Source organism: Danio rerio, chromosome 3, assembly GCF_052040795.2.
Source record: "Danio rerio strain M-AB ecotype USA chromosome 3, GRCz13ab, whole genome shotgun sequence".
NCBI classification, from domain to species: domain Eukaryota; kingdom Metazoa; phylum Chordata; class Actinopteri; order Cypriniformes; family Danionidae; genus Danio; species Danio rerio.
Window position 1 is genome coordinate 15,670,263 of NC_141023.1, and position 144,179 is coordinate 15,814,441.

Here is a 144,179-nt window from a genome sequence, read left to right on the forward strand (position 1 = left end):
TTAAACTTTCTGGCTCATTTACAGCACTGATATACATTAAAAAAATTAAACGAAGAATAGACTTGGGTCTATTGGTGTTCATGTGCCACTGCATGCAAGGTTTCTGTATTTATAACAACCTCAGAGGATATTGGGTCACTGGCATTGTCAATTTGGGGGTCGCGGGATGAAAGGTTTGGGAAACCCTGCTCTAAAGGTTTCTTAGTCTGCATTATTTAGGGCAACTGGAGCTGAAAGACGTTATAATTTGAACGGCACCTGCGCATACGTCAGTCTTTTTTTATTATTCCCGAAGTTTCCATAATCCTGGACCAGGCCGTATCCTGAGCAACTGTTGTGATGGTTATGGAGGAGTGGAGAGCATGAGACTGATCCCTGTAAGACCCCAGTGACAGTAGAGTCTTCGCATTGATCCTGAAGAGACAGCCTGTACACCAGCTGGTGACCACTCCCACCTGCAGCTTCTACACGACAGACATCCTCCGGCGCCTAGACTGCAGCTCTGCACAAGACATTTGGACATAAGAGAAATGTTCGTGCACAACTGAGCCTGGTTTCTCTCAAGATTTTTAAACCCTTCACTTTCGCCAATTGGTGAAGCTTTTTCCTCGCTGCTGTCGTCACTGGTTTGCACGATTAGGGATCTGTAAAGCTGCACATGGATGGATTACTCTTTAGTGATTGAACTCTCAGCAGTGAATATTAAACACACTGAACTGAACTTCAACTGTCTTCAGACTAACACTGCTTCAATTTACTATAATCTTCTATGTGAAGCTGCTTTGACACAATCTACATTGTAAAAGTGCTATAGAAATAAAGATGAATCAAATGGAAACCCATCTACTAACTGTCTATAGGACGTTGTGCATTAGTGTCACTTTTAGTGAAATGTGTTCTGTTCCCTTCATCCTAGAGGATCAGTGGTTTGGAGAGCAGAACACACTTTTGTTTTTCAGAGCATTCTGCAAGCTGTTCTGCAAACACTCAAGGGATTCCGCTCTTGTTGGCCTAGCAACCCGGTTTTCTGCATCTGTGTTACCCCCTTTTAAGGGAAAGACAGTCCCATTGGGAATCTCTTTTGACACGACTGTTTATTATTTTTTTGCAGAGCTGTTATTGGTTAACGAGGCAATCTGATGCCGTATGGAATCCACTCCATGAGAAAACCTGATTTGACAAATTCCAAGAAACTGTTGATGTCCTGGACGTGAGTTAGACAGACAGACGTGGCTCGCCCCCTGCTTTCCCCCATGCCAACACATCATCCGTCAAGATAGGGATGAATAATAGGCTGACCCTTTCATGAACCATCAAAATCATGTCTATGACATGCGAAGAAACATTGGACGTGGGTGCTTTTGAATGCCGAATGCACATGTTCTCTCCCAGAGACGCACACCATTCCCATTTATTTCATTTTATTAACAAAATAGCTCTGAACATGCATTTCCAAATCCAAAGAGAGGGTTTTCCAAAATCGGAAACAGTTGTACATCGCTGGACAATCCAGCTTGGCACATTAAAAGCATTATTTTTTTCCTCCCTCGTTTTCAAACACAGTGACAACGTTTATAGAAACACATACCAGTCAGGACAAACAAAGGTCTTATCAAACACATAAGGGTTTAAAGTGGCTTAAAGATAACCCGGAAAGGACAATAAATAGAAAAGCATGCGTCCACGCTCACTCACACACTCCTCAGACTTCACCGTGACCTGCTGGGAAGACTTTGCTTTCAAAAGCGATGTGTCAGAAGAGTCTGAAGTAAAGTAGCTTACTACTTCAGTTTCTCTTCTTCAGACAGCTGACAAAAGGAGACGAGAGGCTATTCTTAAGGATCGCCTTGGCTAACCCTGACACTTTGAAAACGTAAACACGCACTGTGGTCCTTCAACCCATTCTCACGCCAATCTGTTAGTCACTAAATTCATGTTCACAGACACAAAGTTCCTCAACATGATCATTAACTAAGGTATTTTTAATAATAGTTATCTGTGTTCCTCAACAGGACTTTAAAGCTATTGTATTTTAATAGATAGTAGCTTTCGTATCTCCTGACTTGTCATGAACATGCTTTCAGAGCACTTAACCTCGCACCTACCCTCTTCTCAAAAGCAGAAGGCAAATTAAGTTAGCTTTATCGATTTTTGTTAAGACAACATGAAGGAATTATGTGGAACCCAGCATTTTTAACAGTGTACTCTTGCACATTAGCTTGAGATGACAACCAAAACTGATGTAACATTTATTTCTGGGGGCAATATTTGAGTTTGTCACAGACAGACTTAGAATCTGAGCTATACGACAGACGGAAACAATCATCATGTCTAATCCTCTCAGAAATATTCCAAATTTAGAAATACTTATGTCATTTGAGTAAATTGCGACAGCACTTATTCTTGCATCACATGTTTTGAATGTTATCACTCGAATGGGTGTAATCAGTGGTTATCAGCTGATAGACATGGGTCAGTAGGGGCCTTCTGCGCCTACTGCAGAGTAGTTTTAAAAATGTGTAATTTTACTTTCACTTGAGTGCATTTTTAGTGCTGTCTCTGTACTTTTACTCCACTATTTTCCTTCAACCTGCAGTTACTACTTTATTTTTTTCTTTCTATGGTGATTGGCTAAAGAAGAAAAATCAGTCCTGTGATTCCTGTCCAATCAAATCACACATAGAAAGTAAATCACCTCATACTGGACTACCTTAAGACATGGGCGCTTGCATTAAAAGTATCAACTAAGATGTCCAAAATCTATACACTCAACAACAGAGAGACTGTATGTCTATAGACTGTAAGAGAAAATGAAGGATGTCGACTGTGAAACGGCCTTAAACAATCACTAAGTGCACTACAGAATGTTACGTTTACACATCCCTGGACGAATTGCATGTAAACACATCAGCTTTTCACAGTGTAATACTCACTACTCTTAAGTACTTTGAAAGGGCTACATTTTACTCACATTTTGAGTAATATTTACTTATCTGTTTAAATATATATATATATATATAATATATATAATATATATATATATATATATATATATATATATATATATATATATATATATATATATATATATATAATATCTGTTATCTATTTACTGTCTTGGCAGGTAATGCTACTTTTACTTAAGTAGTATTGTTCAACAGTCTTTCCACCAGTGGTTGAGTAACATGTAAAAAAATCGTGTCTGTGAACACAAATAGTTAGATTAAATTTCGTGACTACAGGTTGTTTGCAATCACGTGGTTCTTATGACGTGCAAAATTCAGATGGACGGCAGGAAGTAAAAACTGAATGGGAAACTGAGGAAAGTCCGCATTTTCACGATTTATACGATATTTGAAAGGAGATGTAAACAGAAAAAATCCACATAAGTTGGGCATGATCCCTGTATTATGAAAAGGACTGAGTTTTCTACTAAACTATAATATATTTGCTTGTCATCAAGGCAGTAGATACTGTCAGCTATTACATGAAAAAACAGTAGCATTTCTTTTCTGTTCAGTCGACTTACTATCAACATTCAACTCCATGGCACATCTTGAAGTTAAGGTTATTTTTGGCTAATTTTAACTATTAGAAACAACATAAAACAAACGTTTTGATGTTCTTATAGAGATTCCTATGTGGAAGAATCACTTCCTGCCCTCCATCTGAATTTCACGAGTCATCAATGACGTTATGTGAAAACAACCTATAAAAAAAGAACTGCAATGACACTGGGTTGGGTGCTCAGATGTGAGGCAGAGGGGTCTTGTATATACTCACTCTATCTGGAGCACTCCAATCTACAGCTGCTAGAAAGTCCAAACTCACCCACACAAAAACGGTCAAAATAGATACATTACAGAATCATTTCTGTTTAAAGTTTTCCATTGGAAAGAACACTGCGGAAACTCCCCCCAAAAGACATTCCTATTTTCCTTCCCATGCAAAATCCTATTCGAAAGGATCGATTATAGCTACAAAAAAAGGGGGGTATTTGCACTGGTTGACTACATAAAATCGTTTTGTTGTTTCGCTAGAATTAAAGGCAACCAAATAATAATACAAAAATCCTACAAAAAACCCACGTTCGTAATAATCAAATCATACGGGCACTGTATAATACAGAAAATCCCCTTGTATTAAAAAAGCGAATAAAAAAAGAAACGCAATCGATGTTTATAAATACAAACAAGTCAAGTCTCGCTAATAGAAACCACGAATCTTAATGCCACAATCTTCAGCATCAGTAAACACTGCTGAAATGCTGATATGTAAAGGGTTCGTCTTTTTTTTCCTTGCTTTTTCATCAATAATCGAATATTGCTCATGCATTCATGCAATCACTCCAGCACCACCTCGTCCTCAGCTCCACGCATACACGCAGGCACACACAGCGGTGTTTTATGGCGTGTTTTCCTCAGTCTGCAAGACTGCATAGTAGCTCGATGTCTTTGTGACAAACAGTATTTGGTCTCCCATGGCAATCGTCACAAATTTGAAACATCCCACATAAAGGCAAAAGTCTTGCAAGTCGGAATGTGGCAGTAAGAGAGAAAATGGAAGACTCTTCACACAGTGTTCGTTGTGTGTATGTTTGAACGTGTGTATCTTATTCAGTATATATATATATATATATTAATAATGCATGATCCGGAGAGTGTCTCTGTTTAACACCCAAACTTCAGTCGGACCAAGTTAGACCTGCTACTTGGATCGGCTCTGTAAAGACATTCCCATAAATACACGTTCACTCTCTGGGAAGTCATTTGAAATGAAAAAAACATTTTCATATGTACCTAAATGTACACTGTAAAAGAAAAAAGCTAGCCGTCATTTTTTTGTTGTTAAATCAAATCAAATTGTATAACCATCTCAGCTTACATCAATCTAATCTGACTAAAAATATTAAGTGACATTTTGTACAGCTTAAAAATTTTTTGTTAAAACCTGATTGGCTTTTTAGTCTTGACTTTCTGTCATTCTTCTTTTACAGTGTATAGGGATCCCACACTTTATGGCCAATGAATCCAAAGAGGATGAAAAATAAATTAAAGTTTCTATCAGTAGAAACAAACCGAAAAAAGTAAGTACTAACATTAAACCCATTTCCTGGTCACACTTCAATTTAAGGTGCAATTCTCACTATTAATAAACCATTAACCTTAAATCTTGCCTACAACAATGCTTTATGCGTATTAATAGTTAAGGTAGTAGTTGGCTTTATGTAGGTAGGAAGCATGTAGAATATAAGATCATGCAGAATGTGTACTTTACACTGTAAACCCTAATAAGTTGAGACTACTCAAATGATCTGAGGAAAGTGATTCCCTCAGTCATTTGAGCATAATGGCAAATCGACAACTTAAATAATTGAGTTGACCAAATGTGAGCTCTTCATTGAATTAACTTAAATGTTTATGTGCAGATATAACTTAAAATGGTTAATAGACTAAACTTCCAAATTTTTCAGCTTTTAAATTCTTTACTTACTCCCAGGGCCGTTTTTGTCGAAGTTGATATTTAGTTGCATCATGTTGGTGTTTCGTAACATCTAATTTTTTACAAGGTAGGTCATTAACCCAATGCTCAACCCCCAACCTGGCGGACCAGGACATACACACATACACTATGGACAATTTAGCTTACCCAATTCACCGATAGCACATGTCTTTGGGAAACCGGAGCATGAAGAGAACACAGGGAGAACATGCAAACTCCACACAGAAATACCAACTGACCCAGCTGGGACTTGAACCAGCAACCTTCTTGCTGTTAGGCGATAGCGCTACCCACTGCACCACAGTGTCGTTCCTGCGTATATATCAATAAAAAAATGTATATTAGCATTTAAATACTAATTCAACTTTTCTCTTTCATCAGATGCGATCAGGTTTAGTGCCTCTGTCCTGCTGCACTTCAGCAAAAGTCAGCATCCCAAGCAAAATGACCACCTTGTGTCATATAACATATATTGACCAATCAAAAATTTAAGTGCAACCAATCATTTTAAACCAGGGGTGTCCAAACTCAGTCCTAGAGGGCCAATATCCTGGAGAGTTTAGCTCCAACCCTAATCAAAGGCCCTGTTTACACTGCCAGCTAAATGTGACCCAATTCTGATTTTTTTGCTAATACGTGACACAGATCCGTTCTGTTCTATGACAATATAAACACACACACAAAAAAAAAAAAAACACGCATGCATTCATATATTCAGAGATCGGTTTTAGGCCTCCTTCATATGTGGAAATAAATCAGATATAAATTGGATATGTGATAATGCGACTGTTATGTAAACAGGCAGATTGGATTTATTGAGACATTTAGTTTTGTATGGGCATTGTGGTACTTCTCCGCGGTTTAAAGACGTAGAAGGAAGAGCATGTGTGGAGATGCTGACACGGTAAACAACAACAGAGGAAACATGGAGGAGGAAAGAGGTCAGTCGCCATAATTTGCTCCCACCAGACCTGAGATCTCTCTCGTACCCACAAATTCCTCTGAATGGTGGAGGACACCATAAATAAACCGTAGGCGCAAGCTGCGATTATGGCCCTTTACCTCCTCGTCCGCCTCAAAATCATTTTAAAGTTGGGCGAACTTCGAGCTAAAAGCAAGACAATTTCTTCCATCGTGGCTGGTGGGGCGCAGATGCCAAACCCGCCTTTACGCATGCGAGACGGCAAATGCAAACACATGAATCAGATATGGGTCACATTTAAAACAATTTGTAAATGTACAGGCGAAAAAAATCTGATATAGGCAACAAATCGGAATTGGGCATCAAGACTAGACAGTGTACACGAGGCCAAATACACCTGAACCAGCTAATCAAGCTCTTACTAGATAATAAAAACTTCCAGGCAGGTCTGTTGAAGCAGTTTGGAGCTAAACTCTGCAGGACACCGGCCCTCCAGGACCGAGTTTGGACACCCATTTTAAACAGAGACACAGTGATTCATTTATAGAAATTAAAATGTTAATTAAAGTTTTTTTCTGCTGCCTAATGAGTAAATTAAACACCTGTTTAAAAGTTTTAATGCCGAATCTTGGTATTTTAAGTAATGTCAAGTTATATTAACTTAATATCTTTACTAATGATAACAGCAGGGTTTACAGTGTTTAAGACCAAATAAACAGTCAATATCTTACTAATAAGCAGGTAATAAGCCACTAGACAACAGTGAGAATTGTTACTTAAACTAAAGTGTTATCCATTTCTCTTTTTTAGGGGGCAGGAAAACCTTTTTGAAAAATTCCATCCCAAAAACCATGGGAGCCTGTATGTTATCATCCGGCTGAAAAAGACTAGACTGCAACCACCTTCTTGACCAGTAGGGGATGGTACAAGAACAAAAAAGTAGATGGACAAGAAATACCACAGAGATCTCAAATCGCTGAGGATCTCTAAACATTGCACTGATGCCTCTGTAACACCCATAGATACCAAAACGAAATCTGCGCGTGTTTTGTAAAATGTAGATTTACAGCTTATTTCACAGGACTGATCAGTTTCTTTGGGTCTTGAAGACCACAGTGTACGACCGCTGCACTGGTGTATTGTTGCATTGTTATAGCTTGGCATTGTGATGTAAAAGTTAGTGTTTGACTCTGGAAAACAGGAAGACTGGCTGGCTTGGAATCGGATTGCAGTGTCACCATCATCACTCCGCAGGGGTCCAACAGGAAGACTTTCGCTTGCTAAAAAGTTCCAAACATTGATCACGAATGTTTTTTGGTGGGGGGGTTATGTTTTCAGATGTAATCTTGAGAGCACAAGATTACTTTAGGAAGATCAAGAAAAAAATGAGTCTCATTCTCTGAGTTTTTCTAAGGCACTGAAAGCATTTCAAAAAGACATACAGCATATTTTCTAATTGCACACAGTGTTTTGTGTCTGAAAACGCAAGTAGAACTGCACCAGAGCGTGCCAGCCGAGTGTAACCTTCAGGTGTGCGTGCGGATGTCAGATCCAGACAGATGGCTTTCCCTCCCCTGATTTGCTGCTGCTGCTGCTCCCAGCGCTCCCGGATTTCCCATGCTTGGACCGTTGCTTTCGCTCCTTCTGTGGCGCTGTGGTGATATTGCTCTGAGGCTTCTCATCAATATCATTAGTGTCGTCCAGTTCATCGTGGTTATTGCTAGCATGGTGCTGCAAGGTATAAGCCTGAATGGCCGCCTCCAACTGTATCACATCTTTGTTAATAGGTGGCGGCCGTGTTTCACCTGCAGATGGGAAGTTGTCCTCGTTGGAGCCGTATTGCTGCTGCTCCTCCTGGGCGATGTTGGCGCGGTTCTGCTTGCACGCCATTTTAGCATTGCTCAAGTCTGTGTAGGGCATCGTTTCAGGTTTCACCACGATATTATACCCAGGTGGTGCAGATGGGGTGTTCCAGGAGAAAGGATAACCAACGTAATCCGCTTCTCGAACACCACCGCCGACTCCACCTACAGGTTCTCCTTCACTAAGTGAAGGCCCGCCGACTCCCACCGAAACGCCGCCGGATGCCAGCAGGCCGAGCTGATACTCATCATCGCTAGCTGCCGCGTTTCGTTTGCGCAAGACATCGCTGATGGTTCCCACGCCGAGATGAATCATTTCCCACAGGTTTAGCAGCAGGCACAGGCAGCTGACGCCATACATGATTCTAAGGAAGATGGTTTTTTCAGTGGGCCGTGAGATGAAGCAGTCCACCCGGTGCGGGCAGGGAACATCCGTGCACACGAAAACAGGTTCCACGCGGAAGCCATACAACAGATACTGTCCTGCAAGAAAAATGGCCTCCAGAACAAATCGTGTCAACAGCTGTAGCACGTAAACTCGCATCAGGCCATCATTTTGAATGCGTCTACGCCCATCGTGACGCACTTTGGGTTTAGGTCGCGGTGGCACTAATTCCCGACGTGTGGTGTCTATCTCAGGCACTTCGTAGATCATGGGGTCATCTTCTCGCTCTTCCTCCCCATCCTCATGTCCTGGCCGATGCTGCCGTGCCCCAAAGTACATCTTTCTCGGCCTGCGTTGAGTGTATCCGCCCCCTGCCGAATCTCCTGTGGAAGGAGCCCCGGCCCCCGAGCCGCCCCGTAAATCCTCTCTGTGTGAGATCTTATTCGCGGCATAGCCCATGTACAGCAGAGAGGGCAGGGAGGAAAGGATGATCTGAAAGACCCAAAAGCGCACGTGGGACAGCGGCGCGAAGGCATCGTAGCAGACGTTCTCACATCCCGGCTGTGCAGAGTTGCAGATGAACTTGCTCTGCTCGTCGTAGTATATAGACTCGCCGCCCACCGCGGTCAGCACGATGCGAAACACAACTAGCGTGGTGAGCCAGAGTTTCCCCACCGACGTGGAATGGTGCTGGATCTCCTCCAGCAGACGCGTCAGGAAGCTCCAGCTCATGACGTCTGATGACAACGGGGCAGACAGCGTCCCGCACTGCACAGCTCACAGACTCTGTGGACACACACAGAGGTACAGATATAAGTGCATGACAATTAAACAAAGTTGACATGTTTTAAAACAGTGATACGGTATTGTATTATAACACGGTATCTATATTTATTGACTGAACACCAATTTCAATAAGGATAGGTAAGTTTGGTATGAAGTTTCGGTATGAATCGCTTTAGGTTTATTCAAATGTGGCTGCTTAAATGCGTGCACCTTGGAAGGAATGCCAATAAGCTTGGGGTGTAAGCTTTTCATTTCCAATAAAGTCGTATGACTTGCACGACGCACACATGGTGTACAAGCGGTGCACACATAATGCCACGCATTTTCCAGCTGTACCTAGTTAAAAAACATCTGAACTTTTCCGAAAGCTGCGTGCACACCGCGATCCATCTAAGTAAAGCTAACCAATCTGCTTCACACTTTGTATGGACGTAACACATTTTAGTAATAATGGTAGATTAACTACCTCAGACAAACACAGCACACCCAAACACTGCAGCGCTTTTAGCTTTTCCCCATAAACTTGTATCGGAGCTGCAGCAATGGTCATCCTCTGAAAAAATGCTTGATGGTCACCTAGATATGAGTAGTGGTGGGCAAAGCCAGGCTTCATAAAACACTGAAACAGTCTAAGCAAATGAGCTTAGATGCGGAGCATGAGCGCATAGAAATGGTAAAGGAAACAACACGCTCGCGATTGTGACAATAATTACTTTACTTGAACGCTTAGATTTGATGATCATAATTTGAGTTGTTAACAGAGTTTGAGGATTACTGTATCATTATTATTCACATCTTATATATGTTGATCTACCTTTATCATTGCACACACTTTGTAACATATTATTTATTAAGTTTAAGTGTCTCTTTAACCCTTATGTTTGTTTTATTATAAAGAGTATAATTAAAAAGACTAATACAACTTTTGGCCTCTGTAATGTCACAAAATCAAAATGAAGTAATAAATTAATATAAACTAATATTCCAAATTTTATTGTTAAAAAATATTCAATAATTATCAATATAGAATGATATGAAATTTGTTATCATATATATATATATTATTCAAAGTTTTTATATTAAAAGTAGAAATTAAGCAGCATCTCTTCTAAATAAAATAACTCTTGTATATACTGTAAATAATGTTTTAAACATCATCTGTAAACAAACATTTTAATGTAAATAATAGTTTTATTGTAATAGAAAATGTGCTCTCTCAAGGCATTCGAGTTGAAGACGTTAGTTAATTTTTTGAGAGCTACGCAGATGTTCAACCACATGAAGTCTGCACCGGACCATACCCATGCATTCAACGCAGAAGAATGAATCAGCCTTAACAGAGCGGGGTTACGCGACTCCACATGCGGTATAGGGAAAGTAATAGAAAAAATTGACCAGGAAAAATTTGATTGATTATGGGTTCTGAATGTCTTTTTTTTTTTTTTGATTAATTGCCCAGCCCAACTGAATAGTTGTCTAAACAACCATTTTAAATGGTACTTTTGAATTTGGGCTTCGTATGAAAAATATATAGAGATTCACAAAGGATTATATTCCACAGTATTATTCATTTAAGATAATTAACCTCTGATGAAAGATAGATGACACAAAATATGATCTAACTAAAAAATGGTAAAAATTGGCACCAATAAACATGCATTAATTTACTATCCAGACAAAAAAAGAAAACATGATAGCCGATATGGTACCAACATTTAGCCAATCCGTATATAGTTCAGCGTCTATTTCTGCCTGATATATTACTCGATAAAAGGTCATCCAAGTGCTAATAGACTCAATGAATGTAACTCTCCGTCTCTCTCTTACACACACGCAGACACAATTACCTTGAGCAGTGAGCCTGAACCACACAGATCTTCCCTGAGGGAGAACAGCTGTGGTGAGCGGGTGAGTCTGTGACCTCTCTGCTTTGTCTCCGCTCGCTCGTTCTGCTCTTTTGCTTTTTTTAATGAATGTTTGGATTTATCCTTCAAATAAAGCATTTGTGTTATTGATTGTTATGTCCATATTTGGCCATATTTGAACAGCTACGCACAAAGAGATATTAAAATAATATACTGTCAAACTCTTATGAGCCCAAGTTTAAAATATACAGTCAAGGCTGAAATTTCTGCATGTCTGAAAGTAGTCAGACCAGCCAGAAATTGGAATTGGCTGGTTTTTGTTCCCAAATGCATGACGGGCAGTGTTTGGGAAAATTACTTTTAGAAGTAATTTTGTACACATTATTGTGTGTGTGTGTGTGTGTGTGTGTGTGTGTGTGTTTTAAGTAACTTTATAAGGTACTTACAGGGCTTGCTTGTTATAAAAAATATTTTGGAAAAAGTAAAGCCTTTTTACAGCAAAAATGACATGTGAAGTGATTCAATTTCAGGCTTTAAAAAATTACTCTGATACTTTCTTGAAAATTATAAAGGTAATGCGTTACATTACTAGCTACTTTAAAAAATCTGATTGCGTAAGTCACGTTACTTGTAATGCATTACTCTCAACACTATTGATGGGCAACAGCTTATATTTTTTATTTAGCTTATCTCTGCTCTGGGCTTGCATATAAACTGCACTACAAGGATTTTATATGACAAGGTATGTAAACGGAACATACTAACAGATAGACTATAAAAGAATGGCAAAACATCAATGGAAAAACTAAATATTTTACATTTTCTTTAACAAGTTTTACTTTAATAAATAAACTTTAACAAATTTTAAAAACGTTAACAAATAAGAAATATTGACCTTTATTCTTTTTATACTTTATATATATATAAGGGGAACTGTGTTCATAAAAGATCATATTGTATTTTCTTTTTAGATTATTTCTGTAAAATATTTTAAGTAGCATAATTTCACAATCATTATGTTTTTCACTTTCTATTTAGAAATGGGCCCGCTTTTCAAAATATGTGACCTTGGATCACAAACCAGTCTAAACTTTTATGTTTTGTGATCCATGGTGACATATTTTGAAAATTGCAAACAAATTTAAAAAAATAGCGCAATTTCTAAATAGAAAGTGGAGGCATAATGATTTGTCTTTAGCATTGTGAAATTAAGGATATATTTTTGGCAAAAATACTCACATTGTATGAGACAAAATTACTAATTTTTCTTTTATGCCAAACATCTTTAGAAGATTTATATCATGTTGAAGACTTAAAGACTTGTTTATTTCAGTATTTTCATTCACACATTTTTTAAAATTAATTTCAATTTTCAAGCACTTTATTTAGACAACTTTAAAATGTGATTTTCTATGTACAGTAGTCCCTCGTTAATCGCGGGAGTTTTGTTGTAAAAAATAGCCCACAATAGGTGAAATCAGTAAAGTAGTCAGCTTTATTTTTTTACAATAATAATAGATGATTTAATACTGTAAAACCCCTCACTGCACTATTTTCCCAGATAGGCATTAACATTTTCACACTTTTCTCTCTTGTTTAAACACTTGCATAACTTTAGCATGTCCAGAAGTCTAATTTATTTTTGCGTGATGGTTAGCGTCTTCTAGGCATGGGACGATAATCGTGTTCAAGGTCTACCGTGGTTTGGAAGTCAAGGTTTTTAAAACCGCCAATATTTTCTGTAATACTGTTTCTAAGGTATGCGTACGATTTTTTATTTACATTTTTTTAGGACAACCAGCAGAATTTTTTTAAAGATGCTGTTTTAAATAGTAAAGAAATTTGTGTTTTTGAAACAAATGAAGTCCGCAGAAGTTAATGATTTATTTGAATTATTTAGCCTGACATGTTTACCATTTTAAAATATCTCTGATATTTTTATCCAAGGTTATCATACCGTCAGAATCTTATACCGGCCTATGCCTAGCGTCTTTCTCTGCCTTTTGGATCCCACCGCAGGTGCCTTTGACGGTGCAGAACATTTTGTCGACATTAAGGATTTAGTTGGGGGGAAAACTTGCAAACATACAGTACAGCACTTCAGTCACGCTGCTAGTGATCAAAGATTTATGTCAATTTGGCAAGCTGAACGCATTTTGTACTGTACAGGAGACACGGCACAAAGGAGATCGATTGACAATGGTCTACAGCCACATCAGGACACAGAACACAATGCGCAGTAAAAACAAAACAAAAAAAAAACATGTCACATTGCACGAAAAATAAACCTAAAATCTAAAAAAGCTGCAAAACAGCATGCCCACAAAAGTTGAAGCGCATTATTGTGAGGGACCACTGTTTTTCGATTTTTTGAACCCTCAGATTTCAACCCTATCTAAGCCAAATATTGTCCTATCCCAGCAAACCATACATCAGGGGTGTAAACTTCAACTGTGTAGAGATGCGGAGTTTGACACATGTGCAATACATCAACGGACTGCTTTTTTTTATATTTATTTATGTAGCTTATTCATATGTTTTGTATAAGTCTTAATTTTTCCACTTGTTGGTTTTGTATTGGTATTTATTATTTGTATAAGTTTAGGAGGAAAAAAAGCCCAAATCATAACATTTGTTTGTAAAAATTCAACAATCAAAATCAGCCATCAAAAATCAAGATCTGTGCTTAACTATTTGAAAGAGTGGAAGAAAATCTAACCATAGACAGTTAGTTAAATTAACAGATAGTTAAATTCTCTATCACGGTGCATTGACGATGCGTTCCATAAACAATTTTATATTTTCATTCACAGCACAACAATTCTTGTATTAAAATGTATTATATATATATATATATATATATATATATATATATATATATATATATATATATATATATATATATATATATATGAACTATACCTTTAATTTTACCTGCTCAAAGAAAATACTTTTTTTTTAAATGCATCAAACTAAACTCAAGTACATGCACAGAACAAAATGAGAACTTAAAGCAAATAAACAAAATGTTAAAAGCCTATGATTGGTCACACGTTTAACAAAAAGGGCTGTGTTTGGCTCTAACGCGCTGGCACTGTTCACCGATGAGTGACACAGATTAAACGGCAGCGGCATTCACAGCTGATCCATGATCAAAGTCGCTCTATAGACATTCTTGTGTCTGGATACACAAGTATCACTATAACATCCTAGAGGACAGGAAATGTTACCCCACAACAGCTTAAATAGGGGCTTCTGCTGTAACTTCTGCGTCAGTTAAAGACTGTCCAGCAAACACACCCAGTGAATTGAGCAGAGTTTTTGCGTTTTAATTACTCGTGCTTGCCTCCCTTGCTATAGTATTCTACTGTGACATTATGAGATAAAAGACATTTGTACGTAGTAACTGGTTAGGATCTATTACTTAACCGATACTGAATTGTCCGCGTCTGCATTGTGGTGCACCAAAAAAAAAAAAAAACTATTCATTTTGAAATCCCTACTACACACCTACAATGTTTGCTGCTTGTTCAAACCACTTATTTAAAACAAGCTAAATCAACACAATTCTTGTTTTTTAGGTGGACAACTGAATTGTTTTATATTCAATCTAATTAATTGTTTTTACAAATTTAGGTTAACAATCAATTTGTGTTGGGACAACATGAAGGAATTGTGTAGAACCCTACATTTTTTTAGTCTCTGTAACTCAACAGGACCAGAGAGAGTCCAGGGCATTTCTGCACCCCCTGCCCAGAAGAGCAGCTCAGCAGTGGGCATGTGCTGAAGTGCAGAAGCCCTTCACCTTTAATCTGCGTCTCACTTTATGCTGGTAGAGGCACTGGGGGTGAGCAACATGACTTAGATTGTGACTCATATGTAGGCGCACAAACACAGAACACTCACACACACAATAAAAACACAAAAGACGAGCGACGTACACGAGCTGGATTCACTGGTCACTCTGCAGCATCCATCCTCAAATAACTGCATCACTCACTTGTTCACGCTTTCTCTCTCTTTTTTTTGAAGGTTGAAATAGCACTCTCTCCCAAAGGGAATAAAGGACTTTGTGTTGTATTTGTGACTGTCGAGCACAAGCAGACACACATTCGTTCGCACACTTGGTCTGGCCACAGGGGGGGTCAAACAACCACCATGAAGCAACAGAAAAACACTCCTGTGTGTGTGCATTAGACAGGCTGGCATGACATAAATTGCGCCTCAGCATTAGCAGTGTGTCACAATTATGATATGTCAAAGGACTCTTAAGGGGCGAGACATTTTTACTGTGCTTACAAGCCAAGTGGAAAACACAAATGTCATTTGCTTGTTACGCTTTAATTAATTCGTAACATTACTTAATGAGAGATAAGAGTTATTTAATGTTAGGAACAATTAGACACATTATAGATGCTGCAGAAAAACTATTAAATCCTCAAGGATATTAAAACGCACTTGTTAGACATACTGCACTTTAGAATCATCATCATAATCATGATCATTAGCCATATATAAAGAACAATATTTAACCTTTTTAATTATTTTTACCCTTTATAAGACACTCATTAAAATCCTACTAGGAAAAACCCTGGAGATTCATTGGGAGCTATGATTACAAGTTTATTACAATTTCTTTTAAATGATTTAATCAACATCAATGAAGTTTCTATACATGATTCTTCATCAGATAAAAGGTTAATATACCTTATCTACCATTCAAAACCTTAAAGTCTGTAATTTGTTAATTTTTTAAATAACTGAATTTGCTTTTATTCAACATGGATGCATTAACTAAAAAGAAAAATTGAGTGAAATATAAATAAAATAGTTCTGTCCGGTTTTTGAATATGATTGGCTGATAGCCATGTGATATTTTGCAAATAACAGCACTCACACCGCCTCTTTACCCTTGTGTATTACTCTGCACACAAACAGCAACAAACAGAGGGCACTCTACAGATTGACAAATATTGCTGCTGTTGGGCAACAATGTACTTTTTAGGCTTTTTGAGGAGAGAATGTTGTTTAGATTGCAACTATGCAGTTTATTTATAAGGATAGTGCTTATTTTTAATATTTATAATGTTGGAGCATAGGATTCACTGCTTCGGCCGCCATCAGCCTGTCTGAGCAGACACAAGAAAGTTACGATTGACGTTCCACCACAAGATCGTGTCAGAGACCGCCTAATAGTAGAGTCTAAAGTCTTTAGAGGCATTTTTTTAGCGTAAGAACTACAGCTGAACAAATCCTAATAAATCAGGTAAGTGACAATCAAAGTTCTTTTGTATTTTGTATTGCTGTATTTATACCACAGAAACTGGAAGTGTTTGCTTTGCTCTGGCTTTTTCAGGATTAGTTATTGTGTAATCCTGATTGGGAACAGAGAAATACTGGGAAATGTCTGTAGACTGATGGCATTTCATGCTGTTCAGCCTTATAATCTCAAAATGTGAGCAAAATCACCTGTTTTGTCATCATTTAAGACAATACGCTAGAGAATCATTCAAATATAGCTCTAAAGTGACGTTAGTGGTTGAGCAACGATTTCTGCTGTTCTGATGTCAACTGCAGATGTGAATGAATGGCGGAAGAAAGTAGTTCCTGATACAAAAGAATTTCTAGACTCTCGTGTTTGATGATCTTATTATACACACGATTATGCTGTCGAACTGTTGTATAAACGCAACGCACTTGTAGCATTGCGATATGGCTGTATATCGGTACTGGTGGGGGGCACTTTTTATTTATTTAGTGGAATAAGAAATACAGTGACTAAAGTAAAAGCAGTTATTATTAATATTTCATTGTTTCTCTTGTGTTTGATATGCAGCCATTCTTCTGAACATTTCTCAATAAGCAAGTTTCTTGCATCATCACAAATGAAGCAATTAAACACAGAGTTTGACCTTGGTGAGCATAAAAGACTTTTCAAAAATGTTAAGAAGTCTTACAGCCCCAAACTTTATAACAATATTATATATGTATGTTACATAGAAAAAAAAAACAAGCTGAGGCAATACAGCACAAAACATTTAGTCTTGAATGCATTAAGGCATTCCTGCTGCAATTGTTGATCCTATTCACTGATTAAAGCCTCAGTCTCCTGTTACTCAACACACACACACACACACACACACACACACACACACACACACACACACACACACACACACACACACACACACACACACACACACACACACACACACACACACACACACACACACACACACACAGTCCTTATGTCCTGCCCCTTGGCAGAGACTGACAGTGTACAAATTCAGCAAAACGCCCCTGTGTCCATGTCAAAGTTAATATATACCCTTCATCCACCTATCCATCCATCCACCCACAGTACATCTCAATCTGCCATCTCAGACATTTACAGCAGTATGACGGAGTGCCGCATCCTTATACTGTACAGTATAAGAGCCTAATTTACAACAAAATATTTCAATAATCAAACAACTAAATGCACAAAGCAATAATGAAACATATATATTTTAAATAATTCAATGGAACTACTATTTAAAATATCTATATATCTGTGCAATTTCTTTTTTACTAAAATGGTCTCATAGATTGGCAATCAGAAAAGTGCTCCTTCGTCTTAGCATAGTGGAAATAATTTAGCATTTACATTAGGAGGATAAACATCTAATTTAACATTTCATGATGCATAATATAGTGTGTTTCACTTAGCATTTTAAGGAATGGCTCACTAACAAGGAACCAAGAACCCAAATAAAATAAATCAATAGTGAAACAAAACATTTTGGTTTAATTTGCTTTAATACTAATAAACATTTAAATAACATTACACATATTAAACTAATTATTTTTTATTATTATTATTTATATTGAATATTTTAAACTAATGAACAGCTAAATAAATCCCAAATATTAAACCAGAAATGTGCTCCTTTCTCACATTATAGTGGATTTTACTTATAATTTTATAGATGATCTAATTATAATAAATTATAATTATAATAAAAAATCATATATACAGAAGAAGTTCAAAGAAATAAATATTAAGCAATTACAGTTTTTCTCAGTCCCTGGTGCATTTCTCACAACAGTTAATGCATTTCTCAAAACAATTAGTAATTTGTGCACATCATGGTAGCAGTTGCTCATTCCTTCCAACAAATTGCAAATGCTTTTGGACATGCATCAATTGCTTACATACAACTCTCTGCTGTTTTAAAACATTTGCATCATTTGCGTATGTCATGCCAGACAAAATTAACTAAACTTGTGAATGCTGAATAGTCATTCCAAATAAAACTAATAGTCCTCATTTCCTTACTTGAATCATTACATACAAAAATGTTGAACTAGTTGTCAAAATCTGTCAAGCAAATTTTATAAAAATGTTTATATTTTTTTCCCTTGAAAATGTCTTTAATTGAACAATTTCATGAATGATTTAAAGACCTGTGTGTGTTGTAGGTTCAGTTCCAATATGTTCTGCAACATTGTTTACACTTGTGCACAGCTCTACCCAAAGGAGGTTTATGTTTGTTGTAAATAAGGGTGTACTTATTCTGTTGCACAATGCTGTGAGTAAATTAGAATTGCAAAGAGCGAATGCAGTAAAAATGTGAAACATAAATATTCAGTGTCTTGTACTCAGATACCTCACTAAATGCAGTGATGTCTAACTTTACTGTAGTTTTCAAATGACTGTGCAAATAGTATATAGTGCTGTCTTGTGTATTTTCGAGAAGTGTCACCAAAATTGGACTTTTTTGCATTAGAAAAACTTGACAGAGTAAACCGTCATAATGAAAACATGACAAAGCCATTTGACTATCTTGTTCATAAAAAAATGGTGTCAGGACTTTTTATCCTGATGACACCGACACTTTCATTGACATCAATACTTGCTTTTGAGCAATAAGCTATCCATTTTGAGCAAGTGATACGCTTTTGCAGGTTATCAGCTAGGTTTTGCAGCTTGTACTAATTGTTTTGAGAAATGCATTAACTGTTGTGCAAATGTAAATAGTGTTGTGAAAAATGCAACAAAGCCACTGAGAAAAACTTATCTAAAACAAATAATTTTCAAAGCCCTGCTGTTATTAAAACCGAATATGAGCAAAGTTTAAATCCAGATATGAGACTTTCCTTATAATATAGTTAATATTACTTAATAGCTTCTTTAACATTATTTTAGCAGTACTTCATAAAATTAATAGATAGATAGACAGACAGACAGACAGACAGACAGACAGACAGACAGACAGACAGACAGAGATAAATAGATAGATAAATAGATAGATAGATAGACAGACAGACAGACAGACAGATAAATAAATAGGTAGAAACTAAATATTCAAATAAACAGGAAGCAAGTTGGAAAGAAGGCAGGAAGGTAAGAGAGAATTCAAATATTCAAATAAACATATAAAAATAAACAGTAGAAAGAAAAACATTATAAATATGTTATCCTCTGAAAGACCTAAACGTATTAAATCCATCTTTAAATAGGTTTGTTAAAGCAAAAGAAATGGTTTCTCAGCCCTGAAACGCAACGGAAACACACATGGTCTATATCTACTGTGACACCAAAAAGCAAAAGTCCCATCAAGTTCAGCGAAACCCTGAGTTGAAGTCAAGCCAGGTCAAACAGCACTGACGTACCGGCCTGGTACATCACACAAGTACATACTGTGAAAGTTATACTCACACACACACGCACACACACTCCACATTCTGCCTCTCGTCTGCTTTTCTTCTCCTCCTCATGTCTGCATCCTCCTGCTTTCTAAAGAGCCGAGATCAGAGGCACTGACCTCACAGCGACACACACACACACACACACACACACACACACACACACACACACACACACACACACACACACACTGTACATGTACATGAGCGAACGCATCTCCATGAAGAATGCGCAAGGGGGAGACGCTCAGAAATATGCACAATAGCCCTTTACCCAAAAAATCTGGGTCAGAGAGGGCTGTGGTTTGGGGGTGGGCGGGTGGTGGGGGCTGTGGTTTTGATGTGGGAGGCTGGGTGGGTTAATATCCCAACGGCAGGGGAACAGACAATGATGAGAGGAGAACAAGAGACGAAAGCCTAAATCAGGAGTGATGTACAGCTTGCTACAAGAAACCAGAAGATTTACACAACCTCTTTTCTCCACACACTGACACACACACACAGACACACACACACACAGACACACACTTATATCCTGGTCATCATCTGCTTTGATTGAAAACCACTGTACTGTAATTATGATCTTCACAAATGAACTACATTCGTTAGCTTGGGCAGGATGTGGTTTCAATTCGATTTAAATTAGATTAGATTATATCATTTCAAGCAAAAAGTAAAAACAATGATCTAACTAAATATGAAATTATGCTAATTACATGAATATCATAAAATCAGCAGACAGGCTGAATGAAAATGCACATTCAAACTCTTCCAGTAGGTGGCGCTTGCAGAACAAGAAGCAGGAATAACAGCAACACAGGCTCATTCTGAAAACGTAGCCCTGTGTACATTTCTGAAGATTGCGAATTATATAGCCAGAAGTACATATGGCTGCATTTTGTCTTTAAAAAAACGCTATGAGGCCGTATGACGCCGTTCCTTTTCGCACTTACCAGCAGACCTCAAAGCTCCATATGGTCGGCTTTTCGACTGTTACCAGTTTGTCCAGTTAGCTCAACCATGTACGTCAATGGACTTGAGACGCAGAGAGGATGATCATGAGGATGGAGTTTGTTTCCAGTAAAGCACACTTTTAGAATGCCGTAAGACAAAAATGTACATTTTAGTGTACAATATAGTATGGAAGTATGCGGTTTCGGACACAGACAATTTTTTTATTACTCCAATATGACTCTGCATGCAATATTCCTACACACATTTGTCTCAATAGCTTCCAAAAAGTTAATTTTGCATCATAGGAGCCCTTTAAATCCATGTCAAAGGGAAATTGCTGGATACTTTTATTGCAGTATTATGTATTTCCAACTGAAACAGAATATTGAGTATGGGGCTGGGTTTATTTTTTGTTCCTCCTCTTGTCTTTCGCTCAGATGGTTGGAGGGTTTAGCTAAGCATGTTTTACCCAAGCTGTCAAAGGAACATCATCAAAGGACTGTCATTCAAATTTTGATTAAAAATAAGCAAAACAAAAAATTTTTTTCAGTGGATTTACATTTTTATTTCATGCAAACTCTAATATGCATTACTTTGTATTAAGAAAGCAGTTTCTGATCATAGACACCTTCATTTTCTTCCAATATTTCACACTTGATGAACAGCAAGCTGCTCTACTCATAACAGGTGCTGATTTATGTTTCTGCTTGTGAGTTTTTTCAAATATAACCAAATAATCCAAAATTAAGAAAATAATTTTATGACAAAAATGAAACAGCTGCGCAATTACACTGAATTTAGCCTATGGAAGGACTTTTTTTTTTCACTGATTAAATTAACATACACTTGAAGTCAGAATTATTAGCCCCCTTAAACTATTAGCCCCTGTTTTTCCCCCCAATTTCTGTTTAACGGAGAGGAGATATTTTTAACACTTTTCTAAATAATCATAACAGTATTCAAGAGTTATGACTGTACAAGACGTTTCTGACAGTACAGAATATTTTCCTAGATATTTTTTTTAAAGATGCTAGTATATAGCTTAAAGTGACATTTAAAGGCTTAACTAGGTTATTAGGTTAACTAGGCAGGTTATAGCCTCTGTTACAAACATATTTTGTAAAATTATTACAATGCGGTTTGTTCCTTAAGTTCAAATATCAGCTCAATAATAATAATAATAATAATATAAAAACTATTGTTCATTTAGAGCAAAAAGTATCTTATTGAGACTCTTTCACACACATAAACAACAGTCAATTTTAGTTTATTCAATTCACTTATAGCACATGTCTTTGGACTTGTGGGGGAAACCGGAGCACCCGGAGAAAACCCACGTGAACACAGGCAGAACATACAAACTCCACACAGAAATGCCAACTGACCCAGCGAACTTCCGGCGATGGTGCTACCCACTGTACTATCATGACGCCCCACAAGTAAAAATATCACATCAAACTATTAAAAATGTCAATAAATATCCCCTTTTTAAACTTTTTAGCATCAAAAGTTGTTGGAAGATAGATCAAGGACCCACAGTGTAATTAAAAAAAAGCATAAATAATAACAATGATAATAATCATTTTAAAAAGAATCACAAATTATGGAAAATTTTTACAGTGTAGCTATACAGCAACTTCCCATAGACGTAATGACTTTTATACTGAAGACTGTATATCCCCCTGACCCAACCCTACCCCCACAGGAAACAATCTGCATGTTTACATTTCCAAAATATTTTATTCTGTGTGATTTATGAGCTGTTTACCTCATGGAGACAAAAAAAAATATGCCCACAAGGTCAAAATCGATTGGTATTGCTATACTTCTGGTCCTCCCTACATTTGGTCCCTACAACGTTACGAAGACAAGGCATACACACAAACACAAAGACATGCACACTTGTCAAAGATAAGTGAGTGAACAATATCACCCCCATAACCTTATCGCCTGCCCCCTTTACTTGCTCTTTACAGCCTTTCTCTCTCTCTCTCTCTCTTTCGCTGGAAGGAAGGGAACTTCTTAATGCTTGCTCTTCTATTCATCTGCCCATCTTTGGTCATGGCTTAAATTAGAGCTTCCAGCGATCTCCAGCACTCGCATTCTTATCCAAACCCTGTTTTCCCCCTTCAGTCGCTCTTATCTCCCCCTGCTCTGTCTTTATGTGTCTCTCTCTCACTGTAAAGAGCGAGGCGAGATCACAATCGCAGGATTTCACAGCCACGTCCACAGACAGTCGGTGGGGGAAAAATCTCATTAAAATTCGACATGCATTCCCCATGTGCGATAAGGAAACAATCATTTACTGTGACTACGTTAGTTTGGAGACAGACTGAGTGTGTGTGTGTAAGAGAGAGTGTGAGAGGCGTTTCTGCGCTGGAATGTTCAATGAAAACATTTTCTCTGTAATTATGATTAGTTAAAGAAGTGGTTTGTTGCAGATTATGGTTTGGGAAAATCGATGTGAAAGATTTCTCAGTTATGTCAACAGGAAACATTAATTCTTCACATGTATGATGACAGGGCAGCATGCTGGCTCAGTGGTTAGTGGTCACCTCAAAGCTAGGAGGTCGCTGGTTTAAGTTCTGGCTGGGTCAGTTGGCATTTCTGTGTGAAGTTTGCATGTTCTCCCCGTGTTCGCGTGGGTTTCCTCCGGGTTTCCCCCCCAGTCCAAAGACAAGCGCTATAGGTGAATTGGATGAACTAAATTGGCCGTAGTGTATGCATGTGTGAATACGAGAGTGTATGGGTGTTTCCCAGTACTGGGTTGCTGCTGGAAGGAAATCCACTGCGTAAAGCATATGCCGGAATAGTTGTCGGCTCATTCTGCTGTGGTGACCCTTGATAAATAAGGGACTAAGCTGAAGGAAAATGACTGACTGAATGAATGTATGTCTAATGATGGGCTGAAGGATCTTTATTTGACAAATTCTAAGGTTTTGCATGAACTGTTTTTGGGATGAGCTGCCCCTTTAAATCACCAGTTAGAAGATCTTGGAAGCAAAAGCAGATGATGCAATACACTATCTTCTATCAAGTTGTTAAGTTAATTTATAGCTGTTAAATGTAAGTTGTTGTATTTAGGGCTGTATTACAGTCTTATTTTTTTGTATCACTTGATGCTTGTGAGGGCCGCTGTGCTGAACAGGCCCGGCCCTAAGCAATCTGGCGCCCTAGGCAAGATTTCAGGTAGCGCCCCGTCACATCGCAGTAAACTCCACTGCTAGTGTATAGTCATAAGAAACTAAATAGCTTTTTGATCGACTACTACAAGCTGGGAAAATGTCAGATAAATATGCCAATGCAATTAACATTATTGCTGAATAGATTTAAGATTTACACATTTACTTGAGGAAGGAATGAGGGGGATAGTTACATTACTATTACTATTTTTGGTAACACTTTAGAATAACTATCCGTTATAACTAGTTAATAGACCATTAATAAACTATTAGTTAACAAGTTATAAATTACTTGTTAAATAAAAGTTAACAGTTTGTTAATTATTTATAACTGTGCCTTACAGATGGCTCATAGATAGCTTACAAGCTGTTAGTTAACAAGTTGTAAATGACTTCTTAACTGTATTTTAATGATTTATAACTATACCTAATAAATTAGTAATAGATCATGAACAAGCCGTTAGTAAATAAACTTACTAAAAACTTAAGTATCAGTTAATAGTGTATATATGTTATTGGGACGTTATTCTATAGTTGCAGCTATTTTTAATAACTGTTAGTAAATTAGGAATAGTTTCAACTTTAGAATAATGTCCCAATAACATGCTTAAGCTAATAACTAACGCTTAACTAATATATTAACTCACTCTTTACAGATCAGTTGTTCATCGTTTGTTAACCATCTACTAATACCAGTGAAACTTTGTAGAACAGCAAATGGATGGAACAAGTTCAAGCTAAAGAAATTTGAGGTGATAATTAAAATATAAAATGTTTGTATCTTAACCTTGTTCCACTCATAGGCTTTTCTGTGTGCTGTGTTTTACCAAAGAAACTCCACAGATGAAATGTTGAACGTTGTGTTAATTGTGTAGAAACACACATACTGAACCATCACATGGCAGTACAGCAGTATACAAGAATACAAACCCACGAGGTGCTAAACATGAAAACAAAATAAATAAAAAAATATTTTATTAAAGTTCTACAAAGTTTCACTGTTGTTATTAGATGGTGAACAACTGATCTGTAAAGTGTGAGTAAATATATTAATTAAGCGTTAGTTATTAGCTTATGTATGTTATTGGGACGTTGTTCTAAAGTTGCAACTATTTCTCATTTACTAACAGTTAATAAATTAAAAACAGCTGCAACTTTAGAATAATGTCCCAATAACATATATACACTATTAACTGATACTTAACAAGTCTTTATTAAGTTTATTTACTAACCGCTTGTTCATGATCTATTACTAATTTATTAGGTATAGTTATAAATCATTATAATTGTCACCGACTCGGTCCCAGTCATTCCCCTAGCTGGCCAGCAGAGGCCACCATCTCCGGACTTCTAACATTACGTCATCCTTTCACTCTGATTACAGCACACCTGATCTCCATTCCGTTAATGACCCACGTACCCTTTATAAGCAGCTCACACTCACACAACCAGTGCGAAGTCTTGTTTAGCCCCGGCCAGCATTTCTGAGCGTTCTATCCTGCCTGATCTTCCGTTTACTACTTCAGCCCGTTTCCTGACTCTGCTCTGCCTTCTGCCTGCCCACGACCAAAGCCTGTTACACGGACTCTGATACTCGCTGCCTGCCCTCGACCAAAGCCTGTTACACGGACTCTGAATCACGCTGCCTGCCTCTGACCCATGCCTGGTAATCACTCTGTCTGTCAATCGCCAGCCCTTATTCATTGAAGTGTATGTTGTATGTTCGCACAGTCGTGCGTGCTGTATGTTGCTTAATAAATACTGCAAATGGATCCCTCCGTGTCAGTCTCCTCGTTACAATAATACAGTTAAGAAGTCATTTACAACTTAACTAACAGCTTGTAAGTTATCTTTTAGCCATCTATAAGGCACAGTTATAAATAATTAACAAACCATTAACTTTTATTTAACAAGTCATTTATAAATTGTTACACAACAGTTTATTAATGGTCTATTAACTATTTATAACGAATAGTTATTCTAAAGTGTTACCCTATTTTCCATAACATCTATGCCCTTCCATAACATTAGCTGACATTAAAAGTAACAGATAGACTTGATATGATATTGCAAATTTGTAGTTATTGCGACAGCCCTAGTTAGATGTTTTAGTTCGATTAAAACTCTTTAAATGAACCTTTCACAGTGTATTACTCACTAATCACTACTCTTGAATACTGTTATGATTTTTCAGTACTCTTTCCACTATTTTATTGTGACATATGTGTTAAGGCATGCATAAAAATTGGTAACTGGATTCAATCAGTATAAACAAAGGGAAGCAGTTTCATGAAAACCAGAATTGACAATTCTCAAAATCTCAGCTCTAATTTGGAGCACATTCTGAATTCAAAAGTAAGCGAGTCTGTCAGTTCTTAAAGCAAGTTTATTTCCTAAGAGAGTCTACATTTGTCCACAAATATGTATTTAATATGCAGCCATTTGAGTCAGCTGTAAATCTAATTGTACATCATCCCATGCGCTCCAACATAATCTAAAAACCTTAATACTGTGTTAAATGGCCCAAGGTGAACCATTAGCCCTTGTTACTTTGATAGATGACGACCGCTGTAGTTGAATCCATTTACATTAGTCTTGAATATACAATGCCTGCTTATCAGAGGGAAATATTTAGCATATGATTATGTATGTATGTATAGAGAGGAGGGTGTACCGAAGTGGAAATGTAATGTGTTGGAGCACAGCTCGAGGCATTTGTTAGTGTCATGAATACGCAGTTACTCACACAGAAAGCCTGTTAAATATATAACTAAGAGAGAAAGAGAGAGAGAAAAAGGTTGTCATACCTTCGCCTCCCCAGGCATCCCAGCACCCGCCTGTGTACCTAACACTTTTTTTAATTAGCGATGGGAGGGCAGCTATTTAATTAGTGTTAAGAAGGCAGACAGCGCTGTGAAGAACAAATTGGGAGGTGTGTAGGATTAAAATGTTTGCTGTAACGATATGAGATAAATGCGACCTTAATTGTAGAACGTTTTTTTTAGACAAAACATGAAGCGAGGGTGGCAAAACATTCATTTTTAAATCTTAACGCGTGTCCTAAAGATAACAGATATGATTATTGGAGTGCAATACATGCTTGCACATAATGCAATAAATATTTACCAATATTTTGGTGTGTTTGTTTGCTAGCATGATGTATTTACTGTATTTAGAGGGGAAAAAAGCAGCTGAAGTATACTGCTAGAGCTCATTACCATGCACCACCTATTATGTCTGTAATCCCCGCTAAAACCCACAACACACAGCAGTTAATCATATAAAGCGTCTTGCAGCTAAATTAGAGGCAGGATGTTAAAACTTCAGAGTCTAATTATAGGGCATCCGTGTATTAGATCATAAAATATTAATTTGATGACTAGTTAAAACGTGAATGTTCAGTAACTAGATGTAGATATAAAAGAGAAGCTTGTGTGCTTTACAATACTTTTTGAATGAAAAAAAAAGTAACAAGGGACATTATTCAGATTGTCAAATTAGATTCCCTTGAAGAAAAGTCTCACTAGCTATGTTTCTATCCAAAAATGCGAATGAACTTAATGTGCAAACTGGATTATCGCATAAAAGACGTGTGAATAAAGCAGCGTTTCCATCTAAAGAGTCAAAGCGAACAAAATCGTCACATCCTGATTAAGTAGTGCCAAATATCAACAGTAAAAACTGAATTTGCTGCAGTATTAGAAGCTGCGTCAATCTTTTCTTTATCTAATAAATGACTTGCGCCTCAGAAGGCAATCCCGACACGCAGTGAACCCGCGATGGCGTTTAAAGGTGTCAGACGCGGAGCACAGACGCTCTTAATTCTTCACGTTATTAATAATAGAACACTAATATTGAAATGGTAAAAGCTTTTTAGAATGACCAAAACAACATTTCAGAAGTTTTAGATTGTGCTCAGCCGCTGGTTTGTCCATTTACACACATTTTAATCATCTCATGATCTCTTATCACAAAATCACATGACCTTTTTAATGCGCATACTGAAATTTAAGCAGCAAAAGTGTTTCCATCGTAGTTTATGTGCATCTTTTTTTTTACTCAGTTATGTACATAAGTTTTTTATGCGCATTTTCAAAATGTATGCGCATCATGGTGTCAACCATTTTTTTATGCGCATATGCAAAATGATAGGTGAAGAAAAATAGGTGGATGAAAACATGGCTAATGTCGTTAGCAAAATGCTAACTAAATAAAGGAAAACTGCTTGCTGAACTTGCATTAAAATGACATATTTCCTTGTATGAAAAAATCTCCTATTATTGTTGTGGCTTAAGCTCTGTTTACGCTTAAAACACATATTATTTACAGTAGGGTTGTCAGAAGTATCAAGTTCAGTACCAATACTGAAATTTTAAAAACATCAATTTCCCGCTTACATCTGAACAATGTTGAACGCGTACTTAAACTCCGCTGATAGGCAATTGTGTTCACTCGCTCAACAGAAATGACTGTTATTTAATGTGATGGTCGTCGGTTCACCATTGACAGTAATGGCCACTCACAGTCATTTGTGTTGAGCATGTGAACATCAATTAGTGATGTTAAAGTACAAACACACAGCTCTCAATAGTTAAACCAACCTAATGCTTAAAGGTGCAGCAGTTTGTTGTTGTGCTGGTGGAACGTCTCTTCACATTCCAATAGTAATTATTAATGTAAATGATCTAAATGTATTTACAGTTGAAGTCAGAATTATTAACCCCCCTGTTTATTTTTCTTCAATTTCTGTTTAACGAAAAAAAGATTTCTTCAACACATTTCCAAACATAATAGTTTTAATAACATAATAACTCATTTCTTTTATCTTTGCCATGATGACAGTAAATAATATTTGACTAGATATTTTTCAAGACACTACTATACAGCTTAAAGTAGCATTTAAAGGCTTATCTAGGTTAGGGTGATTAGACAAGTTATTGTATAACGATGGTTTGTTCTGTAGACTATCAAAAATATATAGCTAAAAGGGGCTAAAAATTGTGTCTTTGAGTTTAAAAAAAATTTTAAACTGCTTTTATTCTAGCCAAAATAAAACAAATAAGACTTTTCAAGAAAAAAAAATATTTTCAGACATACTGTGAAAATGTCCTTGCTCTGTTAAACATCATTTGGAATATATATATATATATACTTCAACTGTATATACATTTTTATGTTCTGTGTAAGACATAACACTAAAAAATGTTCATCCCATTAAAATTTGTTGGCCCGACAATTCCCATAATTTGAAAATTCTCAATCAATACTGGAGTTAGTTTTGCCCGCTGGAGGAAGGATGACACCATGGCTGAAGTATTTCTTTTAGACAAGTAATGTAATGTTTTAAAACTATTTTAGTCACTCAAAGCTGTTGTAGATTGTGTTGTGTTATGACTAGGTTTTGTGCACAGAGTTGTTGTTTTAAAATCTTCCGGTGAAAGACTGATGTGGCTATTTTCAATTTCCAACACAGACTCATTCTGACAGCGCAGTCCCGTGGACTTTTCTCGAGATACCAAATTTTTTAGCTGGAGGTACGTATGGCTGCATTTATTAAGCGAACGATATGGGGCGGTACGACGCCATTCCTTTTCGCGCTTACCGGCTGACCGCTTACCTACGTGTGGAGGGCTTTCCCGCTGCAACCAGTTTGTCCAGTTAGCTTGTCGTGTACGTCGGCGGACTTGAGATACAGAGAGGAATTGACGACGACGACGACAAGGTTTGAGTCCAGGGAAGAGCGGTTACAGAAATCAGGTAAGGCAAAAACAGAATCCAAAAAAAAAAAATGAACAAGTGAGCCTTTGGTGGGTTTACACGCGGGCGTGAATGGCACTCCCAAGAGACATTTGAGATATGAAAAAGCGCACACAGCGGCCTCTTGTGGATTCACGAAAACAAAAACTGCAAAAATATGTTCCTACCGGGACGTATTTCACGGTCTCCAGACGTACGTCCACAGTACTACGTTTTCATAATCAGCCTGCATTGTCAATTTCATAAGGGACCTTTTAAAGAATCGATAATGTAATTTTTTTGTTTAACAACAAAACATAAGCAAATAGCGCTATTCCGCCTATTTTATATTCACATTGGTTCATTTTTATGAACAATGAAAACCTGTGAGGCGCTCCCTATATTGTTTACCATGCTACTTTGAATATTCTAAAATAGCATGCAAGTATGGCTTAGTAAAAGGTGTAATTCCTGCACTCCGCCGGCCAAAGTTATGAAGCACATTATGAAGTTTTGCTTGCTACATAACTGAAAACATGCTAGATATAATACAGTTTTTTGTTCAGAATTGTAGTATTATAAAGTTTTCTAACTGGCAAATGACATGATCCAGTGAGTCTCTATGATCGTTAAGGTGCTCGTTCATAATATCAGGAGGTGTGGCTCTGGATGGCAGGGGTGGGACTGCGTTTCAAAAATATAATGCTAACCAGTTAGCATTTAGGCAGATCACCGACTGCCCTTAAATGAGTGCTATTTGGTCATCTGACATTTTGATACCTTGTTGAGTAATTTTGCTTTCTGCATGTCTGACACTATTTTAAAAATTGAAACTACTGTTCACTTCGAAAAATGGCAAATCTCAGGCTCCAGCAAGTGCAGAAAATTAATCTTTTCAAAAACGCTGAAATATTCAGACCTAAAAATTCCAAATGAGCGTTGTTTTGGCTAGATTTTAAACAACATCAAGCTGTTCGCTCTTTATTTTCACTTTACTCCAGTGTAAAATCATCCTGATCTTACAAAGAAACCTAACTATTTTGTGTTTCGTCAGTTTAGTTGCTAATTTATATGATTACACACAAGTTCAATTGAACTGTACGAAAATATACGATTTTTAAAAGGAGGCGTTGCACCAAACCCCACCCCTACACCTAACCATTATTGGGAGATGAGTAAATCATACTAAACTGTACAAAAAGAGATTGTACAAATTAATATAAATTAGCCACTAAATCAAAAGGTTACAAATTAGCGTGAGCGACTCGGTGCCTCAGTGGTAAGCACTCAGAGCAAGAAATTAGCTGGTTCAAGTCCCTCCGGTTTTCCCACAGTCCAAAGACTATAGGTGATTTGAATGAACTAAATTAGCCATAGTGTATGTGTGTGTATAAGTGAATAAGAATGTCTCCCAGTAGCTGGCAGGGCATCCGCTGTGTAAGAAATGTGTATGCTGAATAAGTTGGCGGTTCATTCCACTGTGGTGACCCCTGATGAATAAAAGGACTAAGCCAAAGTAAAATGAATGAATGAATAAATGAAGTTAGCGTGAGATTAGTAAAACACACTTTCTCTCTTATCTTTCTTGCACTTACTAACACACCATGCGAACAGCAATCATTTTCATACACCAGTCAACTTTAAACTTTCTGAAATCCATCAAAAAAATGACCTTAGAAAGCCAAATATGTCATCTGAGCATTTATGAATGACTTTCTCCTCTGAAGAAAAGTTATTTACACTTAAACACTATGAGGTGAGATATTAGGTGCATGTTGACTGGAGCAGGCATCTCCACACTGAAGAAAAAAGATTAATCAAAACACCTACGGGGGAAACACATCAGGAAACCACCACAGAAATGGCAAAGTTTGAGTCAGCTGAATGCGTTAAAGGTGGATTGTTTTTCATACTGACACCCTGAAAGCTTTCATTACCTTTTAAGCAAAAAAATAAAATAAAATCTACATATAGCAGATACAATTATAAAAGTGTTAAAAGGAGGATAGAGAATGAAAGGAGAGATATATTGAGCTCAAGTGTGAAAGGGAGGGGTAGGCATGCTGAAAAGGTGAGATAAAGAGGACTGGCAGAAGCGCACAATGAACAAAATAAAGAGAAAAATGGAGAGAGAGAAATGTGTGCTGAAGAAGATGCACATTCTGTGATGCTCGAGGCTGCGTGCTCCACATTTACAGTCAGTCACACAGCAAACATACCTATATATAGTCGTATTAGTGACTCATCTGGTACTAATCTGCCTGCTTGAGTCAAGGTGTTCATTTATGATGGTATTTTTTGCATAATTAACTTAATATTAAGTAATGAAACTGCAATTAACAAACATCAAACAATTATTTGATAGTTTTATACACAAGGATATACATAAGGGCACCTATGATGAAAATCAACTATTGTAAGCTGTTTAGACAGAACTGTGTGCAGGTATAGTGTGTCTACTGTCATATTAGATATAATAAGCTGAGCAAGCATCTTTTAAACTTTAGATCTGTAGTGTCTGCTTGTTGCTGTCTGCATGTGGGCGGAGTAATACACAAAGGGTAAAGAGGCTGTACGGATGCTGATATTATTTAAATATATCACGGCTATCAGTCAATCAGATTCGAGATCCAGACAGAACTGTTGTGTGTATGTATATATATATATATATATATATATATATATATATATATATATATATATATATATATATATATATATATACACACACATACATATGTGTGTGTGTTTTATATTATTTTATTGGAATAATTAATCAATTTCTTGTGTGTTCAATAAAAAAGGTCAGACTTTTCTTTAAGGTTTAACATATTAGCAATTTATTGTATACAAATGAATAATTCGATTCACAGAATTCTGGTATCCTCAATGCAGAAGTTACATTCAGGAAGTGCCCAACAGTTTTCATTTCCTGGCTTCAAACCTCAATCGGCAACTAATATTAACAGGCGGAGTTTAGTGGAATTCGTCACTTGTCAATCGTTGTCCAGCCCTCCATTGGCCGCATCGATACATACGTACTCTTTTTCTACAAATTCTCTGCACAACATCTTTTCTGAACTGCACATATTCTGTGTTCAGTTTTAACACATTTCTGCAAACAGGAAATTTAGCTGCAAAGCTCAAGTTAATTTTAGACAATCAGGCCTTTTCATTTCTATCAGTTCCATCCATTTCTGCAAAAATGCTTTATTATTATACAAAGCATATCAAACTCAACAGAAGAAGTTCAGTTAATGTATCACCTTTAAGCAATACAAATACAATTGTTTAAATAAAAAGAAAAAGAGACCTATATAATAAAAAACACATTCCTTTTTTCACAATTTCAAACTTCTAAAGCAGGGGTCACCAATCCTGGTCCTGGAGGGCCGGTGTCCCTGCAGGGTTTAGCTGTAACTTGCTTCAACACACCTGCCTGGATGTTTCAAGTATACCTAATAAGACCTTGATTAGCTTGATCAGGTGTGTTTGATTAGGGTTGGAGCTAAAATCTGCAGGACACCGGCCCTCCAGGAACAAGTTTGGTGACCACTGTTCTAAAGTGTCAATAAAATTCTTATTGTTAAACACGTTTATTACTTTACACCACTTCTCAGAGTATACACTATGTACTCAGGCACTATGCAGTCAGCTGTTAAGTGTATGAGGTTTATAAGGTTGTTTTGTCATTAAACATCAGAGTTTGGAAACCTGCTCCTTCCATTACGTGATTAAAACTGTGATGATTGAGTTTATGAAGTTTCAAGCAGTTCAATAAGTCCATCATCTGGGTATTTAAAGTGTACTTTTTCTTTTTTTCTTATTGTGATCACACTACTTATTCTGCACTGTTTATTCTTAACTCCTTCCTTGGCTGGAAAAAAATAATAGGTCGTAATGGCAGCTACACTGAGATCTCCATAGAAACGCAGCACTAAACAGTCATATCTGTTTCAAGCTACAAATATTTGGATCACACATCAACAAAACAGGAATGAAATATGATCACAAACTGTAAATTGTGGGCACTTGAAATCCGTACACTGCACCCGCAACCATTTTTAGTAAAACCAGCATGTCCCTGTCAGAGCTCCAATTCTTACATCTAACGTTATCTTGTGGATGTTTAGGCATTTTATTATGCAAGTGTCTGCTTTTTATGTTTGGTGTTGGCTAATTGCACAACAATTATCCAGTTTTTAAAAACATGCTATTATTCAGCCTGTGACTTGGTGATAGTAAGGTTTTACCCACCAGGGGGGCATTCCCCTAATGGTGTGACACCACCTGAAAACTAACAATTGAAGAGATAGCTCGGGTTGACAAATGTCCCATAAATGATTCATTGATCACGCCTGCCTGTTTTGGAAGTTTTTAAAGTAAAAATATTACATCGAATTATAAAATTGGCCAGCCTCTACTGGAGTGCCACAATCTGAGGCTGATGCCACATTCTGCAGCCGCCCTCTTGCTAACAAGCTAACAAATCATCCACAATCCCTCTCCAAATATGTTCAGATTCCCTGTACACTTGAGTTGCTTGAAGCCATAAGCCATTTTAAAACTCTGAGCTGCTGCAACGCTGTAATGACCAACAGTTTTTCTTGATGACCAGTGACAGTGGGTGTTATATGTACTTGTGATAGAGAGTTTGAGGTGCTGATTGCTGATTGGTGGCGGCCATGTGGGAACTTACCAATGGTATTGTTTAACAAGACTGACAACAATGACAAAGAACAGTGTTTTAAAACAGGTTTTAAAAGGTTTTAAATTGATATATTTATACATTTTAGAATTATTATATATTTATACAATAGATTTTACTATGCATCGCTGTATTAAATGACAATTAAAAACACAAATTACATAATTAAATTTAAATGTCTATTCATTTGTCCATTTTATTGTTTTCAGTTATTAAACGCATAATTTGCGGGGGATTCTGGAGGGTAGCACGATCGCCTCACAGCAAGAAGGTTGCTGATCAGTTGGCATTTCTGTGTGGAGTTTGCATGTTCTCTATGTTTGCGTATGGGTTTTCTCAGGATGCTCCGGTTTTCCCCACAGGTCAAACACATGGTGTTACAGGTAGGCTAATTTGTCCGTAGTGTATGAGTGTGAATAAGTGTGCATGGATGTTTCCCAGTGATGGGTTGCAGCTGGAAGGGCATCCACTGCGTAAAACATATGCTAGATAAGTTGGTGGTTCATTCCGCTGTGGCAATCCCGGATAAATAAAGGGACTAAGCCAAAAAGTAAATGAATGAATGCATAATTTGATTCTTCATTTTATTTTTAAATGCACTCATGGTCCTACCATGTACTATGGTAAAGGAAGCCTTGCCGTAATGTGCTGAGGGAGATATTGGACCTCTGGGTCACCAAGCAGCAAATTATAAGACGATCAGAGAAAGTGAAAGTCAGATAGCGAGACGGAATGCATGATGATACATGAATGTTTGGATGAAGTTATAAGTGTTTTACACAAAACCCCACATATATATCTATGCATACACACATACGCATATAACCACACACAAACACACATACAAATTTATGTTCTCATAAACAAGCAGACACATACACGTGAATGTAAATATATGTATGCATTTAAATATGTATTCATGTATGTATGTAAATGTAAAATATATGTAAATGCAGGGCTCGAAATTGCAACCATTTTGGTCACATATGCACCCGAAATTTTATCTATACGCGCTCAAAATGTATGTGGGAGCATTTGTGCGAATGCATAAAATTGTTGTGTGCGACCAGTTTTTACTGAAAAATGTTCACCACATGCGCAGATTTGGGAGACATTCACGCAGAATGCATCTCTGCACTTGAAACGCCAAATGCAGCACTCAGGAATGGTTTAAAACAGTTGTCACGTCAACTTGCTGCAGTAAACAAAGTCAAGTCCGTAATGCTTGCCCCGCCTTCACGCTCTTCTTATTGGCCCACCACTGCTCTAGAACTGAAATATCAGCTGTCAATCACTTAGTCAATACCTTCTGGATTGGGATGACAGAGAGAGCAACTACCGCGAAAAATTGTAAAGCGCTGAAGATAAGAAAGAAGATAACACTGACAGATTTTGTTTTAGAAACCATGGCATCTAAAGTTATAAATAATGACACATCTTACAAGTGATCAGGTGCTGAATGTTAATCCCCTATCTACATTTTTCGAAGAGTGGATAAAAGACTTCCATTGGTTCAAGTCCGGTATGAAAAATCTGTGGGGTTGAATTTTTAGGTAACTGTTTGCCACATTTAGCATGAGAGATTCTGTTTAATCCTTCATTTAATCGCCAGATGCTGTCTGCCGTGCAAGTGGCACTTATATGTAAAATTTAACACCACATATACCATCGCAAATGGGCTTACACTGAGTAAACTAACATCGCTACTCAAGAAAAGACCGGTATTGCTATTAACATGACGCATGCATACAATAAGGTACAGTATATATCAAAAAGCATCACCGCAATATCAGACAGAGAACAGCACAGTTATATCGTTAACAGATTCATTCATGTCCAGCAGTGCGTGGAGGGCCAGCGAGAGGTCCGTGTAGCTTTTGCTCACTCAGTTATGTTATAAAAATGTATTTTCGTGTGATAACGGGATTTCGTTGAGACATATTTTCTTCACACTTGCATATATATTTTTTGCTTGTTAGTTTGATTAGTGTTGATTTCAAATGCAATGAATATTTGTATAAAACTTGTAGTAACGGTGCTTATAATTGGTGGGTGCGACTAAATTTTGGCTGATGCGCCTACATTTTTAAAGTTAGGAACACCAGTGCTACCAAGCAAAAAGGTTAATTTCGAGCCCTGTAAATATGAGTGTTTTTTAATCAGCATTCAAGTAGAGATAAAACAGAAACACAAGAAGGTAAATTAAAATGCTTTTGTATTTCAGAATTGTTAGGTTTAAAGAAAATTGAGCAAAAAAAAAAAATCTTAGGGCTGTCAAATTTTAATGAAAATTATCAAAAATGCTGGCGATGGCTAAAAAAAAAAAAACAGCAGAATAGCATGCAATTATGTAAATTGTGATGCACCAAAATGTTTTTACTGTAACAATGTAGCATTTAAGCGAAGGCCGCAGATAAATAGATAAGAAGTGAGAGGTGTTGCAGTGGATGTTCTCATTAAGGATAATTCAAGATCTTTTTTTGTGCGGGAACATCTGCTTGGCTTTACCTAATGTTGGGGTAAAGTGATTAGCGATCCCCTGTGGGAGTCCTGCAAAGTCACACACACACACACTCCAGCGTTCACACACGTCTGGTGTGTTTTGTGTTCCACTGCTTTACATCTAATACGCTGAATCCCCTCAGAGACGCTGTTAATTAAACAGACAGACTGGCACGTCCTGCTGAGGCTTTGGGGAAGCTGGAAGTATATAATGTATCATTGCACAACTATGTGAAAGAGTCCTGTTACCTGGAAAAAAAGATGCTGGATGAAATTATCCACGGAGCATTTAGCTATGCTGAGAACTCGCAGAGACTGGATGTGACATCAGAGAAAGATGGCACCACAAAGTAATAAAGCAAAATCAAGACACTGCTGAATAAAGCCGCTGTCACACTGCACTCCTGCCCCATAGACCCCCATTCATTCGCATGCCACTGCAGTCTAAGGGTGTTTTCACACTTGAGTTTGTCTTCCCTCTTGGTGCGGTTCGTTTGGGCAGATGTGAATGTAGCAATCGCACTCGGGTTTGCACCAAAATTGGATCAAAAAAGCGTACGACACCTCCTTAAAGAGATGGTCTTGGTACGCACTCTGGAGCGGTTCATTTATGGTGAGAACATGATCCAAACTAAAACAGACCCAACCACAAAAAGTACTGCACCTATTTGGACTAATCCAGCTGCTGAAGTCTGATGCGCTGTCCCATCTCATGGGGTGTGGAGGAAAAATATTTGTTGACAGTGCTTTACCAACAATTTAAAACAGAGAGAGAGGGAAAAACATTACCTGATGCATTGTTGGTAGTGTTTGTGGAAGATGACCATGTCACAGTTTAGCTAATTTAATTCACGCCTTCTCCTGAAGTGACTTGCGATGCGCCTTCGCTGTTTGCAATGCATTGAAACATTGTTTTCCAGCCACAGCCGCATTTCATTCTTGAAATGTATAGTTTGTCTAGAGTGATGTATACAGACTATATAGTATACTATGACCAGGGATACAATTAGCCAGCGCAGTCGTCGCTCCATAGTAAAAAGCGACATTTTGTGTCTGGCGGTTTGTTTACTTGTGGGAGTTCCATTGGTATTTTCCTGCACGTTAATTCTGATGCGCATGGCTATACATTATAAATGCGTATATAAATACCCATTACATTACATTCAGGAATCTGAGGCCCCGTTTACACTAGTGCGTTTTAGTTTGAAAACGCATAAGTTTTGCTACGGTTACGCCATCCGTCCACACTACGCCGGAGTTCTCGAGCGCCGAAAACGGAGCTTTTTGAAAACGCTGGAAAGGCCGTTTTCATTCTAAAACGCTGCTGCTCCGTCTCAGTGTGGATGGGGAAAGACGGAGACATCTGAAAACGGAGGCGGGGCTGCAAACGTTCGCCTATCTGATTGGGGCTTTTCCTCAATATTAAGTAGCCCACACAGTCTCGCATGCTCTTCTTGTAAGTTAAGACTTCGCAAGTTTGATCAAGGCTGCAGTCTCCCCCTTTTCAGTTTGATATGGAAAACATACCGAGGACACGGGTAAATCTTCAAAGGGAACAGTGTACTTTATAACTTCATTTACACCACCCTGGCTACGTTGTTTCACTTTCTCAACAATAAAATGTAAACATGATTTAAGGAACTGCCTATTTTCATTTTAATATTAGAAAACTTAACAGACAGCAGAAATGTTGAGGCGTCGTGCTGCATATATGAGCGTCATCTTCACTGTGTGGATATTTATAACAAAACGGAGCCTATAACAACTGCCTCCTTTCAATTTCAGTGAAAATACGAAACACCCTCTCTTTTGCTGAATATCAGTTTTAATAATCGATAATTTTAAAAGTATAACATACAATAAGTTTATACATTGTAGGAAATAAAGGCAAGCGATCAGTCAATGTACCTGGATTAATCATTAACTTATCTTTGCGCTTAAGCAAAACAAGTTACCCGTGAACAAGTAACTTAATAGATTCCAATGACCAAAGTCAGGGAATTGGCCTATGTCGTTAGATAAAGACAACAACATGAATGAAATATCACGTTTAGCAAATATAGCGAGATCAGATCCAGCGGGAGATGCTTGATGAGCAGTCCGACTAGCAGAGCTCTCATCTGGGTAGAAATGCTGGAGCGCTTGCCCCAGAGTGTGTGTGTGATCACGTGATGTGCGTTTTCAGCGTTTTGGTGTGGACGGAGAGCTGTTCAGAAACGCTGGGTAAAACGCGAGTGTGGACGCGGATCGTTTTCATTCTACAACGCCGTTTTAAAACTAAAACGCACTAGTGTAGACGGGGCCTTAAACCTCCCAATAATCTTTACCCAAAGATGAGTCTGTGGGGCAGATGTTAATACTAGTTACAAACAAAGGACATGACAGTGTTTGGACCTCCTGCTGGAGATTCTAGCATACACAAAACAGCTGATAATCTACAGGAGCTGTTTGGTTCACACCAATGTTGCCCACAGTTTATATGGGCCAAACACGTGCATGAGATATATATCGTATACAGATTGTTGATTATGAGCCAAGTCACAATGTAAATACATTAGACTAAAGATGTACACATACTCTTTCGAGCTCTTGCCAATCTCTTACACCACCGCTCTCCACCCTGTGCTTTCCTATCCGATCTGGGTAGAGTCCAAACCAATAAATGCATAACCTTTAAAACTTAATGAAATAATACAAATTAGGATCCATCTCATTTACTATTTGTACATTTTAAATTAGTATTCAAAAAGTGATAATATTAGAATCCAAAAGTAGATAAAAAGCACACATGCTTATGGTAGTGTTTTCGTCTGTGTAGGAAAGCTACATTGAGTAGGTGTTAATGCTTCAAAACATTGGTGTATGAATATAAATCTATGAAATATGGTCATTTATCTTAGAATTTTGATATTACCTATACATTCCTGACATATTTTAAACATTAAATTCTGGTAACCACATCAGCTGTTTTTTACTTTAAATTTTATAAATTAGAGGTCTAAAAAGGGGTCTTTTAAATGACTCCTAAGAACTTTTTATAAAACATATTAAAAAGCATTGTATCAACCAAAAAGGTTTAATATGTATGATTAGATTATAAAACTTACCATTTCGTTAGTGAGTGCATATTCTGTGCTTCTGAATCGCTGTATTTCTCTCCTGTTTTGTCTGGTGAAACAGCCAAATTGCTGATCACTGTGTATCGTCAACTAGCATGTTGTAGGGTTACAATGTAACTCGCTCACTTAATGTTTACGTTCGTAATATTTATATTATTTGCTCTTTACAGGATTCATAAACATTTTCACTAGTAAAACTCCATGACTTTTCCAAGACTTTTTCAGAACTCTACATATACATGGTAAATAATAAGAAAAACAATGACGTTCAAATTTATTACAGCATATCATAGAACACACAACAATCTATTTTGTTTAATTTTGTTTAAATTTGTTTTTATCTATGTACAATTGATTTTGGTAATGCTTACACAGCACTAACAATGTGAGAGCAAGTTCTTGACCAAGGACAGAACACAACTAACCTGTATTCAAGTTAGGGCAGCACAATATATCGTTTCAGCATCAATATCGCAATGTGTGCATCCGCAATAGTTACATCGCAGGATATGCAAAGTTGGGATTATAGTTTAATATGGAGTTTAATCATTATAGAGTAAAAGTTCATCATCTGCAAGCATTGTTAAAGAGATAGTTCACCCAAAATTACTTACCATTTTCATTACACCCTTCACTTGTTTCAAAAATGTTGAGTTTTCTTTTTTTTTTTAAATAAACACAAAAATAATACAATTTAATAACTCCTACAGTATTGAAGTGAAGTGTAAGTAAATAGTGAGTACATTTTAATGTTTGATAAACTGTCCCTCTAAGGCCTGTGGTTGAGTAAAACATCTGGCCACAATACATTTTTTAAAAATTTTATATAGATAATTATATTTTAATATAGATAATTGATTATAAATGACAGATATTGCGATTGCGATTCGATTTGCAATTTAATTTTGTAGTCAAGCTTCAGTTCAATAATCTGTAAGCTGTGGCAACAATTCTGTGACAGCTCTTAAAAATTTGGTTTGATGTCTTTAAAACCAAAATATTCCCATGTTACCGAAGTCCTGTTTTTCTTTGATATTTGTTTATTATTGCTTCTGAAGCAGCAGACGCCATTATCCCAATTGTCTGCGCTTTCCTGTTTGTTTGTTTTTTATTGTGGGCGTTCTGCATAGTTTAGTTGTGCAAGTGGGCAGAACGAAAGTGTGCTCACTCAATTGGCTAGTAAGACTACCACCCACAAAGCGCAGTCAAGCATTTGCTCTGGGTGGAGGAAATTAAATAACACACATATTTCATATCGCAGACTCTTGCGATAAGCTAATTGCAACGTTTCTAACTGCGATTGCAATTCGATTTCGATTAAACACACAGCCCCTAGTGTTGATTATTCAATATCTGTACCTGAATAGGGAATACCTGAAAACTAAAAATCCCTTTTATCTTTACTATATTTTTTTACTATGCTTATATTTTGTTTGTTACATGTTATTTGAGATTCACTCCCCAACAAAATCCCCCCAATCAATCCAAATAAACCTGTTAAATAATCTGGTGAAATTGTATTTACACCGCAATATATATCACAGAAATACAAAATATCGCAAAAGTCAGATTTTTCAATATCGCCCTAATTCAAGTATACAGATATTTGTTAAACTAATTTCCAAGACTTTTCCAAAACTTTGTAGGTTTTTCCTAATTCTTTTCCAGGCCTGGAAAAAGCCATGTCAAAATTCCATGACTTTCCCAGGTTTTCCACGACCGTATGAACCCTTTAATTAATAACCTCATGTGGACCTCTGAATCGGTGTCTCATTTCGGAGTCTGCTATTGTCCACCAGAGGTTGCATTTCAGTCATGGACGAATGCTTTAAAAGCCTTTTTGAATAAATAAGCGAAATATGCGGTTTTCCATGAAGGCAACCCGGGGTGCTGAAATATAATTGGCTAAAGTGGCAGTGGGCGGGCTGAAAGAAAAACAAAGACAGACATACCAGCACGTAATGCACACTTTCAAAGCATAATATCTGACTTCAGCACTGTTTTTCAGATAAACAAGAATGTTCATTTAGCATTTCTTAAATATCTGCAAACATTTTAAGGTATTTTTAGGCTTTAGAAGAGTCAAACTTACATACAGCACCTTTAAACTTGAGCAATCGATAAGAGCAGCAGTGCACTTGTGCTTCAAAATAACCAGTTTCAAAATATATACACTTGGAAGTGTGATTATGCACGTGTTTTATTTGTGTGTGTGTGTGTGTGTGTGTGTGTGTTTGTGTGTGTGTTTGTGTGTTTTTGGAAAGCCTAGCTAAGGCAGTGTGCTCTTTACAGCTGAGCTCCTTTAGGCAGAAGATTTAAATGGCATAATTCACATTATTTAACACACAGCGCGCACCCACACACACACACACACACACACACACACTCTTACAGTTCACTAACGCAGCTCTCTCCTAAAGCTGCTGAGTCCGTTCGTAAGACAGCAGTGAGGTGACAGAGGGAATCCAGAGGCAAGAGGCGAATGCCAGAACAAGCTCTCCGGAGGAAGATTTCTTTTTTTTAAATGAATGTGATGATAATAATATTGCCCTGCATTTCTATGAATGGTAATCCAGTGTGATGTAAAAAAAAACAAGAGGCCTGCAGAGATGTCATTTTTAGGCACAGAGAGGACATGGGGCGAAGATAACAGTGTGTATATTTAAAACAAGAGGTCGCAGTGAGTCGTGCATCTATACAAACACACACATACACACAGATACAAGAGCATATTCATCAAACCATGCAGAAATTGTAAATGACTTGAGGGAGGAGAGACAGACTGCTCTGAATACACACGCGTTTACATGCACACATTCATGCACATTACATGGAAAAGGCCAGTTTTTGACATCTACAACACTCAAACACACATGTGCATCACACACACATCCTTGCTTCGTCTTGAAACAGAGAAACGCACGGCAGACTGTGTGCATGTAAAAGGGTGAACGGGATTAATCTCTCCATTGCAGCCCTTCCCCCAATCCCTTCTCCGCTCTCCCCTCTTTCCCTTACTCATCTGTTCATCTGCGCCTGTGTGTCACTGTTAACTTCATCCATCCTCTTCATCCCGCCTTCACCATCTTTCCCTTCAAACGGGATTTTGTTTTTTAAAGAGGGGAGTTATGCAAAGCGTGTTTGCTGGATTGGCTGAACTGTGTAAATCTAATTATGGGCACAGATGCTACGTTTCCCCCCAAAACCCTGCGATCAGGAGTCGTACACCCACTTTTCAGGATTCAGTTTTATATGGTTTGATGACAGGCGAGTGTATTGATGGCCAGTGTAAGCACATCTCAAGAAGTGTGTGATGTGCAGATCAGCAAAAATATGAATCGATGAATGAAAAGAAAGAGCTGAGATGTGCAGATAAACTTTAAAGTTTAGACAAAAGCATAGCTCGAACCCCAACATCACCCATTCATCACTGGCAGGTTTTTAATATATACACACTTGAAACGTTTGAGGTCTGTAAGATAATTTCATCTTTGGAAGAAAATCTCTGACGCACACCAAGAGTGCTTTTTAGATCATTAAAATTACAGTAATACTTTTTATTATATTTATTTATTTACTTATTTATTTTTATTACTATTTATTTATTTTATTTTTTATTTATTTTTTTATTACAATTTATTTTTTTTTATTTTATTTAATTTTGTTTTGTTTTATTTTTTATTTTTATTTTTTTATTATTACTATTTATTTATTTTATTTTGTTTTATTTTGTTTTATTATTATTACTATTTTATTTAATTTTATTTTTATTTTTTATTTTTTTATTTATCAGGATCCCCATTAGCTACCAAGGTAGTGGCTATTCTTTCTGGGGTCCATCGAACACAACACAAAATTACACTAATACATAACAACAAGACCAATAAAAACATTAAAATACAAAATTCATACATAACATCCAGATCAACAATCCACTTAATATTGTGCCATTAAATATTTTTTAAATGATTTTTTAAACCTCATTTTACTGGTTACAAAGGATGTAATGTCTGATGGCAATTCATTCCATGTTATTATTTCTCTATACATTACAGTCCGATGCTTTGCATTTGTTTTTGAAATGGGAAGCAAAAAATTTCCTTTTGATGCATGCCTGGGGTTAAAATGATGACTAGCATTACTATACAAAAGCTGACAGTACAATACACTCTGAACTCTTATGAAATATAGCAGAGAAACAATTACCCTATCCTTCATCAATAACCAACATAAAGTTTTATGCATTTTCATAATATTAACTCTTCTATTACAGTGTAAAATTAGTCGTGCAGCTCTATTTTGAACTGTAATTTATTTAAGTCTTTACTTGATGCGCTCGACCATACTACTGGGCAGTAATCTAGATAAGAAAGAACAATTAATTAAGAGATACAGTACTTTGGAAAAAATCGACACATCTCTTAATAATTGACAAACCTCTTCCCATAACTATTACTATTTTATCGATCAGCTTTGAACTCCAAGAAGACTAATTTTCTTTTACCTGTTTAATAGGCACACTCATTACAGAGCCATTTAACTGTGCTTTACATTTAAATCGAAAGTTTGATCCAAACACAATACTTCTGGTTTTTGTCAAATTTAAAACCATCTTATTATTCTGTACCCACTTCACCACTAATTGTAACTCCTCATCTAAATCAGCTGATCATTTTTCAATCGATGCCGCTGGTAGATATAATGTTGTATCATCTGCATATAACTGCCCTTGCATGAACATCTTTAGACTGTTGCTGTCTATGGAGGATAAGAGAGCTCCTTGATTACATGTAAAATACTTTCATTTGTGTTCAGAAGATGAACGAAGGTCTAACAGGATTGGACATGAGGATGATGAATTTTTAATCACAATTTAATTAACAGAATTTTCATTTTTGGGTGAACTAACCCTTTACCAGTATCTACACTGTACTTCTCCTTGCCACAGATCACTTTCCTCGGATACTAAGTTAATTTCTAACCCTAATCGCGTCTTTTGCCTCATCTTTACCATCTCACCCCAGACATCCACTGTCATCTACTGCTCCAGCATAACCTCCATTCTGCCTCTCTGATGATCATTATTCAGCCACCATAGACAGATGTATATCTCTTATCAACCAAGAAGTTCATAAATATACAGTGCATGCGCGTGCCTATAATCCCCTGACATATTGTAGAATTAACGTGTAATATAAATATAGATCATATAAAAATAGATAGAATTATAGGTAATCTAATCCTAATTCCATCCTGAATGAGCATTGTATATAGAGTTGAAAGCAAACTTATTAGCCTTCCTGTGAAATATGGTTTTCAACCATAATTCAACCATTATTACAATCAATTTAATAACTAATATCTGCCTTGATGCCATGATGACGGTGTATAATATTGTATTATTTCACAAGATACTAGTGCCATTTAAAGGCTTACCTAGGTTTATTGGGTTAACTAGGAAAGCCATTGGATGACAGTAGTTTGTTCTGTAGCCAGTCAAAAATAATCTTGAGTGGACTAATGATATTGACCTTATTTTTTTCTTTTTTTATTATTGAAAACTGATTTTATTCCAGCCAAACTAAAAGAAACAAGACTTTCTCCAGAAAAATAAGATATTTTAGAAAATAGTGTGAAAATTCCATGCTATGTTAAAAATCAATGGGGAAATACATAAAAAAAATTAATATAAATATACAAGTGGGCTAAATTTTTTCCTTTAATTGCTAACTACGGCTGCATAATATATAATTTCAGCATTGATATCGCAATGTGATCATTCGCGATAGACACACCGCAGGATATGCAATGTTGCGTTTGTATTATAATTCTTTATTTGCGTGTGTTTTTGATGCCTGTGATTGCATTATGATCTTAAAAGCATTCAGGTATAACATATTGTACCATTTGTGACCTTAACTTTTTAATTTTATTGAATAATTTTTATTTTTATCATTCAGTTACTGTACTTGAATACTGTTAGACTCGGGAAACGATAATACACTTAACTTTAACTGTCTCTTTGTCTTGATTGTATTTATAGATTGCTATGTACGAAAATACCAACAACACATGCAAATAGCACAGACTACTTCGAAAGTGTGTCTGGGACCCCAGAAAGTTTACAGATTGTTTATTAGACTTTATGGAGATGCATCGTCCCAATGGATCTACCATTATAAATTCTTTCCAAATAGAAATATCTCGAGTTATCTAGTGAAATTGTATTCATATCGCAATATACTATATAGCACAAATTTAAAAAAAATATCGCAATGCTAATGTTTCCAATATCATGTAGCCCTAATGCTAACCCAATGGTATTGGTAATGGAGTCAAGCACAAATGCATGCTCTGCTAAAAAGCAAGTGCAAAATGTCTTATGGTGCACAGAGACAAGGATTGTGCAATATCAAATCCCTGCAACACACAAACACTTAGAGAGATTATGGTATTGATTGCTGTCATTTCTGAAGCTCTTGTCTTTATTAGGCTGCTGTTAAACTGATGAGAACAAAAGCGATAAAACGTTACCGGCTGCACAAACGCTCTGAAATACAAGCAAGTGGCTAGAATCTGAAAACCACGGATATGATATTAATTTAACATTTAGTACAACAGAAACACTAGCGTGCTGATACACAAGACAGAAATTAGACATTATGCTTGTAATCCATCACTTTCTAATTGAAGATTTTGTTTAAATGGTATCTGGCAGCACAGAGCCCAATGGATTATTCCGCTACAGCGTTTTCTGTCAATATGATGAGCTCATTATTTCCTTCTGAGTGCTATATTATGCCAATATATTATGCAGACAGGATGACGTAAACAAACTGAAATCAACCATAAAAACCAATTGAGCGTTTGATTTGCGGGTATAAATGAGGTTTATGAGCTGCACGGCACAATAGCCACTGACCTGAGAAGCCATTTCTGTCACCCGTGCATTTTTGACCAACGAAGCTGATGAGACAAAAATGAAGAAACAAAATGTTGCTGTTTCAACAATGAGCTGCTTAAAGCATCATGTACAAATCAAAGTGATTAGCCCTCCTGTGAATTTTTTTCTCTTCAAATATTTCCCAAACGATGTTTAACAGAGGAATTTTTCACAGTATTTTCATTAATATTTTTCCTTCTGAAGAAACTCTTATTTGTTTTATTTCAGCTAGAATAAAAGCAATTTTTTTACTGTTTAAAGGTCAATATTATTAGCCCTCTCAAGCAATAATGTTTTGATTGTCTACAGAACAAACCACTGTTATACAATGACTTGCCTAATTACCCTAATTAACCCAGTTAAGCCTTTAACCCATTCACGCGTGAGTTTTAAATTCTCCAGCTGGTCCTCCTGCGTGAGTTTGCGATCGTTACTTAGAATCCATTCTATTCTAAAGTTCCCATGGCGATGCGTGAAGTTTATAACATGACCCACCAGCCCCAATTATCTATGGATATGTCATATTTAGTTTATTTTGGTCCCTTTCAGTAAATATTGACAAATGTTTTAGTTATATCATTACATTTCTGATACTCCCATTTAAAAATATGTGACAGAGCATATATTTTGTAATTTAACCAGTTTAATAATGATTGTATTATTTGTTATATGATGGGTAACGGGCACCGCCGTTGTTGCTAGAAGGGATACAGATGTGATCTGAAGTTGACAAAAAGTATTTATATAATTTACTAAATTACACATTAATTGTATTTTATTAGATTATGCTAAAGTGACGCGAGTATTCTCAGCTGTTTACCATCTAGACTTCAGCCTCTCCTGTAGCGGTGGGATACAGCTGAGGATACTTGTGTCAATATTGACCTTTTTTCTGTAACGCAGAAGTGCACTCATTATAGCCATTGTTTCAGAACTTTCTATTCAGTTGCCTTTGGCAGAAATTACTAGAAATAATAAACAGCATAAAACAATCAAACTACTTGCTCTACAAACAAGTGTGCCCATGACTGCACAGACAAAGCAGAATAATATAATAAGAAATGAATGTCAGTGAATGAGACTGGAAGTCTTAAGCCAAAGAGATTCATAAGGGAAAAATAAGGTCAACAGCAATAAAATTGTATTTTATTAGATTATGCTATGAGTATCCTCTGCTGTATCTCATCTAGATTTCACCCTCTCCTGCAGTGCTAGTCTAGATGGGATACAGCTGAGGACACTCATGTAAATATAGCATCATTTTTGTGACACTGTACAACAAATTATATTTTTTCATTACCATGAGGGTTGGGTTTAGGGTTGAGGTAGACACTAATAAAATACAATTATTGTGAATTTAATAAATAATATTAATACTTTATTTTAACTTCCAAATGCAGCTGTATCCCTTCTAGCAACAACCACACGACAGATCCCAGCTGCTGGATTTAAATCATGCTAATTGATCATTTTCTATCGAACATACATAAAAGGTAAGCAACTGTTTATCTCGGAGAGTAATAGAGAAAATATTCTTGTAACATAAACAGTGAGTCTTACATGAACAAAGCACATCGTCCAGTTCTATCGAAAAAGTTATTATTAACGTCTTTGTACACATTCGTGTGTCTTGCTTGTAATTATGTGTATTTGAATGTCTGAAACCTAAATGTTATTTGTTTTAAAGCATGGATAAATTGTGATTTATGGCAAGCACTGTGCACCTCTTTCTGTGCCTCAGCATGTGCAGTCAGATTTGAATTTTAGAAGTTCTAGCAGTTTAAGTGCGCTTGGAATGTTCTAATCACACCGGTGTGATTGTACATTTCAGGGATCAGCCAAGGCTGATCACACCAGTGTGATTGTAAATTTGAAAGGCTTAAATTGCTCTTTAAGCTGAACAATAGTGTCTTGAAAATATCTAATAAAATATTGTGCACTGTCACTATGGCAAAGATAAAATAAATCAGTTATTAGAAATTAGTTATTAAAATGTGTTGAAAAAAAATCTATCTGTAAACAGAAATTGGGGAAAAATATGCAGATGGGCTAATAATTTAGGAGGGCTAATAATTCTGACTTTATATTTTGATATGAAAATGTAACAATCAAAAAGAGAGAATCCAAAATCACTTGTCATTATTATACAACTTCATTTAGTTGGCCACATTATTACAATTCAAGAAATGGTATCACTTTAGTTTGTTACCAATTTCCACTATTAACTTGGGCTGCACAATACATTGCAAAACAATTGTTAATTGTAATATATGTATCCCAGCCATGTGATTAAATTTCATTTATTTTATGCATTGGTTGTTTATCTAAAATTGAACAATCAGGTGGGGCCTTACTATCTTAAGCCCTACCTCCCCATGTAGTTACTAATCTGCTATTGGCTGGAGAAGCCCAAAGACCACCCAGAGCTGAAAATAAATATTAATAGCATGAGTCAAGACGAGATAAGAAAATGCCAATCAGAAGGTTTTCACTTATTCATTTTTTTTGTTTAATTAGATCTGAATTATATATTTTACCTACTTATTTTATATAATTAAATAAATGAATTAAAAACAGTTAACAATTATAGCACTTTTCAATGGAAAGGATATATTGTAATATAGTACCGTGTAGTATCGTAATAATAATCAACAACATCATATAGAACTGCACAATTATTCATAAAAAGATGGCAATCTCGATTCGACGTCCTAGACGATCTTAATCCATCATTTCTACGATTCTGTCAATCATATTTTCAAGTTTAGGAGAGAAGCAATGGTGGCCGCACAAGTCTTCACATTGTTTTACATACGTTGTTCAACAACTTGGACACCTTCAAATGGTGTTGAAAGAGTCACATGCTGTATTTATAAGATAAAATTCACCTTAAAAATTTACATTTCTGTCTTCATGTAATGTACTTGCGACCGCAAAATCAAACGTGACGCAAGTTGACTGTCAGCTGTTACCGCGCGCGCGGCTCTAAATGAACTCTACTTTATAGTGAACAGAACCTGCATATGCTCTGAAAAACAGGTAGTAATGTTGTAAATAACATTCAGTTTGTGGAACAGAGTGATTGTTTGGGAGCCGCGCGGGAGGTGAACCGCTCTTAGCAGAGAAAATGAAACCGAAAGCATGCACAGTGTTGCCAGATGTAGCCGACTGATTCCAGCCCAAACAGTATCCAAAACCCGCCGAAATGCAAAAATACCCACCCAGTCTTCTGTATTCACGAAAATCATGTCAGTGGCAGATTTTAAACAGATGTCTCAAACAAAATAATTATACATCAGAATTATCTTCAGCATTAATGACAAGACAAATCTAAAGTCTGTTCAAGTCCACCATTCCAAGTCAATCCAAAATTTAGAATTTTTACTAACAGTACAGCTACACAAAGCCAACTCCTGTTTTACCACATGTTTGAGAATAACAATAATAATAGCCCACTCAAACTAACCTTTATTTTATATCTACAGAATCGTGAGAAAATCGTGATCTTTTTTTAAGGCAAAAAAAAAATTTGGGATTCTCATTTTAGCTAGATTCGTGCAGCACTTACATCATATATCTTTTTTTTTTTTGTAGTATTATGCAGCCCTTTTATGAACTATTGCCTCATTACCTGCCTATTATTAAGATATAGGCTATTTCTAGTACTATTAAAGTATGCTCTTATTCTACTCCAATCTTACCCAATACTTAAACACAACTACCACCGCACTTTTAATAAGCAGCAAAATAGTATTTTATTGAGTCAAAAGTTTTAGTTAATGATTAACAGCATGAATCGTAACATTAATCGTTTAAAATGAAGCATGACCCAAGTAATCATTTAATAATTTAATAATTATTTTTTTATTATTGTTTGTATTCAGCCAGGATGCATTAAACTGACCTAAGGTAAATAGATTTCCACTGATCTATTAATGTTTTATTTTTCATTTTAAATATGAAGTAACACAACTGATTTCAAGACTATATAATAATAAGAAAAAGAATTGTGCCTTGAGTTTTAAATCATCAAATTAATTTGATTTCTAAAGGACACTAAAGGCTTGAGTAAGCTTTACTTTGACCATAACATTTAAAACCTATTCCAACTGTCACGATTTGGGTGTGTCTAGATGCTGTCATTGTGTATTTGTTGGGATTCCCTGTGTTTTGTTCCATGTGCTACTGTTTTTGTCATGTGATTCCTTTGTTCTTTTAGTTTTCCCACTGTTTGTTAATGTTTATAAGTTTCACCTGTGTCAAACACCTGTATGTTCTGTAAGTTCTGTTTATTAGTTGTCCGCTATTATTTTGTCACAACTCCTTGTCCTGCCATTGTTTGATATTCCAGTTCCTGTTGTGTTAATGTGTAAATAAATAAATATGTGTTTTTTTGTTAATTCCTGAGATCCGTGCATTTGTGAGTGAGCAACTTTGACAAAAACAGTGAACAATTATTTAAAAATAATAATAAATACGGTGACAACATACTTGTGAATCTTTTTATTAAAACAAAAACTTACCAGCCTAAAAAATAAAAACGATTTAATGCATAATTCACTAGACTGTTGTAAACCTGATCCAGGGAAATAACTTGAAACTGAGAGTCATTCGTTTATGGGCTCTGATCACTGTGTTTGAATGCTGTGCTTTATACACCGGTAAAAACAAAGTTAATTTAAATGATTTTTCTTTAGCTAGTCTTAAGAAGTAAATCTACAAGCACACAACCTTGCTCATATAATTTCTCTTTTGCTGTGGAGTAGTGCTGCTGCTGAAAAGTGATGTAGGAAACAATGCCTTCTACACACACATGCACACACACACTTAATCACACACGGTGAGTGAATCGAGTCAGGGGAGCTGTAAATATTACCTCAGCTCACCTCATTATCTCTCTCTTACTCACTCGTGCTCTTCTTTCTTGCTGTGACCTCTACTTTTCAACCATGCATTTTCTTTAAACCCTGCCGTCCTATTCATTTCTTCACTGGGACCGTTATTGCTTTCTGTGCCTATAGTACTAACATCTGTCTCCGTTCATCAGATTCCAAGTGGTCGTTTGAAATAAATTCCATTTACACTTGAAATAACATGAATCTCAAATGTGTCTCTAATGAATACATACATCATGTTTAGTAATTTCCTGAAAACGAGCCATGCGTGAAGGAGTGCTGGGTCAAAATTGCATTGTTCAGAGGAAAAAAGAAAAAAGGAACATACGTTGCACAGATGTAAGTCTCACTTTATGAATTAATTCAGGATTATTCATTCATTGTTCTTCGGCTTAGTGCCTTATATATCAGGGATCGCCACAGCGGAATGAACCGCCAACTATTCCAGCATATGTTTTACGCAGTGGGTGCCCCTCCAGACACAACTCGGTACTGAGAAACACCCAACCACTCTCACATTCACACACACTAATGCACTACAGCCAATTTAGTTCATCCAATTCACTTACAGCGTATGTGTTTGGATTATGGGGGAAACCGGAGTACTCGGAAGAAACCAACAACACAAACTCCAACAGAAATGCCAGCTAGTCCAGCAAGGACTCGAACCAGCGACCTTCTTGCAGTGAGGCGACAGTGCTGCCTTAATTCAGGATTACTAACTCTGAATAAAATAAAACATTTTCTAACATAAGCATGAGTTTTGGTTGTCCTCACTCAATAAAAGTGTATTCAAAACAGAATAAAGGACATTTAAGTGACAAAAAGAAACAAGAATATAAAACAACATAAATAAGCAGCACTTATAAACATCTAAATGACGTTAAAGTAAAACTAGTATTGTGTGCTAAATGCACATCTCTTTTACTTGACACAATAGGTGTTGCTTAGTGTAGCCCAAGTGCCTAACTTTGTGTAGAGCTTTTTGATGTAAACTGCATTAAATTATCTGCTTTGGAATATAAATTGCTGCACTTTTCAGATTCAGATTAAAAAGACTCACATTGTATGCTGTAAAATATGGTATTTGGATGTACCTAGTGATGTAAAAGTGTTTGAGGTAACATATTACAATTCAAGAGTTCACACTTACTGTAGCTGATGCGAGAGGGGAGGTTGAGCTCAGGTAGGTCTCGAGAACCTCGCTCAAGGAAATGTATACAGTAAAGCTGTACAGGTCGTTCACATATCATATGAGAAGCACTTCTGCTTTGTACACAAAAATACTTCCGTGTAAATGTTCATTGCTAACTTTTCTATGAACAGGATTTGATTATAACTGCAGATCAATGACAGTGCAAAATAGTCTACTGTAGCAATTCTATAAATTAAATAAATAAATGCAACATATATGAACACATACAGACCGATACACACAGATAAAATACACACAGCATACATTTAGTCCTTATTTGGGTTCAAAAACAACAAGCAACATATAGCCCACAGTCAAACCTCTCATCTGCATCTTTCATCTTCACCAGCATATCTAACATCTTGTTAAAAAATAACTCCATCATTCCAAGTTCATCATAGTTCAAAAGGTGGTAATAATAGTTAAACATGGCAGTTTTTTAATGGTTTCTTTGGCTGTGTCCGAAACTGCATTTTTCCATACTATATAGTACGCTAAAATCAGTATGTGAGCCGAGTAGTATGTCCGAATTCATAGAATTCGAAAATCAGTAGGCGAGAAGTACCCGGATGACTTACTACTTCCGGTGAGATTCTGAAGTGCGCATCCCATGCACGCTGCGCTTTCCCATAATGCCCCATGAGAGAATTCATGAATGGAAGTGAGGCGACGCAACTGACGCAGGTAGATCATGTGACCATGACAAAATGGCGGATGTAGTACGTCCGAATTCCATTCATACTTTTCACATTCATACTGTATAGAACGTACTTTTCTAACGGCTGAGTAGTACGTTTAAATTCAAATGTAGTACCTACTGAGTAGTAGGGGGTTTCGGACGCAGCCTTTGTTTTAATTCTCCTGGCTAGTGCATGCGCTAGTGACATTTCTCTGTAAACCAATAGCGTTCAGCTGTGCGTCTTGCTCCAACTTTAGGTACTAATTTGTCATGCTAGGTAGCCTTTGCAAAGTGGTACAGTGTGGTGTTTTTTTTTTTTTTGTGGTCCTTTTGATAGTGGAAACGGCCATAAAAAGGCACAGAATCGTACCATTCAGTGAAAACAGGCCATAAGTAACATTAAGTATTTTAAAGAAGTTGGTATAATGCAAGATTGTAATATGTTACTTTTTACATGGCATGAAATGTGGCATCAGCACAACCGCTTTAAACAGGCTTGAATTCACCATGTCACGACGAAGTAAAGATTCAGTAAAGATTCACACATACATAAACATATGCGCACACAAAAGTTCACTCCTGGACCCTGTGCATAAACGTTGCCAAAAAGCCTGATATTCCAAATACATTGTTGGTAATATTTTCCTTTGCACGTCAACATGAATATACACACAGCTTGGCCCAAAAACATCTTTCTCACAGATGTAAACAGTGGAGCTACACTCGCCGCTGCCTTGACCTCCAGCTGTAGTCACTTTTGTAAAACATGCGGCGCCATTATTGGTGACATCATCTTCTCGTTGGTCCTGCAGGAAACCCCCCGAACGGATGATAACAGAGAGCTGTTGAAGTAGGACAATAATATTTACAGCTGCTTTCCCAACTCCTGCACTCGCTGCCAAAAAAAGCACCAACAACTTTTCTAGTGAGGTGAATATGAGGCACTTCAAATTCCACATCCGTAAAACCCCCAAACTTTCAGATTCAACACTTAATAAGATGAATTATGCATGAACTTAGTGCACCATGATGCACCTTCACTTCTAAATCTAATCCACAGATGAAGCATATTAGCGAGCATCTGCTTGTTACGCGACTTTACCGCTTCTGCATGTGCTTTGCTGTAAATTCCACTCTACCTGCATTAAAAGTCTCCTAAAGCTGATTGTAATATTAAACCTACTTATGCTAAAATATCTCGTGTGTGTGTGTGTGTGTGTGTTTGATTTTTCATGCTTTATTAAATGAATGAAAGACAGTGTCTGGATTTTTTTTCTTTGCAGCACATAACTAAATGTGATACATTTTTCAGAAGACAAGACAAAACAACCATGAAAGAGCACCTCTGCAAAAGATGATCAATGAAATCATTTTTACATCATTGCCAACCACTAATTCAAGCATAAAGGAGGAGGAGAACAAATACAAGAGAGTAGCTGTGTAATTAATTCAATTTCAAATTTCATTTTTGGTTTCTGATGATTGTGTAAAATCAATAATGGAGATATTGAGATAAAAATGTTGGGTTTTACACAATTCCTTCATGTTGTCCCAAAACAAACTGATTAAGTTAACTTAACCATTTTTACTAATCTGAGTGGCTTGAACATAAAATAATTAAGTTGTCCCGCCAAAAAAAACTTAAGAAGTGTCGTTTCAACTCATTTTAAATAAGTAGTTTGAAGATGCAACAAAAGTCATTTTTGAGTTTACCTCCACAAACTTTCATTTCACCATGGTAATCAGTAAAATCATGTAATGTGACTTTTGCAAAATGGTACAAGTGAGGTTTATTCATTTATAGTATTATTATATTTATAGTATAAGCACTAAACAAAACTTGTGCTGTTGTATGCATGCAAATCCCCAGTTTCTTCATATCAGAAGAAGGGTAAGTACTGTATTTAGAGTTCATCAGAACCAAAACAGGGCACACATTTACGGTCATGCTGCACTTCATCCAATGTGGTCAGAATCACTGATTATAATTGGCTCTATTATCTTTAGCGGCATGCATAATCTAATTTGTGCATAATCCAATTTGTCCTAAACGAGACGCACGCTTCATATTATGGGCTTTAAAATAACTCCGAAGTTTGCTGTAAGATGCTCTGACAGACACATGTGCAGCTGCCAGATCGGCTGCTTATTTGGTGTGTTTGAGATGTGCGGTTTTCCTTGGTACATTTCACAAGTGTATTCTCCATCTGTAAATAGTAAAAGTCATGCAAGTTTCTGCTAGAGTTCCCAAACTTCAGTGAACTGCTGCGCTGCCATGTGTATGCAAACAGAAGGTTTGTAACATCTAACTGTAGAAACATATGTGTGCAATAACTCTGACCAAAATATCCATTATGATAAAATAATTGTTGGACAATAAATGTGCAATATTTTAAACCTAAAAACTAAAGTGCAATTTAAGATAGCAGTAACTGTAATGTGACTTAAATTTGGGGTAATCCAAATATTTTGGTGTATTTAACTTAAGTGAATGTAACTTTAGTGAAATTAAAATGAACATTCTGTATTTGTGTAACATTTGTAGGATGTAAAACAAGTCAAAGTACAGATTTTTAAAGTGTCATGAATACCCCCTCTTTCAGTTCAAGTCTCAAAAGTTTTTCAAAAAATGCTTCATGATGGGCGGTTAGCTCTGTGAGCAGAGAGAGGAATGAGCGTGGACAGCAGAGCAGGAAAAAAATAAGTGTCAGTTGACTCACCAAGTCAAGTCAAAAAAAAATAATCTGACAAAAAACGCAGTAAGTTTTCACAATTAGAAATAAACGGTAAACAATTTAATGCACTGTCACATTATCAATAGCCTATTTGGAATTTCATGTAACCACAATTCGTTATATCATTATAAAGACAATAAACACTATAAATGAGTAGGATTTCTCTCCTCCTAAATCCCTGGGTCTGAATGCAGTCACAGCGAATAGCAGTAGGCTACAGCAGGTCTTTTCCCCAAACGATTCCAACCTGCCAGTAATCTGGAGGATTTTAAACAAAGGCGAACACAGCAGAACAGATAGGCGATGTGTCTGAATGGTAACGATTTCAACTGATAAAAGACAAAGTCCACTAATCTCTGATTCTCGTACAGCTCTCTCGACAAAAATGCTTGCTGCACACAAACAGGTTGGCCAAATCACACAAACAGGTTGTATCGGTAGCCCAGACAGCATCGCAGAGAAAGCCATGCAACAAACCCCATGGATCTTGGAAATAAACACCACCTAAATACTGCATGCCTTGCGCGAATGCAATCTAACAGCTTGGCAGGTCTGTCCATACGAGTCTGTCATCGGAAAGGACGTGCTGTCAGAAATAATTAAGAAGCAAGGTCTTCTCATAGGATTAAACTTAGTCTATGAATAATAATGAGAAACTGACACGTCATCACTGGACAGGCAGGTATCGTTTACGTTACCAATTTTGATCCCGCCCCAATAATGATTTTTTTTAACCGGAAGATGAAACTAGCTGACAAAAGCTCAAAATGATCCGGTTTCACCCACAATTAAAGCTAACAGGTGCTAACACTGAGTTAATTGATGCTCAACACAAATCTGTTACATAAAAAAAAAGTACTTAAGGGTTACTTAAGGTTTTTTGATCCTTTAAAAATCATAATAAGAAAATCAAATTCAAAGATAAAGTAATATTTATAAAAATATAGAGAAAGATACAAAAAATGCATTTTAGCCCCCCCAAAAAATAAAAATAAAAGGATGTGAATTTTTTGACCATATTAAAGAGCCTTTTTATGCCACTAACTGTATTTAAAAAAGAAAATAAATAAATAAAAATTCTTACATTACTAATGCTTTCCTTCTTAGACTTTACACACCTGAAACTTGCCTATAGCACTTATTGTTGCTCTTATAGTTGTGTAAATTGCTTCCTTGTCCTCATTTGTAAGTTGCTTTGGATAAAAGTGTCTGCTAAATGACTAAATGTAAATGTAGAACACTTCAGTAAAACACTGTTATTTGCTTTATTTTAGACAGTCATTTCATTTTTAAACAATGAAACGATGAATAAAAATAAAAGCTTATAAAAGACTCAAAACAAACTAAAAAAATAAAGGCTAAAATGGGACTAAAATTAAAACCTAATGGAGTGCATGTTGTAGTTTGTACAAAGCGTTTTATCCACTAGCTATTTATTTCATTCATTCATTTTCTTGTCGGCTTAGTCCCTTTACTAATCCGGGGTCGCCACAGCAGAATGAACCGCCTAGCTATTTAGCTATTTATTTATTATTTCTAAATAAATTGTACCAAACTTTTTTTTGTCCAGAGTACATAACAACTAGGGATGCAACGATTAACCGATTTCACTATTAACCGTGCTTGGTTAATTAAAGGTTATGTCATGGTTAATTAATTGTAAAGGTTCTCCACACCGCGTTTTTCCATAACAATGTTAAGCCAACTGTGCACTAGTTTTAAGTTCCAAGCTTGTACACCAAATCTAATACACACACACACTGGATTACCTATCACTGAGGCCATTCACTGAGGGCCATTCATGTCAAGACTTTGACACGCGGACGTGCGTTATTTCTTTTCTTGCGTGCATATTGGGAGTGACATGCATGAGGTGCGCACGCAGCACAACACGCAGCACAACACGCTCACACTTTCCAGGTGCACCTGTCACCTGTCACCAGACAAAAACTGACCATTCAGCTTTATACTTTGATTGAAAAATACACATTTATTCTCCAAAGAGAAAATGAAAAAAAGAAAAGTTCATAATGTAGTAATGTAGACCAAAAGTACCTTTCAGACAGAGGCTCAACAGTCTTTCACTACATTTGTTCTCTTTAAAAGGGAAAAACTTAGGTAATATGATGATTAGATTAACATTAGGCATAGGCCGGTATAAGATTCTGACGGTATGATAACCTTGGATAAAAACATCACGGTTTTAAAGGTTATGCGATTACTAGTAAATTCTTTTTAAATGTCTGGGTAAAAACCAAACACTTTTCTCCCTTTTAAGCACAATATATTGTATTTTAAGAAACATTTAAAATATTTTGGAGCAGTAAACATGTCAGGCTGAACAATTCAAATGAATTATTGACTTCTGCTGCCTTCATTTTTGTCAAAAACTGAATTTTTTTACAATTTAAAACGGCATCTTTGGATATATTTTATGCTGGAATTAATGTTGTCCTAAAAAACTGAAAATAACAAACAAAAAAAAGTAAATAAAAAATTGTATACATAATTTAGGAACGGTATTGCAGGTACGTTTCCAAAGTGTGTCATTTATTTTAAGAGTAAAATTATTACTTGTGTTTAAATGCCAAAAAAACTTATTTTCATGTATTTTTAAGTCCAAAGAGAAATGGACTATTGTTTGTTTTTAATATTATTCTGTGCTTTATTATTTAGTTACTGAGGCACAAAAAAATAACACTTTAAAATATAGGGAGTTTGCATGTGATTTTCTAAACTTGTAGTGTTTTAAAATGAATAAATGCATAATTATTGTGATAACCGCGTAACTGTAATTATTTCTCAGACTATAATTATACAACCAAAACCTACAACCGTTGCATCTCTAATAACAACAGAGTCCATCTATTATTTTAATACACAAAACCAAACAATCATATAATTGGGTATTAACTTCAATGCCTTAAATGCTAAGTGCCTATTAATTCAATAAGTAGAATAGTGTTTAATTTAATAATCTTGCTAACATTACAAGTGAACATCTGAGTTCTTGACCCCTTTAAGGATCTCTATGTACTACAAAACAAGGCATAAAATACAGAGTAGGAAAATCATTTTTGCAGTGAAAGGAGGAAAAGAGGGAGCACATAATGGTAACTGTGAAGTGAGACGCAGCTTAGGATGAGTATTGGGGAAATATTTTAGTCTCCATGGAAACTTGCCATTGAGGGGATTTCTCCAAAATCTGAGCTTAAAGCCTTTGATCAAGGTATGCGCGAGAATGAGTGTCTGTGTGTGTGTGTGTGTGTGTGTGTGTGTGAGAGAGAGAGAGAGAGAGAGTGAGAGAGCGTTGCGTTCCTCCACACAATCCCATACCTGCAGATGTGTCCACATAATATATAAAAGCCATGTCTGAACAAAACACTGAGATTAGACGGGAACAATAGAACTCCATTTCCACGGACACAATCATTCCCAAAAGCAAACAATGCAATTCTATTACAGTTTAGAGCGCATTAAACCGTAGGAAAATTCAGTTTGTTGGCGTGGAGAAAGAAACGGTTACAGGAATTGCCGTCTGCGTGGCTATAAATCCACCAGTAAATGTTTTCTCCTACTCTGTTTCTTTTGTAGACCTTCCGCGCTCTAACAGAATAAACACTCCGTCAGACAATATAAATCAGCAAAGTTTGTAGGAAAACAACTCCACGGTATGCAGCTCACCTCCTTTCTATTTTTACACTTATAGTTAAGGCTTGTTTGTCTGTAGGGCACTTCCCCTTCCCTTTACTGCTGCCCATCTTTCCTTTTCCCTCATTATTCATGTCTTGCCTTGGGAAGAAAGCGAAGAGGGAGAAAAAAAAAGTGACAACATAAGGGAAAACATTATAAATGCATCACGCTATTTAAAACTTGAAATAGATTTAAGGGTTATGGGGATCGAAATGGAGGAGGAGGAGATGCTTAGCGTTAGCATGCTAGCATATGTGTCGCCGAAGGGCTTTTTCCTCGTCTGGAGCACATGGTGGCCCTGCGCTCTGATTGGCTTGGTCCTTGTGGCCATGGAAACCCAGCCATGGGTGAATGATACCCCCTTTGAACATGACTTGGGGAAAAGACAGGAAACAAGGACATCTCTCTCTCTCTCTCTCTCTCACACACACACACACACACACAAACACATATATAAATTCTGTCTAATACTTTTTGACCTGTGTTGGAGGACTCATGTTTCGTGTTGATGATGTAATTAAGAGGTCTGTCACTGCGCTCATGGCAGGATCACTGAGGGAGAGTTAGAGGAGAACCGAAAGGAGAAACAGATCACACAGGGGGGGGAAGAAAACTAGAAGGAAAAAAACAGCTGACTCCCTTCTTGAACTTTGAGGAGGTTCATTTTCTTGTCACCCATAAAATTTCCTCTACAGTTCTGGGAAGTTCCTTTGCATCCATTTGTTTATACATAACCTTCATTGGGCAATAGGAACTCTATGGTAGAACAAGCATTTTTAAAGTGTTCGTTTCTAGGCATGGGTTGGTATAAGATTCTGACAGTATGATAACCTTCGATGAAAAATCACGGTATTGAGTAAGACGGTATTGTGATTACTGCTCTAAAATATATTCTTTTTAAATGTCTGGGTAAGCTTTTTTACCCTTGAAACATTATTTTTTATTTTGAGAAACATTTCAAATATTTTGGAAAAGTAAACATCAGGATAAATAATTCAAATTAATTATTGACTTTTGCTGTCTTCATTTGTTTAAAAAAAAACACAGATTTCGTTACCATTTAAACGGCATATTTGCTTATCTTTTCTGATAGAGTTACTGTTGTCCTAAAAAACTAAACAAAAGCGCAAATAAAAAAAATCTTACATATACCTTTCGTATTACAGAAAGTTTTAAAACCTTGACTTTTCCAAACCGAGGTATACCTTGAAAACGGTTATCATCCCATGTAGGCATGGGACGGTATAAGATTCTGACGGTATGATAATCGTGAATATAAATATCATGGTTTTACAGTATTGAGATTCCTGCTCTAAAATATATTCTTTTTTAAATGTCTGGGCAAAAAAACAAAACCTTCTTCACCTTTGTACATTATATATTTTAATTTGGGAAACATTAAAAATATTTTGGAACAATAAACATGTCAGGCTGAACAAATCAAATGAATTATTGATTTCTGTTTTATTCATTTGTTTTAAAAACACAGATTTCTTTACAATTTAAGATGGCATCTTTGAAGATCTTTTCTGCTGGAGATACTGTTGTTTCAAACCACGGTATACCTTGAACACAGTTATAACCTCATGCCTATTCATTTTACTACTCTTGAAAATGCAGGATCAAAAAAGTGGTTATTGCCGTGGTGCAACAGATAAATCACTTTTGGTTCTCTAAAGAGTCTTTCATATTAAGAAGGGTCTAAAAAAAAAAAAACTTTCACAATACACTATTAAAAAAATTAAGGCTTCTAAACTAATGTTATTGCAATGATGAAACTGAACAAATTTTGATTCACTAAAGAAGCTTTCAGTGAACTAATAAACGTTTTAATAATCTGACTTTAAAGTACCTTTACTTAGGCAATAGAAATTTTCTGTAGATGTTAAAAAGTTCTTTGTAGAACCAAAGCATGACATCTTTATTTTTAAGAGTGTGGCATTTGAAAGGCCTATCCGCTTGTTAAGTGTGATGTCACGCGAAGCGGCTTCCGGGTGCAATCACTTACATATTTCTATGCCTAATATCCTATGGCCAGAAAGTGATTTTTTTTTTTTTAATAAATTGTTAAAATTTTGTTATTTGTTATGCAGCAAGCCCAGAGATTGTTGTGTACACTATAACTTTATATAAAATTAACTTTAATGTGTGATATGAATTAAAAGTAATCATAAACAAACAATTTCTCAACTCAAATGAGTGGCAGCTTGGACCAGGAAACAGTACTACATACAATACCAACACGTCACCACATAACAAGCGTACAGATGGCTCTCTATGCAGGCTTTTGCACAACTTGTGCATTGAATTCAAGGCACTGATGTTTCCCACAAAACACCCACTGTCCCTGCACATCCAAAAGTGGCAGCAAATCACTTTCATAGACTTTGTTGGTAGTTTGTTTTGGCTGCAAAAAATCATGTTCTGATCATTCCTAAACCTATCCCTAACAATAAAAAACAGGAAATAAACTATTCAAATAAAAAATTGAGTGTGACACGGTGGCTCAGTGGTAGCACTGTCACCTTACAGCAAGAAGCTCATTGGTTTAAGTCCCGGCTGGGTCAGTTGGCATTTCTGTGTAGAGTTTGCATGTTCTCCACATGTAGGTGTGGGTTTCCTCTGGGTGCTACGATTTCCACCACAGTCCAAAGACATGCAGTACAGGTGAATTGAGTAAACTAAAATGGCCGGAGTGTGTGTGTTTGTGTGTGTGTGTGTGTGTGAGTGTGTACGTGTTTTTGTGACATATTAGGACACAAATCTTTATAATGACGTAAGTATGACACAGGTATTACAAAAATGAGGTGAAATATGAGGACATTGGTGACGTCCTCGTTTCTTAAAAAGCTTATAAATCCCACAGGATGAGTTTAATCAGAGAGTAAATCTGTACACAGTCTGCTGTGATGGTTGGGTTTAGGGGTAGGGTGGGGTGAGGGCAATACAATAAACGATTTGAACAGTATAAAATGAATAGAAACCTATGTAATGTACCCACTTTTCACAAAAACAAACATGTGTGTGTGTGTGTGTGTGTATGTGTGTGTCTATGATAGTTTTCCAGTACTGGGTTACAATTTGGGTTGTATTCAGGAAAATTAATGAATGAATAAATTCTTCATTCATTTTCTTGTCGGCTTAGTCCCTTTATTAATCTGGGTTTGCCACAGCGGAATGAACCGCCAACTTATCCAGCAAGTTTTTACGCAGCGGATGCCCTTCCAGCCGCAACCCTTCTCTGGGAAACATCCACACACACATTCACACACACACATTCATACACTACGGACAATTTAGCCTACCCAATTCACCTTTACTGCATGTCTTTGAACGGTGGGGGAAACCGGAGCACCCGGAGGAAACCCACGCGAAGGCTGGGAGATTCTGGGAGAACATACAAACTCCACACAGAAACGCCAACTGAGCCGAGGTTCGAACCAGTGACCCAGCGACCTTCTTGCTGTGAGGCGACAGCATTACCTACTGTGCCACTGCCTCGCCCTGAATTAATTCTTATTGACTCAAATTAAAAAGTAACAGGTTAACTATTTATTGCCTTTGTCAGAGCAGAACAGTAAAGCTTTTTTTTTTTTAACGGGCCGACGCAAACCAGATTAGATCACTTTTTATCAAACAGACCTGTAGATCTTTAAATGATCTGCCAAAATTTTCACTGGCCAAACAGTAACATGTGTGTTTATAGCAAGCTCTGACAAAATAGGGCAAATGAAACTTTCTCATCGTTGAGCCCTCACTGTACGGCTTCATTTCTGTTTCACAATCTTTTCCCCATGACATTTGCTTCAGATGGCAAACTCGACATAACGATTTTGTTCTGGCCACAGTGCAGTACATTCAGCTGTGCTGCGAACACTTCAGATGGAGCGTGTTTAAATTTCTTGCGACCAGGAGTGCAGATTCTGGCAGAACGCTTTGGGATAACATCAAATTGTCAGCACAGCCATCAGTATTGTATCAAATCCAGTTTGTTGCGCCTCCAATTGGAAGTGAGACCTGTACTTCTCTACATTTATTTCATCTGAGCAACAGATCCAGAGAAGAAGAAACAGAGACTTGAGTCTGCAACCTAATGGATTTCTCAAGTATGTAATTTCTTTCTCTGTTTTGCTCTGTCTCTGTTTGACAGGACCCAGACCTGGCTGGGTCAACAGAGCCCATGTACTTGTCTTTGACACAGGTTATGTGTCACCACAGAGACTTGAGAATGAGAAAGAGAAAGTTTTGCCAAAGATGATGCTGGGCAGACCATGGGAGGGAACGCTGTAAATCAGCACGGCTTGTGTTTGTGTGTGTGTTTTATGTGGCCTCTGTTGTCTCGGTGTGTCCTGTCTCTGCAGTCATCCCTCGCTGTCACACAGCATTAATACTGACTGCAGATTTACTCACTCAGCCACAGAAGCTGCGAATGCACACTCATGTGTGTGTGTGTGTGTGTGTGTGTGTGTGCGTGTGTGTGTGCATGCCAAAGGTTCGCTTTAGCACTGAGCTGAGTGGAAGAAAAGAATCACATCAGACTCCTTCCCACTGGGAATGTCACTGAGGATCTATAACCCCCCCCAACACACACACACACACACACACACACACAAACATGCTGTGTCCATGGTGTGTATGTGTGTGTGTGTGTATGTATGTGTGCGCATCACACAATGATGGAGTCATTATGAATCACCACAATGATGAAGACAGCTCTCCTTTGTAGAAAGCACACAAGTGCACATGCAAAATCCAACAAAATACATCACTGTCTATGGAGCGGTTTACACCTGGACACTTTTCTCTGTTTTCTCTGATCTGATATCTGATTTGGGGCGTATCTGATTTCGTGGTGGTACAGTGGGTAGCACGATCGCCTCACAGCAAGAGGGTTGCTGGTTCGAGCCTTGGCTGGGTCAGTTGGCATTTCAGTGTGAAGTTTGCATGTTCTCCCTGTGCTTGCATGGGTTTCCTCCGGTTTCCCCCATAGTCCAAAGACATGTGGTACAGGTGAATTGGGCAAGCTAAATTGTCTATAGTGTATGTGTTTGAATGAGAGTGTATGGGTGTTTCCCAATGATGGGTTAAAGCTAGAAGGGCATACGCTGCGTAAAATATATGCTGGATAAGTTGGTGGTCCATTCCGTTTTGGTGACCATGGATTAATAAAGGGACTAAGCTGAAAATGAATAAATGAATGAATGAAATCTGCTTTGTAAAAATGCATAAATTTACACTGCCGCTTAAATCCATCGTTGCTAAACAGATATGATTCTGATATTTAAATCCCGAACTATGTGCAGATTTATCTAGGTTATATTGACTTAAAATATGTCGTATCTGATGCTTATTTAATTATTGGTATCTTTACAGAATTGTAAGCTATAGCTCTTAATCGGCACACAAATGGGTTTTTTATGAAGGCTACAGGCTCCAGTAGGGCTGGGCTGATAAAACAGTTATCGTATTTATTGACAGAACACAATTTTCAATAACGATAAAAAAAGTTTGGTGTGAAGTTTCGGTATGAAGCGCTATAGCTTTATGAAAATGTGGCTGATAAACACGCGCCTTGGAGGGAATGCCAATAAGCTCAGGGTTATTTCAGTGTTTCCTCTAGTATTTATTTCAGCTGTGGTGGCAGACCTTTTACACAGATCTACTAACTACCTGTGGCGTTATTTCAATGACAACTGTCGTGAGTGCAGTATTACAAATCGAGATCGCATTTATGTAATACAAGCATGCAAATCTTTTTGCTTGCGCCGATTTCCTCTGTTCGTGCACAAAACTTCTGCTCAAGTGCAGACTTTTTTTGTGCGTACTCAAATAAACGCTGCTGAAGTGTGATTTAGTGTGTTTATGTAGTTTCTCCAACATTTATTAGATTTGCTAGGAATATTTATGAATGTCTTCAATAGGAGTACACCCATTAATGCATCCTGAAGTAAAGTGAAACGGCTATAAACTCCAGCAAGATAAAGTCATTGTATGCAGAGCCATAGTCCATTGTCTATAAAGTATAATTATGGAAATTGTGTTCATTTGAACTGAAAGCTACATCATGTTTGCTGGCCCCAACCATCATGCACCTGTCAGTCAGTCAGCATGTCACCTTAAAAGGTTAAACAAATAACACACAGCACTACTACGATTACAGAAAATGAATGTAGTGGAAACCATAGGGTTATTTCCAATCGAGGAAGGCAGCTAGGCGCTGTGCAATCAGCGCGCATGTGAAGTGTGTGCGTTTTCCAGGCGCACCAAGATAAAAACATCTCAACTTTTCAGAATGCCACATATGCACCGCCATTCATGTAAGTAGAACCAACCAATCTGCTTTTTCATTCTCTTCATAAATACAAACTAGTATCAGAACCACAGCAATGGTTTGTTCGTTTGTCATCCTTTGAGAAAACGGCTGATGGTCGCCAACTTACGAAAGACGCCAGGGGAAATGAGTGCCATGACTAGCAGCAGTGAGGAGATTGTGAATAAAAAAGGATGCAAGGATGTCACCAGAGTGGCTTTTTGGTTTCTTTTCTTGTGCATCCCAGACACTGGCACCCCACCTGAGCGAGTTTTTAGCATAGGGGTAATGTAGTCATCCAACTTCACAATTTGTAATGTTGAAGTATGTATTTGAATAATGATGGTTGGTTTCTTTACTTGAAAGCTCAGATTTAATTATCATAACTGGTTTTGTTTACAGAGTTTGAGGTTTACTTTGTTATTATTCACACCTTACAGATGTTGATCTACCGTAAAAGTTGTTTTGTTTGTTCAGCGTTTACACTTCATCATTGCACACTTTGTAAAATGTTATTTATTAATTTTATTCATTTGTTAATTGCTTAGTAATTTATTGTGGTTCATTCTGCTGTGGCGACCCCTGATGAACAAAAGGGCTAAGCCGAAAAGAAAAAGAATTAATTAATGAACAACTAAAAACAATCCTAATATTGTTAAATGGATTGTTAAAAAATATTCAATAATTATTGATACCGAATGATATTAAACGTTATATCATGATAATTTTTTATCTGTATTGCCCCGTCTGCTGTCATTATAAGCTAAATAAAACATCTATTTTTATCCTAAATATACTTAAAAACAGTATTAAAAACTGTAAATTATTTACCCTCATTTGTGTATAACCTACTCTCCCAAAAACAAAACACTGTGTCTTTGTAAATTAACTAAATCCTATATTTTGCCTCTCCGTTCACAGACATTGGCTACTACAGGTGTGTGATGAGACTCTGTTATAAATGCTGCTGTTTTATATTAATTCAACACTCTAATTTGATCATTTAACGGTTAATGACTGGTCAAAAAGTGAATGAAAAAAAACTAAACAAACACTCAATAACTGCTATCTGTGGTGTTTTGCACTAGCAAAAAAAAACTAAACAAACACTCAATAACTGCTATCTGTGGTGTTTTGCACTAGCAAAAAAAAACTAAACAAACACTCAATAACTGCTATCTGTAGTGTTTGCGCATTAGCACTGTTGTATCTGGCTTTATTATGTCATAAAGCTTAAAACATGCTCTCACTTTCATGGTTTAACGTTTTAGGAAGAGTACAATTTACACATGTGGCTTTAACATCCAATGCACATACTTGTCCAGTTTCATATGGATGTGTCCCAGACCACCTACTGTAGTGGTTTAAGTGACTGGATTTATATCTGTCTGAAACCCATTTTGTAGCGCATTTACACTTCCTTTGTAGCCAGGTATAAACAGCCCATATGGGTCAGGTTTTCCAAACTGTGGGGACCAAATATATCCATAATGTCATACGGCATGATAACTATACTATGCACCTAAAGATGCACAATATATATATATATATATATATATATATATTTGGGGATTGCCATCATTATTTTTAATATCCAAATGGAAGCATTGTAACAGACTTACTGAGAGGCTTCAGAAACTCCCCAATTATCTGAAGCTGCCTCAATCTGGGTGGTCAAAACTGGCCTTGACCAGCCGGAACGAAGCAGTCTGTTTCATCTCTTTATGTGTGTGTGTATGTTCACATTAGAAAACTGCACACAGGCCAGGTTCCTCAGATCAGGCTCCTGGACTTTCAAGTGCATGAGCGTGTGTGTAATTGCATGCCAGACAGAATGTGCTCCTCATCGCTCTTTTACTCCGGCAAGGCACAATTTCCAATCCTTTCTTTACTATATTTCTATCTGCAGCAAAGCCTGAATGTCTACAGTGTGTTTGCATGTAATATGTCACATAGGTTGAAGCGCAGACAGATCCTCCTGCTCTAGATGAAGTGAGAAAAACAGGAACCAAAGATGCTGTTGAAAATGCATCTGACATTGCGATATTTTGTTTTTCTGCAATGTATATTGCAATATGAATACTATTTCACCATATGGTTTGAATAGCTCTATTTGGTCAAAAAAAATCATTCATTTAGATTGATCGGGGCAAGTTTGTAAGAGTGTAAGTCATGTATAAAAAAAATAACAAACAAATTGCAAGCAAGAATAATTACAGTAAAGCAAGGAAAAAAGTCAAAGAAACAGTTTCCGGAAAGTCATTTTCATGAACCGTTTTAGGCTAAATTATGAAATGTAAAATAACACTGTTTAGTTAGAAATTGAGTACAATTTTTAAACTTTAAACTCTCTTGAAAAGCCTTTAAAACACATGCAAATGATAAACGCTTGACTCTGTAATGGTTTACTTAACTCCACAAATCTCATGTATTATCAACTGTTGATCAACTAACTCAACACTGCAGATCCTGCAATGTGACTGCTAAAACGATATATAGTGCAGCCCTACTATGTATACTACTAGAATAAATGACTTCTTTTATTCATATAAAATATGTTTAATTAACAGGTATTCAACCTTGAGCAATTATTTTTTCATGTATTTAATTCATCTATATTTAATGTATTATTTATAACTCACTTTCACATAGTAGTGAATGTTAAATGGTTTGCTAATTGCACACTTTTAGATGATAAGTTTTAAATATTTTTCGAAATGATTTTAATTGAGTCTGGATGAATAATGTACTTGTTAAATGCATTTTAAAACAGTAAAAATAAATGAATAAAAAAATTTAAGGCAGTCATTTTCAAGTTGAGAAATTCCAATAAAAATAGATAGACAGACAGACAGACAGACAGACAGACAGACAGACAGACAGACAGACAGACAGACAGACAGACAGACAGAGACAGACAGACAGACAGACAGACAGACAGACAGACAGATAGATAGATAGATAGATAGATAGATAGATAGATAGATAGATAGATAGATAGATAGATAGATAGATAGATGGCAATAATTATAATATTTCTAAAATAATTGATACAAAAATGTGTTAACTATCCATTAAAATTATATTTGTAGTAATTAAATCAGTAACCCCAAATTTTAAATAAATAAATTAATTATTCATTAATTAAAGCAAACAAATCACCAGATGCACTAATTTAATGTGAAGAAAAATATGTATTCTTTTAATTATTTTTTTTTTAAATAATACTTTTGGCCCATTTATAATAGTATTTCTTCAGATTTTCTTCACAAAACTCTACAGATGCTGTTTACATTTTAAGATGGATGTCCCTCGCTCAAGAACGATGTTGGAGTCTGTGGCATCTAAAATATTATTATATTTTGTACTTTTTACGCAGCACCACCTCATTCTCTTGAAATGCCTCGTAAACACATGCAAATGATAAAGTTTGACTCTGTTATGGTTATACTTTGCAGTGACTCCACAAATTTAATGTATTCTCAACAGTTGATCAACTATGATCCTAACTCAACATTGCAGATTCTGTGATGTGACTATTGCAGACACACAGATTGCGATATCAATGCTGAAACGATATATTGTGCAGCCCTACTATGTATCCATATTAATACTAAAATAGATGAGTTCTTTTAATCACATAAAATGTTTAATTAACAGCTATTCAACCTTGAGCATTTATGAATTATGTATTTGTTTTTAATAATATTTAATTTATTATTTTAAATTTACTTTCACACAGTGATCAATATGAAATGATTAGCTAATTGCATATTTTTAGATGATCAGCTTTAAATCATTTTTCTAAATGATTTTAATTGAGTCTAGAAAAGGGTGAATAATGTACTGATTAAATATATTAACTAAATATTTAATAAATAATTTAAAGGCAGGGGTTTTTAAATTGAGAAATTACAATAAAAACTATTTATTTATTTTATTTATTTATATTTTAATGGCATATCAGCAGCTTTGGCTATATTCATAGCAAAATGTATACAAATTAAACAATATATAACAATCATATCGGTTTCTTAAACATACATTGTACAAAAAACAAACAAACACTAAATCTTTTAGTTTGATTAAAGATAAATATCCCAAAAAAAATTCCAGAAGGCACCTTTTTAAACATTTCCTTTAAAATATCTCCTGAATAAAAACACTCTCTATCATTAAAAAAATACACATTCTATTAAACTATGTTTTATCGTCAAAATTTTCTTACACGAGTCACAGACCTGTTTTTTTCCCCTTTCAATAAATATGAGAGTCTTGAGTGTCCGATTCTGCATCTCGTATGTACAAACTAATCATCTACTTTCAAACTGGTAATTATTTCTTTCATTTACAAATGGATTCACTTCTAATAATATGTTGTTTCTACATTCATTTCATTCCATTTACAATAAAAACTACATAAACAACAAATAAATAATATAAAGACAGACAGACAGACAGACAGACAGATAGACAGATAGATAATATATTTCTAAAACAATTCATACAAAATTGTGTTAATTATCCATTAAAATCATATTTGTAATAATTAAACCAGTAATCCAAAATGTAAAATAAATAAATGAACAAAAAAATTAGCAGATGCATTAATTAAATGAGTAGAAAAATATGTATTCTTTTATAATTTTTTCCCCTAATAATACTTTTGGCCCATTAATAATTTTATTTCTTCAGATTTTCTTTACAGTGTAAATTGGGTCTTCACGCACAAAACTCTACAGATGCCGTTTACATTTTAGGATGGAGGTCCCTCGCTCAAGAACGATCATATGTTGGGCTCTGCGGAATCTAAAATATTAAAACCCCATACATTAATGTATGGCAGAAATAAAAATCTGATTTAAAATGACCCTTAACAAAGAATGAAATAAAGTAAACATCCAAAAATGATTAGTTATATATTTTTTATATGATATTTCAAGTCCTCGATGACACATTTAACATGCCAACAAAGTATGAAAGCCCATAAAAGCCATAAATCCATCAGTGGGCAAAGGCACTGTGATTATTATTATTATTTTAAGCAGCAATTGTAAAGTTAAAATCAGATGAAAATTCCAGATACACAAAGTGCCAATAGGCCGTATAAAAAAGCAACAATAGATGAAGAGTAAAGTGGAAAACCCCACAAGAGGTATTTTGTGCTTTTTACGCACCACCACCTCACCTCTGCTAATGAAATCCTTTTCAAGCTCTAATATCAGCTAATTGCTTTAATCAGATGTTTATGTTGCACAACTGTGACAAATACCTGCAAGGCTTGTTGCTGTGGAGCAGTGAGCCGAACAGCAGTACTGTACCGTGTACATTTCACTGGAAAACATGGTGTCCTCTTAGCAGACGTTAAACAGACTGACCGCGAACAAACACTGAATAACTCTGCTCACTTACAGCATGAAGAAAAAAAATTACACTCAACTGCCTTTCACAAAACGACAAGCATAATCCTCTTCAAAACAATGATTTTATGAGATTATCTGATACTTGACAAAGGAGGGTGGTCAGCTTTAACAAATAGCTTCTGATTTCAAGCAAAACCTTTTGATTTGAGATTTTGTTGTGCTTCTTATATAATATGTTGCATGGGTAAATTTAGGTAATAGCCAAAAATATGTTATATGGGTCAAAATGATATTCATTTTATTCATTATAAGTCATTAGAATAGTAAAATAGTTCATGTTCCATGAAGATATGTGCATTTTCAACTGTAAATACACTCTCAGAAAAAAAGGTGCATGTGGTACAAATAATGTTCCTTAAGGAACAGTTTTGTACCTTTGTAAAAGCTGTACCTTATGTGGTACAGAGAAGACCACTTATGACACTGTTCTGTACCTTTTACGGTACTTTTACAACCCCTTCTTTGTTACAATAACAATGAAAATAAATGACTGGAAAGGCAAAGTGATTTTATGAGTAATTTCCATTTTCATCCATGAATCATCATTTAAAAGTATATGTTTAAAGAAATTTTTAAACATTAATTGTTAAGTTCTATAAAACAAAACAATTGGTAAAACATAAAACTATTGTCATCTAAACATTTAAGGCATTTTAAATAAATGTTACGTAAACAATTTGACACTGTTAAGGTACAAAGTGTTTTGTCACTGTGGTGGTTCCTTCAGAAATTGCAGGTTTTAAAAACCAAAGGGACATTTTGGTTTCCCATGGGATAAATCATGCCCTTAAAAGGTACAAACTGCAATGGCACACATTTGTTTCTTTATCTTAAGGTACAATTCTGTCCCATAAAAAAAGATATTGCACAAGTGACAAGGGTTTATACCTTCTTTGGTACAAAATTGTACCATTTTTTCTGAGAGTGTATATAAAAACAAATTGATTACTAATGTGCATTGCTAAGCATTTCATTTGCATAACTTTAAAAGGGACTTTCTTAATATTTAGATTGTTTCACACCTTCAGCTTCGAGATATTTAAATGGTTATATCTTGACCAAATATTGTCCAATCCTAACAAAGCATAAATCAATGGAAAGCTAACTTAATCAGCTTTCACGAGATGTAAACATTTCAATTTAAAGACATTGACAATTATGACTGGATTTGTGGTCCGCGGTCACATTTACAGTATTATAGAAACAAACACACACACAAAAAGAAAGATGGAAGGAAAGAAAGGAACAAACAAGCTATTTAGCTGCTTAAAGGTAATCAATTCATAATACTCGAAGAAAATAATGAATTAAATGGCCAAATAAAAAAAGAAAGAGCAAGAAAAGCGTTTAATGTTCTGTGAAAGTATTTTTAGACATGGCTATTTCTCTGAAGCAAAGAAATATCTTTCTTCAAAGCTAAAATACTCAGTTTTAGCTTTGGATGTTTTGACACTAAGCAGAAGCATTGTAGTTTTTAAATGTGAAGTCTATAGAGCCGTTTTGTTTCTGTCAGCAAAAACGCTGAACCCAAACCTGTGGATAAAAGTGCGCTCCAGAGCGCAGTTGTCTTTTACAGTGATAAACACTGAATAAATGTGTCCTGGTTCACATGAAACCATGTTTAATGGCATGGATTTATTCATTAAGCTCTTAATTGGTTTACAATTATTCGTAGCCTTGCCAAAATATGATAACGCACGCGCGCGCGCTCTCACACGCTGTTTCTTTACACTAAATTCCTCGTAGTAAAAGGCAAAAATGACTTAAAGATGACTCTCACCGCTCTGCGAGTCTGTGATGATTACTTTAAGGAGAAGGATGCCCGGTCAAATGACGGAAGGTCCCGGTGTTTCAGTCTCTGGTTGTCGGACTCGCCTTCGCCTCGGTCTGCCCGCCGATGAAGACTTCTCGAGACCTGAAACTGTCCGTTTTTGACATGTTGCTGGGCAACAAACGCTGTTGTAGGGCGTATTGTGGTTGTGGTTAACGCTCGTTTCCAACCTGTCGTTCAGTTCATAAATCACGCCGGAATAATCCAGTCATTGTGCTGCAGAAATCACCGCTGATAGCCGCTCGCCGCTGGATTCATTTTTGCGCTCGTGCCCGTTTTTACCTGGCGAAAATCTCTCGCGCGCTCGCAGTGTCATTTTCAATCGCGCGCCCAAAGTGAACACGTGCGAGCTTCCCATCCTACTGTCAGTCAGCAATGAAAAGACTGCGATTTCAAGCGCTTACCGCGTCTCGTCCGCGTCCTCGCGGGGAGGCTGGAACACAATGACTGCCTCCACTGCGCAGCCACGCGACTTTTCTCATTGTTTATTATCAGGCGGAAAGTCAAAAGGCAACGACCTTGTATGAGGGATGCTGGAGCGTATTATTAACACTGAAGGGAAGCCCTGACGGATGGATGAGCACTGACGGGAGCAGTTTCTGACGTTCACAAAAGGCAAAGGATGATTGACTTGTGCGCAGGCACGATACGTGGCGCGCGCCCGCTGCCAAGCAGGACTTCCTTATAAAAGCTATTGCGTTCAAAATTACATTCAGCAGTTTATTAATTCAGTAATATTTTTTTTCTTTTTAAAAAAAATTGAAGGATTAAAAAAATTAAATTAACTCAGGAGAAAGGTTTAATTAATTTTGTAGTAATTTATTAATACATTTAATCATTTGTTTTAGTGACATAACGCTGCCAAGCATGATTAACTCGTCAAAAGCTATTGTGGTCATTTTTAGCAGTTTTTTTAATTATTGATCTTTTTAAAAAGAAATTAAAGGATTTTTAAAACTGAAAATAACTTAGAAGAAAGTTTTTTTTTGTTTGTTTGTTTTATGGTGACACAATGCTGCCAAGCATGAAAACATGAAAAACTGTTATGCTAAAAATCACATTTATCAATTTATCAATTCATTAATCCTTGTATTTAAAGGAATTATAGTATTTTTTAAAAATAAAATTAACTCAAAGAAAGGTTTAATTATATTTGTAATGATTTTTTAAAACATTTATTCATTTGTTTTATAGTGACATTATGGTTTCCTCATGATTGTGCTCCAAAATCACATTGAGCAATTTATTAAATTATTAATCTTTTTTTTTTATTGAAGTATTTTTAAGGAAATTAGCTAAATTATATAAATGTATAATTTATATTTATAATGCCAATAATATTAATAATTTGATACAATAATGTCAAATTATTAAAGCAATTATTAGTAATAATAATATTTAAAATAATAATAATAATTTCTTAATAAATTTGTATTATAGTGACATGTTGCTACCAAGCATGGTTTCCTCAGAAAAAGCTATTGCTTCCTAAATTTACATTTAAATGCTTATTGAATGATGAATTTATTTATTTTTTAAAGAAATTGTTTTTTTTTTGTGTTTTTTTTTAAAGAAATAATGTAGATTCTTATATAGGTTATTTACTTGTAGCAGTTTATTAACTGATTGATTTTCTTTTTAGGAAATTGAAGTATTCTTTAAGCAAATCATGTAAGAAGAAAGATTTATTTAGTTCTGTGGAAATTTCCTAATAGTCTATGTTTAATTATTTGTTTTATCGTGACATAAGAGAATATATAAAGCAAGATGTCGAACCTGATTAAAAAATAAATACATTTACAGTGCTCAGCATATGTACAGCCCTTACATCTCTCTTTTAAATTCTTATTTTTGATAGGAAGCTATACAATATTATATTTGTGCATATACATTAGATTAGTCAGTACTGAAGCTAAATATGGAGCTTATCAAACAACATATCTTACGATAACGGTCCAAAAACTAGTACACCCAAATTTATATGTTAGAGAAAATATTGAATAAGAATTTAAAAAAAAAGAGGCAAAAATCAAGAAGCAGAAAGATTTGAAAATAATTTTGTTGTGTTATCAATTTCTAAACATGTTTGGTGACTAAAATATTATTTTACTAAATACATCTGTTTAATAAATCTGTTTTGTTTAAATGCACTAAAACACATGTATTTATTGAGAAATTGATAAAAAAAAATATTCATTTTCAAAATGGAGTTCACTTAATTATGCTGAGCACTGTACTTGTAGCAATTTATTAAATTAAAAAATTTTTTAGGAAACTGAAGTATTGTCAAAGAAAATAATGTGAAAAGAAAGATTCAAGTAGTTCTGTATAAATGTCTTAATAGGCTACATGTAATAGCTAACTTGTTTTATAGTGACATCAAAGGATGCATAAAGCGAGATGTAGAACATTTTGTTCCCTTTAAAAGTTTTTTACAACATGCTAGCTTGCTCTAAGTCTCTCATTATCAACGCTGAGTGAAGTCTTGAACTTAATTAGCAATGCAAGACTCTTAATACCTGCCCAGCCCAACACCCTCAGCCAGAATGTGAGTTGATGGTTCTTACCCTGAAACCGTTTCCCGTCAGTCTAAAGTCTGAAGCAGCCATTGTAACCTCTCCATCTGCTTTACACTCTGACATTCAGCCACTGTGACAGCAACTTTGACAGGCGGACTGGTTCAGGTGCACGGGCTGACATCTTATACACACAGTGACATTGGAAATGGGGTTTCCTCCTAACCAGAGGCATCTCTCTCTCTCTTTTTTTCCCTCTGTCTTTGCGTTTTGTCTCTCTCTTTTTTACTTGTCAAATGAGATGGCAAGGGCTTAGTTTGGTTAGAGTCCAGGGGCATGAAATAATTATTGTTGCAAGCATGGCAGGGATCCGTTCAAACTGTTCCCAGAGCTGTGACTGGGTGAAATCGGGCTTCCAAAGTTTGTGTACTCTGCTATACAGCAGGGTTTTCGGCATATGGCGCTCAAAGAAACAGCCCGAAGTGACACGGAGTGCTCCAATACTCCTCTTTGTCACATCATCTCGCGGTGTCTGCCAGAAAATCCCTGGCGCCCTGCTTAATACAAATCTCTCTCGCTCTGACTTGTGGGAAAGGAGAAAAGTAGTAGGTGGATAGGCTAAACAGTGAGACGACGGATCAAAGATGGCGACATTGTCACATCAAATCACAGCATTAATCACTCACTCGCTTTGATTGAACAAATGATCAGACAGCACTCATTGGATTTTAGCATTATGTAGACTTGAAATGACAGAATTAAGATGTAAAACTTCTTCTAACTTATGCTAATTTTTTTGGATGATAGTTCTGAACAACTTTCATTGACTGACGTGCTTCCATCAAATAAGCAGAAAGAGAAACAGACAACAACAAACATGCTAAGAAACAGCCGGATCTTCTATAAGCTGAACGCCTTTAATAATAACACAAATAAACATCTTTATTTTAGTATGAAAGACTACACTTACCAGCCACTTTATTAGGTACACCTTCGGACCCCCTTTTGCCTTCAGAACTTCCTTAATCCTTCGTGGCATAGATCTGGTGACTGTGGAGGCCATTTGAGTACAGTGAACTCATTGTCACTGTACTCACTTTAATTTGCGCTTTATGACATGGCGCATTATCCTGCTGGAAGTAGCCATCAGAAGATGAGTATACTGTGGCATTGACACGATGCTCAATTGGTACTAATGGGCCCAAAGTGTGCCAAGAAACTATCTCCCACACCATTACACCACCACCACCAGCCTGAACTGTCGATACAAGGCAGGATGGATCCATCCTTTCATGTTGTTGACGCCAAATTCTGACCCTACCATCTGAATGTCACAACAGAAATCATGAATCATCAGACCGGGCAACGTTTTTTCAATCTTCTATTGTCTAATTTTATGGACCCTGTGCAAGTTTTAGCCTCAGTTTGTGGTCTCAGTGTGGTCTTCTGCAGACCACTGTCAGACGTGTTGTGCGTTCAGAGATGCTCTTCTGCATACCTCAGTCTGGCCATTCTCCTCTGCCCTCTGGCATCAACACGGCATTTGACTATGCATGAAAATCCCAGTAGATCAGCAGTTTCTGAAATTCTCAGACCAGCCCGTCTGGCACCAACCACCATGCCACGTTCAAAGTCAATTGAATCACCTTTCTTCCCCATTCTGATGCTTGGTTTGAACTGCAGCAGATCGTCTTGACCATGTCTGCATGCCTAAATGCATTGAGTTGCTGCCATGTGATTGGCTGATTAGAAATTCGTTACATAATAAAGTAGCTGGTGAGTGTTTTAAAGTCATGATCTCCCAGACACTGTAAGCCATTGACACGATGTGACTTTCCTAAAAACAGTCAATGTTTTTTGACAAAGGTTTACTGACTTTCTTTTAAAAAGTAGAATCAACTTGTTGCTTTTAAGGCAACGGGTTTACTCCCTTTTTTTAAAGTAACTAATTTTACTGTGGGGCAGCAAGGTGGCGCAGTGGGTAGCACGATCGCCTCACGGCAAAAAGGTCGCTGGTTTGAGCCTCAGCTGTGTCAGTTGGCATTTCTGTGTGGAGTTTGCGTGTTCTCCTCGTGTTCACACGGGTTTCCTCTGGATGCTCCGGTTTCCTCCACAGTCCAAAGACATGCGGTACAGGTGAATTGGGTAAGCTAAATTGACTATAGTTTATTTGTGTGAATGAGTTTGTATGGGTGTTTTCCAGTGATGGGTAAAACATATGCTGGATAAATTGGTGGGTTATTCCGCTATGGTGACCCCAGACAAATAAAGAGACTAAGCCAAAAAGAAAATGAATGAATGAATGAATTTTACAGTGTACATTTAAGTCTTGATTTGTATGTGCACAAAAAATCCTGATTGTAGGACCAAAGGTATCTGATAGGCTGATACAAGCTCACTGACATAAACGAAAGTCATTCCGTTTAGAGATGTAAAAACAAAAAGTACAAGTTTAAACTAAACTCTAAAATGAACAGGCAGCCAAGAATCAACGTTATCATAGTTATCATGCCATATTTTAAGCAACCCAGGCTCATTGGAAATATGTGCCCAGGAGTACATTTTTGAGAACTGACAAATATGTACCCTCACAGTAAAAAGCGAGTAGTAACTTTACTTTAAGCCACAGCTTTAAGCCACAGCACACATTACCCTGCAGACCAAGACCGGTTACTCACTGAATCTAAGCAGGGTTGAGCCTAGTCATTACCTGGATGTGAGACCACATGGGAAAACTAGGTTGCTGTTGGAAGTGGTGTTAGTGAGGCCCGCAGAGGGCTGTAGTCATGCATAATATATCAGCTTTAAATCGACTGACCCACCTACCCTCTTCCCTAAACCCAACCGAGAGTGTTTTCAAAAGCAAACTAGAACAGAACAGCCATCACGGCCATGTGCTTCTACCGTGACCTTTTAGTCTTTCATTTTACCAGGTTTCTGCAGCCATATGTACCTGCAAGCACATATACCTCAGCTTTCAAACATGTACACCAGGGCACATTTTTCCAATAAGATTGTTTTGATTTTAACACAACCGCATTTTCTTTTAGTACCTCTAAAGCAGAGGTGCCAAAACTTTTTTTAATGAAGGGCCAAAATCCAAGCTTGATTGAGAGCTGTGGGCCGAAAGTAAATATAGCAAACTGTATTACCTTAAAGTTGCCATGGGTAGTTTCCTCATTTAAAAAAATAATTAGAAAAAAATTACTTCAACTGTATTTACTAATGCATTCAAATTTTGGGGAAATGTATATTAATTAAACATACTTATTACAATGCAACTATAAAAAAATCCACATATAAAACGTATAAAAAGTTCAAAGCCGAATACATTAGTCATGCTGAACCTGTCTTTGCCTTGATTTGCACGCTGATGTCTTCTGATTTGTCCTCTATATGTTAGATGACAGTTTGTACATTTTTTAAAAATCTAATTCATTTACAACATTTAACTGAAACATTTAATGCTGTTTGCTTTTTTGTAGCTCAACAAACAAACAAACAAACAAACAAACAAACAAACAAACAAACAAACAAAAGGTTACATTAATGAGAATCTCTGTTAAAGGCATTGCCCAACCCTTTCCAATCATTTTTCCTCTGACAGGCCAAATTAAAGGATACAAAGGGCCAACTTTGGCCCGCAGGCCCTATGTCAGAGTTGTTGATAGCCATTAATAAAGTTTCTTAACTCTTTAAAGTTTCTTTAATCACATGAGGTGCGTTTCCCAAAACCATCATTAGCCAACTAAGGTTGCAAGTTGCGTCGTTACAAACATAATTTGTTGATTTGGCGTTTTCCAAAACCATCATTCCAACAAATATTAAAAAACTGGGTTGCAAACCATTATGCTTGCAACTACACCTCTAGAGCTGTAGTTAGAAGCATAGTACCTGGCTGTGTTCTATTCCCAATTATTCCCCAATGCTCTATTTATTTGATTATAAAATGATTTTAAAAAAGCCATTAAAGTCATTTCTCTTAGGTGTAATTTGCTTTTTAAAGTATTTTTCTTTACAGTTCAGTTTTAGTAATTTTCATATTGACGACAGAGCTCCCTTTTTAGTGCACTTTACAAACACATATGCCATTTTGAACGGAGCCATGGCTCATGGCGAAATGTATAAGTGACCTATTATTTAAATGCGGAATTTACGTTATGTCTCTGAAGCTTGTGAAAACAAAACATATACCATAGGTTAATGGTTTAAATCTATAGTAGGCTATTTATTAAGAAATATGTCTGTAGCCTACTGTATATGACAAGGGCCTAGTGGTTAGAACATTTCTGCAGTAGTTTGCATGTGTCACAGATAAAGAAAATAGACTTAAAAATAAATAAAACAAAAAATAAATAAACAATATCCTACTTAATAATAATTATTATTACTATTATTACTACTTTCTTAATTAATAGCCTACAGTAAATTACAGCTATTAACAATTTATATAATTTATATATGAGATTAGAATACGTGTTAGCTAAGTGGTTTTTATGTTTTAGCATGGAATATGGAATATGGTTTTGGGAAACACTCATCACTACATCATTCTTTTCCCAAATGATGCATCATACTATGATAGTTTGGCCATGAGTTATGTCGTTGTGGGAAACGCACCCTTGGTTGATCTTTTGTCCATAGCCATAGTATCATTATACAAACCAATTCAATCCAAAACCTTTTATTTTTATAGATCGCACCTTAAAGGGTTTAATTCAATTCCACTATAGGATCAACATTAAAGGTATGAGGGGAAAAAAGAAAAACTGAAAATAAATATTTGCTCACTGTTTGCTTAATATTTACACAATTTAAGATATATTGAAGAATGAACTGGAAATCCATTGACATCTATAGTAGGAAAAACAAATACTATGGAAGTCTATGGTTACAGGTTTTCAACATTATTCAAAGTATCTTCTTTTGCATTCAACAGAACAAAAAACCTCAGACAGGTTTTCAACAATTGGAGGATGAGGAAATGATGACAGAATTTACTTTTTTTTTTTTAGGCGAACTATCCCTTTAATATCTTTTACATGAGCTGTAACTAATGAAGAAAGGCTGATCTGACTTGTCCGTCTGTTGACGCCTCGAGAGGTTTTGGAAAAGCTTTGGATTAATGGCAGTTTCTTTGACAAGTGAGCAAACTGAAGCTTAGCCCTCAATATCCCCTGAGATTGATCTAGCCTGGCATTGTCAGGATCAGCAAGACTCTCTTCCTCTACCGTAGGAGACACAATTCTAGCTTAATCTTTTCTTGCATTTCTGTCTGACCTCTGATTCCACAGCAAACTCACAAACAACTTGTAACTTTTCAATGTAGTTGCTCATTCGTACGACTATTGAGTTGCACTGCATTTGCGATTCAGCTAAAAATCTTCTTTAAAGGCCCATGAAGTGCTTTGAAATGTGGATTTTTATTTGATGTTCGACGTAATCTCAACTAAAACATGAAGAAAGGGCAGGATATAGTGTAGCTCCTCCCTTTTAAAAAAACAGCCAATAGCGTTTGTTTTAAACACCACTCTGCCACTGAGAGTGGTTGAGCTATCAAGTGCATCAAATGAAAAGCAAAAGAGAAGCATCTTGAAGGGGGCGGGGCATGCCAGATAGTAGTAAGCATTGGATTGGTTATGATTTGATGATATATTGAAGTATGAGGTGACGTGAATAAAATCGTTGATCCATTTAAGCGGAAATGATAAACTTCAAGCTTTACATGTTTATATTAGTTTTATATCTTCTGGATCCAGATACTGTATAAATCGTTTTCAAGCACACTAGCTTGTAGATATCCTAAAAATGAACAATATTAATACTAACATTTTAAAAACTTTATTTTAATGTCATGGGAGCTTTAACATTCAGCTAAAGAAAACAAAAAAGTCACTAGCATCATCAATAGCCTGAAGTTAAATTAACTGTACGTTTCCATTTTTTAACCCCGTCAAAACACAACACTTCAGACCACTTTATACTGCATTTTACCCCCAAAAAGTTGCCATTTATATAAAGAAATATACATGAGCAATATCACACGAGTAGCAGTGCAATATGGCTGTATATCGGCACTGGTGGGAGGCGTGCATTGTCCAAGTCACGATATACAGCCTTATCGCACTGCTATGAGTGTGATGTTGCGTTTATACAACAGTTCGGCATATATAAAAAAGTAAATCAAACACAGAGAGTCCAAAAGTCCTTTTGTAAGAGGAACTACTTTTTTCCACCGTTCCTTCACATGTGCAGCTGACGTCAGGAGAGCAGAAACCGTTGCTACTTCACCAACGTCACTTTAGAGCTAGTGTTTAAATGATTCTCTAGCATGTTGTCTAAAGTGATGATAAAACAGGTTATTTTACTCACACTATAAGATTTTAAAGCTGTACGGCATGAAATGCCATCAGTCTACAGAGATTTCCCAGTATTTCCCGGTTTCAATTGGGAAATCACAATAATTAACCCTGAAAGCGCCAAAGCAACGCAATTACTACCAGATTACTGTTGTGTTCACGATAAGGAAAAATGCTAAACGCATGCAGGCATTTCCTCTTTCTTTCTGTTTACTAAAATAGTCTGCAATACCGAAAACAGGAGACTAGTTAGAAGCAGTTGGCCAACCGAAAAGTAACTCAGGGTTATACAAAGAGTGGCCAACAAAAAATACATCCATTCCTGATTCCTGAGTCCCATCCAATGACTGTAAAAAATATGGACGACGCGACAGCCCTTTTTCCCATTGAACGCCTTGAGGGCAAAACGCCTGCTTGACGGGCAAAAACTGTCGCAAAAGACTGCTGAAATTGGAGCCAGACATGCGCAGAAGGATTGTCTGATGGAGCCAGAGGAGGAGCCGCGATAATGAGCAGAGTCGAGCTTCCAATCAAACGCTTTATGTAAAATCAACTACGCCCCCCGAACTTCTCAGCATGCGTTTGCTGTCATATCAACACAAATGGATGTAATAACGTTAACAAATATGAGGGTTTTATATATTCAATCGCGCCAGCTCCAGGCCGCAGCGCATAACTTACTCGCGGCGTCGCGGGCTGATTCCGGCTCGCATGCGGCAGCGCCTGCTCGCTCGGCCGCCGCATCTGGCTCGATTGACTCGGGCTGGAATTGGGTAGTGAGTCCAGGCATCCGGAGTAGGTCCAGCAGAGGTAACATTAGTCAGTCTGAGCTCTAAGAGATAAGTCTCCGGCAGGCGAGAATCTAGCCGGAACTGTGTTTTGCTATCTGGGTGGCTAGGCGTGTATCAGCAAACTAATAAAGCCCGAAAAAAGCCCTGAACTTAGCGAATAAACAGTGTTCCACCAGGATCATGTATGTCAGAAACTATAGTTTACTGCTGAACTCATTTTGTCATGGTAAAATAACACAGAAATCGAATAATAACACTTCAGTCTACTTCAGTCTCCTGCCGAAGCTCAGACGCCGCGCTTTGAGAAACTGTCAATCACAGCTGTCAATCACGATGACACGCCCAGCATTAAATTACTGCTAAATGTAATGTAAAATGTAAAAACAAACTGTTTACAAAAATAAAGATCTGCACCTATTTCAGCACAATAACCAGTGCCTTAATCGACCAGAACTATCTTTCGGGACATTTTATTGCAAGTGTAATATTTTTTTTTATTTGGGCTCAAGTCTCCTTCATTAACACGGAGGAGGCGGGCTTTATGACTTGTACTGCAGCCAGCCCCCAGGGGGCGATCTAACGGCCGAAACCTTCACTCAAACGTAGGCTTGCGGCACACTTGGTCCCATCTCACACACTCAATATACTAGCAGATCACTATGATATAAACAGCACTGGAACAAACAAAAAAGAGAGATTGACTTAGAATGTCATTTACCTGTTTTATAATGATTTGATCAGCTTTAGTTTGAAATTTACACTGTTTTTCTCTCTTAGGGCTTATTATGCGGTCTCTGTCGCCATCTTGTGGCAGAGCATCAACCGTCTTTGGTCTGCTCGGTGTGACAGGCTGATGGCCTCAAATGCGGAGAATCTCCAAAATTGTATACATGTGTGTGTGTATGTATGTGTATATATATATATATATATATATATATATATATATATATATATATATATATATATATATATATATATATATATATATATATATACATACATACATATATATAGTAAAAAGTACATTGTTGTCCAACAGCTGCAATATTAATCAAACTGTAGTGAGTTTATTGATTTGCCATCACTCTATATGGACGGAGTAATACAGAAGGGTGAAGAGGCTGTACGAGTGCTGTTATTACGAGAATATCAGCCAATCCGATTCGAGAACCAGTCAGAACTGTTGTATAAATATTTATAACATACATATTGGATAATGATAAGCACATTTAAAATGTAATAATATATTTTTTGAGAGTAATATTTCATGCTTATGGTTTTATTGTCAGATGTAATGGAGATTTTGAATATATATTTCATATTTTTCTCATATTTTAAAGGTAAGTGGCTAAACACAATTTATACGAGCTGAATTTAAACAAATTAAATGTTGTAATGTTCATCTAAATGTATTTAAATTAAGCCCTTATAAAGTGTTTGCAACTACTTACCTAAAAAAAAAGTAAATCCAACAAATCATTTTCTTCAATGTATGTAAAATTGACGCTTTAGAGAGGTTTTTTTTGGTAGATGCTGATTAAAATTCATCTTGCAGTCATAGATGTGCTATCTGGGACCTGAATTTAAACATGCAACACTTAAATTGAAGCCTGCATATTGATTAACAACTATATTCTGGGAACCATGAGACTGTTGCATACAATTATGCATATGAAAGGGAGTAGCCATGCAGTGTACAAGTATATGTATCCAATGCCGCATGCAGTACGCAGTATGTTGCATTCCAAACAAAGCTCATTTTCTTTGTGTTTCTCTTTTATTGCAGTGAGAAACGCTGCCCTCATGTGGTGTCATGATCAGGTTATATGAGGTTCCTATGACGGAAGTCATGAAGAGGTTAAAGGGATAGTTCACCCCTTTCTTTGTTACTTAAAAAATGGTCGGAAACCTGTAACCATTGGCTTCCATAGTATTTTTGTTTTTCCTATGTAGGTCAATGTGTTCAACAGAAAAAGGAAAGTCATAAAAGTATGGAACCACTTGAAGGAGAGTATATCATGTTTGGCTGAACTATCCCTTTAAGTATGAATGGAGAATAAGTGGGGAAAAGAATATAAAAAGAAATAGAAGGAAAGGGGATAGATACTGTATTTAATTGGGAAGAAAGGTATGACATAGGTTTAGTTCACTCAAAGACAAACCTTATGTAATGTATTATTTGTTCAAACCGTGTTTTCTTATGATTTAAAGTAGATTTAGACAGAATGCTAATATACAGTAGTATGACTCTCGACTATAAAACCAGTCATGGGGGTCAATTTTTAGAAATTAAGATTTATACATCTTTTAAAATGTGAATAAATAAGCTATAAATGATGTATGGTTTGTTATGGCTAAGGACAATAAATGAGAGATACAAAAATCTGGAAAAATACATAAATACTGCACAAATCATCTTTATAGTTGTCCAAATTAAGTTGTTAGCTATGCACATTACTGATCATGAGTTGAGTTTTGATATATACACTCTCAGAAATAAAGGTATGAGCTGTCACTAGGATGCTACCTTTTTAAAAGGTACACATTTGTACTTAAAAGGTCCATATTGGTACCTCAAAAGTATAAATTAGTACCTAAAATTTTGAAGAGGAACACTTTTGTACTTTTTAAGTACTATTATGTACCCTTGAGGTTTTAATATGGACCTTATAGGTACAAATTTGTACCCTTTGAAAAGGTACCAGCCCAGTGACAACTCATGTTTATTTCTGAGTGTACAGTGGGAAATTGACAAAATGTGTTCATGAAACCTGATCTTTACTTAATATTCTAATGATTCCTGCCATAAAAAGCTATAATTTTGACCCATATAATACGTTTTTGGGTATTACCAAATACCTGTGCAACATGGTGATGTGTTCCAGGATCATATATATCTTTTTTATTCATTATTTATGAGCATCACTAGTGCACTAAAACAGGTTTGAAACATCTTCAGTAATTTTCAATTTGATTTAACACTCCAAAGGTTCTCTAAAAGTCGACAAACATTCATGCATGATCTTTTGAACCGAAGCCCTGCCTAAGCACTAGACCAAAACTATACCAGCTGGACAACAACATGCTGAAACAGGATCTTTTCTGATTCATTGAGATGAGTAGCCAATGAATGCACAGAGCTGTATGCAGTAAACAAAACAAAATAGTAGCTTGTTTCAGTTTTTAGGTTGAATCAGTCTATCTTTAGAAATCTTTTCAATGTACATCAATTAAGACTTAAAACTTCAAGTTAAAATTAGTTTGACTTAAAAAATTAAGTTGAACTTACTAAAATATATATTGTTTTTCATATTGTTTTTCTTATTAGTAGGACCAAACAGAATTTGCAGGCATTTTCTGCTATTTCTGCAGAGAATTTTGTAAAAAAAAATCTGCAGATATATGTGGAATGATTTTGAGAGTATTATAACTAAGAACTTCATATACGAAGTAAAAAAAATAATACCTTTTTAACTTGTATTAATTATATTAATAATGCAAATGCAATTAGATCCACTTTATTTGATAAACAAAGCAAGTCTCTCATAAATATACCTACTAAAAGACAGAAAATATTACTTTACAAACTGTATTGTGAATAAATTATATGAAATTTTTATATTAGTCAATAATGTTACTGAAATTAATTTAAAAACTGAATAAATATAAATTTTACATTTACACAAGACAATTTTAGACTTTTTTTTTAATGCACTCCAGTGCAAATATCTAAAGATTCTTAAATACAGATAAATTATCTTGAGAAATAAAATCACAAACAGCTCTTTTCACATAAAACATATCCAAATTTAAGGAGTTCAATTATTAATCAAAATCAAATATCTGCCAATGGGCTCAGAAAAACGAGCTTCAACCCATTTGACAGACGTTTGTTCACATTGTAAACTTAATTTTGTTCAGATTGTCAGAAACAGGATTTAATTGTCTTATTTTGCATCTCAATTAAACATATTTTGTATTCAATACTTACAGTAATAAATGTTCGGTTTGGGTTGACAGATTGTCACAAAAATATATGGCACGTCGCATTATACAGTTTCTTGATCAAAAATAACTGTAGTAGGTATAAAGATTTAGCTTTCATAAAAATGATTTTATTTTAAGAATGACAGCATATAAATGTGGTAGAGTAAAATATTTCACCTTTTCACCAAAACTTTAACCCATGGGATTGAAAACGACCTGCGGCAAGTGGCCAATTTCGCATGAAAACTTAGAATTTGGCAACCTTAATTTTGCACAACATTCACTACTATGGATTTATGAACTGAAAATGCAATCAGGGCTTTAAATTGTCGGAGAACACCTTATTTCAAGAATTAGGTTAATTAAATGGTGATCAATGTCGGCCATAAAAAAAAAATAAGTCCCCACTATTGTCCTAACAAAAGTTTGAAATGCCATTGTTGAGTAACCAGTGACGTAATTGTAATTTTTGATTGACCATACAAAACTACTCTAAAGGTCTAATGGCTGCACACATTCATGCATGAACTTTTGAACCAAAACCTTGCTTAAGCACTAGACCGAAACAACACCAGCTGGACAACATGTTCAAACCAGGTCATTTCTGATTCCTCGAGGTAGAATGAAGGTGAGACCAATAAATGCACAAGGCACAGCAGCCAAATTATATTTCAATGGATGGAAGAAAAACGCCTAGAGATAGAAGGCAAGTTGCCAGAGATAAAGGCGGCTGCATAATAAAACATGCTTCAATGCAAAAGCCTATCAAGGTCAAGGTCTATAAAGCCAGTATTTGGCTTAGGACGATTCATATTATTATTATTGATGTCTATATATTACTAAGTTGTATGTATAATTTCTTCTTCTTTACACCACATTACAAGAAATTTGTTTCATTTTTATTTTTGTATACACAACAAATTTATATAAGGGTAATTCTTCAACTATGGGCACTTTTATGTCCTTTGATCAAATATCCCAAAATATCTATAAATTTGTTTTAATTCCTCTTTCTTTGTTAAACTAACAATAAAAACTACTTACAATTTTTTTTACTAACTTTCTATTATATATTTTCATATTCTTCCTGCCTAAACCACGGCGAATGAAGCTCTGCACAAGACTTTTGGCCAGCGGAGAAATTAAAATGGTCGTGCCCAACTGAGTGGTTCCCTCAAGGTTTTTTTTTTTTCTTCACTCCCATCAGGTGAAGTTTTTTTTCCCTCTCCGCTGTCGCCACTGCCTCGCATGGTTCAGGATTGGTAGAGCTACGCATGGATGAATTGGCTCTTCAGTGTTTGAACTCTCAGTAATGATTAAATCACACTGAACTGAGCTAAACTGAACTGAACTGAACTTAAACACTAAAACCTGAACCACACTGTTCCAGTTACTATGACCATTTATGTGAAGCTGCTTTGACACAATCTACATTGTAAAAGCGCTATACAAATAAAGCTGAATTGAATTGAATATTATTCAACCTCGTTTTAGGTGTCAAAATCAAAGTTTTCACCTTGTCGCACACACAGAGTTTTAAACTTCAATGAAAATACCATTTTAAAATATTATTTATCTGGTATCTATTAATGTATTTTAATTAAGCACTAGTGAAATAATTTTAATATTTTATAGTGATTAATGTGAGACTATTATCAATATTATTTTTATACAGAATATAGCAGTCGCACAGCATCAGTGTCATTTCCACCACAACACTGTAATGTCGCTTTAAAAAGGTTTGTATGAAAGATTATTTAGGTGGTTTCTATAAAAATGAACAGTGCCATCTGAGAACATGTTCAAGATGGAGGAAATTTACATTTTTATCAACGACATCTGAAGAAAAATTAAGGTAAATATTGCTTGATAAGGAAATACATTTATTCTACGTCATGTCCAAACATGTTGTACCTTCAAGGATGTTTTAAAAAACAAACAAATCAAGGTGAATAAGAGTGTTTTGTAGTCATGAAAGGCTAGTATCAATTCAAAGTAATCTGTGAAGCTATTTTTCATTTTTTTACAATGAACTGTTGAAATGTCATTTCCACCACTGTCATTTTTATCACCACATACATTTAAAAAAAAATATATATACATTTTAAAAGTTCTCATCACACATTAAAAGTGTATTCACAATGTATGAGTTCATGCTCTATTTTATATACATATTCAGTTTATTTATTTTGTAATAAACTCTTAACCAAATTAATATGACAATTAAGAGTGTGACAGGTGTACAATTTAGGATACAACTAATTTATTTAATTGAAAAATGTATCATTATTATAAATATTGTGGAAAGATTGATTAAACTACATACAAAAATTATCTTAGACAGTGTTTGACAGCCACCATTTATTTCATTTTGAAATAAAAGCTGTATGATGAGATGTGGTGGAATTGTTCAGTTCACGATGAAAAAAAAAAGTTTGTCCTTTTACAGATCTTTAAACTATTGCTTAAACTTATGTTACGTTAGTTTTAAACAAGTTTTTTAATCAACTTTAAAAAGCTAAAAGTGCCCATAGTTGAAGAATGGCCCTTAAATCTAATTAGGCAAGATGCATGATGTCAAGCTATAGCAAAAATGCTAATTTTCACCTGTAGTGCCCAGACAGGTTGATGTTTATAAAGCTATTGTTTCTGTGTAGATTAAAAATTAAAATAGACGAGGTCAGTAATATTACACAACTGTGTATACTCACACTATCAGTATTCTGTCAATTAATCGGCATTCCTCTAGAGTCCAACCCTACTCACAACATACACAACCATCCAAAATGTACTAATTAAATTAATAATAACTACTATAATAAATCAATCAAACTTTGGATTTAATGTTTATTAATATTATCTACATATAAATGATTCAAAACTCATTATTGTCTGATGCAAATTTTTTTGATCCACTTCAAATGTTGACAACTGTGTGTGTCTATATCTATTTATACACACACACACACACACACACACACACACACACACACACACACACACACACACACACACACACACACACACACACACACACACACACACACACACACACACACACACACACACACACACACACACACACACACACACACACACACACACACACACACACACACACACACACACACAAAAACACACGAAGACTGTTGTTATGATCAATAACATTAATAATAGAAACTATAGCTTAAAAAATACCAAAGTAATCAATGAAGTGTCTATTACAAGTTTTCTAACTCCTAATTATATTATGGCGGTTTTCAAATTGTGTGTCTGTGTGTGTGACTGTGGAGCTCAAGGCATCTGGTCTGATGGCAGCACATGTGAAATATGGCCAAAAAACCTTTGAGCACAATTTGAGAATCACTGCTAAACATAGAAAAAAAAGACACATCGAGAAAAGACATCCACACATAATGCCATATCATCCTGTTAGAAAGTGACCCGATCATTTGTTTTCTCATGAGATCTCCTTTTCTGTTAACAGCTTCACTAACAAGACCCTATTCTTTCCTCTAACTGGCAAAATCTTACGGGAACATGATGTATTTCTGCCTGGCGAGATTTATAAAGACTTGGAGACACAATCTCCAACATGTAAAGCTGTGCGTGTTGACAGATATACATTTTATTATGCAAGTGGTACGATGTGTACGAGAGCGCCACTTAGAAAGACTGTCAGTCACGCTGCCAGAAACATCGCGCATATTCACATCACACACACAAACATCATTCATGCAGGCAAGCTTCACAAGCAGCCAGAGTCCAAACTGATTATTCTTCAGCATTTCACCCACAGACACGTTAATAAAAACAGCCCGTCTCTGAATTACAATTATGATTCTCACTGACACACACAAACTTGCATGTCGGAAATCATCACAAAATGTTTTTCTTAATTGTTTACCTTATTTTACTTCTAAAGTTTGTACTGATAATTTGTGTTAGTTGTCTTTCTAACAAAGTATTACCATAGTTGTTTCAGAAAATGTGAATTAACTTCAGTTAATATAACTGAATATAACTTTTATCTCTTCGAAAAAAGGGAAGAATTGAGAGATGTAAAGATGAAATTCTAGTACATACAGCTTGTGAAAAAGAAGTTTCTGAAGTTTCTGTTTCTCATTTCTGAATGAAAAGTTATGCAATTATATGCAAGTACAAATTAACAGTAACTTAAATTTTTGAGGGGGAAAAATTATTAGTGAACTAAGTTTTGATCAAGTTCTAGTACATGAGAAACAAACTCACTTAAGTTATCACATGAAATGTCCAATTCAGCAAAATTATTATTAAACAATAACAAATACACCGTGCTGACATCAGTTTTAGAACACCTTCTAAATCACTAACTTCAGTGTTCCAATATCTTCCATAGCAATAAGTGCATAAAAATCAATCGCTTGATTATTTAAGATATTACTTATTGCATTTATTTATTAACGTCTATTCCTATACTCCAAGCCCATAAACTTACCTTTCACAGTAAGGTAAAAATAGCAATAATTTTTGTACAGTCAAAAACCTATGCTACATCGATGCAAACGTTGTGGCCTTCAGCTTAGCTTAAGAACAGTGTAGACACCATCATGAAATGGTTTTCCATGGCTGAGCAGATTTTTTCAAGCCTTATACCATCGAAGATGCAGTGGTGTAAAGCAGAGTGCCTCTACACTAATCAATTAGGTTAACGGACATTTAACATAAAACAATCCGCTTGTTAAGTATGACTTCACGCGAAACAGCTTCCAGGTCCAAGTGCTTTATTAAACTGAATGGGGAGACTCAACAAATGGTAATAATAAGCATTTACAAAGCGAAAATCAATAACACAATATATATATATATATATATATATATATATATATATATATATATATATATATATATATATATATATATATATATATACACACACACACAATATATATATATATATATATATATATATATATATATTTATATATACACACACACACACACACACACACACACACACACACACACACACACACACACACACACACACACACACACACACACACACACACACACACACACACACACACACACACACACACACACACACACACACACACACACACACACACACACACACACACACACACACACACACACACACACACACACACACACACACACACACACACAATTGAAATCAGAATTATTGGCCCCTCTTTGAATTTTTCTTCCTTTTTTTTTTAAATTATTTCTCAAATGATGCTTAACAGAGCAAGGAAATATACACAGTATGTCTGATAATATTTTTTCTTCTCGAGAAAGTCTTATTTGCTTTATTTAAGCAGTTTTTGTTTTTTTAAAAAACAGTTTAAAGTCAATATTATAAGCCCCTTTAAGCTATATTTTTTCAGTAGTCTACAGAAGAAACCATCGTTATACAATAACTTGCCTAATTACTCTAACTTGACTAGTTAACCTAATTAACCTAGTTAAGCCTTTAAATGTCACTTTAAGCTGCATTAAAGCGTATCTAATCAAATATTATTTACTCTGGTCATGGCAAAGATCAAATAAATCGGTTATTAGAAATGAATTATTAAAACTATTATGTTTAGAAATGTGTTGAAAAAAAATCTCTCCATAAAACAGAAACCGGGGGAGAAAAAAATAAACAGGGGCTAATAATTCTGACTTCAACTATTTCTCTCTCTCTAAATATATCCATCCATGCCTGATATCCCATGGCCAGAAAGTGGCTTATGTTTTATAAATTGGTAAAGTTTTGATATTTGTGATGCAACCCAGAGACAGTTGTGTACACTAGAATTTTTTTTATGTATAAAATTCACTTTAAAGTGTGATATGACAAAAAAAGTGTCCATAAACGAACATTTTCTCAATTCAAATAAGTAGCGACTTGGACCTGGAAATAGTATTTCATACGTCACGGCTTAACAAGCGGATTAGGTTGTTCCCCAAAGATCTTAGAAATGTCATTATTTCAGATCATTTTAAATAAGTAGTATGCCCAACAAAATTAGTGTAAAGCAGACTGCCACTGACTCTAGAGCAATAAAGACATGTTCTCTATAGTGACAATTCTACTTTATCTGACAATCAGATGCACAAGTCTGGGTTTGGTGGTTAACAGGAGAACGGTTTGGTGGATAGGGGATTAGGTAGGGTTGGTTGTTTTTGCCCTTTAAGTTCCAGTGAAAGAAAACAAAAGGCATTTTAGACCAGGGAAGTCCAAACTCTTTCCTGGAAGGTCAAGTAAGTTTTGCTCCAACTTGCTTTAACACACCTACCAGGAGGTTTCTATTATATTTAGTAAGAGCTTGTTTAAGCTGGTTCAGGTGTGTTTGATTAAGGTTGGAGCTAAACTCTTCAGGACGAACACCCCTATAGACAATTTCATGCTCACAAATTTGTGGTAACAGTTTAGGAATGGCTCTTTCCTTTCAACATGACCGCGTACCAATGCACAAAGCAATGTGTTCAGTGTGGATGAACTTGAAAGGCCTGCACAGAGTCCTGACCTTAACCTGACTGAACACCTTTGGGATGAATGAAAGCAAGAATTGGAAGCCAGGCCTTTTCATACTTCACTGGTCTCTCACAAATCTCTTTTTAGTAGAAAGGTCAAAATCTTCTTTAAACACAATCCTAAACCTTGTGGAAAATCTCATACCTGGAAATTATGGGCAACTCCATATTAAAACCAGATGGAGATATCATTAAAGTGTATGCGCAGGTAAAGGCAGGTGTCTCAAAACTACCAAATCTACACTGTAAAAAAAATTAATGACAAAAAGTCCAGACAACTAATATTTTATGTTGCTTTAACTTATTTGAATTAGTTAATCAGATTTTAACATTTTAAGTTACATAAAGTTAATATATTTAAATTAATTGATGTAAGGTGAGATTTTTTACAGTGCATCAAGGGCCTTAGAAAATCTAATTTTCATAATATTAGACAGAATATTAAATTTTGTTTAAACATAAATTACATTTTTTCAGCTTAAATTAAGACTTAATTTACTTATTGAGCATCTCACACCAATAATTTTTAAAGATACTAATTTGTGAACTGCATGTAATATGTCATTATTATTATCATAATTTATCCTAATTCAAGATCTTTTTTCTATATATATATATATATATATATATATATATATATATATATATATATATATATGACTGTCAACATCTCAAAAAATGTGTTTTGGTGTTTTGCGACCCTTTAAAACTGGAAACAAAATATTTTGAAGACTTTAGGACATGTATAACAGTGATATGTTTCACCTGTATACCTTGACTGGTGTAGGCTATAACTGAAATTTTAAAGGCAGAAACAAACCAATATTCATTCAGCATGAAATACCATCTTTCCTAAGCACTCATGGGTGAAATCTCAAATAGACATCTGTGACATTTAAGTAAATGTCAGACAACTGTTTGTTAAATGGCCTTCACTCATGATGTCAACCTACCTTAATTCCGCATCCAATACAGACATAAATAGATCCATTTCTCCACGCACATGTACTCCTCCTGCCCTTTGTATGTGCTTCAGTCTTATTCAGTATTCAGCGAACGGTCTCCAAAGTTTCCCCGCTGTTGAATATTCTCTTGGAAAGTTGTAGAAAACTTTCATGCTGCCTATCAAAACCACCTTTCCCGTCACATCAAAGAGTCTGAGAAGTACAATGGCCATCACTTTCATGCTCATCATAAAAAATACATCCAAAATGAACTGAAAACGCAGATCCACAGGCCAAATCCTTTCTTTTTAATCACACTTACACAAATGACACTAGACTGCAAGGGGATTTCAAATAAAAGACTTGCCCGTTCTTCACCTCATAGAATACTACAAAAATGCTGTCAAATATAAAAATAAACACAGAATGAGACTGTAAAGAGAAACTGGATTGAACATCAAACTCTTTTCATGTGTAAAAAAACATTTTCCACCTTACAGAACTGGACTGACTGGTAGTAGCGGCGAGCCTGATGCAGCTGAAAGGGAATGATGGGATGAGTTAAGTTCATTTGTCTCTTCACATTGGGTAGTTGAGCATCACGTCCTGTTTGGCGAGCTCCAACAACATGGGGTCATCGAAGAACTTGCTGATACTGACATCCTCGCTCAAGCCCTGGAGGACGAGATGGAAAGATGATGATTATGTAGGATGCATATTCCAGCTAAACATGCTGATTGACAGTGGAGAGATGTCAAACGGGTCTTACTTTGCGCCTGCGGGTCTTGATCATAAACTCTCTGGCCAGATGAGGGGCCGGTTGGGGCTCTAAAGGACGAATCACAATGCTCTTATCCAGAGGATCACCGGGGACAATCTGGAGTGAGGGGCAGAGGCGAGAATTACTCAGGACAGGAGTGAAAATATAATGCCATGTGACAAACACACACACAGTTAAAGGCAAGGGTATCCAAAAAAAAACTGCTGCTGCTGCTGCTGCTGCTGACTCAATCTTCCGCAGCTCAACATCACATGTACACGCACACACAAGTGGGGTTTTATTTTATTCTTTTGTATATTTCTTATTCCCATTATTTATAACAGTGATTTGTATTCAATTATTTGCTTTGTTTTCAATTTTGATGCATTTACTAGCATGAATTAATTATAATTTTAGTGTTTAAACTTTGTTATTGATTGATACAAACCTTTATATTCAGATTAGTTCAAAGTGCATTGATAACAGACATTTGATTTTTAATAAAGCATAAAATTGTAAATGTTACAATTATTATTGAGAATTATTAGTTGACTTTTATTGAGGTTCAATATTTAATTGTTAACACCGAGTTTATTATGGCAGCGCAGTGGCTCAGTGGTTAGCACTGTTGGCTCACAGCAATAAGGTCGCTGGTTCGAGTCCGGGCTGGGTGAGCTGGCATTTATATGTGAAGTTAGCATGTTCAAACCGTTCCCCACCGTCCAAAGACATGCGCTAAATTGGTAAATTGAATCAGGTAAATTGGCCTTATTTCATGAGTGTGTGTGTGTGAATGCAAGAGTGTATGGGTTTCACAGATCTGGGTAGCAGCTGAAAGGGCATCTGCTGCCTAATAACAAGCTGGATAAATTGGTGGTTCATTCTGCTGTGACGACCCCTAATTAATAAAGAGTAAACCGAAAAGAAAATGAATGAATAAATAAATTGGCTATAGTGTATGAGAATGTATGGGTGTTTCCCAGTACTGGGTTGCGACTGGAAGATTATTTGAAAATGCAGATTTATAGAAATAAAGTGTTGCATATTGATATTTATCCTACCTTGTTAAATCATTGTTGACAACTACTGTGAGAAATCATTAACGTGTTCAGTGTCTTCACATAGATAAATAGCATTAATTATTAATAATAACATATAATTAAAAGTAAATTGAGCAAATTTGGTATTTGATAAGCGTGTATCAAACTGGTAGCCCTTCACATTAATCGGTACCCAAGAAGTAGCTTTCAGTTGCAAAAAGGTTGGTGATTCCAGGTCTACAGCCAATCAGGAAGCAGAACACTGTGTCAAATTGCACTAAAAAAATCTGTGAAACTGCAAGAACGAGAAAGGTGAACAGCATTATGGCGAGGGATCACTGTATTTATATGTATTCTAAAATGTATTACTAAAATTATTACGCTTACACTGAACTTAAAATGTAATTAGTTATTTAATAATGTGTGTAAAGATTATCACACACACCTCTTCATATTCAAATATATCCACACATTTAATTTTAATTAAAAAAACATATTTATAAAATGTAATAATAGAAAAATGTATTACATAAATAATATTTTACAGTATAATATACATCATTTCCCACATATTGTTGTGCTTAACTGCCATAAAAATACTTTTATACAAAATAAATTTTCTTCAGTTTCATTAAAGAAGACTTTTTTTAAAAATAAAATTTCCTTTCCATTTTGCTGACATATTTTGGAGGTTCACTTACACGCAATCCCTCATACTCAAACACACATGGAAGAGAGGTGGTAAAAAAAAAGCTGAACTGAATGCGTTTATACCTGCCAGTGGTGAAACACACTGAGCGCGAAGGCCTGGCCCTGTGTGTGTGTGCGTAGATCCGTTTCAAAGCCGAATGAGTCAATAGCAGGGATGAAAGCCTTGATGGTGTAGAGAGGAGAGCCAGGGATTGGAGCGTCCTGCGTCACATGACCTCTACGGGACACAGAGACGGGGGATCAGTCACAGGCCCCTTCTTCACTTTATTAGACACTTGCTGACATTTGCTGCCTTGAGCAACAATCTGCTTAATGCGAATGTGTGTTCATAGACGAGGAGTCAGCAATGTCCTCATTCAGTGTGAGTGTGTGTGTGCGTGTTTTACCTTCTGCGTGCCAACACTGTGTAAACTGCAGAAACACAGTCAGCAGGTGCTTGAACCTCCACAAAGTAATAGGGCTCCATTAGCCTGGGTGTGGCCTACAGGAAACCAACCAATCAGAGAGTGAGTGGATGAGTGAGTGAGAAACCAATTACGATAATCAACTTCATCTTAATGGACCACAACTTAATGGATCACGTCATTGAATGACAAACTGCAATAAGACTAATGGAAACAGCTTGTTTTTCCATCCAAAGTTGCAAACTCATGAGCAAAATTTGAAATAAGTTTAAAACATTTGTGAATAAAACAGTTTCCATGCCATGTGCTCAAGAGAATACAATGGTCACTTCCTGGAAAACTGAAGCGATATACAATACTGTGCAAAAGTTTTAGGCCATCATTAAATCTGTTGTTTTACTGTGGGTATAATGAATATATGAGACCATTTACCACAAAACCAGTCATAAGTGTACATTTATTTTGTCAATTTCTGAGATTTTGCCTTGAGATTGTGTTGTCCTCAGGCTCCAGCTTTATGTTTTGTTGATTGTTTTAAAACAAAGAAAACGATTTTGATTTTACTGATCCAGTCCACTAAGGAATAGATTCTCCTCCACGTGGCCCCTGAGCTAAAATGAGTTTGACACCCCTGTTTATAGAGGCTCTATGAGATCACCTGAGCAGAAAAAGAGGATATGACACTCTAAACCTAAAGAAGAACTCAACAGTGCTAAATGAAGCCTGATATTTCACAGCATGTTCTTTTAGAAAATGTCAGGACAATTAGAACAAAACAGTTCAAGCTGTGCTTGGTGCCCAGGAAAGCCACATTAAACATAGACTTTTGCTTTTCTTTTGGTCCTATTACCTACATTTTCTGTTTGTTTTTAATAAACAAATAAATTAATTATAAATTGTGCCAAAAAAAACAAAAAACTGTTATAGTGCTTAGGACTTTTGCTCAGTACTGTATGCAAGATTAAAATGTTAATTTCTGCAAGCTGAGAAACTTCTTTATGTATTTTTCCTCCATTGCAAATACATCGTGCTTCAGATCTGTGATGTTATCTTGCGTTTGGAGGTAGTGCCTGATGTTTCTGAAAATATTTGTGTAAAACAGATGAAAGAGGTAACTTCTAAAATTATACTGAGGATGGACTTTTGGCTCAGATTTATTAATTATAATATAATTAATCAATTTGAACATGACTTTTAATTCACATCAAGACATTTGTTCAGTAATTGTGTTCATGTTTTATAATAAGATAATGTTTTTCCTACACAGTTGTGCAGTTTATTCATGTGAGTTTTTTTAAATGTATGCATCCAAAGGGATCGTTCACCCACCCTTCATATGTTCAAATCCCATTTGGGTTTCTTTTTTATAATGAATACAAAAGAAAATACTTTTTAAAACTGCTGGTATAGCTGCCATTAATTGACTCCCATGGTTAGTTTGGTTTCATAATACTGAAGTGGAGGTGTTTCAGTAACAAGCATTCTTTAAAATATCTTCTTTAGTGTTCAACTGAAGAAGTCTTTTTCATTTTTGGGTGAACTATTGACCTTATTCTAAAATGCGGAAGTGCGCCTGTTTCCGCGATTGTCTTAGAACTTCCGTTTCAGTCGCCTATGGGAGAAATGACAAGGAATAGAATTTTTGACAGCAAAAAACGGTTAAACTACTTGCTCTACAAACAAATGTTTGCATGACTATACAGACCAAGTAGAATAATATAACAAGGAAATATCAGTTTGCAACATCAAACAGCGAAACAAGCAGTTTTTAATGTCTAAAAATGAATGGAAGTGAATGAGACCGGAAGTCGCGTGCAAAAAAGATTCAAATGGCAGCGCCCGCTCGTCTGCGGAGAATAAGGTCAATAGCTTTAATGTAAATTTCTAAAGTGCTAATGAAAATAGGTGGATGAAAACACTGCTAATGATTAGTCAAGAAAGAGAGGTGTCAGGACAAATCACCATGAGGAAAGCGGAGTAGACAACTCTGCGAGCTGTAGGGATGACTTGTCCTCCTCCTCTGTGCAGCGGCTCCTGAGCAATCACGGCATCCAGGATCTTGAACTTCACATTGCGGATTGCTGCATGCAGAGAATGACAAACAGGCAGATTAGATATTACACAGTATGAAATTAAATATTAAACTGTAGCCGACATTATGCCATAATACCCTGTTGTGATGCTGTGATGTCATTTTACATAAAAGCAAGTAGAAATCGAAGTATGTTTGTATTTCGTTTCAAGAATTTGAAACACATTGGCCAAAGTGAGCTTTCTGTTATGAAATTAACTTCTTACAACTTCATCTACAAACTGCCACTGGTCAGCTTCTACTTCTGTTCAGACCAACACCAGACAGCTGATTTATAGTACAAATTGAGGCAGATTCTAATTGAAAGAAAAAGTGACAGAATTTTTAATACTGATTAGTAATGATTAATTACTTGCATTTTACCTTAAATAAATGTTAGTGGAGTGGCGAGTGTAAACATTACACTTGCAATGTTTTTTTTTTTTTTATAAAAACATTTATTTTGCAACTGTTATTTTTATTTTTATCAATACGCAAATAAAAAATAAATGAAACCAAACTTAAAAAAAACTTTTTGGGGGCCTTAAATATAGAGAAAATAAAATGCAATCACATTAACTGGACTTATTTAGGTGCATCAGTGAATTTAAACTGACTTTTTTTCTTAATAAATGATAAAATGCGGCTTAAACACTACTGCAATTCTGAATTCCTAATTATTTCTTCATAACCATAGACAACTCTCATATAATGACTTACGTTCGTCACACAGAGGACCCTCGCGTGTTCCCCACTGGAAACCCTGTACAATACTGTCTTTCACTGAGCCAAGGAGAGCTTTATCCACCTACAACACACACACATACCCACAGAAAGAAAACCGATCATTTAGAGAGTCATATAACTGTCAACAAGTGCAGTTGTCCAGTGCTTGACTTCTCACAATACCATGCGAACTGTGTCACGTGCATGCAGACATGTCAATACCATACACACAATAAATAACACAGCAACAGATCCACGGCAAAACACTTTAACATCTACATTCAAACGGCTAAAAGCGCTATTTCATATTTGTGTGAATACAGTTGGAGGAGAGATCAAGTCAGTTTTATTCTGAATTATATTAGTTTCCAACGCAATTACAGTTCAGGTTTATTCGTACAGCTAAAGTCAGAATTATTAGCACCCTGAATATTTTTCCCCAATGTCTGTTCGGAGAAGATTTTTTCAACACATTTCTAAACAATAGTTTAATAACTCATTTCTAATAACTGATTTATTTTATCTTTGCCATAATGACAGTACATAATAGTTACTAGTTATTTTTAACATAATAGCATTGAGCATAAAGTGACATTTAAAGGCTTAACTGGGTAAATTAGGCATTGTAACATAAAAATTTGTTCTGTAAACAATCTAAAAAAAAAAAAAAAAAAGATTAAGAGCGCTAATAATATTGAAATTAAAATGTAAATTAAAAACTGTTTATTTCTAGCCATAATAAAATAAGACTTTCTCCAAAAGAAAAAATATTATAGGAAATAGTGTGAAAATTTCTTTGCTCTGTTAAACATCATTAGGGAAATAAAAAAAAGAAAAAGAAAAAAAGAAAAAAACAAAGGAGGGTGAATAATCAACTGTATAAAGCTTTTCACATTATTTATTGAACTGTATTTAAACTATATTTATAAAATGATTGCAATTAAATATTCACAATAAAAAAACTAGCCCTGCAGAGCATGATTAGTGTTTAGATGTTGTGTAAATGACCTCAGATGGCAAAGTGTCGTCTACTAAGATGTTGGGTCCAGTTGTGTCTGGTCCAAAAGCCCAAATGGAACGAGCTGCCAGCAAATCCCAATCATACTTGGTCTGGAAAAACTCTCCCAACTTTTTCCTAAAACATAGAAAGGGTGATGTATTTCAAATGGTTTCAGGTTAGTTACTAGATTATTAAAATGATAGGGTAAGATCAGTTAAAGGTATAATTCACTTAAAATTAGTTTTTTTATGCTTCATTTAAAATTGGTTTGACTTTCTTCTGTTGAACACAAAATAAGATATTTTGAAGATGGCAATGCTGAAAACCTGTGACCATTGACTTCCATAGTATTTGTTTTTCCTACTATTGATGTCAAAGGTTACAGGTTTTCATCATTCGTCAAAATATTTTCTTTAGTGTTAAACAGAATAAAGATATTCAAAGCTTAGGAATCACTTTAGGGTGAGTAAATGTTCACTTTTGGGTGAACTTTCCCTTTAAACTGCAAAAATTTAAACTAAAAAAAGGGGATGATAATATTTAATGTTTTTGAAAGTCTTACATTTACCAAGGTCACATTCATTTGATCAAAAATACAAATATACCAGTAACATTGTGAAATATGGCTACAATTTCTAGTAAAATGTTTATATATATATATATATATATTTTTTTTTATGGTGTATCATTAATAACTCCACACTTTTGAACAGTTTTGGAATGTTAGTCTTTATAACCCTTAAAGTTATAGTTCACCCAAATATTTACTCTCTCTAATTTGGTTTTAAACCTTGATGAGCTTTTCTTTCTGTCGTAAACACAAGAAGATATTTTGAAGAACGCTGGTTGCTAGGACCTACTTCCACATTAGCAAATAAAACATTACTATGGAAGGCAATGGGTGGCAGCAACCAGCATTTTTCAAAATATCTTCTTATGTGTACAACAGAAGAACGAAACTCAAATAGGTTTTGAACAAGTGAAGATTTTGTAAATAAGGGCAGAATTTCCATTTTTGGATGAAGTATGACTTAAAAGCCCTCAGGAGAGCAAGACAAAACAGAAAACCTGATGGACAATTAAAACATATCTCCAACTCACTTTGATTCACAGATAAAATAACCTATAGGCTTCTCTGCAGCTCTGTTGTTTTACCTGTTCCATGTGATCTGCACCACCTCGTTCTCAATGTCTTCAGCAAGACCCTTCTCCAATGGCTCAGCAATCATGGTGATTTTATTCCTGCAAAACACACACAGACACTGCTTTGTGAAGCTTTAAAACAGTTGCAAACTGTTGATTTCAGCAAATAAAGACTGTTTCCAATTTAATTGGCTTTTCAAGTGAGTGGCGTCAATCATTTGAACCAAGGGCTGTAGTTTTTAACTTGTTTTTGGGTTGGTTTTATAGATTTATAAATGTATAATCATATACTTGTGGAATTACAGAGACTAATAATAATTATAGCCACTAGTCCTGTTTACGTAATACCGCCATTAAACAAATGAGCCATAAAAATCAAAAGATTATTATAAAGATACTTTGTATTGACGTTATTTTATGATTTGTTAATTTTATTTGATATATTTCACTTTCAAAGCATGTAATTTGTAAAAGCTTGTGGTGTTTTTAGTGCTTTGAAACAGTGAATAATTTTGTAAAGCAATTGGTTCAGCTGATTCAGAGCTTCAAATATGACTCTGGATGACAAAACCTAATGTTGCATGGGAATATTTTTGGCCAATAGACAGAAATACACTGTATGGGTCAATAAGTTTTTTTTACTATTGTCTTTAATGCCAAAAATCATTTGAATATTAAATAAAAATTAGTTCCATAAAAAATATTTGGTAAATTTCCTACTGTAAATAAATCAAAACTTAAAGTGAGATTGCTAAATATTCATATACACAGTTATCTGCAAACTGCTCAGTATTTAGATTTATTTTTAAACCATTGCTTTCCAGATTTTCAAAAGTTCAAACTCTGACAAACATTGCTCTATCCTAACAATTATTCATACACCTTTCAATTGATGTACAAATCTCAGTTAAAAAAAAGGTCACTTGTGTAATTTTATTTGAAGGTTTTCCTTCCAGTCAATACTAAATCAGAATGCTGAAATAAAGGAAGCTTGTTTCTCACTTTTTATTGGGCGTTTCAGCAAAACACTTCAAAGAAGAAGTTTCCACGACAGTCTCACAAAAGGTCACCACAGGATCAGCTACCTATAGGGAGAAAACAAAGAGAGAAAAAATCACATAAAAGGAAAAAGAAATACATGCAGAAATGAGGACCGTAAAACTATTAAAGCAAAAAAGAGCACCTTGATATCAATTTCAGAGTACATTTTCCGCAGGTCGTGCATTACACAGTCCAGATACAGCTCACCTGTGCCAAGAATCACGTGTTCACCTGACTCCTCCACCTAAACACACATTCATAACAAACAAATAAAGAAAAAAAACATTCAGTTATGCATTTAACTACACTAACAAAGTACTAATACAATACGTTATTGTCAGACTTACATCTGTAATTTTTCTTGCATAAGAGCATGTTAAATACTCCGTAAAAATGGACAAATACTAATACAGTGGTCCCTGGCTATAACGCGGTTCACTTTCGTGGTCTCGCAGTTTCGCGGATAATTTTTCAAGCAATTTGACATGCTTTTTTTTTTTAAAGTGCATAGTGTTCTGCGTTCTGATTGGCTGTAGATCACTGTCAATCAATCTCCTAAGTGCCGAGACTCCTGTACAGTACAGAATGCATTCAGCTTGCCAAATTTACATGAATCTTTGATCACTAGCAGTGTGACGCTGAAGTGCTGGACTGTCTGTTTACAAGTTTTCTCCCCAACAAACGTCGGGGAGTCGCAGAAATATGTCGCAGAAATTTTCCGCACTGTTGGACTTCTGAACATGCTATGGCAGAAGTTATGTGGCTGCATGACGCCTTTTACATAAAGAAGGAAGGAAATAACATAAGGACGACAGCAGCAATGAGATTTCAACAAAGATACAACCCCTTTTAAAAACTGTTTGCAACAGGGCCATGGTAAAGATGGAGTCTGCTTTAGTTTTGTGGATCAGTGACTGCAGGAAAAACGTCGATGTTTATCTGAGAAAATTGCATAAAGTGTGTAGTGAGGGTTTTTACAGCCTTAAACATCTATAATAATTGTAAAAAAATAAAGCAAACTACTTTGTAGCATTTGATTTGACCATAACAGAAATACAGCTTTTAAACAATACCGGCAGCAAAAGAGCGTGTTACCTTTGTTGTGAGTGAAGGATAACTTTTGTTAACTTTTCGGAGTCCATCCAACATCTTGGGCAATTCTGAAGGATTGACAGGCTCCACAGCAATTTTTATAACTGATGCGGTGTTAAACTTGAGTGGCCTGAAGATCTGTGCCTGCTCGCAACAACATAAAGCACAGTGAGTTTTAAAAGCCTTATTAATGAAGACTGCTGTTTCAAATGCACGTCTCTGTTTCCCACCTCTTCATTTCCACGGGGCTCTGTGATTGTGGCTGTTTTAACAATCGGCTGGTCACAGCCCTCAATTAACACCCAGTTACCAGCAGGGACTCGATTCACTTCAATCTGATACCTTTAACAACATAACAAATATAACATTTACAAAAACCACACAGACTGAAAAACTGGTGTCGAGAAAATATCACATATAATCACAGAAGAAATGGCAAGAAACAGTCTGAATGAAACATTTTCAGAATGAAAGCAGTTTTTTTTTTTTCAACACTAGTTTGTTTCAGTGCATTTTGAAAAAAGTATTTTTGTATGGCATTTAAAGAGCGGTTTCCAACAAGGCAGCTTGGGGAAAACCTAAAAGGGCTTCAATACCATAATATCCACTTAAACAATGACCATCAAAATGGTTTTTGATGGCACAATAAATCCCTGACAGATGAGTCTTTTATGACAGTACACTTTACTTTAACAAAATACATGTTTTAAAGATGGACATATTTTATTGTTGTCCTCTTAAAGAGGCAGTTCTTCCCAAAATAAATAGTAAACTTACCATTTACTCACATTCAACTTCCAAACTTCTAGTAAACACAAAAGAATATATTTTGAAGAATGTTCAAAACATGGAACCAGTTGGTAAAACAAATACTATGGAAGTCAATGGTTACAGGTTTCCAAAATGTTTCACAATATTGTCTTCTTAACAGACGAAAGAAACTCAAACATGTTTGTGGCAAGTGAAGGGTGAGTAAATGACGACAGAATTGTAATTTTGGAGTAAACTATTGCTTTAACCCTTTATATGAATACACTTACATTTGTAATTACTAACATTTAACTACATGCCATTATCCAGTGTCAGAAATCTTTTTTTTTTTTAATCCAAAATATTTCACAGCATTTTGAATTGGCAACTTTGTGCAGATTCATAACTGCACAATAGTGTTTTGATTGATACTTGCACGTGTATTTTAAATTAGCCAAAGAAAGTACTGCAATAATGTTTAACAGGACTCCTCATTTAACAACTCTTCAAAAAATCCTAATTTTTAAAGTTTATTTCTAGACTCAAATGTCTAAATATTATATAATTTGTGGAATACTTAAAAAATGTCTTTAAATCTAGATATTCCAAGCTATAAAACAGTTTATTGGACAGAAATTGATAATGATGACTATTTCCTTTTTCAGTAAATGGAGTCAGATATATTCCAAGCAAACAGACTAAATTAGTGTGAGTTTCACCTGGCGACAGAAATCCACAGGCGTCCCACAGTGCAGATCTGAGAATCCTCCTCGTCCTCCAGACTGTAGTTTTCTCCCAGAACCTTCACGGGCTGACCTGCCTGCAGGGTTCCACTTAGGACCCGACCAAACGCGTGGAACTGAACGCCGTCATCTGTGCTGTACATCTTAGTGGTGTGGCACATCAGTGGACCCTTCGACAAGAAAGCAAACATTTTACATGGCAAAATTCAGTGATTGGATAATTCACCCGGAGAGACAAAGAAATCATTTAACATTAGTTAGAATTTATAGTTTTACACACTGTCTCTCCCAGTTTTGCACAGCATTCAAATAATCAGTTATGCATTCATTTTCTTCTTGGTTAGTCTCTTATTTTTTAGAAGTTGCCACAGCGGAATGAACCGCCAATTATTACAGCATATGTTTTACGCAGTGGATGCATGATCAGTTATTTAACAAGTCAAATAATCAGAATAATCAGTTATAAACAGTTATTTATTAATATTCACCCGTAAGAACTACAGTGGCATCCACAATACAAAAACTTTTTTACATTTACATTTAAATTTACATTTATTTGTGCCAATTTCTTTTAAAATATACACCTCTCAAATTTTTTTATTTTTTTTAAGTAACATTTTAAGTGAAAAAGGAAACTGATTTATCATTACACTGACCAAAACTCCATTTAAAAAAATTGCTGTTTTGGAGCTTTCTATTCATCAAAGTATCCTGAAATAAATGCATCATGGTCGACTGAAATAAAATTAAAACGGTATTCAAGATTGATATAAAATATTTCTTAAGCACCAATAAACTGGATTAATGATGACTGCTAAAACGTTTTAGAAAAAAATCTATTTTATTATTTTTATTACTATTTTATATTAATATTTCACAATACTACAGATTCTTAAAGGGTTAGCGGAGTCAAATTAAAGACTATTTAAAGGGGTGGTCCACTACGATATTATATTTTAAACTTCAGTTGATGTGTAATGTAGCTGTGTGAACATAAACAGCATCTCTAAATGTAAAATATTCAAAGTTTAATGCAAAGGGAGACCTTGATTTGTACAGAGTTAGCTTAGCAACGCCTACAATTAACGAATTTTGGGGACTACAAAAAATACTTCCGCCCCCTGTGAGATCACAAAAGTTCGTTATTGCGCATCCCACACTGCGCAGGTAAAGGCCGTGGCCAGAGGCGCTGTAACGTTACTGCAGAGGGAGAAATGCCATCCTGCTGTTTCCACATAGCTGTTCTGTTTCTGTTGTTGGGCTTCCAAATGACACGACCCAAACACAGAAGTGCTTACAGTTCAATATTAATTATGTTCCAGAGAACTATAAAATACATAGCAAGCATGATTTGACAAAACACAGCTTCCAGAATCTCTCCCAGTTCAGTGCTGGATTCAGTTAAAATCTCCTCAAAGATGGAGCAAGGAGACGCTGTGAACTCTGAGTCATGACCTGTAAGTGTTTTTATTTGTTAAAATTGATCATGACATGTACAGTGTCTAACTTTAACGGTGTGTTGTAGCAAAGATGTAAACAACGGGAAATTATGGTAACCGCTAACGACTTAGCTAACGTTACAAATCTATATTTATCAAACGGCTGTAAACGCACACACACACATACACATACACGCTCTCTTGGCCAGCACCTGCGTCTCTCTGTGGGAGACGGCAGAGTTTCTCTCTATAGGCAGCTATGCTATGCGTTTTACAACTCGGACAATAAAGTCGCAAAAGATATGTGAACGATTCATGTTACTTACACAGGCATATTCCGCATATGCATGAAAGACGTTCTGTAACGCGTTGATTTAAAAAAAATACAGCAATGATTTCCCAACTGGAGTGTAACATCAAAAACAAATCAATCCAGGCTCACAAAGGTCTCATCTCACATCTTGTGCTTTATTCTGTCACCACAGAAAATAACTTAATCCGAGCATGAGAGAAAAAGAACAATAAAAATCTCTCCCGCGCACATGCGCTTCTCGTGTTACAGATACTTCATCGTATACACGCATAAACACACTAAAAGGCACAGAAACAGTTAAAGGAGCCGCATCCCATTTTCACTCGTTACAGACACGTGTTGACTGACTGACTGACTGACTGTTTACACAAAAACGCGCGTGCTTGTCAGGGCGTGACGTGGAGCCGATCGGCGAATCACAGCATATTATGATGATGACCAATCAGAGTCACTTGAGGGTGGGCCTTTTAGAGAAACTAGGAAATATGACAGTCGTTTTCATGTTAGCTGAGTAGCTGTGTATAATCAAAGTGAGATTTATGAAAAAATAACACGATTTCCTTCAAGTTAAACATGAGCACACATTGCTTTGCATCTTATTAACACAACCAAGCCTTAAAAATAACATTCTGGACCACCCCTTTAAGACCATTATGAAATAAACTTCAGACTTATGCTAAGACAAACATTAAAGATTGTTTCTATTTTTTCCCCAATCATAAAAATGAGTCTAATTAGTAAATTGTTAAATTGTTTTTATTTTAAACAATGTCAAAACAAGCAAACCCCAGTTGTATACATACATTTCCTTCAAAGGCTGCATTTATACTGCACATATTGATGGTCGATAAATTTGTGACTGTATCACTTTTTTTTGTTAAACAGCTTACATCATCTTTTACAAGTGACTCGTATCTGATTGTCTGCATTTACACAGCACATGGTGAAGGCGCAATGAACTGGGGAAAAAAAAAGAACGCTCTTTACTCCGTTCCTGTAGTTAATCTGTTGACAGGACTTTTTAATATTGTTAAATTCTTTTTGACAAGTTCTTTTACTATCGTTTATGACAAAAAAGTTCTCATTTGGCCATCTTCGTTTAATCTAGGTCTTTTTAAACCAGTAGGCATCTTAATGTAATGTCTTGCATGAGATGTATACCACAGTTTTATATTAGTTTATATTGGTTACGTGGCAGATATTGCACTCGCTCACTTTCTCTCATTAACATACTTAAATTCTTGTGCTACAAAACAATATAAAAGCTTTTTTAGTACTCGTGTATGAGATTTAAGGTTTGCGACTGCTGAAGTCTGTTCTGAAAGAAAAGTGTCAGACTTGACGTAATACGTTATGGTTTTTAATGACGGGCGACTCGCATTGACAGTTGAAACTCCGATCTACCTGTTTACACAGCAGACATGAAGGCACGGATAAATTTTCCACATATGAACAAGGCCTGAATCTGATTCAAGTAAATTGGAATCCATGTGATTTTTTCCTGCTTACACATACGTGGACCATATCCCATCTGCGCCACATGGGAGGAAAAAAAAAATCCAGACTGAGTCACTTGAACTGTGCAGTGTAACTACAGCCAAAATAACGTAACTACTAAAACTATAATAAACTAAATGTATGCATAACAGTCTGACAAAAATCTTACCCTATTTATTTATGATCTATAAATACAATGACAACTTTTAAACAAATTGTATTTTTGTAAGGAAAATAATTAAACCAAACTGGTTATAAAACTATTACATTAACTATTATAATATAGTTCTGGAAAAAAAATTGTTGAGATGGACTATTGGGGATTGGATGGGTGTCTGTCTGCTCGATTTGGTAGTTTTACATGTACACAGTGTACACAATAAATACCTATTTACAATTATTTAAAACCCCCACAAGACAATATTTCAATAATTTAAGACCTTTTAAGGCCTAAAACTTAGTTTTTCACCCCACGCACACCCTGGATTAAGAGACTATGTCAGACTAACCATTTTTAAGAAATCTTATTTATACATATTTATATTTATAATGTTATATATATTATATATATTATATATATATATATATATATATATATATATATATATATATATATATATATATATATATATATATATATATCTATTGTTTTCTAGAACACAAGTAAAGTGAAGAAATGAGCTGAACATAGCACAGAAATTCTCTGCAGATGCCACACTTACATCAGGGTCACACTCAGACATGGTCTCTCCGAGGTCTGAGTCCAGTCCACCCGTGTAGGTATGTTCTATTTTTGCTCTGGCGCCCCCCTGAGGAGATGGTATGTGTTGCACACACATGTCCACTAAGCCTGTAAAATCATTAAAAAGTATTATTAAACTGAACATGCCGTACATATCTGCAATATTTATAAGGTAATGCAGCTACCGCACCTGTAAACTCTCCAAAAAAGCGGTTACAGACGAGGCGCAGCAGAGGTTTGATGTTGAGTTTTAACTCCTCTTTGGTCAGATGAATGCCAAGTTCGTCAAGGACTCGCGGCAGAGACGTATCCACATCACCCACCACCTACAGACACACACACATACCAGTTACACAACCTGTACATGCGTGGGTGACTGTCTATGTCTCATTTAAATATAACAAGCAAAACTGAAGACCGAGGGTTTTCAAATGAAGATGTTTTTTTTGTGTCTCAAATATTTGAAGATTTCAATGTTTCAAATGTTACTGTTATTGTGTCTCTGTAAACTACAAGAATGTGATTTTGTGACAACAGAAATGTCTCGAGCATGTGAATTAAAGGGATAGTTCACAAACAAATGAATGAACATTAACTAATGTATTCTGACTGATGCGGTTTTTGTGGAGTTTTGTCCTTCTGTTGAACACAAAAGAAGTTATTTTGAAAAATGCTAGTTTTTGGCACCATGGACTTCCATAGAAGGGAAAATATAAATACTATGTAAGTCGATGGGTGCCAGCTACCAGCATTCTGCAAAATATTTTCTTTTGTCTTCAACAGAAGAGAGAAACATAAACCTTTTTGGGTGAACTATCCCTTTAAGAATTCACTCTATAGGCATGGCAATGTACTTGGTAACAAAAGAACAACAACTACACAAAAATGTATACAAGCCTGGCATATATAATACAGCATTTTTGTTATTTTATCTGTGTGAACAGGAACTATTTTGACAACAAAAAAAACACTGTATGATAAAAGTTTTTAAAACCCACTCTCATCCATTTTGAGTACACTAATGTCATGTAAAAGTAGCCGGAGAGTAAATCTGACCTGTGAAAGGATCTTGTACAGCGGCTCCAGCACAAACTCAACAAAGCTGCGCTGGGAGTTGCTGTTGGGGGCTTTCTTTGTGAACTTTCTCCTGGCAAACACAGAATGCAACCAGTTATAAAAATAAATTCACAATGTCTGCAAAATAGATATAGCTTGAAATTCTCACGTTTTGGGGTTGAAGTAAATGTCTCCCCATAGTCTTTTTGCGAACTCCATGTAGCTAATGTCACCTGAAAACATAATAAAACAAGGTTGATTAAGGCCCAATCCCAATTCTACGCCTCAGCCATTCCCCTTACCCCTCGTTTTGTGCATGCCAGTAAAGGGTTAGTGGTGTCCCAATTCTCTTTAGCTTGAAGATGTAGGGCTAAGGGCAAGGGGTATACACCCCTTCAAACGAAGATTTTTTTTAGGACCACACTAGAAACCAAGGGGTAAGAAAATTTCCCAGATTACACTAGCTCCAGCTGCACCCGGAAGTAAGGTGATCCACTAATTAGTATTTTTTATCATTATTGCAAATTTTTACATTAAACAAACACGTTTTAATATATTCATAACCGCGTTCGTGTTTTACCGTCATGCTTTTTTTTCGCTAATTTCGCGATCAATAATCCCTAATATTAACTTCTGTACAGCAGTCCAGCAACATTCTGACACTGAAATACCCTGTCAGAAAAGTCTAGTGGCTGTTAATGGGCTTTTTACAGTGTCTGGTATAATGGTAATGTTGTTTTTGGTGTGGTTACATAGATGAATATGGCCACTGTGTAAATACACAGTACAGGTATGATCTTATTGCCACATTAGATCAGAATGGTAACAATACATGGGTTCAGTGAATTTCCTAAAGATAAATACCAAAAAATAACACAACTGGAATCACTACAGTAGTCGCCATCATCTGAACTCATATAAAGCAAGAAATCGCGAGGACATTTGATGAAGTGAGCAGGTAATGTAGTGTTGTCCCAATTCTTAGGGGTAAATTTTGAAGCCCTTCCCCTTAACCCTCGGTTGCAAGAGCTAAGGGGAAGGGGTAGGGGTACAAAAATAGAATTGAGATTGGGCCGAAGGATGCATTTAAAATAGAGCAGCAATGCCACACATATTAATATTTTGAAAATTGTCAATACAAATATTGTGTTGCTTTAACCACTGCATAATAAGACAATATGTTTACTATATTTTATATCATATGTTAATAATTTCTTAACTGAAGTGAAATACATGCGTCATTAATATTCATTAATCGGGACTTATTAACTATTAGGGATACACCGAATTTGCGGCCTCTGAAGAAAATGTCACTTTCAACTGACAAAAAAGGTGAAGAATTCTGAATTTGGAAAGCAATGTACTATAAAACACATTAATTTCTGCAGAGCGCACCACTGACTAGCTTGCATGCACCATGGTCAAAGACAAAAAATAGCTCAAAAATACACTGTAGATATTTCGCTCACATAAGTATATTTATATAAGAAAAGAAAGGTTTGCACAAATCGACAGGACATTTCTATGTAGTGTACTTGTTTCTGTTGCTGTCAATAGTGCTACTGTGCTTTCATGGCATACAATGGTAAAATAAAATTCACTGTAAATAATTTGGTTATTTTATTAGTCTTGCATTTTTTAAAAATCTGTATAATTTAAGTAATTGGATCCAATTAAAAGTCTTACAAAATCAGTTTTTGATCGTGTGTCCAGAATTTTAGCTTTCTGCCAAAAACTTTAATTTCAGTGCATATTTACAAGTTTAAGAATTAGATGTATTAAGTCATCTAAAAACTACATTATTCATTTTACATGTTTGCATAATATTTTTTTTATTAGAGTGCTGATCATTAAATTAAAAAAATGATCTCACCGTAGGTGTCTGAATAGATTTTGGCGAAGGAGCCGAGAGTAAAGCAAATGCAGTACTGCGAGGAAGCGAAACAGACGTTCCCCAACAGAGGCGACACAATCAGAGACTCATCTGTAGAATATGTGCTGCCAATGAGAAAAACAAACACAGTCAGACAAAACTGCTAACTAAAAACAACAGATCTCACAGCTATTGCTTCAAACGTAAGCAGGTGAAACACAAATAGTACCATCAGCATGCTCGATCAACCAAAACAATTAATTTCAAGTACTGTGGGGTACCTCAGCAAGCCGTTGACCTCATCCACAATGTGGCGCAATTTGTAGTAGGCATCAGTAGGGGGCAGTTTGAGCTCCACAATCAGACGATCTATTTTATTAATACAGATAGTGATGGCCAATCTCTCCTGCACTGCATGCTTGATCAGTCGCTCAGTGTTCAGCATTACCTGAACATATCCAAACAAACAGTTAAAGGCATGCTAAAGAAAGATTAGTCTTGCATAACACAGATAGTTTAATATACAAACTATTCAGTGACTAAGATTTATTTATCAGTGTATTTTAATGACAACAACATAGTACTTACAGTCTTGAAGCGAAAAGCAATATGCATGTGTGTGAAAAAGCACATAGGCAATATTTATGTGTGTGTGTGTGTGAACTCACCCCCTCAGCAGCATCAATAAAAAGCACAATCCCGTCAGATAGTCTAACTGCAGATGTCACTTCATCAGAGAAATTCACATGACCTAAAGAATGTGAAGTACGAGAAAGAAGTATGAGAGATAAAATCACCTGTTCTTACATGCCGGTGCACAAATGTATTTAGTGTGCATCTGTAAGTGATTTTATAGGGCAGGAAAGTACCTGGCGTGTCCATGATGTTGAAGAGGTAGGATTTGCCCCGTGAGTCCGGCAGCACCATGGTTACAGGAGTACTCTTGATGCCAACCCCTCTCTATCAAAAAGCAAAAAAAAAAACTTTAAATAACATCACTGAGAGAGAAATGTTTAATCAATATCCTATTTCAGTTTACCTCTTGCTCAGTGAAAAGGATATCTGTGTATCGTAACTGTGGAAAGAAGAAAACACCAATATTTTAATACATCACCACATGACTGTAAAGCTGAACAAACAAAGAACGCCTCAGTGCAAAATGTTGCTATAAATGAGTAATAACTCATGTTTTAAATTTATATGAAACTACAGGTGTGCGGAAGAATGCACATACAGTGTATATATAAACACTGTTTTGTTTTTTGTTTCCCCTTTAATAATAACTACATGAAGTGTTTAATTGTGTTTCTCTGACAAATATATACTTTATTTTAATAATAAAGTGTGACAAACATGCAAAATAATAAAAAATTAGTAAGGGGCAAACACTTTTTCACACCACTGTACATAAACTACTACAATATTACTTTTATTAGGAGTTGTTTTTGTTTTATATACTTGACTCCGGAATAGGCAAAAGATGATAAAAAGAAGATGAGTCAAGTATACTTCCATCATTGTTTAAAGTAAAGAAAAGATTATGCTTGATGTTCTTAGTTTGATTACTTTTAACTATCTATCTATCTATCTATCTATCTATCTATCTATCTATCTATCTATCTATCTATCTATCTATCTATCTATCTATCTATCTATCTATCTATCTATCTATCTATCTATCTATCTATCCATCCATCCATCCATCCATCCATCCATCCATCCATCCATCCATCCATCCATCCATCCATCCATCCATCCATCCGGTCTAAATGTATGCATGTATTTTTCCTTCACAAAGAAAAATTTATATATATCGAAACAAAATGCAAATACTTATCTATACACTTACATCTTCGTCATCTCTCTTACGGATTTCAGGATGAGTCTGTTCAATGAGGCAGTCTACAAAACATGTCTGTAGGGACAAACAAAAGCATTTTTAAATGCTTTCAAAATGACTACTGAACTGAACACATACAACTTCTGAAAACCCCCACATGATGCTCCTTAATTAATTAGACATCATCTAAAAAACTGAATCAGCATAATGAAGTCTTTTACCTTGCCGTGGTGTAAGTGTCCACACAGTGTGACATTTCTGATCAGTTCTGAGCTGTCCATAAGATCAGCAAGGAATCTATCAAAAGATATATGCATGTAAGCTTATGCAATTCAAACAAAGAGGGGAAAAAACCCAATCATAAACTCACTCCATGTCATAGACGGTCGCTGGAAGCTCCTGCTCCATCAGAGTAAACTGCTTCATCCTCACAGGTTTTATAATGGGCTCTGAGGAACAATTAAGTCAGATACATTGATTTTCCACTGAGTGTGCATGCGATAAACAAACTGTTCTTCCACCAGCGTGTCTGTTACCTGTCAGCGGCTGTGTATCTTCTTCTTGAACAATAGTTTCCACCTCAGGACCATACACTTCTTCAGCAGTGGGATAATACTTTTTATCCTCATGCAGAACCACCTCCATACCACCACCTCCTCCATCCTCATCAGCCTCAGCCTGGTCATCATCGTCATCCTCCTCATCCGCCTGTTTTAAGAAAATGTACATCAAATTCAAGGAGCTGATTTTTGCATAAAAACAACCACTGACTCTACACGCTTCAGCTGAACAATTTAAAGGGGGCCTATTATGCTCATTTTTACTAGATGTAAAATAAGTCTCTGACATATAGCACCATAGTGCTCAGGGCGACCCGAGTTCGATTCCCGGCTTGAGGTCCTATGCCCATACTTCCCCTCTCTCTGCTCCCAGTGCTCCCCTCCCCCCAAAACATAGAAAAAAAACGTAATAATTATAAAAAAAAATATTCCACAAATAACGCTTCATAACTTTTTGAAATGACCCCTTTTAGGCTTTGATCCTAATTGTGTAATTAGGCTTTATGTGTAACTGCTCTTCTGGGGTCTCATTGATGAACATGGCATATGCACAAAATGGGCAGAAATATGCGTTAGCCACTCAAAGGTTGTGATCTATAAGCTTGAGAGGAGAGTGTCCACAGCTGTAATTAATCTCTAAGCAAACATATTTAATTTAAATATTGATTTAAACCACTTTAAATGAGCTAATCATCAATAAATAAATTACTTTATTCTGATGTATGTTCCTTACTAAGAACTTGTCTATGCAAATTTGATAAATCAGAGCCCTGGCGATTTGACCTGCTACTTTTGTCCTCATTTAAATGAGTTCTGTATATTAATATACGTATAATTTAGGAATATGGTATATTAACCCTTTAACTGCTCCACCAAGAAAAAAATACTATGGATAGCATTTCTTAACTCATAATGTCACTAGTCAACACATCCAATGAATTTTTTTTCAACATGCGACAAAATATCAACCATTTGGTAGAGGTTGATGTGTCCGTTTATGGAAAAATTACCGGAATTAATACATATCCAATGAAAAATCTGAAAATATGAAGTGTAAGACATATTTATTTAAAAAAAATATTCAAAATAAATTGTTTTTGAATACTATATCATCTTTATTTTTTGAAGTATGCCAAAAAATATTTCAGATTCTCATTTAACATGTTTTCTTATATATATATATATATATATATATATATATATATATATATATATATATGTATGTATGCATGTATGTATGTATGTATGTATGTATGTATGTATGTATATATATATGTATATATATATATATATATATATATATATATATATATATATATAGATATGTATGTATATATGTGTGTGTGTGTGTGTGTATATATATATCAATAAAACCAAAATTGAGTGTAGTAACAAAACAGGATTACATTTGTTTGATTATTTTATAAACCAACAATGCTGTGTCGTGTAAACCATTATTAAAACAGTCATTCTTAAAATGACTTTAAAAGTCATTATTTAAAAGTCAAAAGCTGGTCAACGATTTGAGCAGGCAATTAAGGGTTAATGTAATAGGGTTAATGAAACTGCACTTAAATGGCACAAATGCTCCAACTAGCAACGGTTTGGCAGTTTGAATATGATTACAGGTTATACAATCACCTCATCAGCATCCCGGTCCTCTGCATCTAGCTCTTCATCCTCATCAGAGTCCAGCTCTGGTCCGATATAATTTCCAAACTCGTCATAAAGATCAGTCTCCATGGCGACGAGCTCTGATAGGACAAAACAGATACAAATGACATAACTTACTTTGGTGCAGAGGAACTATTCGGAATGCAGATCAACTCATTTAAAATGCAGCAGTGGTTCATTATTCTGTCTGTTTTATTTTCTAGTGTTGGGAAAAACGTTACTGTAACACTTTTAGTATTACTGCACAAAATGCTGATTGAGGTAAAATTGGTTTAAATTCTTAGCGTTTCTGTAAAATTTGCTTAAATGCCTAACAAAATGCATACCCAAAGTAAATTGCATGCTATTTTTAACCATTTTTAGTATTGGTCTTTGTCAGGTGACAAATTCGATTGTAAAATTATTGATTGTTAAAATATTTAAAAATCACAAATGTTACAACTAACTTTAGCTGACTAACTCACCCCTTGTAAAAAAAGTTTATTTGTGGGTGTCTTTCTAAAAACAAATAAAGGTTTTTGTTTAAAACATTGCAGGATTTTTCTATATTTAGAGTATTTATTTGATGTTAAATGTTTTAAAACCCCGGATTTGGCATGGGCTGGTATAAGATTCTGATACTATGATAATCTTGGATATAAATATCACGGTTTTAGGTATTGCGATTACTGCTCTGAAATATATTCCTTTTAAATGTCTGGGTAAAAAAATAAAAACGTTTTCCCCTTTGTACACAATATATTTTATTTGGGAAACATTCATAATATTTTGGAGCAGTAAACATGTCAGGCTAAATAATTCAAATGAATTATTGACTTCTGCTTCCTTCATTTGTTTCAAAAATACAGATTTGTAAAAAATTTAAAACGCAATCTTTGAATATCTTTTCTGCTGTCCTAAAAAAAAACTAAGAAAAAAGTAAATTAAAAAATCTTACTCATACCCTAGGAACAATATAGCAGAAAATTGACGGTTTTAAAACCTTGACTTTTCTAAACCGCGGTATAGCTTAAAAAATGGTTATCGTCTCATGCCTACTCCAGACTGCAGCTTAATGAAACCGTATTTTTAAAAATCTGTTTTTTTTATTTTATACGAAAAAGGGATAAATACATTAGAAGTCAATTTTATTCTATGAGGTAACTATGCATTGTTTTGGTCTCTTTTGAAAGGTGACACACTAAGGTTTATTCCCTAATAGTCCGAATCACTGTAAATGTTTTTGAATAATTAAACTTAATTAAACTCTGCTTAAAACTTTTATCTTAATATTCGAACATTCAGACTTTTTTCTTAATAATATAATTTCAGTAAAGTATTCTTTACAAATTCTAAATAAGAAATTCATATTAGCTACCGATGACTATCAAAGTACAACATTGCTCACAGTCAAAGTCTTCACAGTTTTGAATTCATACTTGGAAGCAATTTCAGACTGAATATTAAAAGTAACATTGAGGTAAAGTTGGTTTTCTATTCACACATTCTCATTGATAATATCATCTCAGAAAAGTATTCTTTGCAAATTATAAACGGGGTAATCATATTAGCAGCCAGTGACTATGAAAGTACAACATTGTTCAGTCAATCAAACAGTGCTAATGTTGTTTTGAAGTCATACTTGTATGTGATTTCAAACCAAATATTGAAAGTAGCCTTGTAAACAATATAAGAAACATGTCACAAGTTGTCACTGAATGAATGTGCTAATATAACCAAGTTTACCTTAATTTGCATCCAACCAATGTGCTAGTTAGTTTTGCGTTTTGGATAGAAACTGGTAACGTTAAATTAATACCTTCTCTATATTGTACTTTGAATATTCAGCCTGAAATAGAAAGTAAGTTTAACTTCAAAACAGCGTTAGCACAATTTAATTCTATTAACTCTGTGAACAATGTTGTACTTTGAAAGTCTATGGCTGCTAATATGAGTTCACTACTTGCAGAGAATCATATCTTTTTAAATTATAGCTATTATTAAAGGGAAAGTCCGAATATAAAACCAACTTTACCTCAATGTAAACACCAAAGGGAACGTGACACAAGTTGTCAATGAGCAAAAACTTTACCTCAATAAAATGCTGTAGTGTCGAACATGTATCTTTAAGAGCCCAATAAACACAGCAAACATTAAAGTGAATAAAATTACCTCATAACATACTGAAAATCGCAATAAATATAAAAGATTCCCTTGTGAAACTGCCTCAAGTAAAGCCGATATTGCAACTGATCGCGCAGCAAACGTACGACAGCGAATGAATGAATAATTGCTTCGTGTAAATAATTATTTCCGTCGTAAATATAGTGCGTATTATAACAGTGTTATACCTGTGTGCGAGTCTTGTTTTTAATCCCGGTGTGATTTTATTGTTACAAAATGATCCCTCGTACTGTTTCAAACCATGCACCGCGAGGTCCTCGCACAGCTCAACGTAGGTCGTACGTTGGTGACGTCATCAGCGTTCGCCAAGCATATTGCCTGTTTGAAAAAAAAAAACAGGCTACTAATACATGTCGCAGTCAGCCAAGATTTACTAAAAAAAATGTTTTTTTAAGTTTTCATATATTTAAAAATCAATTTTAAAATTTTGACCACTATTTTTTAATGTTGGAGTAAAAACAAAAACGTAAATAAACATTGAGTGACTCCATAGATATCTTATTATATATATATACACACACATATGGAGTGTATTATATATGTATGGAATATATATCTATGAAGTGGCTCAAATAGATATTGGCTTCAAACACTTAAGGGTAATCTTAAGTATGATTTACAGCTTTAATTATTATACAAAAAACTTTTTTTGTTTTTCAGTACAAAAAGTATCTAGATCTGAATTTATCTTGACAAACTATAGCTACATACATAGGCTACTACCATGTATCATTTTCAAGTATGTACTCAAAAAGTAGGGTGACTGACAGACTTATAAGACTTAAAATTTGCAAATGTAGCCTACTAATAGACAACCAAACTCTGTTATAGCTAATATAAGCTCTCTGAATAAAAAAATCTAAATCAAAACAAAACCAGTTAAACATTTTTAATTCTAGTTTTTTTTATAGCTAGACAATTTCTTCCAACAATAAGGTGCATATCTGTAGGCTGAAAATGGTCATAAAATGAAGTGAACACTATTAAAAACAAAACATTGTTTGACAAGGAATGGATGGGAAAAGAGATTTGTCAGTATCCCAATTAATTGACAGCAATAAAGGTATTACTTCATATGAAAATGTTTGTACTAAATATAATTTCTAATTCAGTAAAGTTTAAATCTTTAAAGCCATTTCTATCTCATTTGTCTGTCTAATTAAGGAAATACTTTCTTACTCTACCCTTATAACCCCAACTGTGCCTCCTGTGTTAATTGAAGTCTGTGATTTCAAAGAAAGAAATCTATGTAACAACATTTTATATCCATTTTATAGGATATAAAATGTTGTTACCAATCATTGGTTTTTACATAGATTTCTTTCTTTGAAATCACAGACTTCAGTTAACACACGAGGCACAGTTGGGGTTACAAGAGTAGAGTAAGAAAGTATTTCCTTATTTAGACATAATTAAGGAAAAAATAATAATTATAAAAAAAACTCAACTTCACATAAATTATCTAAAAAGATACCATTCACGTACTTAAAATTAAATATTTAAATATTTAAAGTTTCCTCTGTCTCCAATAACTAAAAAAGTTCATTTTAAAGTTTTAAGTGGGATGAATCTGTCAAGTAAATATTTAGGAATTAGATTTGGATTTGAGTCTAATAAATGTGTGTTTTGTGATGATATTGAAACAACAGATCATTTGTTTTTTCACTGTATGTTTGTGGATGCATTATGGATGCTTCAGATTCCACACCTCAGGATCTTTAAGGGATTTTATATATGAAAGAATCTCATTATAAAAAGCACAAAACATTAGTTTCACCTTCAAATATTTTGATTTATGTATGAAAAATTTTCCAGGCATAAGGATGTTGTTGATTAGGAAGGCGTCTTCCTTACTGTCCATTACAAGTCCGTAAATGACAATTGATATCGATTACATTAAGATAATGTTACATGTGATTGTTTTATTTTTGTTTCTATATTGCAGTTTTTTTTCTCTGTTTCCTGATTTCTTTTGTTTGCAGATTGGTGCCACCTGATTCCAATCTGCGTAGCTAATTTCTATTACAATAAGCTGAGCTATATTGACTGGCTGCAGCCACCAAGAAGGCAAAGAGGGGAGATAACATGTCTCACTTGAGCTGCGCCAGTCCCAGATACAAGGTGCTTGTGACTCGTGTGCCACTTTTTAAATTTGTTTTATTTTTATTATTTTTTTATATATAGTTGAAGTCAGAATTATTAGCCTCCCTGAATTATTCGCCCCTCTGTTTATTTTTCCCCAATTTCTGTTTAACAGAGAGATTTTTTTTCAACACATTTCTAAACATAATAGCTTTAATAACTACACTGTAAAAAATTGCTGTTAAAAAACGGTCAGATTCTACGGTAAAATAATGTTTTTTCACTAAAACAGTAATATTCTGTTAAAAACAATGCTTTCTGGGTAACATTTTTGTTTTCGAGAAAGTAACCAACTGCAGAAAACTGTGAGCTAACAGAGTTCAGATTCGATGTTTTAAAGTCTGTGTTTGAAATCACACTTTGTGTCCTTGTTCACTATTTCATACACTAGTTAACTAATATAGTTCACCTGACAGTTTTAATGAACACTAATGAGTGAATTCAGACACTGATGAACACCTGCTGTTAATAATTACAATTACTGAAGAAAATAAACAAGAAACACAAACAGTGACTTGAGTTACAACATTAAATAAAATCAAATAAAATAAAACAGCTTCAGTCTCAGCAGAGGATCATTAAACAACTCCACAAACAACAGCAGACACACACTTATTACTGACTGATTTGACTTCCATACTATTCACATTGAGATCCAACAGAAATTAAGGTGTTTTTTGTGTCACCGTAATGGAGTGAGGGGCTGGTTTAGTTGGGCTCTTCACCCTTGAACTGATTAATTCAGACTCTCCAATCACTATAATAAAGAGTTAACAAAATGCTTGTATTATAGCAGTCAAGTTGGAAAGTCAATAAATAGAGAAATATATTTGTCTTAAATTAGTTCTGATAAATGTTTTGGTATAAATCTGGAAGAAGGGCTTCATGCAATAGATTTTATGTTTAGTTGCAGGTATTAATTAAATTAATGAGAAGTGAAAACAGAAAGATACCTCAGTAATTACTTAACAGTTAAGAAATAACATACAAATACAATTCAGTTATGACAAATACACACTCAGACCTCATGGATCTGACCTTGTATCTCAACAATGGTAACATCTCAAATGTTTCATGCTGCAATGCATGCTGGGAGTGGCACGGTACAAATATCCCAGCATGCATTGCGGTATAAAAAAATGTTGTATAGTGGTCTAAGAGTTTTCTTTACTTGTGTTTGATTCTGCTGTTGTTTATGTTTAGACTTTCAGTTGCCTGTTTGTGAGTTAAACTGTTAATTTTGTTAGTCGTCACCATTATTGAGGTTCATCCGCTGATTATTGATGTCTCTTTGAGTGCGATATACAACATAGAGCAGTGTTATTGTCCAAGATATTCTTAAAAACTTCCAGAAATCGTTGCCATATATATACATAATGTGAAACAATAGATTTAACATTGAATGGGAACAGTAAATTTTATTATACTAAATGAGAACAGACTCTGCCATTTAATAGCAACTTGAACATCACCAGATCTTATTTTTTCAGATTTAGTTTTTTGGCTGGCTTGCCACAACAAAGGAGCTTTTTAAGCAAAGTTCTTAACAATTGCAGCAGCCAAGATATATAAATGTTAAAAATGACAGGGCTAAGAGCCCAACTAAAGAAAACTCTGTTCTCCATGATGGTGACGTAAAACTTTAACTTTTTCTCAAGAAGAACTTTAGTAAATGTTATACAAAAATACATGTATTAAGTAATAAGTGTAGCTGGTGATGATGTTTGTAGAGTTGTTTAATCATCCGCTGATCATTTAAATGATTTAATCATTTGTTGTTCTTTAGGTTATTTCATTATAAAGCTGTGACTAAAGTTTTGCATGTTCTGTTCTTGTTTTTTCCCTTCAGTATTTCTTCATTTGTTCATTGTTAATCCTCAATTATCATTTAATTAGTCAGTTAATTAATGAATTTACTTCAGCTTTGCTCCATGTTTCTTGAACACTCAGTAGTGTGGACACTTCAATAAAAACTGAAGTATATGCTCTGGGGTTTAAAGGGTTAAAGGTGTGAGAGGTAAAAACACAGTGTAAAAATGTATTTTAACAGTAATATACTGTTAATTTACACAACGGAAGTAGACTGTTAAAAAACAGTATATTGCTGGCAACCACAGCTGCCAGTAGATTACTGTTAAATCAAGGAAAAAACAGTATTTTACTGTAAAACCTGAAGCTAATTTCTTCTGTATGTCACCGGTGTGGAGGAGAGTAGAGCCAGTGTATGAGTTAAAGATGAACAATGAGCTGCTGATGTTATTTTGCATGTTTCTCTATTTAAAGAAAGCGGCTGTTTAGTGGCTGATGCAGTCAGAATCTCTCTGGTGATTCCAGATTTACATGTATGTGTGCTGTTGTGAAAAAAAAAGACATTAGAGTTAAACCAAACTTTTTTAATTAACTAAAATAAGTTATCATTATAAGTATGCTTCTAAGCATATATAGCACATTACTTCATAAACTCATTCAGCAGTTGACCAAGTTGAGGCAGTTGCTTTCAGTGAGCAAAATGAGTTCACTTGAGTATTGTGTAAATCAATGTAGTCCATGTATTTTTACAGCAACATACTGTAAAATAACAGTACATTGCTGGCAACTGCAGCTGCCAGTATTTTCCTGTTTTTTAACGGGACAATTTTTAACAGTGTAATCTTTAATAACTGATTTATTTTATCTTTGCCATGATGACAGTAAATAATATTTGACTAGATATTTTTCAAGACACTTCTATACAGCCTAAAGTGACATTTAAATGCTTAACTAGGTTAATTAGGTTAACTAGGCAGGTTAGGCTAATTAGGCAAGTTATTTTATAACAGTGGTTTGTTCTGTAGACTATCGAAAAAAATTTTACCTTAAAGGGGCTAAAAATGTTGTCCCTAAAATGGTGTCTAAAAAATTAAAAACTGTTTTTATTCTAGCTGAAATAAAACAAATAAGAATTTTTTGAGAAGAAAAAATATTATCAGACATACTGTAAAAAATTCCTTGCTCTGTTAAACATCATTTTGAAAATATTTAAAAGGGGCTAATAATTCTGACTTCAACTGTATATTCATTTTTTTCTTTTATAATGTGAATTATTTTGACGGTATGAGTAAGGTGGGGAGTGTCTTTTTAATTTTAAAATCCTTTTTGTCCTTTTTTGGTGGGTAGGCGGGGAGAAAGTTGTTGTATTCTTTCTTTTAGGAATGTTTTTGTTAGGGAAGTTAGTTTGTCTTTAAATTGGTAATTTGTTTTTTTGTTTGTTATTTTGGACCCCCATATCCTGAAGTATTTTGGTTTTGTATTATGTTCTTTAAAACTTAAGATACATTTTTTTTCTTCTTTTGGATGACAAAATATATCAATGGTTGCCTGATGGTGATCAGAAAGTTAAGAAGGTGTTGTCTGATGATTCTGGGTCTGAAAGTGGTACTCTCTCCTCTCTTCATTTGTTCGTTCCTAGTTGTGCTTTACCCCTAGGTTTTTTTTTGTAGGAACATAATGATGAAAACAAAGTGCAATTAATCTTCTGTCTTTGATAGAAAAGTATAAATTACAGAAAACCCCCTAGTACTGTATATTTAGTTATGTATTTTTTTTGCGTATAATTGTTTTATGTAACATATTTTGTTCTTTTTTTTGCACCTGTTTCCTCTTTTTGTAATGTAAAGATGTACTGATAATGCCAAGTTGCTGTACATTATGTTCAATAAAAATAAATAACTTTAAAAATGAAGTGACCTGACAGAAGATGGCACCATAACACATGTGTCCATCTCTAAACAGAGTTTCTTATGGTCCTCTATGCTTTTACCCACGAGCATCTCTAGTATTTTCAGTACCACATAGTTTACAATGTCCAAGTGTGACTCAGGCTCCATTTGTTGATGCCGGGATCTCATATGGCACTTGAACATTGGCAAGGCTGGATAGGTCAACACTGACTGTGACTTTCCGAATGGAAAAATAATTATTGTAATCACACTGCCAACATGTTGTATGCAAAAACTGACAAGATAATGAGGAAGCGTATATTGGCCTATGTACAATATGCAAACAGACACACACTTGGTGAATATAACGCACACAATTGCCAGTGGTTGCTTCGAAAGTGCTTTTTAAAAGATGATTTTGTTTGTTATATCGTCACTAAAAGCACATTTTAGCCTTGAAAGAAAATTTTGTGTCATCTTTTAAGTGTAAAAGTTAATATGGAAGTACAACATTATGCTGCAAAGTAAACTGCTAAGAAAAACATTTTATTATTTTAATGATGCAGGAGATTAATTAATTAAATCATTAATTCATTCATTTTCCTTTGCCTTAGTTCCTTATTTATCAGGGGTCACCACAGTGGAATGAACCACCAACTAAGCATATGTTTTACACAGCGGATGCCCTTCTAGCCGCAACCCAGTACTGGGAAATATCCATACACAATTTTTCACACACATACACTACAGCCAATTTAGTTTATTCAATTCACCTACAGCACACGTCTTTGGACTGTGGGGGAAACCGGAGCACACGGAGGAAACCCACCCCAACACAGGGAAAACATGCAAACTCCACACAGAAATGCTGACCCAGCCGAGCCTCGAATCAGCAACCGTCTTGCTGTAAGGCGACAGTGCTAACCACTGAGCCAACATGCCACCCTAATTCTTCATTTAAATGTAAAAATGTTAAAAGTAAACCCAACATAACCTTTAAAAATGTGAAATAATATATACAGGGTTCATACTTTTTTTTACTGCTAAAATTCCATGATCTTTCCATGACTTTTCCAGGACTTTCAAGTAAATTTTTATACGAAATGTCTATGTATACATGGTAAATAATAATAAAGAACAATGCATGTTTAAATGTATTATAGCATATCATCAAAAACACACGACAATCTATTTAGTTTGAATACATTTTTTTTTATATCTATTGTATGTGAGATTTATTTAGATAATGCTTGCACATGGCGGTTCTTTCCTGCTGTGGCATCTCTGAAATTGAGTCGAAGAAAAATGAATAAATGAATGTTTACACAGCAATCATAATGTGAGACCATGCTTTTGGCCAAAGACAGAAAAGAAGTAAAGAAAACTAACCTATATTCAAGTTTACAGGTATCTGTTAAACTAATTTCCATGACTTTACCAAAACTATGTGGGTTTTTCTGTTTTTCCAGAAACTTGTCCAGGCCTAGAAAATGCCATGTCAAAATTCAATGACTTTTCCAGGTTTTCCATATCCGTATGAACACTGTATATAATATTAAAGTGTTTAAAACTGTATAATTATGAATTATCACATAAATGAAAGGAAGGTGTTTTATTTAGCACAAATTCATTCATTCATTTGATCTGAAGAATCAGCAAACACTAACATGTCAAATTCATTCAAATAAGTGCTGCTGTTTTTATCTTTTGGTTCATTGGAAAATCCTCAAAAAAGATTTACAAACGTAACTGTTTTCAGCACTAATAATAATAAATTAGAGTGCCAAATCAATATTTTAAAATGATTTCTGAAGGTTAATGCGACTTATTGTGAATAAGTTGCAGAAGTGCAGAAACTTAAAAACAGCTCATTTAAATTGTAACAACTGAACATATCCACTTGCAAAATTTCTCATGCAATATTTCTACATCAGACCTTACATCAAACTACAAACAGACCTTACTCAACTCTGAAAACTGGACTGATACATTTTCAACTTACTAAAACTTCTATGTTAAGCTGCTTTGACACGGTGTACATTGTAAAAGCGCTATAGAAATAAAGATGAATTGAACTTAACATCCTTAAATCTGCATATTTATATAGGATATATAATATTTGGCACTTTAATTTAAACTTTCTCTGTTTTTGCATGACAAGGGACATCATTTTCATATGTGAAATATTTCATATCCAAAATATTATCGTTTAAGTAACCAATTTAATAAAATTGTAAATAAAATAATTTAAAGATATTAAAATTGTAATACATTCAGATGATTAAATAAGATGTTACCAATTAAAGGAAATTAGTGGTAAACAAACTGACAAAAAAGCATCTTAAATGGACACACTGAAAATGTATTTACGCAATCAGTTTATTATAGCATTAATGTTTTACATTGCAAAAAGGAAATTTCATCAGTTACATACAAAAATACACATAAAAAATGTGAAAAGTTAGAGAAAAATGCAATCATTTAAAAAGGGTTCCCAAACTTTTCAGCCTGTAACCCCCAAAGTAACAATGTCAGTGACTTGCGACCCCCAATATCCTCTGAGGTGGTTATAAATCTATAAATCTTGCACACAACTGCGCACATACCAATAGGCCCAAGTCTATATCGATTAATTTTGGAGAACGCCACTTGGAGACCATCCTCCATGTTCAGCTGTATTCATTTTTAATGTACGCAAGTGCCGTAAAGATGTCAGAAAGTTTAACCTGGTGTCATAAAATCAATGTGCTGCATATGGCACTAACGCTGTGTCTTTTATATAATGTAATTGCCCAGGGCTCGCAAAAAAAAAATCTTTTGAAAGGCTGATGGCTTTTTATTTGCATGTTGTTTTATAATGTTTAATATTAACATGTTAACAATGTTACTAATAACTACTATTTTGCTCTCCAGTAGGAGTATTGATAAAATATGGTAATTCTAATAGGTGAATAAAATAAATTAGAATTTTGGAAATTGCCAAGCGACTCCTTCTCATTGTCCTATGACCCCCAGACGGGGTCCCGACCCCCACTTTGGGGACCACTGATTTAAAATATTAAACTGCTAGTAGGTGGTAGAAAGTGACTTAGTTATTGAGAGAGTCATTTATTACTAACCCTTATGTCGTTTCATTCTCTTGAGACCTTCATTCATTTTCAGAATACAAATAAATGTATTTTAGATGGAATCCTGGAGCTCTCTGATCCTCTATAGACAGCAGCGTTCCAGTGATATCCAGAAATGTAGATAAATATTGCAAACAGGCAAAAAAAAAAAGAGAAATATCATACGTTTTTGTATGATAAAATGTTGTATTTAATCAGGCAAATTACTTAAGAACAAATCTCTCTATAACAATCTTAAGAATAGCAGATATGAATAGAATTGAAGTTCTGGTGTCTTTAAGAGCTGCTGAGATGAAGAGATTTATGTCTCAAAACATGAGAAAAAAATAATTTTAAGAACACAGCCTCTTTAAATTTTTACTGAATTTGAAATCTACAGACACAAATTAAAAAGGGGCTAAAAAAAAAACATTTTGGATCTTTTACATCAGGGTTCCCAAACTTTTCAGCCCACGACCCCCAAAATGACAATGCCAGTGACTCGCGACCCCCAATATCCTCTAAGGTGGTTATAAATACAGAAACCTTGCATGCAATGGCACACACACACACACACACACACACACACACACACACACACACACACACACACACACACACACCAATAGACCCAAGTATATTCTTCATTTAATTTTTTAAATGTATGTGAGTGCTGTAAATGGGCAAGAAAGTTTAAAATCAATCTGCTGCATCTGACGTGCTATTGCTGTGTCTTTAATATTATGTAATTACCCCAAGAAGTGCTCATTATACACACAATAAGTGCTAATTGTACAAAGAAACGGTTTGTGCTCAGAGAATTAAGCGTTCTAGTTAAGAGGGAGAAGTGTTTTTTTGTTGTGTTTTTTGTTTTTGAGAGAGAGAGAAAAAGTGTTTCTACAGGTGGTTTGTTAAGCCCACTCACCTGAGTGAAGCAGGTTTTTTATATGGAGTGATTGTAAGAAAGTGTCTGGTGCAAAAACTGGTGCAAGTGTCAGTTAAAATGACAGAGAGATGAGAGAGTGTGTTTTCTACAGGTGGTTTGTCAAGCCCACTCACCTGTGTGAGGCACACTCAGAATTAATAATGTTTTGGGGTTGTCGTGTGGTGGGTAAAGAAGAGTGGGTCCTCGTGTATTTGGGTGGATATACAAAGCATGTGTTTGAAGTTGAAATATTAACATTATTGCAGATAAAAATAACACACAGCTATGCACTGTTAAATAGACAGGCACCAAAATGTGTGAATACCTTGTATACGGTAGTAGCCGGTTTTAACAGGATTTCTTCTAAAGCCAGGGTTGAGAGCGAGAGAGAGAGAGAGAGAGAGAGAGAGAGAGAGAGTGAGAGAGAGAGTGAGTGAGTGAGAGAGAGATAGAGAGAGAGAGAGAGAGAGAGACTAGCCTAAACAGAAATCTGTTCTGATCGTGTTTCATGAATGAGGCCCAAAGTGTTTCTAATGATAGCAGTCAGTCTCAGGGAAGCATAAAGTGTTTTACTGACCATGCTGCATCAGTCTCCAAAAAGCAGAATAAAGAAATTAACCCTACCAACTTCAATTTGACTTGTGATCATGTAGTCAACACTGTGAGCTATTAAAGGCATGCATGAATGGTTTAGTTATAAAACAAACATGACAGCTTTAAAGGAATAGTTCACCCAAAAATCTGCCATCATTTGGTCACTCTTGACTTGTTCAAAGCCTATTTCAGTTTCTTTCTTCTGTTAAACACTAAAAGAAGATACTCTTTCTATGAATAAATGATGTAGAAGCACTGTCCATGCATGTTTCCTCGTCGGTTAGAAACGCTATATTTTATTGCACAACAATTACCGGTAGTCTATCAGGGTTATTGGCTAAAAATAGAGAAATCACGGTTTAATTTGTAATTATTAGATTATTAAAAATTTCACCTCTCCTGCTGAGCATAATAAGCTGTTGAATGGTCAGCTTATGAGGCGGCAAGGCTAAGCTAGCTTCAATTTTGATTGATTTATTCTGGAATCGTTTGCCTGTTATGTTGTGAATATACCCCTGTAATGTATACTGCAATCCTTTATTGTCTGGCTTTCTCGGATATCTCACCTGTTTGCCAAAAATGACATTATATCCCTTGCAATGTCTGATACGGCGCTTACACATTGTAAAAGCTGTACCAGGCACGAAAGCTTGACAGGCGTAGCAACAGTAACTAAGGAGGGCGGGGCTTCGCGAAGAGTGAATTGAAGTCAGAATTATTAGCCCCCCTGATTATTTTCCCCAATTTCTGTTTAATGGAGAGAACATTTCTTCAACACATTTCTAAACATGATAGTCTTAATAACTCATTTCTAATAATATTTTGCAAGACACTCCTATAGAGGAATTACCAACCTACGTCACACATGACGTCACACGGGTTTCCTGTTGCAAAAAGAGACCGGTTGCAATAGCAAACATGTCGTGTTGTGCAATAGGTTGCCAAATTTGAATGTCCAAAAATAAAAAACTTAAATTTTACCGTACACCATACTGCTTTTAAAGCCAATCGCAGACGTTTTTAGCTGAAAGAGAGATAAATGGAGTAAGGACCTAATAAAAAATGCTCAACGCTGCAGTTCATTCATTCATTTTCTTTCCAGGTTAGTCCCTTTATTAATCCGGGGTCATCACAGCAGAATGAACCGCGGATTATCCAGCATGTTTTTTTTTTTTTACGCAGCGAATGCCCCTCCAGCCACAACCCATCACTGGGAAACATCCACACACACACACACTCATACACTTCGCACAATTTAGCCTACCCAATTCACCTGTACCGCATGTCTTTGGACTGTGGGGGGAACACCCGGAGGAAACCCACGAGAACATGCAAACTCCGCACAGAAATGCCAACTGACCCAGCCGAGGCTTAAACCAGCGACTTTCTTGCTGCCTCGACTCTGCAGCTCTCATTTAATATTAGGTAAGTTCACGCTATGCTGAATCATACACATTACTCATTTCGCACTGTAGCAATGATTTCAGAAAAACAGTTAAATGTGGTTAATTAAACAGCGAACACTGAATGCTAAAAATGTAAGTTCAAAGTTTCGAATCTGGTAATCATGAAACATTATTTCTTGCACATGACCACACAGAAAAAAATTGTAGGCATCCAAAGACTTGTAGGCCTTTAACTTCTCTTCAGTTTCAATGAGATAGTTGTATGAACGCTGCTCACTTTAACGTTAATTTTGCAGAATAACTGTGCTTATCACTTATCAAATTATTAATACGCTAAAAGCTTTATGTGAATAATATATTTAATATGTAATCGATATAGTTTATGTCTAATGCAACAACAAAATCTGTACTGCATCGGAAGTCCTTCCCTCGCTGTAAATGCTAGCGCTTCCCGTTTTTTTTTTTCTGCAACCTTACTACGCACGTACCCTGAATGTTTACAAACTGGTAATTCGTCTATACAGCTTAAAGTGACTTTTAAAGGCTCACTAGATTAATTAGATTAACTAGCAGGTTAAAGTAATTAGTCAAGTTATTGTATAACGATGGTTTGTTCTGGAGACTATCGAAAAAAAAAATCTTAAAGGAGCTAATAGTTTTGACCCTAAAATGTTTTTAAAAAAATTAAAAACTGCTTTTATTGTAGACGAAATAAAACAAAGAAGACTTTCCCTAGAAGAAAAAATATTATCAGACATACTGTGAAAATTTCCTTGCTCTGTTAAACATAATTTGGGAGATATTTAAAAAAGAAAAACTAATTCAACTGTATATATTTCAAAATTGTGATTTTTAGGAGAACTATCACTTGCTCAAAACATATTTTTGCTGCTTGTTCAAACTAATTTAAAAGGAGCTGAATTAGCACAATTCTTGAATTTTAGGCACAACCTAATTGTTTTATGTTCAACCAACTTAAAATGGTAAAAACCATTAACTTAATAACTTTGAATTGGGTGTACATAAAGGGATGCTGTGGAACCCAGCATTTTTACAGTGCCTTAAAATCAAGTTATTACACCAAACCGACTTAAAACTTGAATTTAAACCAACTTGTATTTTAAAGAAATTAAGTTCAATGAAAATAAAAATGTATTGCTATGACTTGTTCTAAAAACACTATACCTTAGTCACTAATTTAGTATGTAATATAAGCACTTGCACATTAAACGTGCATGTTAATTATGCTATTGTTATGCAATGACATCATTCATGCGATATCATATTGTGTCTACGTGATCGCATGCAAAGCCTCATATCATCACAAATAGACCAGTGGATGAAATAAATCATTCTAAGTGCACGGGTGAAATAACAGATGCCGTTTTCCACCAGCCCGATCTGTTGCTGCAGATGTTTTGGAACGGGACCCCATACTTGTTTGCTGCAGGGCTCATGTGTGCCATTTAAAAATCTATCTGAGGAAAATGCCGAGGAGACTTCGGGAAGCTCTTGGGTGTGAGAGATCGGTTTTCCAAAGGGCCTTGATGCCAAATGCCACAAACGCAAACAAGACGCTGCCAAAATGCATACAGTATGGATCATGAGCACAAATACACTGGCATAAAGGAGAATTTAGAGTGCAGCAAAAATACTGTAGCGGACGAACAGGGTTAGTAGATCAACATGCAGAGTGATATCAATTTCATGGGTTCAATCCTTAAGAAACATGTCATTTTAAAATCAAACCAAGTGTGCTTCAGGGGTAGTTAATGTGTTGGTTTTCTTTGGGTAAGGGATTCATAAAGACAAACAGTGAAATCTTAAATCCAAGGCGCTCGAAAAGTAAAAAGGCTCTATTACTATTCAATAAAACAGCACCTACATGTTTCATTAAAAGTTGCCTTCATCAGAGTAGTAAGATTTAGCTGTTTATAAACATGTCCTTCCATTTGAACAGTTAAAAAATTGATGAGCCATTAGATTAGGGCATAAATGACAAACTGCAGGGTTTTAGTTGTAGTTTTGGGGCACACTAGTTTTATAGATATCCCTAAGTTTAACATTTTATCAGCTTAGAATTATAAGGCTCTATCTGGCATTTTTGTCAAAATTTAGCTAATGTCATATTCTTATTAAATGACAACTTATTTACATGATGTGATGTTTTTGTATAAGTTGTTTACATTATAAGACTTTTTATTTAAAAAAACAAAATCTCCGTTTTTTTCGGTCTCCAGAGGTACTCGTCAAGGATGACCATTGTCCCCCCTTTTGTTTACCATAATATTAGAGTCTCTAGCCATTATGATTCGGGCAGACACAAACATTAGAGGTGTTTGGGGTGGGGGGGTGGGGGGGGGGATAAAAGACAGTAAGTCACACAAATTGATGTTGTTTGCAGATGATATCTTATTACTATCCTATGACCCACTCAAATCTTTACCTCCAATAATGAAAAGAATGCAACAGTATTCAGACGTATCAGGATATAAAATAAATTGGGAAAAATCTGAGGCTTTGCCAGTATCCAAAACCTGTCATTCACATGTAGAAACACAATTTGGCTTTAAGTAGCTTCCAAAAGAAATGAAATATTTAGGGATAAAATTGACTCAGAATTTAAATGAAATAATGATGTTAAAATATGATCAATTGCTGACGAAGATAAAACATAATATTGAAGATATAACATAATATTGATAAATGGAAACAGCTGAAGCTCCACAATTTAATGATGTATCAATGATGATACCTATGAATATCCCAGATTCTATTTTCAAAAGATATGATATGATGATAAAGGACTTTTGATCAAAATGAGTAAACTTTGCTCCTCAAGAGATAGGGGAGGCCTTGGATTGCCTGATGTAAGGATGTCCAACCTTTCATTTGAAATGACCAAGTTGGCCAAGCACTAGGGAGAGACAGATTCAGAGCTGGATTGGATAGTTGGCCATACATGGGTGTATGGCCATACATGATAAATGTGCTATATAAATACACATTATGTTACATTATATTACTGACACTAAAGCAGGTCGTACACCAGAAGCACCACTCGGCGACGCGCCACGCAACGCCAGGCAGCGCCATGCATTTTAGAATTCCAAACAGGTTTCTATCAGGGTACACACACCGGTGTCGCAAGTCGGCGGCTGTCAGCGCCGCCCAGCCATGACTCAGGGAGCAGTTCATATTTCAGCCACGCCACAGAGGGCCATCTGATTAGTTTCATGTTAAATATCAAGCGAATGTGCGCGTTTGGTGTGTGATACTTTAAACTGTCATGTGCGCGCCGTGTTGCGGCGCTGAGCGGCGCTTCTGGTGTGCGACCTGCTTTACATCTAAAAAACATTCAGATTTCACAAGGACTTTAAAAAAATTGTGAAAACCTGATTAATTTTTTAAAAATAAGTAACATAAAACCCTTTTTGTCATTCATTACAGTGTATATAGAAGATTTTTTTTATAATAATTTTTTTGGGGTTTTCACCTTTAATTGAGATAGGATAATGGAGATTTCAGACAGGAAATTACTAGGAGTAGAGAGAGGGGAAGGGTTGGCAAACGGTCTTGAGCCGGGAATCGAACTCAGGTCGCCATGAACACCATGGTGCAATATACAGCGCACTTAACCACTAGGCTATTGGCGCTGACAAATACACATTTCTATTGTAAAAAGTAGTAGTAAAAAGTAGTAGTAAAGTAGCGAAAAGAAATAACGTATATGAAAGAAAACAAAACTAATTAGTTTACAAATGAAGTTAAGTGTAATAAAATGACACAGGAAAAAAATACTGAACCAATGAAGAAAGGGAGGTGTAAAAAGGCAGTGATAGCCCAGACAGCAGCTGAAATCTCTCAGTAGTTATTCAGCAACCCTGTCCCAAGTCCAATATCTACAATATGAAGATGATGAAGATGAAACCAGGGTGGACATTTTAGCAAGAAAATGATCTAAAACACAGCCAAGGAAACTCTCAAATGCTTTCTGAGAAAGAAAGTCAAGCTGTAAAATTTCCCAGCCAGTCACCTGACTTGAATCCAATATGAAATACAGAATAAAGATTAGATTTGATAGACGAATACCACAGAACCATCAAGATTTTTACACTTATTTAAATACACTTCAACAGAGATTTTCATTTCTAATTTACAACAACCTTTTTTGTTTGTTTGTTTGTTTCATTGCTGAGCTACAAAAAAAGCCAACTGAAGTTGAATGCTTCATTTAAATGTAAATTGAACATACGTAAATAAATGCTTTGTTATGCAGAAGACATCAGTGAGCAAAAATATTTTTTTTGTAATATATTTTATACATTTTTGTTTTATTTTTATGTTTGTATTGTTTGTGTTTTCCTGAATCCTAAAAACATACCTCAGATTAAAAAACCATTAAGCAGAACAACAGTTTTCAGTATTGCTAATAACAAGAGCTTCACCCATTCACCAAACAAAACAGATTTCTGAATGCTTCCCTGACACTGCAGACTGCTGATGCTGTCTGTACGGTATTTTATTGTCCGATTCTCTTTTTGGGAGTTTTGTGTTTGCATGTATGCACAACATGTGAGTGTGTATTCTCTGAGGTGCTGCTCTACTAACTCTCTCATTACTCATTTTGATCAGCACACCTGGGCAGCGGCGAAAATAAACGACACACTTTCCCCTGTGCGCAATCCCCCTGCTCTCTTCTGGATCCAATGCATCTGGTCCTCTGCAGTTACATGTTCATTTTCTGTTGCTTCTGTCTGTTCTGTTGGCGCATCCTCATCTCTAACATTAGGCATATTAGGGGCTATAATTAGACCTCACCACATCTGCTGCATCAGGATTGACTGTTTATGTCTTGAGTCGATTAATGGACACACACACACACATAAGCACACACACCTGTTAATCAGCAGTTGGTCTTGTACTGTAGTTGATGAGACTCTTGAGAGGGAAGGATAGCAGAAGAGCTTGTCAACTCTATTTACATAATAGAAACACAACAAGAGGCTTAATTAATGCTGGTTATTCAATCCTTTTGTAAAATTCAGGTGTTAAATAAGCAATTTAATATACAGTCCTCAGCATATATAAGTCCCCCCTCATAAATTTATCTTTTAAATTCTTATTTTTAGTAGGAAGCTACAATATTTTATTTGTGCATAATATATATAGTAGATTAGTCAGTACTGAAGCCAAATATGGAGCTCATCTAACAAAGTAACTTACGATAACTGGTCCAAAAACTAGTTCACCTAAATTTATGTTATAGAAAATTATTAAATACCAATTTAAAAAAAAAAGGAAAAATCAAGAGAAGCAAAAAATAGAAAAATTTAGTTGAAATTGTGTAGGTTGGATTTTTTTTTTGCAATATTTCGCTTAAATTTATTATTTATGTATTATCTTTCAATTTCTAAATTTGTTTGGTAACTAAAATATTATCTTAAAAATATCTTTTTTGTTTAAATGCACCATAATATATGGCCTATATTCACTGAGAAATAGATAAAAATATGAATTTTCAAAATTGGCTGTACTCATATATGCAGAGCACTGTAGCTATTTTACTACATTTTACTAGCAATAACAAACTGAAGTGCAAAAAAAAAATACTGTTTCCGAACAGGTATCCAGAAAATCAGTTTGAAGAAATGCATTCATAATTCTTCTAAAAAATATATTTATATTTCATAAAAATACTGTTAGTTCTGTGTATACACGAAACACATTTACAAATATTACATGAATGACAAATCATCATATTAAAATGATTTAAGAAAAAAATCATGTGACACATACCACACCACACAACCACACACATATAAAATACTCAATAATAATAATCAACTCTATTTTCATAATGGAAACACAAAGAGGCTCAGGGCCTACTCACACTATGCTATCCGAACCATGCCCAGGCCAATTTCCAGGATAGCTTGAAAAGTGTGAGTGCTCTGAATCGGGTTCAGGCATGGTTCACTTGGCCGGCCCTGGCCTGGTTGGAAGAGGTGTGCCAGAGTGTGGTTCACTTGGGCTTTGGCGCGGTACGCTTGTGTGTGAGTGCAAAGCGCGCCAGAGCCCGAAACTGAAGAGGAGACGTGATTTTTAAGGGACTGTTTGATTTGGATAAATTAATCATTCTCACTGTTTAATGAACGCAAACTGTGGTAGATTATTAAAGACGCAAACACCACACTGCACGACAGCTGCACCTTCAGCAGACCTCCTAATTCCTGCAGCCACGAGGACTTTATGATTGTTTATGAGCGTCAAAAGTGGCTGATCTGTTTGGAGAAATATTTGACTGCATGTCACTGCATATCAAACAACTAAATTATATAACTTAAGAAATCTCTGCACTGTTCTGAGCGTAAGCGCTTACTGAACAGCGCATCATCAATGACGTAAGTGCGCCCAGGCCGGAATGTAATGCGAGTGCAAGGGAGACGGGAGGGGGGATAAGCGTGCTTTGGCCTGGTTCAAGGCAACTGTACATAGATTATGCTCTCTGTGATCATCAATCATCATCATCAAATGTAATCAAGAATGAGTTTAAAAAGTTTTAAAACAGTGCAAGTAAATTAAAATGTGTAATTTATCAACACAGTCACATGTTAGTACAATTATGAAAGAAGACGCTTCAATCCCGGTTTGTGAACGTTAAATCAGGTTTATTTTGGACATTATCCTAACGGATATCCATCCAGCAGTGGATATTAATGTATATCCTGTCACATTTGCCGTGCAAAAACATGTATGTGCGTGTCCGTTGTGTGTCTGTCTCTATGTATGTGCGTGAACTTTGTAACAACATTGTTTGTGACTCATCATTACAAAAAGGCTTGTATTAACTACACAACAAATACATCAAATAATCATTGGGAAAGTTTTTGATTGCATGAAACATACACAGACTGTATGTACTAGATCTGTTACTGTTAGATCTGTTAACACACTGAACACATTAAAAGATATTTGCTAAATCATCATATTAAAAAGTTTTAGGAAAAATCATAACACTGAAGACTGATTTTATTTTGATCTCACACTTTTTTTGATCTCTCACTATTTCAGAGGTCCTTACAGCAGAATATTTATTCCAGCAAATGTTTTACACAGTGGATGCCCTTCCAGCTGCAACCCAGTATTGGGAAACACCCCTACACACTCATACACTACGGACAATTTAGCTTACCCAATTCACTTATACCACATGCCTTTGGACTGTTGGGGAAACCGGAGCACCCAGAGGAAACCCACACCAACACGGGGAGAACATGCAAACTACACACAGAAATGCCAACTTACCCAGCCGGGACTTGAACCAGCGACCTTTATGTTGTAAGGTGACAGTGCTAACCACTGAGCCCCCCTGGCGCCACACACACACACACACACACACACACACACACACACACACACACACACACACACACACACACACACACACACACACACACACACCCACACCCACACCCACACCCACACACACACACACACACACACGTTTATCTGTATAAACTGAACATTTAAATACTCTTTTACAATGTTTTTGTTTTTACGTAATTCCTCTTCAAATCCAGCCTCAGTGAGCAAAAAATACAGAACAAAACGAAGGCTCATCATGCTCAACCTTCCTTAAAGTATATATATTTATAACAAGCAACAGCATGTTTTACAATGCCCTTCACTTTAAGCAGACAGAAATAGACAGAAACGGAGTTAGAGACTTTATAACACTTATTGTTTTGTGTTATTGTTGCACATTTTGGGTCGTTATTTTTGCAGGTGTAATATTTTACTTCTGATTAAGCCGGATGAACGCGGGACTGTGAGAAAGATGGAGAGAAAGATGAATGGCAAACAAGGTGAGAAACTAGTTTACAGAAAGGTGGAGAAACAGCGCAGCATTTTTGAGGTCACACACTCACACACTTCTCTAAGTAGATCATGCTCAGCACACCACTGTGTGTGTGTGTGTGTGTGTGTGTGTGTGTGTGTTTGTGATATTCATCAAATTCATATTGTATAAATGGGTCTGTGTGCTCTTTAAATTTGGTATCATTCCCTGTGTGATGCATCCTTACTGTACTCCATTTATCTTTATAAAGAAACGTGCAAGAACTTCTCCAGCGGGGCTGCGCTGATGAAACACACAGCAAACAAAGATTAGAATTAATTAAAAAGTGGCAACACATTAGAGAGTCTGTGGCCTAAATTCGACATGATAAATATGCCCTGTGTGAGTCTGTATGGCTGCGTGTGGGAATCAGCTGGAAAGAGAACTAACAAGTGTTTGTGTAGCATTTTAATAAACGCAAATGCCACAAGTTTCCCTGCACTTATAAACAAACAAACACATTTAATTAACCCTATTGTTGTTCATTTGGTAATACTTCACAATGAAGGTTGATTTATACTTTTGCGTCAAGCCTCCGGCGGAGGCTTTGCGTGGCAGTGGTTGACACTGACGTGCACCTCTCAAAAAAATGTAACTACACGTTGCAACAACTCGTAGCGCAAGCTCTGTGATTGGTCGACTTGGTAGCTGTGCCGAGTGTGGGCGGTGCTGAGAGCCATTTTTTACAAGCAGTGCTTAATTTGTAAATTGATTATTTCCGCAACAATTCCAGGAAATAAAAGTTACCGTGACCGTTGTCCACCACACAATTTCAGTTTTCCTGGAACATGACGTCATTAAATGGTAATAGCGCAAAAAAAGCATCAAATTTCTGAACGGTCGTTAATTATTTTTTGCCATAACGCTATGGGTCAACAATGGGTAAAAAACTAAACAAACACATAGCTTCAAACATGAATCATATGAAACATCAATATCCAGTTTACTAACACCACTGACATTCAGTTCACTTCACTATTACATGCCAAGCGAAAATGACTCACTCAGTCCAATCTTCAAGAGCCCACAGTTACCTCTTCCGTCATGTTTTCTAGCTGATTTGAGATCGCTGTCCTGATCCAGGAACGAAGTTTCATCTTCTCTTGATTAGGCTCATTACAAGATTTACTTGTGGTTTAAAAAAATATATATATAGTTGAAGTCAGAATTATTAGCCCCCCTGAATTATTAGCCCAGCTGTTTATCTTTTCCCCAATTTCTGTTTAACGGAGAGAAGATTTTTTTCAACACATTTCTAAACATAATAGTTTTAATAACTATTTATACATATTTTTATATATAAATATATTTTTCAAGACACTTCTATACAGCTTAAAGTAAAATTTAAAGGCTTGACAAGGTTTATTAGGTTAACTAGGCAGGTTAGGGTAATTAGGCAATGTTACGAGAACCAGCGATCGCTCTCCGGAGATCGCTGGTTTCCACAAGAACCATGAACTACACTTCTGCATTGCTCCTGGACTACATTTGCATACATGCACTTCTCCTAGACACCCATGCTCACTCATCTGCTTGATTACATTCACCACCTGAACCTTGTCACAGACTGATAGCTTACCATACATACGCCATTCATGAACCCATCCAGTTTGCCGAGTCTTGTTTGCTTCATTGTGACATTACAACGCGTTTCCCTGTCTTGTTTCTTCGTGTTTGAACCTAGCCTTGTATCCTTGTTATCCTGTTTAGTCGCCTGCCTTTTGACCTGTTGCCTGTTAATACGACTACGATTTTGGATTTGCCTGCACATACCTGTTTGTACCTGATTTGACCACTGCTTGCCTGACGCTGAATAAATCTGCATATTGTATTTTACCTCCAGTTGTATCTGTCACTCCCTCCCCGGTCGTTACAGGCAAGTTATTGTATAATGATGGTTTGTTCAGTAGACTATTGAAAAAAAATAGCTTAAATGGGCTACTAATATTCACCTTAAAATGGTTATTAAAAAATTTAAAACTACTTTCATTCTAGACGAAATAAAACAAATAAGACTTTCTCCAGAAGATAAAATATTCCAGAGGAAAAAATATTATCAAACCTACTGTAAAAAATTCCTTGATCTGTTAAACATCATTTGGGAAATATTACAAAAAGGAAAAAAAAATCAAAGGGGGACTAATAATTCTGACTTCAACTGTATGTATATATATATATATATATATATATATATATATATATATATATATATATATATATTTTTTTTTTTTTTTTTTTTTTTTGCTTGACTGCCTCTGGCATTTTGAAAACACAAATAATATTTGAGGTAAGCCACTATGCCATTATTTATTTTTGCTGCTTACTGTGCGCGAAACAATAATCACCATCCAATGAGAGTGACTGTTAACGTAAGACAGATGATTGGTCGAAAGTGACTAACTTGTTTTTCACTCAGACTCAAACGGTTTCTCACTGTCTCTCCCTCTCTCACACACACATGCAGATATTCACCATGCAAAAGTAAATCCTAGATAAGTTAAAATAAATACCAGAACGCAAAACACGAATATCTGACATTTCTTGAAACAGGATCCGACAAGATCCGGCTCAAATTAAGCACTGTTTACAAGTGTCAAGTCCCGTGAAGGAGCTCCAGCTGTTTTGTGTTTACCTTATGATTAAGTTTGCTTATGGGTGAGTTTTAGCTACATTAATGTAGCATTCAGAAAAAACTAAATGAAAGAAACTCGACACAGAGAAACATAACCTACTGTCAGCTAGTGTTTCTGAAGTGTTATTGCAGAGCTACACAAACAGCACGCAGAAGTAGTAATGCACGGCTATGCGCAAGGCATGCACTGTGGGTCATGGCGATCACTTGCAGAAATGCAGAAATATAAACCAGCCTTAAAGTTCCATTAGTAAAAGAACTAAGAATGATCAATATTTATACATGCAATATTAATGTAATATTTACTAATGCATTATTAAAATTAAAAGTTTTTAAAAGTGCTTGTTAGCATTGGTTAAAGAGATAGTTCACCCAAACATAAATAACAATTTTGTCACTATTTACACTCCCTCAAGTGATTACAAACCTCTATGAGTTTCTTTTGTTGGACAGAAAAGATGTTACTTTAAAGAGAGCTGAAAATTCGGTAGCCATTGACTTTCATCTATGAAAAAACAAATAATATGGAAGTCAATGGTTACAGGCTTCCAACATTCTTCAGAATATCTTCTATTGAGTTCAACAGAAGAAAGAAACTCATAAAGGTTTGAACAAGATAAGAAAAAATAAAAATGTCCATTTTGGGTAAATAATCCCTTTAAAGTTGCATATATGTAATTTTGGCCACGAGAGGGCATTTATTTACAACAAACAAAGGCGCATATTGATGACGCAGTGAATGAGTGTGGAATCATATGAGGTGAGATCTTCGTTACTTCCTACGGGACATCTGCAGAAATCCTTTTTATGGATGAGCTAAAGTATTCAAAACTTGTTATCATAGAAGTATGAAGTATTTTTTCCATTTTCCACACCTGAAAGCGCTTTGAGAGGTGTGTGTCACCGTACAAGCTAAGGTCAAAATAAAGGTTGTTGTCACTCGCAATAAAGAGCACTTCATGACAAACAAAGTGTGTGGTGGATGGTTGAGAACCACTGCTATAGATAGCTGAGATGAAATAGCAGAGATTAAATCCTGTGTTCCCTAATCCACACCCCCTCTAGACCTAGGCTCTATCTAGAAATGCCGTCCATAAAAATAATGAACAGAACCACAGACAAAGGGCAGCCCTGCTGGAGTCAGGGACCCTCTGACCCGAGACCTCTCCCAGAACGCCCTCATTAGGATGCCACAAAGAACATTGTTGAATGCCGTCTCCAAGTCACATGACACAATATTTGGGTCATGACTGTAAGGTATGGATTCAAACGGCTAAAAATATTGTCCTTCACAGGGTGGCAGGGCGCACCCTTATCCACTGCTCCTCCACTTTGAGAGAAGCCAGTTGAGGTGGCTTGGGCATCTGTTTCAGATGCCTCCTGGACACCTAGGGAGGTTTTCCGGGCCTGTCCCATAGGGAGGAGGCCCCGGGGAAGACCCAGGACATGCTGGAGCGACTATGTCTCTCAGCTTGCCTGTGAACGCCCCGGGATCCCCCTGGAGGACATGGAGGATGTGTCTGGGGAGTAAGAAGTCTGTGTTTCTCTCCTGGGGCTGCTGATCTTGCGACCCGGCCCTGGATAGCAGCAGACAATGGATGGATGGATAGATGAATGGAAAATATGTTGCTATGCTTTTTAGTGATCCCTATTTTAGTGTCTATCATAGAAAATACAGTCAAAAGAATTAAAATTTTTCATTCATTCGTTTTCCTTCTGACTTAGTCCCTTTATTAATCAGGGGTCGCCACAGTAACCCGCCACATTATTTTCAAGACTGCTAAAAAATAATCTCTCATTAAGTTTTCACTACATATGCCCCCGGTTTCACAAACAAGGTTTAAGGCTAGTCAAGATTAAATTGCTTGTTTGAGCTGACTCAACTCAAAGTAATTTGCGGTGAGATGTCTTAAAATATGTCAGTGTCATTTTTTTGTCTCCAGGTGCACATCAGTCATATTTTTCTAAGGCCATTTTTTATCAATGTTTCTTAAATAGCCTAATTTAACTAAGGCCTAGTCTTGGCTTAATCTAAGCCCTGTTTGTGAAACTGGGCCATGAGGATTATGTGCAGCAAAGCCATATCATTTGAAATGA

General features: G+C 35.7%; 2 protein-coding genes and 1 long non-coding RNA gene across 5 annotated transcripts in view; all 3 read right to left on the reverse strand.

The window, feature by feature from the left end:
- Positions 1-6,222: 6,222 nt before the first annotated feature.
- Positions 6,223-74,282, reverse strand: gjc1 (gap junction protein gamma 1). Its single transcript, XM_087244136.2, has 2 exons — positions 73,865-74,282; positions 6,223-9,457 (listed from the first exon to the last, which is right to left on the reverse strand). Exon 2 carries the CDS (start codon positions 9,401-9,403, stop codon positions 7,970-7,972), a length of 1,434 nt encoding a protein of 477 aa, XP_087100262.1. The 5' UTR covers positions 9,404-9,457; positions 73,865-74,282; the 3' UTR covers positions 6,223-7,969.
- A 21,045-nt stretch (positions 74,283-95,327) lies between these two features.
- eftud2 (elongation factor Tu GTP binding domain containing 2) lies at positions 95,328-119,975 on the reverse strand. 3 transcript variants are annotated; one of them, XM_087242348.1, is made up of 29 exons: positions 119,846-119,946; positions 119,587-119,638; positions 117,483-117,595; positions 115,818-115,989; positions 115,652-115,730; positions 115,503-115,578; positions 115,291-115,356; positions 114,481-114,516; positions 114,311-114,401; positions 114,110-114,192; positions 113,723-113,889; positions 113,442-113,566; positions 111,738-111,801; positions 111,569-111,659; positions 110,703-110,838; positions 110,493-110,620; positions 106,498-106,691; positions 105,259-105,370; positions 105,032-105,172; positions 104,079-104,180; positions 103,898-103,980; positions 102,908-102,994; positions 101,761-101,887; positions 100,747-100,834; positions 99,918-100,036; positions 97,938-98,032; positions 97,615-97,768; positions 95,810-95,917; positions 95,328-95,715 (listed from the first exon to the last, which is right to left on the reverse strand). In XM_087242348.1, the coding sequence occupies exons 3-29, from the start codon at positions 117,582-117,584 to the stop codon at positions 95,620-95,622; spliced, it is 2,922 nt and encodes a 973-aa protein (XP_087098474.1). In that variant the 5' UTR covers positions 117,585-117,595; positions 119,587-119,638; positions 119,846-119,946; the 3' UTR covers positions 95,328-95,619.
- A 16,215-nt stretch (positions 119,976-136,190) lies between these two features.
- Positions 136,191-144,179, reverse strand: part of LOC141381163 (uncharacterized) — a 40,475-nt gene continuing 32,486 nt past the window's right edge. Inside the window, exons 4-5 of the long non-coding RNA XR_015480555.1 lie at positions 136,450-136,527; positions 136,191-136,332 (exon numbers count right to left, since the gene is read on the reverse strand). This is a non-coding gene — a long non-coding RNA (uncharacterized LOC141381163). The remainder of the gene's footprint in view (positions 136,333-136,449; positions 136,528-144,179) is intronic.

Excerpts from the sequence above, each read along its gene's own strand:
- gjc1 (XM_087244136.2), bottom strand. The coding sequence starts at position 9,403 with ATGAGCTGGAGCTTCCTGACGCGTCTGCTGGAGGAGATCCAGCACCAT.
- eftud2 (XM_087242348.1), bottom strand. The coding sequence starts at position 117,584 with ATGGAGACTGATCTTTATGACGAGTTTGGAAATTATATCGGACCAGAG. Across the intron at positions 114,402-114,480 it reads TCCTTTTCACTGAGCAAGAG|AGAGGGGTTGGCATCAAGAG; the intron begins GTAAACTGAAAT and ends GCTTTTTGATAG. Across the intron at positions 100,835-101,760 it reads ACGACACTTTGCCATCTGAG|GTGGATAAAGCTCTCCTTGG; the intron begins GTCATTTACACA and ends TGTGTGTTGTAG.